Here is a 144,179-nt window from a genome sequence, read left to right as displayed (position 1 = left end):
TTTTTCTGTTTGCTTATGTGGTGCTGAGGAATCGAACCCAGGGCCTCAGGCATGCAAGGCAGGCGCTCTACCACTGAGCCAACTTCCCAGCCCAGATAAAACTTTTGTACAAAATAAATCTTAAACATTGAAAAGCATTAAAAACATTAAAAAAATATGTTCTTGGGACAAAATAGAATTAAAGTAAAAATCCCAAACTGCCCTTAAAACAGTGAATGAAAGAGAATTTTTAGTGCTAACTAATTATATTATAATGAAATAAAGGCATTAAATAACCAAATCTTCCATTTTAAGGAAACTAGAAAAATAATAAAAGGTAAACACAAATCACAAATCAAGTATAAGATAGAAATAACAGTGGTAATAGGAAACTATTAATTTGCAAGTAAATAATAAGAAAAACATAATTTAAAAGTGCCTTTGGAGAATTATGAAAATGTATAAATCTCTAAATTTGATAAAAAGGAGGATTCAATTAATAAGAAAACTAACAAAAGAAATTAGAAGAAAAGAACTCTAGAACAAAACAAAGCAACAGCAAAATCTTTAAAAAAATGTTTGTAAACAAAATTTATCTATACAAAACCAAGATTACTACACCATCATAAAATGTGTTTAGGCTAGAATAGGTCTCATTTAGTTTTCAAAGAGCAATAGCTGTGCAACAGTGGGTAATATTTGTAATCCTACTAAATTGAGAGAATTGAAATAAAGACGATTGTGATTAGAAGGCAGCCTGGGCAGAATAGTCTGTGAGGCTTCATATCCAATCAATCAGCAAAACTTTCAGCTGAACTCTCTCTGCTTTTTTCTAGCTCTCAGCTTTTTACTTCTCTTCCCTTTCCCAGCTCCCTTCTCTTTTCTAGCTCTCTCTCTGCTCTTTTCTAGCTCTTTCCTCTCTTTCCCAGCTCTCTCTCATTCCCAGGCCTTTCCCAGCCACGTGGAGTGCCAACCTTGCCTGGTCCCAGCAGGTCTACTGAATAAACCTAACCCTTACCTGAGAAAAAGAATTTCAGCTGAAGATGTAGGTCAATGTAGAGCACCAGCAATGAACAAATAAGCCAAGTAATAGTACAAGGTTCTGAGTTGAGCCCAAGTACCAGCACATATGCACACTACAGGCACACTCAAACACACACAATCAATGGCTGTATTCATATAATAATCTATTGAAGAAGAAAAATAATTTGGTTGTCTCAATATAAATAGAAAGTACACATGGAGCTGGAGACCAGTAGCTCAGGAGTCTGAGATCTAAAGGATGGATCACAGTTGCAATCCAGCCTTAGTACACGAGTCTGTGAAACCCCAATCAATACGAAAAATGCCAGACTGATGGTGGTAGCCTTGGGAAGGAAGGAAGGCTGAGAACAGCAAGTGCAAATTCAAGCTCCAGAACACACACACACACACACACACACACACACACACACAGAGCAAAAAAGCAACAGAGAAAAAATACCATATCAACTTCTGATAACATTCACATCACACTAGGAATAGACAGCACTTCATAAATCTCACAATGAGTTTTTACCAAAAGATACATATATGAGCATATTTAAGTATTTTGTAGTGAAAGACTGACCTTTTAATTGACATTTAGAATGAAAATTAAAATCTTTACTCTCTCCATACCTATTCAACATAAATACATATGTTTAATCAATTGACTGAGGTAAGATTTATTTTTAATAAGTTTTTTATTGTGAAAAAACCATGAAGGGGGTTACAATTACATGAGCAAGGTAATAAGTACATTTCTTATCAAGCATTGTTGCCTCCTCCTTTGTTTTTCCCCTACCATCCCTGCCCTCCCATCTCCAGGACTATACTCCCCACCCCCTCCGCTAAAGTTGTGAAGTTTGGTTTTCAATATAGCATTTTGTACATCTCATTGTTGCAATGAGTCCACCTGTATCCCTATTTAAACAAGTTGTTTTTTCCCTTCCCCACCCCAAATTATGCCAACATCAAATACAGTGAAAACAGGGGTTATAACATGGGGAGGGACATACAAAGCAACAAAACAATCACCTTATAAATATGTTAGAAACAATAGCAAGAAAGGAGAAACCACTTGTGTCCTTATCTTGGGATTCATTTCACCTAACATCATCTTATCTGACCTTTTCTGCTTGACTCAGACATATACTAGTTATTAAAGAAGGGAAACCATGAGACCTATGTTTCTTTGGGCCTGGCTTACTTCACTTAATATAGTTTTTTCCAAGTCTTTCCATTTCTTAAAAAACTCCTAGAACTGTATTTGTAGATGATATTGTCTGCATAGAAACATATATAGCTAACTTCTAAAATACCTAACTAAAAATGTTTAGTAAATTTTTAGAACTCTGTCATAATAGAAAAATGTACCATCATATACCAGTAATGACAGCTTAAAATAAGTTTAAAATAAGAAATTATAATTTATAGTATGAAAATGAAAAATTAATCTAAAATATAATAAAATATATGTAAAGTCACATTTCAGCCATGAAGAATTTGTGAAATAATAGAAAATTTTCTTTGGAAATATCAATGTTTATGAGTTTAAACATTCAATATTGTTAAAATGTCATGTTATACATATTTAGTACACAGATTGATTATAATCCCACATATGGAAAGAGGAGTTAGAATATATAAATCAATTGAGAAAAAAATCAAAGTTGATGCAGTCACCTAATGTCAATACCTATCACAATGTTGAATAATCAAAACAATACTGTCCAAATGATAAACAAATAGGTTATTGGAACATAATAATGAATGCATAAGTAAATACACAAATTTTTAACAAAGTCAAAGTTATTTCAACAGAAAACAGCTTAAAACTAAAAAATTCTGTATCTGCTGAAAGCCACATAAAACAATTATGTATATTTAAGAAAATACTTTCCTAAGACAAAAATCATCAACAAACTAGGAAGCACACTCTCCCTAATGAGTGACTAAGAAAGATAGAGCTAACAGTGTGATTGCAGATGTTCAATATTTCATGTGAAGATCACAAACAAGGAAAAGCAACTAGGCAAGATGAAATAAAAAATACACTGATATACAATACTACTAACTCCCTATGCACACCGCATTCTTTTGCTAACATACATTCTTAAGAGACCTACTTAGGAAAAACGAAAAACCTACAGAACCAATAATCTAGCAAGTTTTCAAGGAACAAGGTAAATATTAAAAAATTAATAGTATTCTTGTATAACAAAGAGTGAACTTCAACTGAAATAAACAAAATGATTATGTTTACAATTACATTAACAAAATTAATGCTTTGGAATGAGCACTACCAAAAGCCAACTAATACTCAGATTTTGAAAACCACAAAACATTCTTAAAAGAAACAAGGAAAACTGAACACATTGACGATATCTCATGTTTATGCACCAAAATACATTAATAGTGGTAAAGTATTAATATACTCCATTTTGATGTACAGATTTAATCCAGTCACTATTAAAACATATGACTTTTCTATAAGCAATAAGTTGATTTTAAAATTCATATGGAAAAGCAAAGGATCATAGGAATCTTGAAAAAAATAATGTTATGAAACTCGCACTTCTATTTCAAAAATTAATAGAAAGCCTGGATTTGTGGCATATATATATGTAAATCAATAGAATAAAGGTTCTGAAATAAAATTCTGTTTATAAATCATGGGTTTTCAGCACCAAGATATCACATTTTGTTTTTTTTATATTTATAAATATAGTTTTATTGAAATAGATTGTGAAAATATCGAACAGAGGGGTTACAATTGCATGAGCAAGATAATGAGTACATTTCTAATCAAGCATTGTTGCCTCCTCCTTTGTTTCCCCTTACCATTCCTTTTCATATCCCACGCCCCCACCCGCGCCAAAGTTGTAAAGTTCGTTTTTTGACATAATGTTGTACATTTTCTTATTATTGCAATGGATCCACCTGTATCTCTATTTAAAAATTTTTTTTATTGTGGAAATAGCGTACAGAGGGGTTACAATTGCATGAACAAGGTAATGAGTACATTTCTAATCAAGCATTGTTGCTTCCTCTTTTGTTTCCCCTTTCCATCCCATCCTATCTCCCACCCTCCTCCCTCCACCCTCCTGTCGCCCCCCCCCCCCTCGTCCCGACTTGTACTTCTCATTGTTGCAATGGGTCCACCTGTATCCCTGTGTAATGATTTTTTTTGCCTTTCCCCTCCACAAAATATACCAACATCAAATACAGTGTAAGTAGAGGTTATACCGTGGGGGAGGTACATACAAAGCAACAAAGAAATAATCTTATGAATATGTTAGGAACAATCACAAGAAAGAAAACACATTTGAATCCTTACAACTATGTTTATTGCAGCATTATTTACCATAGCTAAGATATGGAGCCAACCCAGATGCCCTTCAGTAGATGAATGGATCAAGAAAATGTGGTATATATACACAATGGAATTCTGTGCCTCCATCAGAAAGAATGACATTGCCTCATTTGTTAGGAAATTAAGCATTTTTTCCCCTTCCCCTCCACAAATTATACCAACATCAAATACAGTGAGAACAGGGATTATACAGTGGGGGAGGGATATATAAAGCAACAAAGAAATCATCTTATAAATACGTTAGAAACAATACCAAGAAAGAAAAAAAAATTGAGCCCTTATCTTGAGGTTCATTTTGCCTAACATCTACTTATCTGACTGTTTCTGCTTCACATTTTTTGGTTGAAAAATAGCTTCAGCAAATGTGACTAAAAGAACATATTATCCATGTGAGCTATAGATCTACTTGACATGATATTTTAATAGCAGCTTAAAATAAAGCAAAGAACTAAATGTACAAGCAAAACTATGAAATAATTTTATTTGTATTTTTATTGTAAAGGTGATGTATAGAGGGGATACATTTACATAAGTGAGGTAATGAGTACATTACTGTTTGAACAGTTTCTCCTCTTCCTCCCTTTCCTCCCAGTTTTTCCCTCCCAACACCCCTCCCCCATAATTTGTATAGTTCATTTTCAATATAATGTCTAGGGAATAACACTGCTGCATTTGTTCACCACAATTTCTGTGATCCTCCTTACCCTCCTTAAAGCAGAAACACGTACAAACAAAAGGGAGAGAACTCAAAAACAGTACAAAGGGGAAAAAAACAGAAAGCAAAATAACAAAATAACATTGTTTCCATTTCTTGGAGTTCATTGCAATCAACAAAATTATATTGTTTTTACTGTCTCTATATTTTTCTTTAAGAATTTTTTTATTGTGAAGGTGATGTACAAAGGGGTTACAGTTACATAAGTCAGATGAGTACTTTTCTTTTTGAATAATGTCATCCCTTCCCTCATTTTCCCCCATTTTTTCCTTCAGAATCTTATGCCCTACAAGTTATATAGTTCATTTTCAATGTAGTGTCTAGTGAGTATCACATGGAAGTGACGCTGTGGCTCAAGTGGTAAAGCGCTCGCCTTGAGCTGAAGAGCTGAGGGACAGCGCCCAGGCCCAGAGTTCAAGCCCCACGACCGACAAAAAAAAAAAAAAAAAAAGTGAGTATCACAGCTGCATTTGTTCACCCTTTGTCTGACCATTTATGGGCTCCCTGAACCTCCCCAAAACAGATAAACTTACAAGCAAGAATAAAAGTATAGAAATAAAAACAATCAACAAAGGGAGGAAACACAAATAGTAAGAAAACAAAAACATCTTATTTCCATTTCTTGGGTTCATTTCAATAAGCATCATTTTATTGATCATATACTCATAGCTATTGAGCTTTTGTGATCCTTTCCTAAGAATACCCTCCTTTGGTCTCACTCTGTGAATGAATGAGTCCTGTTTAATTCATCGTGTTCAAGTGAAACTTTTTGTCTCATACCATCCATTGTGTTTACTTGTAGATTTATAGTCACATTCTAATTACTACAAATGGGGAAAACCTGCTATATTTTTCTTTGAAGTAGACAAACATTTTTCTGTAGGCTCTTCTTCCACAGGTGATGGAATTTCTGAGTCTACAAATACCCTTTATTTCTCTTTATGTTAAATTCTTCCTTCATGGAGAGCTGAGGTCCCTGTCTTACTCTTTTTCTTAAAAAAGTACCTTGAATTTACCATGTGAAGCTAGCACTACTATGTGGTTAAGACAGCAAAACTTATATGTAGTTTACTATTATGTAAACTTCTTAAAAATGAATTGGATAAACAAAAGAAGTCCTATGAAATTGTTAATGTAAAAATCTAGCTATAATCTTCCTGACTATACATTATATGAGTATTTATTGAATGTAACATATGAGGTAGACAACAAAAGAATAGATAATTTGAATATGAAATATATTATTATGGTTATTACTGTGAGTCATACAACTATCAATAAAGGGAACTTGTAAACCCCCAAAGAATTGAAATAGCTTCAAATACACATCTGATAAGCAACTGGTAATGTGTACAATCATGATAACTCTGTAATAAAGAGAAATACATACTATTTTAATGTGACTAATGAGAATCATTCACAGTAGTGGTTAATTATGGCTCTTGGGAAGGCTGATGGACAAAGAACAAACATTTGAGACTAATCTAGATGACTTAGCCAGACTGTGTCTTAAAAATGAGTAAATGAATGTAATGAAAATAGAGAAAATATTATAACAGATATTTTATCAGAGGACAATCACACACAGTCAATGTACAGGAGCGTAAGTCCTCTTGTGTCCCTTGTGGACCTCTCCCAGGTGCCAAATAGACTGTCTCAGAAAATGTGGATCAGCTGACAAGATGATGATACTACATTGACCAAGCAGGTAGGAAAAGCTAACATTTACATTTGAAACTAAGTAGAAAGGCTTGACAGTTCTCTCCAGGTGACAATAAATTAATAGCAAGCAGGGAAAAATAAGATTATTTTGGAGGTTTTAAAGTATTTGCTGAAATTTTGTACTTGAGATTCACATTAAAAAAGAATATGTAAATATGAAACTCCTGTATGTTCAAAAGAGAGACTCCATGCTTTTTTATGTTGTCAGTTTCCTCAAAACAAAGGACAAAGAATAAAAAAGAATGTACTTACTAGCTGTCAGTACTCAAACATATAAAATGAATTTAGACTGCATTAGATGGCCTGGGCAAATCAAAACGACAGTGAATATTACTTTATACACATTAAGATAGCTTTCATCAAAAGTTGATAACAGTGTGGGAATGAATAATGGCTTTGCCATTGTGGGAGAGTTTTCAAGTTCCTCAAACAGTTAGAAATAAAATTAGAGCATTATGACCAAACGATTACACTCTTAAGTGTACATCCAAAGAAATGGCCACATAGGTTCATGTAAAAACCTATACTTAAAAGATATCAGTAGCAGCATTTGTAATTTAAAAGGAAACACAATTCAAATAACCACTAACTTATAAATAAGTAAATAGAGTACATCTTGTCAATATAATATTTCTAGGCAACCAATAGCAAAGTATTGATCCATCCTCCAACATGGTTGAACCTTGAAAACAAGTACATCACATTAGGCCACATTTTATGTGATTCATTTGTACAATGTCAAATTTTTAGGGAAATATTTGACCCACTGTTTCTTCCGAGATGGGAGTAGGTGGTTAGGTCATAGTGTTACAAGATCAGGTTTCATTTGAAGTGGTAGAGGTATTTCCATCTTGCTTGAGGTGGTAGTTATAAAACTGTATAAAGCCTTTTAACTTCACAATTTAAGTAAATAAATTCAAGAGTATGTTCCTTAAATCTCAATAAAGGTGTTTATTGAAAGGAAGAACAGCCAGGAGCTAGTGGCTATTTCTGGAAATTCTAGCTACACATGAAGCTGAGATCTGAGAATTGTGGTTCAAATGAAAGCTAGGGAATTAATGTAAGCGAGACACCTATGTCCAATTAACCACCCCCAAAAAAGCCAGAAGTAGAGCTGTGACTTAAGTGCCAGCTTTTGTGTGTGTGTATATATACACAAGCACACACACACACACACACACACTTGCCTGTCCTGGGGCTTGAATTCAAAGCCTGGTCACTGTCCCTGAGATTCTTTTGGTAGTGCTGAACTACTTGAGCAAAAATACTAAGGGACAGCACCTGAATTTTGAGTTCAAGCCTCAGTGCTGGCACAGAAAAACACAAATTAAGAGCAATCTTCAAGTTTTATCTTAAAACTAATCTAAGTATTAATTCAATGTGATGTATGAATCATGTTTAAACATACACTGTACTCATTTCAGACAAAAACATTCTTTAAAAAGTAATACCTTCAGATTAACTATTTATTAGCCACAATGCCGAAAGAATGATCTTTGAAAAAGAAACACAGGTCCCATGGTTTCCCTTATTTGCAATAACTAGTATATATCTGAGATAAGCAGAAAAGGTCAGATAAGATGATGTTAAGCAAAATGAACCCCAAGATAAGGACACAGGTGGTTTTTTCTTTCTTGCTATTGGTTCTAATGTTGGTTGCTTTGTATGTCCCTCTCCCATGGTATAACCCCTGTTTTCACTGTATTTGATGTTGGTATAATTTGGGGAGTGAAATTGAAAAAACAAATTGTTTAAATAGGGATACAGGTTGACCCATTGCAACAATGAGATGTACAAGACTATGTCAAAAAAATCAACTTTACAATTTAGATGGGGGGTGAAGGGGGGTGGGGATGTAGTTGTGGATGTGGGAAAGAAGGGATGGTAGGGGAAAAACAAAGGAGGAGGCAATAATGCTTGATAAGAAATGTACTCATTACCTTGCTCATGTGATGGTAACCTCTCTGTACAGTGTTTTCACAATAATAACTCATTCAAAAAAAAAGAAAATATAATGAACTAAACCATATTTAAAATCTTTTGTTTAGGGAACAATCATTCCTTGCTAGTGAGAATGAACAATAGCACAGCCAGCTTTTCAGCTGTTCAGATCGGAAGTTGCTGTGGTACTGGTTTGAAGTTGAGTCAAGAAGCCCAAACCAGGGAAGACAAGACTACACCTCTGGAAGACAAAAGGAGCAATGCAAGGGATTCTTAGGAGGGAGCCTGGTTCTACTGACACTCTATTGTCCCAGTGAAAGTGACTTTACACTTGTGTTCTCTGAGTGTAGGAAAACTAAACTTGTGTATTTTAAACTTACAGCAACTTATAAGCAGATCTTAGCCTCCTGTGGAGTTACAATTATAGGCTTGAGTCACTGGTGCCTAGTTCTAATATTCTCTTATTAGAGAAATCTTAGTATGTTCTCATATTCTTTAGAGCACCCATTTGTTTTTTTTCCCCAGAGCCAAAAGCTTGTCTAAGGAATTTTCTTACTATTTCTATCAGATAATACTAAAGCAGAACTCAAATCTGGACAGCAGCACCTCTCATTTTAGGATGTGAGAATATCAGCCACCAACACTTGCATTTTCCAAGCAAATAAAAGGTATTCAAATATCAAATCCTAGTTGGATGCCGGTGGCTCATGCCTGTAATCCTAGCTACTCAGGAGGTTGAGATCTGAGTATCGTGGTTCAGGAAAGTCCATGAGACTCTTATCTCCAATAACACACCGGAAAACCAGAAGTGATGCTGTGGCTCAAGAGGTAGAGCACTAGCTTGAGCTGAAGAGCTGAGGGACAACGCCCAGGCCACAACTGACAAAAAAAAAATCCATTTTTAGGACCTTTTATTTAGAGTGTAATGAACAAATGAAACAAGTCATTTAACCTTAAAATATACCATCTGAATCTATGTAAGTGTTAGTTAAGGTCATTCCCTTGGAAATAAATAATAATGGGTTCCATTAAAATTGATTAATTTGAGAGAAAATGAGTTTACATTTGAGGATGTAAGTCAGAGTTTTTAAATATTTTTAAGTTTGTCTGGACTGTGCCGTGGGTTGTGTGTATGTTTTGGCTTTGTGTCTTTTGGTCCTAGTTATCAGTTTGGTATTTAAAATAATGTACTCTCTGAACAAATCTCTTTTCCTGTTTCCTCATCTGAGTTTAGATAAAATCTATCTCACAGAGTGGTTGTGAGGCAACATTTAACAATAATAAATAGTGACACTTAAAGGGAAATAGATGTGGTAGGAATATTTCTGCTTATGCAATTATTTGGGATCTCATTTAAAAGTTGATTTTATCTATCCACATGGAGCTAGCAGTTAGAGATAGAGTGGAAATTTCTCAGTGATGCTAGAACATGGTCTAGCATTTCTGAGAAAGAATCATTATGTCTCTGCTCAGGTATGTGTTCCTAGAAAATCAGATACAAACTTAACCTAATTTATTTTCACATAGCTAGAACACACAACTAGGATCAAAATTGAACTTATAAAACTTTTCTATTTTCATAAATGTATTTTTCTTTTTTAAAAACCATGCAAAAATCTGTGTTGTCTTGACAAGGAGCTCCCAAACAGAGATATGAAAAAGAATTCTATCATCCACAGACACAGCATGGATGTACTTAGTAGAAAGCCACTTACAAAATAGACGCATTTTAGTACTTGGGTTTATTAAGTAACTCATGTTACTTTTTATAATCTTTTAACATAATAACTTTGCCTATCAACAGTTTTTTTCCTAGAGTATTTTAGGAGTAAAAACTGTATGTTACAGTTTCTTAACAGAATTTGAATGTAAGAATTAATGTTCATGTAACATCCTTTCCAATGCATTGATAGAAAATATTTGCTCTTCTCCTTGTAATTTATAATTTCAGTTAAGTTTGTTGAGTGGTTCAGTGATATCATTGGCTCATACTATGATCTTAGTTATTAAACCCACTATATCCAGGTTTCCCTCACCTTCACATTCACACAAAGGCTGTAGGAACAAATGATCATAGGTGAGAATCAATACAGCATCCAACTCAGACTTATTTCACTAGTGAAAATATATTTACACATAGGTTATGATCAGGCAAAGATCCAACTTCCATCTTGTTAGTTTCCATTAATAAAGAGAATGCCACGACATCTGATTTATTGGGAAATCATTACTTACCAGATTGAAATATGTGTATCTGGGTTTCTATTTTCCAAAGCAACGCCTGATGGACATATTATTCTGGACCACCTGAAACTGAAGAGTTCTTTTTGAAATAAATGTTAAAATAAAAAGGAGTATAATGTCAATGGTGCAATTAAATTGACAAGTTGAAAATAAAATGTCACAAATATAAAAAATTAAAGTTCTCCTAGCAATGTGTACCCACAATATAGAACAACATGACTGGCATATAAGGGATTTACACATTTATATAGGAAGCTAAAATATCATTTGAGGAATGAGAATCAGCAATGCTGTCACAAGCATGTCTTGATGAATAAGAGTTTATATTGCCAATGGTCTATTATTTGTGCTTCAGTCAACACTAATGATAGTGAAATAATTTGGTTTCCTGTTGAAGTGACATGTACATAAATCCATGATTTATACCTTTTTATAAAATTTTAATTTCACATTTGTTGGCACATAGTAATTGTACATGTTTATGGAATACACTGCAATGTTTCCTATAAATATATAAATTACAGAATTGCCAAATAATATAAAAAGCTTTGTGCTCTTTCCTCTTCAGAACCTGTGTCCTATCTCAAAAGTGGACACTATTTTGATCCATTCATTGACTGAGGGGCATATGGGTTGATTCCATATTTTGGTTATGATAAATCATGAAGACGGTTGTGCTGGTAGCTTTAGGGTTGTCCAGCAGTAGTATTGCTGGTTCATAAGGAAGCTCTGTATTTAGTCTCTTGGGAACCTCCATACTATTTTTCAGAGTAGTTGAACAAGTTTACATTCCCACCAACAGTGTAGTATTGTTCTCTTTGAGCCACATCCACTCCAGTATTTGTTTTATTTTTGTTTCTCTTGATAATGGCTATTCTGACTGGGGTGAGGTGGATTCTTAATGTTGTTTTGATTTCATTTTTTATTGCCAAGGAAATGTGGTATATTCACATAATAGAATTCTAAACATCCATCAGAAAGAATGATATTGTATCATTCATAAGGAATTGAAAACACTGGGAAAAATTATATTCAGTGAAGTAAGCCAGGCACAAGAAACACAGGTTTCATGGTTTCCCTTATTTGTGATAACTAGAACGTGCTTCTAAACACAAATAAACACACTAGATGGTAATATATCTTATATACATACACACATATGTATACATATCTACATATATCTACACATATATGCATGTATGTATATGTGTGTGTGTAAGGGAAACTTTCCTTACTGGAACTGGAATATTTTGGCATGTGGGTGCTTATTTTTCAATGCAATGTCTAATGTTATTCTGGATTACATGAAATTAATGATAATATATATGTGTGTATATATGTATATATACATATATTAAAAATATATATTGAAAAAGGATATATATATATACATATATATGTATATATACAGATATACATATACATATATATATCCTTTTTTAATTGAAAAAGGACATATATACATATGTGTGTGTATACACATATATGTGTATATACATATATATGTATATATAGCCTTTTTTCAATATATAGTTTTATTGTAAAGATACTATACAGAGTGATTACAGTTATGAGTAAGGTAATGAGTACATTCCCTATCAAGCATTGTTACCTCCTCCTTTGTTTTTCCCCTACCATCCCTTCCCTCCCCACCTCCCCAACTCTTCCCTTTCTCCACCCCCGAAGTTATAAAGTTCGTTTTCAACATATTGTCTTGTAAATCTAATTGTTACAATGGGTCAACCTGTATTCTTGTTTCAGCATTTTGTTATTCCCTTCCTCTTCCCAAATTAGAAAAATGTATATAAAATGCAGAGCACTGGAATCAAATTCAGTGACAACAAGGGTTATTCCATGGGGGAAGAAGATACAAAGGAAATAAAAAAAAATAACATAGTGCAGTATAAGTAGATTAAAAACAACAGCAACAAAGATAAAACATCTTATGTATATGCATGTACACAAATGTATATGTATACATACATGTACATGCATGTATATGTACATGTACACACATATAATTTACTTAATATTATCCTATTGATATGAAATATTAATTACCTCTTCTAGTTTTACAAGTTTTAACTGTGACCTGATCAGTTTCATCTATAGCTGTACTGATTTTAACTTTGGTTGAATATAATAAAAGTTATTCTCACTGCCATATTTCAATTTTGGGGCATCTTACATTCTAAACAATGAGATTCTTTTAGGATCAGTGAACTTTTTCTTGTCACATATATATTTGAAGAACATATATTAAGTTATTTATTTCTGTGCGAACGTTTTTGCTAGAAGGGATTGAAGTGAAGCAGGATGAAAAAAGTCATAAATAATAAAACTAATAAAACCAGAATTGATTTTTTAAAAATCAGACACTGATGACTCCAACACCATATTTGGTTAACTGTGTTTTCTGGCAGCCAAGTTATAAGGGCATGTGTGGTTACATTTCAGTTATTCATGAGAGAAGGAAATTATTAATCCAAAAAACACGATATTTTATATGATATTTTATTCCAAGTGGTTTGAAGTTTATCTTATGGGGACTTTTATGGCAGTGATTTGGATCATAGAAACCTAATAATAATGTGCCTTTCAGTATATATGTAATTTGTTTTCATATTTAACTTTTAACTAGTTATATTCTTCTATTTAAAAAGTTATTATATTCTCATTGAAGATACCCTTATTGATACAAGTCTTTGAAAAGCATGTAGTCAAAGAATTGTGCAGCCTATGAGCCTTGCAAATGGCAGGATAAGCTGATAAACAAAAATCTGCTTGACAATGAAATGAGAGCAGGGAGCTATGAATGAATGTAAAAGTAAGGATGATAACGATGAACAAATAAAGGAACAGAAATCTTTGGAGTCATGTATTTACTGGAAATAGAAAGGAAACAAATCAATCAGAAGACCATCCTAAAGGACTCAAGTCTTCCTATTTAACCCAGGGCCAATTGCTCTTAACTAGAAATTGGCTGAGAAAGGTTAAAGTGTTATCTTCTTATTGAAATTCTATGCCTTTCTCTCTCTCTCTCTCTCTCTCTCTCTCTCTCTCTCTCTCTCTCTCTCTCTCTCTGTCTGACTCTCTCTCTCTGTCTGACTCTCTCTCTCTCTCTCATTCTGGAAATGTTTATTTTATTTAATGAGTTGTGCAATGTAAATTATGATGAATCTCGATTTGTGTTAACCTTTCAACATCTTCACTCCCCTTAGACCCAACTCTTTCCTCATTTTTCTCAATTCTATTGTATACATTGCAGTCTTGCCTGAATTCTACTCCCTTAATCTGTTCATTCTTCTACCTTGCTCCCCTTGTCCCTCCCTACTCTTACAAGTACCCATTTCCTGGTACTTATTTTGCCTAATAGAGCACTAACAAGGATACACTAAAGTCACCAGTACAACCATGTTTATTGCAGCTTTATTTGCCATAGCCAAGATGGAGTCAGCCCATATGCCCCTCAATGGATGAAAGGATTAAAAAGATGTGGTATATATACACAATGGAATTCTACTCATCCATCAGAAAAGATGATATTGTACCATTTGTAAGGAAATGGAAAGACTTAGAAAAAATCATGTTAAATGAATTAAGCCAGACCCAGATAAATACAGGTTGCATGGATTCCTTCATTTGTGAGAGCTAGAATATGCCTATAAATCTATATCTAAATACACTGGGAGGTATGCTAGTAGTTATAAATAAATTAAATGAAGTATAATAGACCTGGAGAGCTCAAATAATATAATTCTCTATAAAGTCTAAGTCACATCCATATTTCTTTTCTTATAAACTTTCTTATAACCTTACCTGTTTTAGTGTCTGGTCTGAATTCTCCTTTTACTAGATTGAAGAATCAAGGTCCACTTAACATCACTAAATTTCAGGTGACAAATTTGGCGCATTGGCTGGAAAGGTAAGGATTAAGTATGTCTTTTTTTCTGACTTGGTTTCATTGACAGATATCAATACCAATAACAAAATTTATTATCTGCATTATACAATTGTTCTCTGAGTTTTCGTGTTTAAAAACATTCACCAGTATAATGCCATTTCAAGCTTCCCTTGCCAGCACCTATTCTGAAGTTTTATTATTCAGAAAGAGTGCCTTTAGTGAAACTCTCTTTCTACTCTGGCTTCTTAATTTTTGATTTACACGCGAAGTGTGAGATGCTTATGTTACATCAATCATCATAACTCATCTATATGAGCCCTGAGGTCAGTGAAGTTGTACAGAATTGGATAGAACTGAAATCTAAACAGGATATTTAAGTAAAGATCAGTTTAAAATGCAGAAAAGATCAAAAGCTATGTACATATGACCATATAAGATGATGTTATGTGAAATGAACCCCAAGATAGGGACACAAATGCTATTATCTTCCTTGCTGTTGTTTTTAATGTATTCATAATGTACCATATGATTTTTTTGTTTCTTCTGTATGCTCTTCCCCCATGTTATAACCCATGTTTTAGCTGTATTTGATTCCAATGTCCTGCATCTTGTATATACATTTTTCTAATTTGGGGAGGGAAAGGGAAATGGAAAAATGATGAAATAAAGATACAGGTTGACCCATTGTAACAATGAGATTTACAAGACACTAGGTTGAAAATGAACTTTACAACCTTAGGGGTGGGGAAGAGCTGGAGAGGGGAGGGGAGGGATGGTATGGTAGGGGAAAACAAAGGAGGAGGTAACAATGCTCAATAGTAAATGTACTCATTACGTTACTCATGTAACTGTAACCCTACTGTACAATATTTTTACAATAAAAAATATACAAAAATCTTACAGCAACCAAATGCCAGTGACTCAAACCTATAATCCCAGCTACTTAAGAGGCTGAGATCTGAGAATAGAGGTTCAAAGGATTTTCAAATATTAAGCCAAGGAGACTCGTACAATTAACCAGCAAAAATCTGAAAGAAGTGTGGCTCAAATGGTGCAGAGCTAGCTAAGGGGCAGCACCCTGTCCCTGAGTTCAAGCCTCAATAACAGCCTAAACTGGGAAGCTCTTAGCTCATACAATAGAGCTCTTTAGGAATTTAGAAACAGTTCATCACAAGATATTGTGATTTTTTTGGTAATTTTTTTTTATTTTGGCAAACCAATATATTATCTGTCAAGTAATACAGGTATACTGCAATGACTACCTTTATAAAGATTAATTCTGGCTAAAACAGAACAACACATATCACTTGGTAAAATTCAGAACATTATAATTACAGACAGATCATAAATACAACAGCAGTTTATGAGGAGAAGTCAGTGAGGACAACACAAACACACATATCAGGGTAGGTTCCCTTTTCAGACTTCTCTAATAAACAATTTTCCCAAGATTAAGAATAGGATGATCTGCTGGGCGCTGGTGGTTCACACCTGCAATCCTAGCTACTCAGGAGGCTAAGATCTGAGGATCACGGTTCAAAGCCAGCCCGGACAAGAAAGTCCACATGAGACTCCTATCTCCCATAAACCAAGAGAAAACCAGAAGTGGTGCTGAGGCTCAAGTGGTAGAGCGCTTGCCTTGAGCTGAAGAGCACAGGGACAGCGCCCAATCACAGAGTTTAACCCACGACCAACAACAACAACAAAAAGAATAGGATGAGCAGTGATCACCAACATTTTATAAACCCATGTATAAAATAGAAACCAGAACATATAATACTACCAGAGGCAAAGTTCTGAGAATCATGGATCAAAGCTAGTAAAAGCAGATAAATCTGAGAGGCTTTTATCTCCAATGAAATGCTAAAAGTAAGGTGTGTGACTCAAGTGCTACAACACCAAACATGAGCAAAACAGCTACAAGAAAGGCCCTGAGTTCAAACCCCAGTACCAGCATAAAACAAAACAATAAAAAATGTAATTTAAACTTAATCTGTGGCGGTTTTATTTTATATATGAAACCCTTTGTAGCACATTAATAAATATGCTTATGGAGAAGAGTAGAGAAGAAGTCACCCAGGGCTGATCCTGGGAAAGTTTGTCCTGGAAAACATGACATTTTCAATTGTAAGAAACTCTTTATGTTGCATGGCATTGATCTATAACTTATCTATACAAAAGAAATACAAGCAGAATTGGTAACATGCCAACTTAAGGATGTGGGTTTCTGTGCTTGCTTACTCTAACCTAGGCAGTAGTTTAACATTCTTTATTTCTACAAAATTCCCACCACCACAGGTCTCACTTCAATTAATTTCATGATGGAAAATAGTCATTAGTGAATAAAATCCCCACATACATATTTCTACTGAAGGCAGGGGATGATAGAAGGGAAAACAGTGTGGCAGAAAAAGGCATTTGGGAGCACAGGGCAACCAAACAAGAGCCTGAGAAAGTAGGTTACAAACTCCACTCAGGGTAGCTTTTCATCCCTGTTATTCAGACTATTAATATTAACGGATTCTAGGAGAGAAAGTTAGGGGCCTAGTCTTCCATCTTGCTGTGCAGAATCTGAATATTGCATGATACAGAATAAATGGGGTGTTACTGATGCCATTTTGTCTCAAATGAAGTAATGTCAGACGGCAATTTCTCATTCTCATTTTCCTTCAGTTGAAATCTAAGCATAAAGTAGCAAAGAAAAAAAAAGAAGCAAAAAGCAAGACAACAAAAACCCAGTTCCTAGTTTGTAAAATCCCACAAGTGTACATTGGAATAGTGAATAGTGTGATTTGGACTCTGATCTTCTCCCATCAAAGAGCACGGCTGTGCTCCCTTAGTTCTGTAGAGGGAAAACTTGTCTCCTGATATGTAATTTGGACATGATTTAAGAATGAGAAGTTATTATGACCCCTGTCCTTCCTCCAAACAGAGGTGTGTGCTGTCAATGTCCAGAGAAAATTAGCATGGAATAAAAATGGGCTAGTTGTATTCATTAGCTATAAAGTTCCATTTTTCATTAAGTACTGTGAGGATGAGTGATTTCATTAGAAGATTTTTAGTGCAGGAGTAACAGGATATTAAAAATAATAAAGATAGGTGTTTCTATCACCCAGGAGGGGAATGTTTTGCTAAGGGATGCAAGCTTCTTAGCATTTATGGATCTAAAGGTACATGATAAGCCTCAGTTCATGCATTCCTCAAACTTTCCTGCTTATTATCAATGTTTCATTTAATGGAGAATTTTGAAGGAGGGCTGAAATTGGTATGCTTTGGACCAAGAGGTTTCTGACATGTTTATATGTATATATGCATATATGGCTTCTGGGCCAATGAAATCCAGAAAAAGGGCAAGGGGTACCTGGTATGCAATCACTCAAAATGACTCAATGGAAAAAAAGAGAAAAAAAAGATTAAAGAAAAAGACGAGAATCTGCTTTTCCTCCCAGCACTGCCAGGAGGAATCTGATGAGCTGAATCAAAAGGTTGCAAAGATTGCCACTCGTATTTAGGCTAAATAGTTGACTGGTGTGTTTTTATATGAAAAAGAAATTACAGACAAGTTACCTTATTTGGCAAATATTTTCTCTATGGTTTTATGTCAATGGTCTATTTTCTCTCAAATGAAGTAATAATAGAGAATAATCCCTATCTCTGTCAGTTAGAATCTAGGCAAAAAATAGCAGCAATCAAAACCCAACAGAAAGCAAGCAAACAGTTCCCAGGTTGAAAACATTTGACAAGTGTATATTGCTTACTTTAAACCTACTAAGAACACACATTCCTGCCCAAGTTTTACCTTAAAAATTCTGTAAGAAGAACATTTGCCTGAGGCAAATGAGAAGTATCATGTATTTATTAAGTTATGAAATTACAAATGGCTTTATTTTGAGTATAAATAAATTAATAAGAATATCAAGGAGACAACAGGGTGGTGAATGTTTTAAAAAAAGAATTACGTTTATAGTTAAAATTTTAGAAATGTACAGTTGGTGTCTGCCAATCTAATTGTCTTGAGGCCATTTGTTGAAAGGAACATTCTTCCCTTCTTTTTTTTTAATCTGCCCTTTCTACTGAAAACAAATTGAACACAGATAGCATGGAACTCCAACCAGTTGCTGAGTAGTGAAATGAGGAGCATCTGAGCAGAGGCCCTATCTACAACAACCAAAGAAAATGGTTTTCACTCAATGAACATTCTGTCAATTTCATTCCGTGGTTAATTGAATTTTCTAGCTTACTATGTAAACTATTCATGTCAAGATTTTAGAACACATTCTTCTATTGACTCATTGATTCCTAAAGATATTTTTTGTTGGCTTTCGGGCAATTTTTTACTATTTCTATGATTTTCTTCTAAATCCTTATGAATAAAAAGTTTGCTAAATCATCCTAAAATCCCCAATGAAACATAATAAAGGCTGAACAAATACTTACAGACTGTTTAAATATTTCCTCTTTAAATACTTTGGGCAAGTTTCTTTATTTAGATAATTTAAAGCCCAGAACTATTTTTAATATATCTAATACTGTACAGAAAAGATTCAGCTTTGTAATTTCTGGAGGAACTTACCACCTGTCCAGATGATAGGTGATCTGTATTTTAATATATTTCATTGTGAGATCCTTCAGTGGAATAATTTGTCTGGCTCAATATTGAAGTGCCAGGTTCATAGTGCAGAAAAGCAACAATTAATACTAACTGCAAAAAACAACCCTAGAAATAAAAATATCTCTAATAGGAAAACATTAATGTGGATTCTCCGGATTAAACATTTCATTTTTCTTTCCAGAGTCACACTATTAATTTCAGCAAGAAGTCAAAGAAGATCTCAATAAATAAGTTTGTTTCCTAGATATGCAAGCTGATGGTTCAGAAGAAATAAAAAAAATCTAAACTAGACAATATATTGATTTAGTGCCAGAATCTGTCATCATGCCTCCCAAAATTACAGTGAGAAATAGCAGGTAAGTGTTGAGACAAGACTGCACAGTCAAAAAATTATTAAGTAATTAATTAAAGGCTAGAACCTCAACCCAGTTTCTGTTTTTGATGTCATTGTTGTTGTTTTGTGGTAGTAGACATTTACATGCAGTAACTAAAACAACAAAAGGCATAGTTTCCTAGAAATTTATTAGCCATTTGAGTCCAAAACATAGAACATTTAAAAACATTTAAATATCTAAACCACAAGAAAGTGCAACTTTTAAATTGTTTAAATTAAAATATCCATGATTAATGTGATTATAGATGGACATGATGGTGGAGGAAAAGCATGTTGCATATGCTTCTCTATCATAAGCCTATGATACAATCATAGGATTATAACTTCAACTAGATTCACCAGATTATTAAGTATTTATCTTCAAGCACTTCCCATTTTTCTTTTTCTTTTTTTTTTCTATTTCTTTTTCAGATGCCTGAAGTTTGGGTATTATTCAGAGCTCTCCTTGTTGAATATCAGAGCTCATAAGTACATAGACCCTGCATTGACTTGGCCCAGTTGAGGCCCAGTTGCCTATGGATGGGACAGCTCTTGGCAACTACTCAGCATAGCTGCAGATGTGTTCCAGTCTTGGAAGGGAACTTGGGACAACATCATAGCTTCACCTCACTTATCAGCATAAACAGAATTCCTTCACATAATAAAAGCGGGGAAAAAAACCTGTACTTTCCAAGTTTTCTTTAACTTCAGGCTTTCTTCACTTGACACAGTGGTAGCCAATGAGACTTATAGGTTCTGAGAATCACATTCCAACTAGATAAGAAAGAGAGGCATTCATGTTAAAGAAGTTCCTTCAATAGAACTCACATCTTCTCTTCCTTGTACATTTGTCAGTTAAAAAAATAAAGCAGATGACATCTTACTTCTGTAGCATCCTTCTGGAAATTTAAGCAAATGGGGGAAAGGGTCAAGCCAACATTCACCTTGTTTTTTTTACAACATTGAACAATTTGATATTTCATAGCTACATTCTTCATTATAGATGATAGTTTCCCCTCCTGGAGTTTGGGTATATTTTTTTCTTTGTATATATTTTACTTTGGATATTAAAGCTTCCTAACTAATGTGAGATTTAAAACAATGGATAAATGCTTAATCTTGTGGAAAGTCAGTGACGCTATCTACCTTAGTACTGGTGTTCTGTATGAAAAGAATTTAGGCAGGATACCAAGTGTAGTGGAAGCCATGGCAACACTTATCAAAAAAGGAATAACTCTCAATAGACTAGATAATTACTTCTTTCCCTCTCTTCTTTCTTTCCCTTCCTTCTTTCCTTCTTTCCCCTTCCTTCCTTCCTTCTTTCACTTTTTCTTTCTTTCATTCTTTCATTCATTTATATGTCTGCCAGTCTAGCTTTGAACTCAGGACCTGGGCCCTGTCCTGAGCTTTTGTGTCCAAGGCTAACACTCTACCAATTTGAGCCACAGAATGCACTTACTTTGTAGTTAACTGGAGATAAGATACTCATGGACTTTCCTGACTGGGCCAGCTTGGAACTGTGACCCTCAAATCTCAGTCTCCCAAGTAGCTAGGATTAGAGTCATGAGCCATTGGCTCCTGGCAGCAAATCATTTTTAAGGCAAGAATGAAAATTGTTTTCACGTGGGTACAGGATTTTATTGAAGGGTAAAGGAGCCTTGAGTGTTACATCCCTCTTTATAATCAGCCCCGGTGTAGAGTCTTTGTACAGAGCTTGGGGAAGATTTACTGAAATATATTTGATTTGCAGGAATGAGTTATTGAGAAAGATAAAGACCTCTTTTTCTAAGAATTATTACAAGACACCATGTTGAAAACAAACTTTACAACTTCGGGGGATGGAGGGGTAGACTTGGGGAGGTGGGATGGGAAGGGATGGCAGGGAAAAAACAAAAGAAGAGATAACAATGCTTGATAGGAAATGTACTCATTACCTTACTCGTGTAACTGTAACCCCTCTGTACAGTATTTTTACAATAAAAACATTAAAAAAGAGAAAAAGTCAACAAGCCATTCTATTAAAAAATGAAAAAAAGAATTATTAATTGACCCATCTTAGGCTGGAATGAAGCCTTCATTATTTCTTAGGTGAGTGAAATGCTTAAAAACAATACTATCTGGTGACATTACAGGGCCTTGATTAGCTAAATAGGCTGATTATCTGTGAAGTGGAGAATTTAGTTGCAATGTTTCAATCTCAATTTTATGGGTTTTCCATTTTTAATTTTCTTTGCATTGCATTTACTCAAAGAAAATTTCTATCATTTAATGTTTTCTCAATACCACACAAATCACTTACCAAGAATAGAGCATTGTCTAACTTTGTGTGTGTGTGTGTGTCTGTGTGTGTGTGTGTCTGTGTGTGTGTGTGTGTGTGTGTGTGTGTGTGTGTGTGCGCGCCAGTCCTAGGTCTTGAACTCAGGGCTTTGACACTGTCTTTGAGATTCTTTTACTCAACGTTAGTGCTCTACTAGTTAAGCCACAGCTCCACTTCTGATTTTTTGGGGGAGGAGAGATGCTTAACTGGAGCTATGAGTCAATAGACTTTCCTGTCAAGTCAGGCTTAAATCATGATCCTCAGATCTCATGCTTCTTAGTATATAGGATTAGGGGAATGAGCCACTGGTGGGCATCAGCATTGTATATCCCTTAAAAGCTGATTTATTTTATACAAGTATATTTCCTCATAAAATATTTGATGGACATAGCCTCATAGCTAGCCCACAATATCATAATATCTAGGAAAAAGAGTTTTAACCAAAATTTATTCAATCATTGATATCTGCTGATCATCAATATGAATATTACTATCGGGGAATATTTTAATGCAGGATAAGTTCAAGAGCTGAGAGGTGAGATATGTGTCTCTACCTGGATAATTTCAGATTTCTGTACATTTAGGTTGCTTATTAATTTTTGTACTTCTGCTTACACCATTAGGATGGCCGTTAATTGTGTGTGTGTGTGTGTATGCATGTGCATGTGCATGCAGCATGCATATCTGTGTATGTACATACCAATACCAGGGCTTGAACTCAGGGCTTCATGATCTCAATTGATTTCTTGATTAAGGCTAGAGCTCTATCTCTTGAGCCACACCTCTACTTCTAGCTTTTTTTTCTGGTAAATTGAAGATGAGCATATCATGGTCTTTTTTTCTTTCAAACTTCAGTCCTCAGCTACGAGCTTCAGAGTAGGTAGGATTATTGGCATGAGACACCATTGCCCTGACAGTTTGCCCATTATAAAGATCTACTCAAAGAAACAAACAAAAAGTTTTGTCTACCCCAGTTCTTTGCATATCTACACTTTCCTGGTAATCTGCAGATGCTTTATGAAACTGTGAGTCCTATTGGCACTGTATCATTAACAAAATCATGTACAACCAGTGGCTTCTTGGGCCATGCATTTTACAAGTGACGCACTGGCATTGTCAGTATATTCCCTAGATAAGATCTAAACACTAAGATTCCCAAAGGATTGGTGTGTAGAAAGATAATGGATTTAATCTTTGTTTTTCTAATTTTCTGTTCTGAATTTTTGAGTAGCACTAGTCTAGTATTAACTGGAAATATATATTGTATTAAATGCTTACTCAAGAACAGTACTTTATGCTTTTGTTTTGTTTACTAGTAGCAAAGTCCAGCAAAATAGGTAAGACTTTTTGTTTGTTTCTTTTAGAGACAAAGGAATTAAAAAAATAGTCAAGATTGCATAACTTGTTACAGGCCTGATTATTCTACTCTCATTTTATTGACTTTGTAAATATTTAAAATTTATTAATTAAATGACTTAATGCTATCAACATGTGAACTCACATTTTTCCTACACGTGCAAACAGTTTTCCTGCTTAGGGTTTTATCAACTCAGTGCCAATCTTCCTGGAATTGTAGTGCAATAGAGAAAGAAGTCTATGCTCAGGACGTACATAGATAAACTGATGTAAGTAGAGTTGAAGCCACTTTTCTTTATTTCAGTCTCTTGAATTTTATCCTTGTTTTTTTTTTAGCTGTCTTTAATGTACCCTATGGTTTTCCATAGGTCTGGGAATATCTCACAATCTGTAGTCATTTTTGAAATTCAGCTATCCTCAGAAGCAAGAGCAGTGGTTTATTTACTTTACTTGAAAATATGTACAGTGGTATGGCTCCATAAATACATACTTCTTTGCATCACATTCTCATGATGATCTCGTGGGTACAGCAGTCACCAAGCATTACCAAAATACTTCTGTGCCAGAAGCACAGCATAACTCAGGAGATTCAATATAAAATTATTATTATTTTAAGTGTTATTACTTTTATAGCTACATGAATGCCTGTGGCACTTTGCAGTGAATGAAATGCATGTTATTGAATAAATGTATACAAAATATCAGAAGAGTGAACCATTTAACTACTAGCTAGCAATGGACTGTAAGTGTTTAAGAAATGAAAACAAAGTTCTTCTATGAAGTAGAGATGAAGGATGAAAATCAGGTAATATAGATTTGAAATTGTGATGATGCTAACAAAGCTGATTTATTCAACCATTTTACTGTCATCTAGGGCATAAGAAATAGACCAGTCATGCAAATCAAAATTCAGTCTACTAAATGCAAAAAAACACACAAAGAAATATATACCAACATTTTACCAATGCGAATTCATTGCTAGACTGTAGTAGAAACGAGGTACAATCTTACTTTAGGTATTTAACACTCATCTTCCACAGACTTTTCTTTCCTGCCCATGCTTACTCTCCTTGGAGACTATTTCCCCCTTTCACCTATTTTTCCAAGTCTCCTCTTCCCTCTTACATATAGCAATGATGACAATGACCTCTGTGATTTCAGCTTTTGAGATTTACGCTGCCTTTTCTTGGTGATTCCTCCATCTGCACACCATCAGTGCATACTAACCTCCTTAAGAAATCTTTGAGATTCTACTTTTTATTTCATAACAGGTAAACCTCCACTCTCTTTCTTTGCTTCATTCCAGTTCTCTAGATGGGTACAAAGACTTGACTTTATTCTCTCCTCCCAGACATGTGCTAAAATTCACATCTCAGCTCTTCCAGGGTTGTTATTTATCCCTTCCTGGGTCTCATAGTCATATATTCCCAATCTATCTCTCATGTCTCCTGTGAGTCACATGAATCACGTGAATCTGTTTCTCTTAAACCTGCAGTAGATCCAGGCCACTGATCACAGGACAAGGCTTGTCTTTTACCTCTCTCATCAACTGCAGGGTCCTCTTCATGTGCCTTTTTCTTTTCCAACCCCATACAAATTATCATGTTATCTTCCAAGTTATCATGCATTACTGAATAGTATCAATTTCCACATTTTCTGTAGTTTCCTCCATCATGTTGGTGTTAGATTTTCCATATTCTAGACTGCTGGGAAGCTATTTTCTAGTTTTATTTCTAGGCAAGGATTCTTGTCTACGGATTCTAGATTCTCTAAATTTTTTTACCTCCCCACTTCAAGTCAAGACAGTCTTAACTCCATTCACAAATGAAAATCAAGGGTATATAGTTTAAGCAGAGGTGCAGAAGTATTAGGAAAAGATGATTCTGCTCAGATGAAAGAATTAATAATGTCAAAAAGGAACTGGGATGCTAGTTACCCAAAAACAAACTAACATTCCTGGACTCAGAGTTGGGTGAATATAAGAGTGTAGAACATGGCTAGCATCTGCTGTAATTTGGCCACAACTATATTCATGGTCATTTACATCTGTGGGCATGTTGAATCATTCCAGTGTCCTTACAGACTTTATAATCCTCACAAAATCTATGTTCCAGTATTACATATAAAATAATATAATACACATGGTATCTAAACACAAAGTCATAATATTTTTTCGTTCATGGAGCTTTCACTCAGGGCCTGAGTGCTGTGCCTATGCTCTTTTCCTCAAGGCTAGCACTCTACTACTTGGAGCCAAAGCTCCACTTCTGGTTTTCAAATGGTTAATTGGAGATAAGAGTCTCATGGAGAGTTTTCTGCCTGGGCTTGCTTTGAACCATGATCCTCAGATCTTGGCCTCCTGAATAGTTAGGATTGCAAGTGTGAGACACAGGCACCGGCCATAAATTTTTTAAAGCTTTATTGCAGGGATTTGGTAGTGTAATTATTTAAGCCATTCTAGAATGTAGGGTGTCTTTGAGTGATGAAGAAAAACAAGTGGACAAGAGTTTGGCAGGCAACTGGTATATCTATTGGTATATCAGTATATCTATTGGTGTATCAATTGGTATATCAGTATATCTATTGCAGCATTTGCCAATGAGTATAATGGAAAGAGTTAAAAATACAAACCAAAGTGAAAATGTTGTAGAATACTCTGAGCACAGAATTTCAGGCATTGAACCATTCTAGGAAAATAAATGTTGTGGGTTTTCTTTCTTCCATATTATTGAAGGAGAAAATTTATGCTTCAAAACGGAACTGACATATTTTCCCTTATGGAGTCAGAGCTGAGGTTTTCCAGAGATCTCAAAGATCTTTCTTGCTGACCTGTGAACGAATTTGAGGTTCTTCCACACTTGAAAAATCAGTTAAAATAAGAAATAGGTGCTTTTTTTGCAATTGTTATTAAAACTGTATAAACTTCCCATTTGTTTGCCAACTATTAACCACAGGAAGAAAGTTGTTCTGAGTCCTAACATCAGAGGTGGAGGAAAGGCCTGCATACATCTCTTGCTAGACATGCAAAATCTTTAAGGATCTGAAATAATGGACAGATCTTATCTACATGTGCAGGTGTTCTGACAGATGTGTCAGTCTCTATTTTCTTCAGCAGTTTAAGTTAAAGTGACTTGCTGACTACAGAATTTGGAATAGTCAACAAAAAATGGAAAATTTTAGATAGTTTGATAAGGCGGCGTGTGTGTGAGTTAGAGTTGTGAGAGTGTATATTTTAAAGAAAAAAATCACAATTAATTTTTTCTGTGAACGCTTGTTTCAAACCCCACAGCCTATTTTAAACAAACACTCAGGATGGTTATAATTAAAAAATCTTCCATGTAAGGACAGAGACTGCTGAGTCTTTAGAAAATATCTTCCCTCAGATAATAAGAAAATTATATCCATTTTCCTTTCTTTAATATTTGTCTATGTAGAGTGACTAATTAAGTCTAATTAAAGTGAGCGCAAGAATACCAGACCCTAATGAAGGTCTGTTTTGGATTTATTTTTTAAATGAGAAGCAAAATAAGATGCTTTAATTTTTTTTTGTCTAAACAGGAGAAAATGCAGTTTCCAAGGTCAAAGCAAAATGGGTCAAGAAATTTTTGAAAGGAAAATCTCTCTAGAAAGAAAATGTGAGTAAGCATCAAACACAGACAATGTTGTTCAATTAGTAAGGCTACAAGGCCTAATTGCAACACAGATCCAAGTGCTGTTTAAATGAGCTTTGGAATTTGATTAAAATCCTAAATCAAACAATGTAGTGATATTAGTATGGAAATAGAAAGCTGAGTAACATTGCCTGAAAAATAATCCATGGAGCGGGGCGCTGGTGAATCATGCCTAATCCTAGCTATTCAGGAGGCTGAGATCTAAGGATCTGGGTTCAAAGTCAGTCCGGGCAGGAAAGTCTGTGAAAGTTTTCTCTCCAATAAACCACCAGAAAACTGGAAGTGGCACTGTCCTTGAGCTGAAGAGCTGAGGGATAGTTCTCAGGCCCAGAGTTCAAGTCCCATGACCGACAAACACACACACACACACAAATCCATGGAAGAATTCAACAACCACTGTTTTGTTGGATATGTTTTCTTCAAACCATGAGAAATGGCCTTAGTATTGGTGCTGCCTACTTCCTCAGGACGGTGGTGGCAGACACTCCTGGTTAAATGCATCTGGGTTTGGAGACAGCAGGCTTTTCAGATAAAAACAACTCAGAGACAGTTCACATGAGCACTGGAGACAAAATATGTATAAAAGATCTATATGAGGCCTAGTACACAGTGTATGTTCTATGTCCTAATTTCTTTTTTCCCTTTTACATTTATTTCTTCAAACTGTATTTTGGTCAAAGTTGGCAGATTATTAATATTAGAGAGATTTTGAATATAAAATGGAAATCTTGCCTTTGCTCTAATTTTATTGGAAATTCAGAGACAAATTTTGTTGGATAGGTACAAAACAAAATCAAGGACTTTGCTTGGTATATAAAAAAGCACAAATATCAGCCCCAAATTTCTATAAATTGCAACACACCAGAAAGCTCAGAGTGTTCCAAAGAACCTAAGGAGGCCCACTTGCTCCTTTGTACTTAAAGGTAACTCTTCCGCTAAGGAGTAAATAAGAGATACTTGAGGGCTGGTGGAGGGAGGGATGACTCAAGTGGTACTTAATATAATACCTGCCTAGCAAGTGTGAGGCTCTACATTCAAATACCAATAGCACTAAAAATTAATATCTGGTAAGTGTCTCTCATGGTGGGTAAGTACTCATTAAACATGCGTGAAAGTTACATATTTAAATTTAAAACTAGAAAAAAACTAACAATTCATAATAAAAGCGAAAATATCTTTGCTCACCTCCATCTGTTCCATGGTGCCTCATACAAAAGGTAATCAAATCCAAAGTAAAATCTTAATTTTAGGCAAATACTCTTAAATAGTTTAGTTGAATGTTTTATGAACAAAAGTATTACATAGCTTACTAAGATTAGACATCACTTAAATAGTCACACTTTGCCTTTCATGATTTATATGGATTATTTAAGAATTCTGCATTATCAACTTAAATTCCTTACACACTTACCTAAATGTGTTTTATTGGTATCAAAATGATAATATTTAAATTTCCATTTGATAAATTGTATAAGCACTTGCCATGTTTTTCTGAAATATATAGGAAACAGAAATTCTAAAGTAAACTAAGCTTTTTTGGCCCTCCTTCATGGACCAATACTCCCTAGAGCTCCTACAAAGCTCTCCTTACTGGATTCCATTTGTTCTTTCCCTATATGGCATTCTTTATTTTCTGTAGCCCCTAAATAGTACTTTCAAACTTGTATTACTTTGTTGTACTAAAGTGTAACTTTTGGTAGCCTTTCAAACAGTGATTCGTATTGTAGGGTAAAAGAAATACCTTTCCAATCTTCCTGGAAATATGGCTGAAATTCTTGTAACTAATGTCAGATTAATAAGAGAATACCATAGAGTTCTAAGTTTTACATGATACAGAAATATTTGTAAGAAAACCAAGGTATAAAGAAATGGAAAATATTTTTATGCTTATGTCAGATGGACAATGGACAGCTAAGTAATAAAATGATTGGATGTCAGATATCATCATAGTAACAACATATGGGAGATAAGCAAAGCCTGTTTATTCTAATTCTTCTTGGTTTCTTCATATCCTTGGACAGCTCTTCCATGAACCTAAGAAGGCACCTCTGGAACAATATTCATATGGCCTGCACCAGGGGAAGAAGACTGAGGGAAGAGAGAGGGGGGATGAAGGGAGGGAGGAAGGGAGGGAGGGAGAGAGAGAGAGAGAGAGAGAGAGAGAGAGAGAGAGAGAGAGAGAGAGAGAGAGAGAGAGAGCTACCTGCTTTGTGGTATTCATGAATCTCAAGAATACACATTTTGTAGCAATATGTATAAATCCCATCTTTTCTTTTTTTCTTTTTTCTCTTTTGTCAATCATGAGGCCTGAACTCTAGGCCTGAGCTCTGTCCCTCAGCTCTTCAGCTCAAGGCTAGTGCTCTACCACTTGAGCTATAGCGCCACTTCCATTTTTCTAGTGATTTATTGGAGATAAGAGTTTCATGGACTTTCCTGCCCAGGTTGGCTTTGAATCGCAATCCTCATATCTCATCCTCCTGAGTAGCTAGGATTACAGGTATGAGCCACCAGTGCCTGGCTCTAATGCCCATCTTTAATCATAAGCTTTTAAATCTATGTGGATATGAAAACCCATTTATCCTTTCTTCAAGATCAATAATTTGATCAATCATAGCATCCAACATTCAAAATATTTTGTCTTAGAAGTTTTAGCAATGTTGCTCTCTTAGAGCCCTATATTATTGCTGAGAAATGTCAGGGTTAAAAAAATAATAATACATAAATGATATTTACCTATGTAATTTTCTGTAGATGGTCATGTACCCTGGTGGCACCCAAATTCATCAACAAACAGGTGTTGCGATCTATCATATGCAGAAAATGGACCTTAGTAATAATGAAAATGTAAAATGGCAAAATTGAAGCTATTTAATCTGAAAAAGGCATGTGAGGCAGTAATTGGAGAAGTTATTAAAATCAGTAATCACAGGAGCAAAGTGTGACTTAAGAGCATTGTGTCTTGTTAAATTCCAGGAACACCTTGGGTAAAGCAGCTTTCTGGACTTACATGCCATTAACTAAACAATAACAAATAATAACTGTATTGAAGAAATATTATGAATTTTTAAGATTTGCCCATGACAAATGACTCATGTCAATTTTGAAAGAGAAATTTAAATGTGCTTGTACTGACCTCTTAAAGAGTTAATCTTGTTGTGAAATTGAAAATATATTTTATAGAAACTATTAATTATATGAAAAGCAATGATAAGATGCATTTTTTAAAAACACAGTGTTTCAGTTAACCCAAATTCACTTGCTCAAAGCTGTCCCCTAGATTATTTGCTATTTGAACCTAAATGGGTTAGGAAGGAAATAAAAAGAATACTAAAGAAAAATAATGACAACCAAAATAGAAGGAATAGATTCATTTTTCTCATTAAAAATAAGAGAGATGATTAATGTCATTTCTTTTCATAACTAAATTAATATATGTGGAAGAACATAAAACTGCAATGTATCAAATTCCAATCAAACGGGATAAAATGAAAGAACACAAATTAAGTCACTTATTATACCTGTCAATTATTTACATTAGACAACCAAATTAGAAACTGCACCTGGCAACAACAGCTAGAAATTCTCCTCAACTATGCAAATGTGCATATAGTTGATTTCATTTTCTCATTAAGTAATCTAATATTTCTGGCTCCCCTTGTCTTTCTTATTCTCTCTCCCCCTCTCTCTCCCTTAAACTTAAGCCCACCTAGTATATTACCTGAGTATTCATTGTACTTTATCAACAAAGATTAGAGACTCATTCTAACTAGTAATCTTATTATCTTGAAAGATAAAAGAAAATATATCTTTGGTCACTGTCTACAGATCTCTAGGAGCATGAGTGAGCATAAAAAATCCAATGAATCCTCAGTTTCCTTATCAATCATATGAATCTTTAGTTTATTCAATTGGATGCATATATTTGCCACTATTTTGTTTTTATTTATATAATTTATTTTATTTTTATTAGATTTATTAATTTTAATTAGTTAAGTTAATTTGTAATTGTCAAGATGATATACAGAGGGGTTACAGTTACATAAGTAAGGTAATAAGTACATTTCTTGTCAAACTTGCTACACCTTCTCTCAATTTTCTCCTGCTTTCCTTCACCTGACCCTCCCCAACCCCAAGTTGTACAGATCATTTCTAACATATTCTCTTGTGTATATCTTGTGTCACCATTCTGTTGTTCCACTTCCCTTCCCTAATTCAAATGAATATATATATATATAATACCAGGGTATGGGGGATATACCATAGGGGGAAGAACATACAAAAGAAAAAAATCACATTGTACATTAAAAACAACAAAGGAAACCTCTTATGTCCATGTCTTATAGTTCGTTTCCTTTAGCCTAATCTTGTATGGTCATATGTACATAGCTATTGAGCTATTCTGCTCATCTGACAAGATTATCCTAGACATATACTAATTATTGGACATAAGGAAAAGCATGGGACCTATGTTTCTTTGGGTCTGGCTTATGTCACTTAATATGATTTTTTCCAAGTCTTTCCATTTCCATACAAATGGGGCAGTGGCATCCTGTCTGAAGGAAGCACAGAATTTCATTATATATAGATATAGATTGATAGGTAGATAGGTAGATAGATAGATAGATAGATCACATTTCCTTAATCCATTGATCTACTGAGGGTCTTCTGGGTCATCTTAGCTATGATGGAAGAAAGACAGCCTCTTCAGTAAACGATGCTGGCAAATTTGGTTAAACACATCTATAAAACTAAGGTTATAGCCTTATATATCACCCTGCACCAGAATCAACTCCAAATGGATCAAAGACCTCAAAGTAAAAGCAGACACCCTATAAGCATTACAGGAAGGAATAAGAGAAATTCTAGGACTCCTTGGCATGGGCCAAAATTTTCTGAATAATGACCCAGAAGCACAACAAATCAAAGAAAAGTTGGAAATATGAGATTGCATTAAACCGCACATCTTCTGTATGGTAAAGGACATAACTAGCAAGATCAATAGAAGACCAACAGATTGGGAGATCTTCAATAGCTATACAGCAGACAAAGGCCTCATATCTAAAATGTACTTACAACTCAAAAAATTAAATTCCCCATAAACAAATCCTCAAAGAAACAACTGCCCCATCAATAAATGGGCTAAAGACTTAAAGAAAGACTTCTCTGAAGAGGAAATAAGAATGGCCAATAGACACATGAAGAAATGCTCAATTACTCTAGCCACAAAAGAAATGCAAATCAAAACAACATTGAGATTTCACCTCACACTAGTGAGAATGGCTATAATCAAGAACTCTAATAACATCAGATGCGGGAGGGGATGTGGCTAATAGGGAATGCTACTGCACTGCTGGTGAGAGTGTAAACTTATTTAACCACTCTGGAAAGTAGTATGGAAGTTCCTCAAAAAACTATACATGGAGCTCCCCTGTGACCCAGAAATCCCACATCTAGGCATTTACCCAAATGATCACAAAGAAGGCCATACTAAAGCTACCAGCACAACTATGTTTATTGCCAGTGTTTTAAAGGAGATTTTTTTTAATTTAGAAGAAAATTGATTTAGCTTCATTTGACTGAAAACTAAAATTATTTTAAATGAGAAATATATAGAAATATTTTAGTACAAGAATTTTCATATCTTATAAAAGAACAAGATATTATCTATTTTAATAACACATATAGGATGGACTCATTTTTCCAGAAGCCTTCACAAATGATCTAAGGAGTAATCCAATTTTATATCTTCCATTAATAAACACATTATATCAGCCTCCTTTCTTAGGACATAGCCCTCTCAACAGCCCCTTACCCCCACAGAGGTGGGCTAAAAATCGCACAGGAACTCACAACCTTTGCACCAGCTCAGATGACCTTCCTAAAATTTGGACAATTGAAGGTAGCCTATAAGGACAGAAACGAGCAATGTGATAGGAGTCTTTGTTAAAAATCCTGCTGCTATTGTGAGCATTGGTAATGACAGAATATTTGTGAAACAATTACTAGACACAGAGCACATTTGAACAAATGCTCTTATTAGTTGTATTATTCATAAATGGATTTAGTTTTTTTTGATTGCTGGAGGTAAGAACAATTGAAATAATAGGAATTTCCTATGTTAGATTCTCCACAGTACATTAGAATACCATATAGGTGTGTTAAAAAGGCAAACAGAAATTATACTAAGAGGGTTATTTCTCCTTTCCTTCAAAATTTCTTTGTCACTTTTCATTGGCTAGAAATCTTTTTGATAAAGAAAACTCCTATCAGTTTTAAAAGTCAGCACAGGAGAGAGGAGCAGAGAGTATCACTGAAATGTCATCACTGAGTGAGGTCAGTGCTTCAGCTATGAGGAACCAGGAGACATTGCTATCAGCAGACTCACAAGTACAGACAGAACCTTCATAATTTATTAAACAGGTTTTATGCATTTACACACCTAAATGTGAGATTTGTTTGCAATGTCTTTAGTGGTTTGCAGTGATAGCTCATCCCCTTCTGGTTTAGTGGTAATTCCATAAAAAAATTATTTCTGTCTTTTGCCTCTGCCTTTTCAGAGAGGTAAGCATGACACTCCTCAAATTTCAGAACGTCCTAACTTCTTAAGGTGGGACTAAAGCTGAGATTGCTATTACCACCTCAGGACACATTGCCAACAATATGAATCAAAAATTATGAAGAGGGATAGAAAGAATCCTGTTCGGTAATATCATCTGTGCCACTGGACGTTTTTGCTAAAGCTCTTCAAGAGAAATAAGCCTTCTTATCTTTTGTCCATAATCTAGAAGAATTTTTTTCACCATATACCTGTTGAAAGAGGCAAGGCAGATTTTATTCAAGATATTAGAGTAGGAAACACTTCAGTGTTAAACGGGGCTCAGTTCAAAATACAGTGAAGGCAGATGGAAATTTAGTCAGTGAACAGAGTGAGGAGGTCAGTAAACAGAAAATTCATGTAAAGGAACCAGAACAGAACAATGGTATATATAAACAAAAGGGAAAGTATTCTAATGAGATTCTTACTAATAGCACATCAGTCACTGGGTCTCAAAAGGCATTGTGCTGAAAGGATTTTTCTGCAGGTGAAAAATCTTCATCATAATTTCTTAGCAAATATTATCTTAACTATTTCTTACATCAATTAGATTACACAGAGAAGGGAAATAGGGAGCTAATCAAAACCAAGTCAAAACTATGGACAGTGGGAATGTAAATTAGTTCAGCCACTCTGGAAAGCAGTATGGAGATTTCTCAAAAGACTAATAAGAGAGCTCCCATATGACCCAGCAATCCCACTTTTGGGTATTTACCCCAATGATCACTAAAAAGACCATACTAAAGCTACCAGCACAACTATGTTTATTGCAGCACTATTTACCATAGCTAAGATATGGAACCAACACAAATGTCCCTCAGTAGATGAATGGATCAAGAAAATGTGGTATATATACACAATGGAATTCTATACCTCCATCAGAAAGAATGACATTGCCCCATTTGTTAGGAAAAGGAAAGACTTGGAAAAAATTATGTTAAGTGAAGTAAGCCAGGCCTAAGGAAACATAGGCTCCATGTTTCTCTCATTTGTGATAAGTAGTATATTTTTAGGATAGTACTATTAGAGGATCACAATATTTCAATAGCTATATACACATGACCACATAAAATGATGCTAATTATAATGAACTCCAGCATATGGAAATAAGAGGGGAGGTTATTTGTTTTTTATGTATTGTGTGAAATTATTTCTTTTTTACTTCACTTAATTTTTCATTTGGTTTATCCCTTGTTTTCATTGGTTTTGATTTTCTTGTATATATGTGTATCTGATTTGAGGAAGGAGAGGGGAATAACAAAGTGGTGAGAAAAACGACAAAGGGTGAATACAACAATGATACTCACAAGACACTATGTTGGAAATGAACTTTACAATCTGGAGGGAGGAGTTGGAGGAGAGAAAAAGTGGGAGAAAAATGAGAGGGAATTAACAATGATTAACAAGCAATATACTAATTACCTCATTTAAGTAACTGTAACCCCTCTGCATAACACCTTTAAAATAAAATTCAAAAAGGAAAAAATAAAAATTATTAAAAGAACAAAATTGCCAAAGTGTATGTACAATAAATGAAATAATAATAATAAAACTACCAACAGAAATCACCAAACACATACTACAAAACTTGAAAGTTATCTGCTGGATACCTTCAGATACAGTAAAGTTTATTGAAAGTAAGGAAATATTTACATTAGTAAGTCCTTAGAAATATCTGTTAGAGTCCTTAGAAACACCTACCATAATTTTTATATAAGAATGCTTGTTAAATAGACAAGTACATTCAATACACTAAATGCAAACTGTGTAGAAATCTATAGCACAGCATTAATATGTATCCATTTCAATTAGTAATATGATAACTTCACATAAAGACAACCTGTATGATTATTTAACGAATCAATAAAATGACCGCAGGCAGGTCTCATAATCTGCCCAACATAAAACTACAAATTATTTGACTTATTTTGTCTTTATTCTGGAAATTGGTTTTTTTTTGGGGGGGGAGGGTCGGTCTTGGGGCTTGACTCTGGGACTAGGCACTGTCCCTCAGCTCTTCAGCACAAGGGTAGTGCTCTATCACTTGAGCCACAGCATCACTTCCAGTTTTCTGGTATTAATTTGGTTCTATGATGAAAATAGGTATTAAAAATGGGGATTCTAAAAAGAACATAGAAATAATCAACAAAACAAAGAGCTGGTTCTTTGAAAAAATAAAATTGACAAAACCTTAGCAATTCTAATCAGAAAAAGAAGTGAACATACCCAAATAAATAAACTCAGAGATGAGAATGGAAATATCACCACAGAAACAACCAAGATTCAGAACATTATAAGGGAATACTTCTCAAACCTTTATGCTAATAAATTTGAGAACTTGGCAGAAACGGACCTTTTCCTAGCAAATATTGACATGCTAAAACTAAACCAAGATAAGTTAAATCATCTTAACAGGCCCATATCAAGCATTGAAATAGAAACAGCAATAAGAGACCTCTCACCTAAGAAAAGCCCAGGACCATATGGTTTTACAGCAGAATTCTACAAGGCCTTCAAAGCAGAGCTCAAACCAATATTCCTCCAAGTCTTCAATGAAAGTGAAAGAGAAAGTTCACTACCAAACTCATTCTATGAAGCCATCATAACCCTCACCCCAAACGAGGCAGGAACTCATCAAAGAAAGAAAACTATAGACCCATTTCTTTGATGAACATTGATGCAAAACTTCTCAACAAAATTTTGGCCAATCGACTTCAACAATTCATCCAAAAAATCATACACCATGATCAAACAGGACTCATTTCAGGGATGCAAAGCTGGTTCAATATTAGCAAATCAATTAATATAATTCATCACATCAACAAGAGCAAGGATAAGAACCACATGGTTATCCAGTAGATGCAGAAAAAGCATTTGACAAGATCTAACATCCTTTTATGATGAAGGTTCTGGAAAAATTAGAAATCCATGGAACATTCCTCAATACAATAAAGGCTGTATATAACAAACCTACAGCTAGCATTATACTTAATGGTGAAAAACTAAAGCCATTTCCTCTTAACTCAGGAACAAGACAAGGATGTCCACTCTCTCCACTTCTCTTCAACCTAGTATTAGAATGCCTAGCTACAGCAATAAGACAAGATGAAACATAAAGGGGATCCAAATAGGGAAAGAAGTAAACCTCTCCCTCTTTGCAGATGATATGATCTTGTATTTAAAGAATCCCATGGACTCCACTCCCAAATTACACAAGCTGATTCAAAACTTTGACAAAGTAGCAACATATAAAATTAACCCTCAAAAATCAATGGCTTTTCTGTAGGCCAACAATGAGAAAAGTGTGGCTGAAATTAGGAAAGCAACTCTATTCGTAATAGCCCCACAAAAAATAAAATACCTAGGAATTAACTTAACCAAAGAAGTGAAGGACCTCTATGATGAAAACTTTAAAAACTTGAAAAAGGAAATCAAAACAGAACTTAGAAAGTGACAAAAACTCCCATGCTCCTGGATTGGAAAGATCAACATGGTGAAAATGGCAATACTTCCTGAGGGTATCTACAAATTCAATGCAAAACCTATCAATATTCCAACCTCATTCTTCAAGGAAATAGAAGAGGCAATCCAAAAATTCATATGCAGCAATAAAAGACCCCGAATAGCAAAAACGATCCTTTAGAGAAAGAACAGTGCTGGAGAAATATCAATAACAAATTTCAAACTCTACTACAAAGCCATAGTAATCAAAACAGCTTAGTACTGGCACAAGAACAGACTTCAGGACCAATGGAATAGAATTGAAAACCCAGAAATGAACCTACAGACCTATAGCCATCTAATCTTTGATAAGGGAGCTAAAAAAATAGAATGAAAAAAAGATAGCCTCTTCAGTAAATGGTACTGGCAAAATTGGTTAACTACTTGTAGAAAACTAAAGCTAGATCCTTATATATCACCCTGCACCAGAATCAACTCCAAATGGATCAAAGACCTTGAAGTCAACACAGACACTATGAAAACATTACAGGATAGAATAGGAGAAACCCTAGGTCTCCTTGGCACAGGCAGAAATTTTCTAAATAGAGACCCGGAAACACAACAAATCAAAGAAAGGATTGGACAAATGGGATTGCATGAAATTGCAGAACTTCTGCATGGCAAAGGACATAGCTAGCAAGATCAATAGAAAGCCCACGGATTGGGAGAAGATCTTCACTAGCCATACAATGGACAAGGGTCTCATATCTAAAATATACCTGGAACTCAAAAAATTAAATCCTCCAACTACAAATCTTCAAAGAAACAACTGCCTAATAAATAAGTGGGCTAAAGACTTAAAGAGAAACTTCCCTGAAGCGGAAAGAAGGATGGCCAATAGACACATGAAAAATGCTCAACCTCCCTAGCCATAAAAGAAATGCAAATCTAAACAACATTGAGATTTTACCTCACCCTAGTTAGAATTGCTATAATCAAGCACTCTAATAACAACAGATGCTGGAGGGGATGTGGACAGAAGGGAACCTTACTTCATTGTTGGTGGGAGTGTAAACTTTTTCAACCACTTTGGAAAGTAATAATGGAGGTTCCTCAAAAGACTGCACATAAAGCTCCCCTATGACCCAGCAATCCCACTTTGGGGCATTTATCAAATGTTTACAAAGAAGACCACACTAAATCTACCAGCATGACTATGTTTATTGCAGCACTATTTACTATAGCTAAGATATGAAACCAACCCAGATGCCCCTCAGTAGATGAATGGATCAAGAAAATGTGGTATATATACACAATGGAATTCTATGCCTCCATCAGAAAGAATGACATTGCCTCATTTGTTAGGAAATGGAAAGACTTGGAAAAAAATTATATTATGTGAAGTAAGACAGGCCCAAAGAAACATAGATAACATGGTTTCCCTTATTTGCAACATCTAGTATATATGTTGATTCAAGCAGAAAAGGTCAGATAAGTTGATGTTAGGCACATGAACCCTAAGATATGTATTCAAGTGTTTTTTTTTTCTTTTGTGTGATTGTTTCTAACAAATTTATAAGATTATTTCTTTGTTGCTTTATATGTCCCTCTCTCACGGTATAACCCCTGCTTCCACTGTATTTGATGTTGGAATAATTTGTGATGGAGAAGGGAAAACATATTGTTTAAATAGGGATACATGTGGACCCATTGCAACAATGAGATGTACAAGTCGTTATGTGGAAAACGAACTTTACAACTTTGTTGGGTGGGGGGTGGGGGGGGAGGATTGGGTGAAGGGGCAGATGGAGGATGGGAAGAGATGGGAAGGGGAAACAAAGAGGAGGCTACAATGCTTGATAAGAAATGTTCTCATTATCTTGCCCATATAATTGTAACCCCTCTGTACATTATTTTCACAATAAAAAATTAAATTAAATAAAAAAAATATGGGGATTCTGGATGCCAGATGGCCATCATGGGTTGCAGGCATGCTCCGGGAAGGGCCTGTCCCAGTTGGCTCTGCCCTAGTGCCGCAGCTGTGTCACCACCTGGCTGAAGCTGATGTCTGAAGACATGAAGGAGCAGATTTACAAACTCCCCAAGAAGGGCCTGACTCCCTCACAAATCGGTGGGATCCTGAGGGACTCACACGGCGTTGCACATGTACATTTTGTGATAGGCAAAAAAATCTTGAGAATTCTCTAGACCAAAGGACTTTTTCTTGATCTTCCCGAGGCTCTCTACCATGTAATTAAGAAAGCAATTGCTGTCAGAAAGCATTTTGAGAGGAATAGAAAGGATAAAGATGTTAAATTCTGTCTGATTCTGATAGAAAGCTAAATTCACTGATTCGCTCAATATTACAAGACCAAGAGGGTCCTCCCCTCCTAATTGGAAATATGAATCGTTGACAGCTTCTGCCCAGAAGCATAAATTTGTCTGTACTCCAGCAATAAAATCATTATTTCAATTAAAAAAAATGGGGATTCTCTTGAGGAACTCATTAGAAAAAGAAAAGAAAAAGAATCTTGAGGAGAATGCAAGAGAAATAGAGACAGAAAGATGTAGGCATGCCTCTCCTGGGCCTCTGACTGTGTAATTATGTAAGGGCAGTCTGTAGAACAATCACAATATGAATAAAATAGTCCTCCTGCTGTCATCCCTTATTGAAACTGTATCTACTACAAATGTGAGCATTTGGTGTGCATTTTGGTAAGGAACAGAGAGTTGCATTCTCACCTTGGACGTTTAAAGCTAAGAATGAATCCTTAACTTCAATTAGCAGCTTCATTTTAGAAGTCAGAAAAATAAATACAAGCCTTTCCCCATCAACATATCTAAATATCTGAATTTCTGTAGTTTTTCTCGAAAAGCTTTGCATTTCACACTTTTATTTGAAACTGCCTTCTAAAACTCAATCTAAGTAATTAGAATGGTTTCCTTATTTGTATGAATCATACATATAAGAAGTAGCTGTTGAGCAGAATTGCAAATACTAAGTGTAGATCCAACTATAAAGATGATAAAATATCAAGAATCTTAAATGGGAAAAAAATCTCACCTGCAAGAAACTTTTCCCTTGGAATCCCAGTGGTAAAGGAAAATGTCTCCCAGAGCTCCTCACCCCTTCTTCACAGCATTGTTTACTCTCCTCTCCATTTTACCCAGATTGGTCTCTGTTGTCAATTGAAAATGGCAAAAAAGGGATACGATACTATCACAAAATTAAGTTATAAAAGTCTTTGGATTTCATTTCACTCTCTTTCACATTCTGTCTTTGCTCCTGGATGACACATTCACTAAGGGAAGGAAGCTGTCATGTCATCTTTTATAGAGCCTCCTTTATAGTGAATCCTCCCAAAAGCCTCATAAGGAAGCTGACAAGAGAGGCTCCCACTCTTTAGGTAAGTTCCGCCTTCACAGAAGCAATGAGAAATCCTGAGACACACACTCATTGGGTTAAGTCACACCTGGATCTCTCATCCTCACAAAATGTGTCAGATAACAGATACTAATTGTTTAGGATGAGCTTTGGAGGTATTCATCTTGCTGCCACAGATAGAGATATAGATATACAGATAATATAGATATCTGTAAAACCAAGGAAAATAAACTTCAGATTTAGATTTGATGCTTCCTCTCTGATCTGGTCCAGAAAATAGAGTATATAATTATGGAGATAATAAACTGTCAAAAGTCATTGTAAAGAAAAGCTTTTATTTGTGCAGTTACCAGACATAAATAGCGGATACGTGGAAATATTTGGTGGAGATGAATAAGGATTTGTACCCATTAATCTATTGCTCAATAACAACAGAAGAGGAAATAATTTTATTTTTTTATTTTTAAGCAAAATAGTCACAAAATTAAGCTACATTTTAGAAAGATTTGCAAAGCAATAGCAAGTTGCAAGTTTTTTTTAATCTCTATCCAGGAATACTCTATGAGCTGAGCTCAAAAGTTCAGTTTCATCTGAGTTACAGCCAAGTCAAACTGCTACAGGTGGATCATATATTCTATAAGACTACAAAAGCCATGGCAAATCCTGTGTAATAAGTGATATTTTATGATTTTAAAAGCACAGGCAAAGGAAATTAAGAAATAAAAAGGAGAAATGAAGCTGGATACTAGTGGCTCACGCTAGTGTCTCAGGTCTATAATCATAGCTAATCAGGATGTTGAGAGCTAAGGATTGCAGTTCAAATCCAGCACAGACAGGAAAGTCCCTGTGAGACCTTATCTTCAATTAACCACCAGAAAACAGGAAGTAGTACTTGAGCTCCTAATGTTAGAGCACTAGCCTTGAGCAAAAGAGCTTGAGGACAGTGCCCAGGACCTGAGTTCAAGACTCAGAACTGAAAAAAATTCTTAAAAAAAAAAAAGAGAAATGAGAAAATATGTATACTGTTGGTGTGTTCCAAGGAAACCACTTATACATGGGTAAAATTCAATGATTATAAAAATGCTCAGCAAATGGTAATTTTAAATGCCATTTCACAGGTGAGAAAATGATACAAGTATTTTAGTCACACAGTTGGGAAGATACTGAGCAGGGATTTGAGTTAAGATGTATCCAATAATACTTTTCTAATACATTGCACTCTTCTCTGATGCCTGAAAGCTGTGTTTGTCAGCAGTCCCTGTAATTGCAAGCCAGGTTTGCCAAGTAAGGTTGAATCAGATAAGACTTTTTCTTTGCTTCCTAACAGGGAGCTAAATTATCTCTGTTTGGGCTGATATTCCTACTCAATTAAGCTAAGGCCATATGATCAGTTTGGTAGAAATCCATTATCTCAGTTGAGTGGCGGAGCCTGCCATGTTTTAGAATCTATCAAAATATTTAGTCTGAGATAAATAGTACTGTACTATGTACATAGTATTTTTACAGCAGCATTCAAAATAAACACCATACAATATCTTTATACTTTCTGAATCCCATAAGATAAGGTAGGAAAGACAATAAAGTTGCCAAATGTCAAAATGGGAGCAATTAAATTAATTTGTTGAATGGAAGAAACTTGTTGTAGACCAGAAAAGACTGAAATTTTTGCGTAGGTCCTTGGCTGTAAATGAATTCTATCATTAATAACAACCTAGAGTCACCAAAGTAGAGACCATCCAAATATAAATTATATTAATTATATTGCATTGATAAATGGTTATTTTTTATATATTACCCCACTGTTTAAGTAGGTGCTACATTCTTACTTTTTGCCATAATGAAAAATAAACAAATTCTTAAAAAGAAATACACTATTAATGATACATACTGCTCAAAACATTTACATTTCCAAATATATTTACTTAGGTGTTGGAAAGAACACCTATGTCACATTTACATTTGTTAGGGGAAAACAGAAAATTAACCTTTTGACCCATCACACTGCTGGCCCATTCTTCTTATTGTCCTCTCACTTAATATTCTTCTCACATTTCACATTTAACCATAGTACTGCCAGTTAGGCTTGGATAGATGAAGAAATGCTGGTCTGGGAACGAATTCTGCAGTGATAATCATCATAAGCTGAAAGGGGTATCTTGTTGACATCCTGTGAAGCTGGACAGGCCATCACATCCATGAAGATAAGGTTCAGGTTAAGTACATCATCCCACCACCACATTCATGAAGATGGTCAGGTTAACTGGTATTTTTCACTTGGATGTCTGTTTAGCCATACACAGCCCCAGCTGATCTGAACTGCAGAGTATACCATATGATTTTCATAAAATTCTTATGCTAAATCTATATCTGTATGCTATTTAAGTACAAATGTCTTCAATGGGACAACAGAAAAGAAGAAAAGGAAATCCAAATATAGTACTGTACTACTGGCCTTCCCTATTCAGTAGAACAATGTGACTATATCTGCACACTTAGACACATGCTCATATTGATTATGTGGAGGGGGGTGGGGGGGTGTGTACTCATCCTAGGTCTTGAACACAGGGCCTGGGTGATATCTCTGAATTCTGTCCTGTTTTTCTCCTCAATGCCAGAATTCTACCATTAGAGTCACAGCTTCATTTCCAGCTTTTTGTGTTTAATTGGGGAATAACACTATCATGAATTTTCCTGCCTAGGCTGGCTTTGAACTGGGATCTCCAGATCTCAGCTTCCTAATAAGCTAGGATTACAGGCATGAGCCTCTGGCCCCTTGGAAGTACCCATTTTTGTACATCATTGGGAAAATTTCTACTGGACATTCTGCCAGATATAGATGCTGTTTTCACCCAAAAGCCCATCAACCAAGTCCATGAAAAACACAAACAAACAAAGCAATCAAGTCACCAAGTAAGCCTGAAACCATGAATATACCCTATCAAATGTTCAGGTAGCTGCCCTGAATTTGTAACCATTAGTTATGAATCCCCACGTTTTTATTATATCTCTTTTTTACCGCTATTCTCTCTTACATATACACATACATTCTCACATGCACACAGACACTCACATTCGCACACCTTAAAACATTTACATACATACTGAGAATTAGAATTATGAATACATTATAGCAATAATATATTTTGTTTCCCCAAACTTAGGAATTTCCAAATAACTAGCAGTGTCATACAATATCTTAATAAAAAGCAAAAATGTGTCTGATATATTGAGTACTTATAGAACATTACCTAAATATTCTTCTTTTAATAAAAATCACAATTATTAGAAATGTATTTAAGCCAGGCTTTCTGTGTAAAGGAAATTTCTGAAGTTTAGACTAAGATGATAAATTATTGAAGTGATACAGGGTGGAAATTTATGATTTTACATTAGAGAGAAACATAGTCTCACACAGTTGAGCCAATGCACTGCAGTTAATTTTGTGGAACACATTTAATATGATTGAAGATTGAATGATTTAATTTAAATTTCCTACTTAGACTGTCAAAATCAATTTCTACATTTTGTCAGTTGTGAGGCTTGAACTCTGGGCCTAGGAGCTGTCCTTGAGCTCTTCAGCTCAAGGCTAGCTCTGTACCACTTGAGCCACAGTGCCACTTATGATTTTCTGATGGTTTATTGGAGATAAGAGTCTCAAGGACTTTCCTGCCTGGGTTGGCTTTGAACCGCAACCATCAGATCTCAGCCTGCTGAGTAGCTAACACTACAGGCATGATCCACAGATGTCCAGCTCTCTACTTCTTTTTCTCTCTCTCCTCTCTTTTCTCTCTCTCCTCTCTTTTCTCTCTTCCTCTCTCTTTGTGTCTCTTTTCTGTTTCTCTTTCTGTGATTCTAGATTTGAATTTAGGTCTTCATACTTACTAAGTAAGAGGTTCTACTGCCTGCATATCACTTCCAACCCTTTGTGCTCTGGATAGTATTTCTCTCTTTTATTCTCTGCTAGCTTATACCATGATACTCCTATTTATGTTTCCCAATTGATTAGTTTGGAAAAGAGGCTCAAATTAATAACTAAGTATCATGGATATTTTGCATAGTCTAGTCTCAAACTATGATCTTACCAATCTCAACTTTCCAAGTAGTGTGGATTTCGGGCATAAACCATAGACAATTGAATTTAAACTCATTTACATGGAAATGATTTGACCAGTAGATTTGTGTATTAAAAGTTCCACAAATAATCACAGTATTCTGTTAATTTGTATTCAAACTTTAAATTCTATCACCAATCTTATTTACTCTTCAATTAACTCCATGAAGGTAAAAAATTGTAATAATAATAAGAGTGAAGGGTGTGTGTATGTGTGTGTGTTTGAGTGTGTGCATATGTTTCTATTGGTCTGTCATTTGTCTATTTAGGTGGGAGTCATTAATAGTTCTTCATTAACTGACTCTCCTACAGCAATGATTCTGTCATAGTGAATAACTTTTCCAAATCAAGCTTGAATATGTGATGAACACCATGATTATAGATCAGTGCAACCAAACTGCTAGAGAGGTGGTCCTGCTTTATGAAACTACAGAAGAAATCTATGTTCTACTTGTTCACTCTCCCACCATTTATGATCACTTGCATTATTTGATTTGACCAGCTGACTTTTGTGTGTGAGGCACTAGGGTTACAATGGTATATGAGATGCCATTCTTTCTCTCCAGTGAACTAAAATTCAGATGGTGAGAAAAATGTCGTGATAATAATAATTACATCAGCCAGAGCAAATGAAACTCAAAGTAATAAATCAGCATAGCGTTATCACTTAAGAAGTGTGAGCTACTAATAGAGTTTAGATATAGAGAAAACAAGGAAAAGAGAGAAACTGTCTCAATTTGCCTTTGAACATGCTTGAGTGTAACTGGAGGTGACATCGGAGTTTTATTGGAGAAAGATCACTCTGGTTACAACTAGGAAAATGGATGGATTGATCATGCAAATGAATGAAGAGAAGAGGGGGAGAACACAGTCAAGAATTCAATGTATGTCCTACAAAATTTAAAAGAGGGAGGGAAAGAGTAGGTAGGGGAAGGATGGGTGAGAATGATGAAAGAGGTGACATTCAACAAAATGCGTTATAACCATAAACTTAGTACTTATAGTAAAGGAGCAAATGGTAAGTTAAACAGTGATAGTGTGAGTAAAGAGAAGAAACATTCAAATTAAGAGTTATTACATACATGTAAAACAAGATTGACTTAAGCAAGAAAGAATGCATGTTTTAGATTTAGGGAGCAAAGTCGCAATGATGTTTAGGAGAATGAGGGAATGTTGCAGGTTGTGTATGGATGTATTAGATATGTGTACAGTGTACCTTACATTGAAGAGTAGCTGGAAATAAATGTAAACATATCACTTTTGGAAACAATGATGCTGAAGAGTCATGAGAAATTTAAGAAGAAACGATGCATCACTAATTGAATGTTTAGGTTATGAGCTCAGGAGATTATGAAAGCCACCAGGTGTAGGTAGCATTTAAAACTATTGAAGTGGTTGGGTTCAGTCAAAGTTGGTATACGATTTAATTGAATTCTATTGAACAGAATACTAGGAATGAACTCAGGGTAATGTATCTGCATACGTAGGGGAACTATCAAAAATTAAGTTAAAATGATGAAGATAAAATGTTCTGCTAATTGTCAGGAAAGGAAAATTTGGGCATACAATCTCATTGATGTGATCATGTCAACAACTTGATCTGAGATGTTTAGGGATGAATAAGATTTTCATTTAGACCCAAGGACACCACTTTCCTTCATCTTCTTGAAATTTTCAGACACAGTTTTGGTGCACAAATTGGAATGACTTCTAGTATGGAAATAGATTTTGGAATTTTATATCTTGATTCTTAACTCCACAATTTACCAGCCTTATAGTGTGGAACTAATTAAATAAATCATAGCTCTTTTAGGTTCCATGCTGCTCTTTAATAGAAAACTAAATACAAAACTGCCTTTCCTACAGAGTTGTAGTAAGGATGAAATAAAGCAATGCATGAGAATCTGTTTTATAAGCTTGAATGGGCTCCAAATAGCATGTAAATTTGTTATTAGTAATGATTTGTGGGCACTATCATCTATCCTTTTCATCCTTTACCACTTGTGTGTCTGTGTGTGTATGTGTGTTTAATCTCTTTTTTTTTAGTTCTTTCTTTTCCATTATTTCAATGAAGAGGCAAGGATGAGTACTGACATTCTGTGTCTTAATTTCTAAGCAAATATTCACATGGTAAAAGAAAGAAAATATGCTTCATCCCCATACAATTAATAATATCCCACCTCATTGTTAAAGTTGTTGGTTTGATAAGCATATACATGGATCTTATTTCTAGCTTTAAGACTTACCTCAGTCATTACAAATACTAATTCAGACTTTCCTTTGATAGAGTTGTCTGTAGGGATGAGGAAGTCCAAAGGCTCATTTATCAGGCCAGTTCACACAAGGGAGGAATTTTTTTCACATCAGGGAGGATTTTTGGAAATAACCTTACTATTCTCTAAGTTTGTTGGAGCAAGACTGTGTGATGGCTTTCACCCAAATGTCACCTGAACATAATTTTTATGTACTTCATTCATGCTGTCCCACTAGTTCAGACATCCACATTTCCATATTTGCATAATGACAAATTCTTTTAAAAGATTTATCTCAGCTACACCCATGACTATATCTCCTTTTATAACCCATTTTAAAAACTGATTTAAAACTATAACCATAAGTGACTCATTAAGTATAACAGTTTTAAAATGAAAATGAACCAATTTCCTTATTTTTTTCTAGAAAAGAGACAATGATATATATTTCAGTGCGCAAATAACTACACTGGCACTTATCAGTCTTCCTTATTTTATGTGGGTGACTTAAAAACAGCTGCTAAGCTGGTCACTAGTATCTCTCACTTATAATTCTAGCTCACTAGAAAGGTAATCCTAGAAGTTTAAGCCTGGACCAGGCAAAATGGCTACTATTCATCTGCAAAACAAACAGCAAAGACCTGGACTTCAGCTGTTGCTAAAGCGATGAATTGCCAGTCATGAGCAAGAAAGCCAGATCTTGAGATTAAACCCCAGAACTGCAAACAAACAAACAGATGGACAGACAGACAGACAGAAAGACAAATAGTTGCTACTAATAAGGTATCTTGAAGGATAATTAGTACGTATGTAACAGTATATATTATTTCAATGCTCAAATATACATTCCTGAAAGATCTTGACCAATTATTTTAAAAGATTTGTGTATATATGGGAAAAATTAGGCTATCAGTTCAAGTAATTATAATTTGTTTGCACAAGTTTTTAGTAGAACAAAGTGAAGCTACAAGGGCAGAAAAAATGATTATTAACCAAGAAAAATTAAAAAATAAAATCTTCCCATTTATGGGAGAACAGCTTGACCCTGTCATTAGTTGCTATTGCAGTCTACCTAATTGGATGAGGTGTTATTTCTAGCACATCTCTGTGTGTGTGTGTGTGTGTGTGTGTGTGTGTGTGTGTGTGTGTGTGTGTGTGTGTGTGTATGTCACTCCTGAGACTTGGACTCTGGGCCTTGGCACTACCCTTAAGCTTTTGTAGTTAAGTCTAGATTTTTTTTTACCACTTGAGCCACAGTTCCACTACCAGCTTTTTGAGGGTTAACTGGATATAAGAGCATCATAGACTTTTTTGCCTAGGCTGTCTTTGAATCATGATTCTTAGATCTCAGACGCTTAAGTCACTAGGATTATAAGTGTGAGGCACTCAGCTTCTAGATAAATCTTTCAGAAAGGCTTATTCTGTCCCTCATATTAGTCACATTCCCCACAGCATTAAATATTATACTTAAAGAACTGAGGGATAGTTTAATAATGTGATTATAAAAGCAAGGGCAAAATATGTTATTTGTATAAGAGAAAATTATGCAAAACGTGATATATGAAAAAAAAGATTCAATTTCAATGACTCATGCCTGGGATAACAACTACTTGGGAGGTAGAGGTAGGAGTTTTTTAGTTCAATGGCAGCCTGGGAAAAATAGAACAAGCCCATCTTGAGGAAAAGCTGGGCATCATGGATTGCACACCTGCCATCCCAGCAATGCTGAGGATAAGGGTAGGATCACAGTGTGTGTTCAGCCTCACCAAAATTCAAGTCTATCTTCTGGAGGTGACCTAATTATATTAAAATGTACCCAAGGCCAAGTGGAGTATAGAAGTGAGCTAACCATACAAAATGTCCCTAATGGGATGTAGAAATGAGTCAAGTACAAGAAACGTGTAAAACATTGCAAAATGTTCCTGTATGTGCAAAATTCAAACCAGGATCCAAAGAAGACACAATCATCAGAGAGGTCCACAAAAGGGCTAAATCCTATCAAAAGTAGCGCAACCCAAGTTTGAGTCTACTCTCAGCCCTGTCTCAGCGCTCTATATTCCTTTGTTTAGTTGCCATATTCTGTTTTTAACAGCATCCAAATAAATCTTTGATTTCTTTATTTTGCCTACATTAATAAATTCTTTTACCCAACCATTACCCACTCACCCCCAACTTCATGTCACCTATGTGGGAAATAACTAAAGCATTGCTGGGTTCTCATGACTAAAGCCAGTAACCCTAGCTTCGCAGGAAGTGTAAATCCACAGGTTACCAGTTTGAATCCAAATGGGAAGAAAAGTCTGTAAGATGAAAGGAGAAACATAGCTCAAGAAGCATTGTATTCACAGACTGATAACTTCTTTGGACAACTAATTAAAGATAATAATTTTTTAGCCAGGTCCTGGGAGCTCACGCCTGCAATCCTAGCTACTCAGGACACTGAGATCTGAGGATTATGGTTCAAAGCCATGAGACTCTTATATCCAGTAAACCACCAGAAAACCAAAGTGGTGCTGTGGCTCAAGTGCCTTGAGCTGAGTAGCTGACCGACAGTGCCCAAGCCCAGAGTTCAAGCAAAACAAAAAGAAAAAAAGATAGTGATTTTTAAAAAAGGCTTCCAGAGGGACACAGAAATGGAGGGACAAAGGGTGAACAAATGCAGCATTAATACTGGGAGGGAAAAACTGGGAGAGAGCAAGGGAAGGGGTGACATTGTCCAAAAAGAAATGTACACTTACGACTTATGTCACTGTAACCCCTCTGTATATTACTCTTACAATTACTGTTGTTGTTGTTGGTCCTGGGGCTTGAATTCTGGGCCTGGGAGCTGACCCTAAGCTCTTCAGCTCAAGGCAAGCATTCTATCACGTGAGCCACAGCACCACTTCCAGTTTTCAGGTGGTTAATTGGAAATAAGAGTTTCATGGACTTTCCTGCCTGGGCTGGCTTTGAACCACAATCCTCAGATCTCAGCCTCCTCAGTAGCTAGGTTTACAGGCAGAGGCAGAGGGGCCTGGTTTATAATTGCAACTAAAAAAAGAAAAAAGAAAGAAGGAAGGAGACTTCCTCTCCAAAATAACCAGCAAATGTACGGTTGATGGCGTGGCTCAAGTAGTAGACCTTAGCAGTTGAAGAAGCAAAGGTTAAAACTTTATATCCCTCCTGGCAAAAAGGAGGAGGAAGGGATGAAGGGGAAGGGGGAGGGGGAGGGCAGGAGGTAGGGGAGAGGAAGAGTAGGAATAAAATGAAGCAAGCAATCCAGAAAGCAGGGGGTGAGGAGAGGGGGAGGAGGAGGAAGTGGGGGGGAAGAGGAGGAGGAGGAGAAGAAGGAGGAGATGAAGAAGGAGGAAGAAGAGGAGGAGGGGGAGGAGGAGGAGGAGGAGGAGGAGGAGGAGGAGGAGGAGGAGGAGGAGGAGGAGATGAAGAAGAAGAAGAAGAAGAAGAAGAAGAAGAAGAAGAAGAAGAAGAAGAAGAAGAAGAAGAAGAAGAAGAAGAAGAAGAAGAAGAAGAAGAAGAAGAAGAAGAAGAAGAAGAAGAAGAAGAAGAAGAAGAAGAAGGAGAAGAAGAAGAAGAAGACGTTGTTTGTTTATAGTTTTGGCTATAATATTTGAAGGCAAAAATTCTTAATCATCTTCTCCTTGCCTATAAGCAATGTCAAAATCCTAATAAATAAATAAATGAATGAATAAATAAATACATGTAGATTAAACTGTTGATTAGTTAGAAGTAATAACCCTTTAATGCAGAAAAATCTGGGCATGGGGTATTACACATTAAGTAATATGTAAGTAGATACTATTTATTTTTCTGAGGTCTTGTGGCCAAGCCTCTTAAGGAGGCCATTTTTACTCCTTTCATTGTATTTCTTACAGAGATCCTAATTCCTAGGGTACTTTCTAGGAGGAAGTTTTGGGCTAATTCCTATTATTAATTGCTACTATTACTGATGTAATTAGAGGGAGGGAATAGTTGCAGGAAACCACAGATAGTCAGAAAATGGTCATTAAATGAATCAAATTAGGACTTGAGTCCTTACTTAACAGCCCAGCTTTATAGCAAGGATTGTTGAGTTGACCAAATTCCTAAGGCAAGAGAAATGAGAAGCAACTACCCTGTTTCTGTCTCCCAACTTTTCTAACCATGTTAGCCTATCGGGCAATTTTATAATCACAAGTAAGTTTCATATTCATGTAATCGTGTTCTTTTATATGTGATTAGATCAACCCTTAATTTTTTAAGATAATATTTTTATGTTAATGAAACATAAGTTCTCAGAGTTTGAAAGCACAACTTTTAAGTTTTAATTAAATGAATCTGGATTTAAAAAACAATCCTTATCTCAGCAAAATCTCTTCCAGGTTGACTTTCATCCTACTGATAAAATTTGGGAACTGGACAAAAGAAGTGATGTGTTATGGTGAGTAGCATGCCATTGAAATCATTAGAGGAGGAAGATATGGCTTGATTGATTTATATTAAAAAAATTGATATGTATGAGATGACAAACTGTGTGTCTGCCTGTAAAAGTAAGAACCAACCTAGTCACCATCATTAAAAATATTATTAACAATAACAACAACTGAAACAAAAAAATTTTCCTGGACTTTGATTCTTTTTCCAAATATAGATTGTACAATAAAAACCATTTTTTGTCATTATGTGGCAAAGAAGGAAGCAAAGATTATATAATAACATTTGTTTTGGATTTTATAAAAGTGACTACTTGAAGTAGTAGTCAGTCAGCATCTGAAAAAGCTACCAATCAAACATAGTCTTTTAAACAACCGAAATAGAATTCCAGAAACCTTGAATTTATTATTTATTTTATTGTTATTTATTTTATTATTTATTAGTATTTATTGTTGTTGTTTTTACTATTATTTTTATTAGCATGTACTAATATGTAACATTGTGCTAAGTATTTGTACCTGAATAATTTAATCCTTATGATGGATGACCATAATACATATTATATATTATTCCCTGAGAAAGCAAAGGTTTTACCTTCCCCAATTTTACAGAGATCCATAAGTCAAACCTAGGCCCCTATGGAAATGATTATATTGCTCATTATTCTGCAGACTCCAGTGGTCTGGACTCTTTCCACAATCCTACCTTGCTAACATTAACATGAGAAGGCTTTGCCAAAATTTGGCACTCTCCCTTGAGCTCTGGTGTCCCACGCTTCCTGCAGTGACATGGTGAATGAATGTAATGGACTTATCAGATCACTTTAAGTGGGCTGAATCAGGGATCTGGAGCTCATTGGGTGCAAAAGAGGAGAGATACTGCTGAGAGAATAATACAATGGAATGATCGATGTCCTTGGGGGTTAGTGGTTGATCTGACCTGCTTTTTGATAGGACTCTAAGAGTGTTGAGCTTGCTAAATTTCTAAAATGCTTTTGCTATGATGGAACACCTACATTTATAAAAAGAGGAGTTTGAGAAATGTTTGCTGGCTGGCTTGTCAGTTCTGGAAACAGTCTGAGAAATATGTCTAATATTTTCTTTCATTCTATGATGAACATAGACAAAATAAATTAAAATGTCAAATTAATGTTTTCAAATCAATATTGGAAGTTATCTAGGATGATGCTCACCTATTTGCTTTGCATTTCAGATGCAACAACAGAAATCAGAAGGAACCACCACTGACCAAATTATAAAAACTCAGGAAAGAAAACATGGTGCATGTTTTAAATCTGAACACAACATTTCCAAATTTTGATTTTGAATATGATTCACCAAATTTATAGATACCTAGAAAGATATTTTTCACAAAAATTATCCCAGTAACTCAATCAAAACCATATATTAATCTGAAGCAAATATCTGTATCCATTACAAACATTTATCAATATACTTTCTCTGATCAAAGGAAAACACTTTTTAGTTCAGAAAGTATTTGGACTTATCTTGGAAAGAAAATTCACATATATTTTTTTAACTAAAAGATACATTAAATGTCTATGAATTTTTCTATTCCTCAAGTATAGGAGCTGTGGTATAGAACAGTTCTTGCTGATTAATAATGCAGTTCAGTGGTAAACACATGTGTAGAATGTGCAAGGCCTTTGACTCAGTCTCAGGTACACCTTTATTTTTTTCTTTTCTTTTCTTTTTTCGTAGAACTAGGGATAAAAATCAGAGATATTTCTCTTCCAACAGAACTTTAGGATAATCCTCTACTATTGAGCTATATCCCTATGCTAAAATTTAAAAAGTAAAACCAAGAAACTTTGCTAATACCTACCAATAATTCCTTCTAAAATGAACATGCTCATATATTCTATCTTCCCTGAGACATTTGACTTTTTAAAAATAATATATGCCTACCAGAAGATATAACTAATGTTATGTGAATGCTATTTTTTTTGTTTTAAAAATTTTGGGGTCAAACTAGCCTGAGAATTTTCTTTAATATATAAATTTCCTTCAGCATAAAAAGAAATTTTTCTCAATGTATATCTGGCCACTTTTCCTAGATTGAACATCATGCTGTTTTATATTTGTTAAAAATGCATTGAGCTAGTTACCAGTGGCTCATGCCTGTAATATTAGCTGTTCAAGAGGCTAAGATCTAAAGATTATAGTTTGAAGCCAGCCCTTGAGCAGGAAAAGTCCATGAGACTGATCTCCAGTAACCAATAAAATCCAGAAGTGAAGCTGTGGCTCAAGTAGTAGACCACTAGCCTTGAACAATAACATTCATAGACAGCACCTAGGTCCTGATTTCATGCCCAAGACTCCTCACCCCTAAAAAATATAATGAAAAAAACCTTTTATACCTAACTTATAGGTTATTGAGAAATAAAATTAATTAATAACTGTTTGAGAAATAAGGAGGAAATAGAGGAAATGAGACTGATCAAAGTACATGGTATGTATATATGGACATGGCAAAATAGAACCCCTTATATAACTAATAGATGTCAATAAAAGGAAGAATCCAGGTTCAGACTGTTACATTGCCTGAGTGAAATGATATAGCTACTACTTGTACAAATACTATATGAGCCTACATCTCATGATGGTGGATACTCTGATATGCACATATCATAGAGCTCTTCCTGACTGGCAGTGGTCCAGGTGTGATGACATTATCTAATCTCAGTCCTGTGGGTACTATGTCTAATTTTAGAATATTATTGCAACAATGGGAAAGGAAGAATAAGAAAGAAAAAAGAAGAAGGTTAGCGAAAGAGACTTCCATTGGGAAGACAGAATCTGATATTAAAAGACATAATATAATTCTGAAGAGATATGAGGCCAGCATTTCAGGAGAGACTGTTGACAACAGGGTGAGGAACCCTCTTAATGCAAATTTTAAGTACTGAACATACAGATGATGTGTGTGTTGGCCTATTGTGTGGGAAACTATGAAAGGGATGCTGCTTAAACATAAACCCAGTGTGATTTTTGTTGGAATGTCTCAGATGTGATCATGGGAACTCATTCCGTCTCCTGTTTATACTTGCTGTCAGCCTACTCATTTTTCTATCAACGAAAGAGCAGAATTCAGACAGACTGGGAAGAGGAACATGACTTACATGGTAATACGGCATGACAATGTTTCTGAAAATGGGGGGAGAAAAGGAAGATAGGGTTAGACAATGAGTTATAGTAAGAAGAAAATAAAAGCTTAATCACATCCATGGAAGCTTTACAATTTAGAGATTAGCAACAGAGCTAGATATTCACACAAGGAAAAACTCTGATTACAAGACTCACATTGACCTGCATTGATGTACCTAGAAACCATTAACCTAAGAACTAGGAGGAGAAACCAACAGGTATAGGGGAGCTCAGCCTTTTGAATCAGAAACTACACTGAGACTTCTTAAAGGACATCAGTAAAGAAAAAGGCTACAGAAAGTCAATGAGAATGAGAGACCAATTAGTGCCGGGAATAAGGGGAAGTTAAGTTAAATCTTCATTTGGAAGTAGGTGATACAGGGTTTGGAACCACAGTGTAGCTATTAACCAAAAGCAAGTCTTCTAAAGAAAGTGAATCCACAAACCTAAAAGTGAGAATGTCCCAATGGCCTCATGCAAAGAAACAGTGAGCCAATATTGTTTTGTGAGAGAATCCAGCCTTCAACATATATTTACAAACTTTTTTTTTTTTTTGGTCAGTCGTGGGGCTTGAACTCTGGGCCTGGGCACTGTCCCTGCACTCTTCAGCTCAAGGCTAGCACTCTACCACTTGAGCCACAGTGCCACTTCCGGTTTTCTAGTGGTTTATTGGAGATAAGAGTTTCATAGACTTTCCTACCTGGGTGGGCTTTGAACCATGATCCTCAGTAGCCTCCTGAGTAGCTAGGATTACAGGCATGAGCCACCAGTGCCCAGCTATTTGCAAACTGTTGCTATTGTCTTACTATGCAACATATTCTAGTGATTTAATCATGCAATATAACTAAATGTTGGAAAAAGCAGGGTACATGATATCATTGTTATTATAATTTAAGTGCATTTCTTATAAATAATTGATGGCTGTTATTTATTCATCATTGAATTAGAAATTTATATTAAACCTAAGTAAGCTTGCTGAAAGAAAATTTCTGTTTTTGTGCCAGCTGAACATACGTGGAAATTCACAAGAGCCTATGTCTGACTGATGGTTGTAATATTCATAAAATGGCCAAATGGTGTTTAATATACATAGAAGATTGAATTAAAATGTAACATCATGGGGACTGGGAAGGTGGCTCAGTGGTAGAGCGCTTGCCTTGCATGCCTGAGGCCCTGGGTTCGATTCCTCACCACCACATAAGCAAAAAGAAAAAAGCCGGAAGTGGCCTGTGGCTCAAGAGGTAGAGCACTAGCCTTGAGCTGAGGGACAGTGCCCAGGCCAAGAGTTCAGGCCCCACGACCGGACCACCCCTCCCCCCACAAAAAAAAATGTAACACCAGCAACAAAAGTCAAACTAAGAAAACAGCAAAGTTTTCACTTACTTGGCTGGGTGACACCAGATGTCAGAGACAGTTCTAGTTAAGCCAAAAGTTGAATCTTGGTGCTACGACATCAGTGTTTCTCCAAAACTTCCTCCTTGCAATTGCTGTATGAATTCTGGAAAATCTGAGAAGCTGCATGTTCTTTATTATTTGTTAGGAGTTTGATCCAAATTTATATTTAAGCTTTAAGCCTTATAAGATCAGAAGCTATAGAACTCATTTTATTTTCATTCTTTGAAGATTAAGGTATTATGAATGGTTAGACTTCAATTCTTTTCTTCTGAAGTGAAGCCAAACACAAAGTTACACTCTCAACTATGTCAGAGGTACTCAGAATACTTTTCATGTTTAAAGCATGAACTTTTCGGTGAGGAAACTTAGGAAGAACTGCTCTCAATCACTGATTAATTAGTAGAAAGTCATTTAAACTCCATTTTTCTCATTTAAAGAGCAGAGATGATAATGTGTTAGAGGATTTCAGGGTCCTGTCCTTGTTGGATATACAAGAAATCAGCTCTCAGAAAGAAAATTTTCAACATAACGACTTGTACTTCTCATTGTTGCAATGGGTCCACCCGTATCCCTATCTAAATGACTTGTTTTTCCCCTTCCCCTCCACAAATTATGCCGACATCAAATACAGTGAAAGCACGGATTATACTGTGGGGGAGGGACATACAAAGCAACAAAGAAATAATCTTATAAATGCGTTAGAAACAATTGCATGAAAGAAAAAAAACATTTGAATACATATCTTACGGTTACAACTTTGGTGGGGGGGGCCGGTAGGATTGGGGGAGGAGAGGGGAAAGGTTGAGAAGGGTTAACAAAGGAGGAGGATTCAATGCTTGATACGAAATGTACTCATTATCTTGCCCATGTAATTGTAACCCCTCTGTACAGTATTTTTACAATAAAAAATAAAAATTATAAAAAAGAAAGATAATTTTGTTCTTATCTGTCCCGATCCGCAGGACATCAACGAGGGCAGTGAACCTAAGTGAGAAGGAATGAAGGCACAAGAGACACGAAGTATGACAGCAAGACAGGGATTCTGATCAAGCTGCAAATTTTTATTTTTCACATGAGGGTATTTATATGCTTGGAATAAGGAAGCTTTTTCATTGGCCGTAGCAGCTGCAGGATGTTTGCTTAGGGCAGGGGGAAAGGGTGGTCATTAGCAGTTGCAAGATGTTTGCTTAGGACAGGATGAGGGTCAGATTCTGTAAACTCAGCCTCAAGATGTTCCAGTGAGATAGTCAAGCCTATCATGTGGAGAGACTCCCCTTTGGCTCCCAACATCTCCCCCTTTCTTATTTAGAAAATTGACCATCAATTGTTGGCTGCTCTTTTTAAGGGGGTGACAGAGGCTCTGTTCCTCTAAGGGCCCAGGGTTTTCTCTGCTCCTGAGCGAGCATCCTCACTCAGGGAGGGGAAGTTTACAGGCCTTGGCATGTTTTTTGAGGAGATGGCTTGTGGGTATGCATGCCAACTGTCATGCGCCAGAGCTTGCCACTCAGGGGTCTTGGGTTTTGGGATCTCGCAAATCCATCCCCCTGCAGTCTTACCTGCATCCTTGATTTGAGCATTTTTTCTTCCTCTCACAGGTCCATCCTCCCCCCAAGCGGAGGGGCCTATAGGAGGAGGGGCGAACCTATCCCTTATGGCAAGGGCGCAATAGGTCTTGCCCATTGAATGGTCAGTAGTTATGAATAGGAGAAGGGTTTTCTAAATAAGAAAAAAAAGGGGGGGGGTTCCCACTGGAACAAGCTCATGGCAAAACACTAATTATAAGCCTGAGGTAAATCCTAGATCTCAATGCTGCGGTCTGTGGTCTGCCATCTGCCATATCAAGACGATGGTAATGAACCTGTATGGGCTTAGAAGCCAAGAGATCAATCTGTTTTTTTAATAAAAGTTACAAGCCTATTTAAAGCAATCATCCAATGTTGGTCTGTACTGTTGCGCAGAGGTAAGCCACTTTGTTTCCACAGTCAACCGTTTGGCTCCAGCTACGGGGGCCGAATTAAATCCCCCTTTGCATTCGCAGGGGACACCAAATTAGTGGTCATGAGATTTCTTTTGTAGCTGGAGGGCCAAGGCCACCGTATACAAAACCCCTTTAAAAGAAACACTTCAAACAGGAGGGTCCATGTCTGGAGTTCTAGCTGCATCTGTAAGAGAAAAGGAATCATCCTCAGGGGGAAAGTTTCCCCTGGGTTGTGGTAAGCCATTAACCTGTTTTATCAAGCATCTGGCAGCCACCTTGGGGCTGATACTAAAAATCCGAATACCCAAGCCCATGTTTATCTGTTTTTTGGGTAGCTTGGATGGGTTTAAAGGTTCCTTGTCCTGATTTTCCAAGACCCGTAACAGGGACAAAATCCATACGGAATATTTGATGTGTAACAGTTCCCCTACTGCCCTCTTTGTCAGTCCAATTAAGAATCCTGGAGCTGACCAAAGGGTTTTTTGACTACCCTATGCCTTTAAAGTCAGTTAGGGATGAAGTAAGGGGCCAACTTGGTGGTCAATATTTTGGGAAATAACTGTGACATCAGCACCAGTATCCAAAATTCCCTGAAATTCCTTTCCTTCAATTCGCAGGGTGAGGGTGGGTCTTTTTTGAGTGATAGGCTGAACCCAATATGCATCAGAAGACCCCAAAGAAGCAGTTCCTCGTAGTGTGGTCTGAGCAGTGGAAGAACCCCTCGAATTTAATGGGAACAGTACCAATTGTGCAAGCCTAGTTCCAGCTGGAATAACTGCAATTCCATTAATGGCCGTGGCCAAAATTTTTATTTCTCCTGTATAATCATTATCAATAATACCAGGAAAAACTTGGACACCTTGTAAGGTAGCAGAGGCTCTTCCAAGAATAAGGGCACACATATGAGATGGAGGGGGTCCCAGGGTCCCAGTGGATATTATTTGAGGTCCTTGTACAGAGTCTAGTACTGTGTGGGTGGCGGCACAGAGGTCCAGTCCTGCACTGCCTGGGGTTGCCCACTGGAGGGAGGCAATCGTGGAGAGAGGTGGGAGGCTTGTGTTGGACCAGGAGTTTGGGAGGGGACAAACCCTATCGCCCATGGGCTTGCCTTGGGGACAGTTGGGGTCAGGGGCTGGCCCCGAGGGAAGTTTCCGGAAACATGAGAGAGAACGGGTTGCCTAAGGGCATTTGTTTTGGATCTACATTCATTGGCCCAATGACTTCCCTTACCACATTAGGGGCAAAGAGTGGCAGGGAGTGGTCTACCTGTAGCTTGGAAGGGCATCACCCCTTGGTTTTGTTTGCCTATGGGACATTCACACGCAAAGTGACCAGGTTGTTTACAATTAAAACAAGTATGCAAGCAGGGGACTGAACTTTGAAATGCCTTGGTAAAAGCAGCACCTATGGCAAGCCCCATGGCGTGAGCAGTCCCTACTCCAGCACAAAGCCTAAGGAATGCAGAGAGGTAACCCTTGTTTTTATGTGGCCGGAGGACATCTTGACATGCCGGGTTAGCATTTTCAAAGCCAAGATGTTTAACAAAGGCACTTTCACTTTCACTCAGCCCAAGAAGCCTTTCCTCAGCCAAGTTAAGCCGCGAGACAAAGTCACTGTAGGGTTCATCTGGCCCCTGTCTAACTTTTGCCAGGGAAGTAGTAGCTGATCCCTTTTGAGGGAGACGCTTCCAAGCATAAAGGCCAGCGTTTTGAATTTGTGCCAAAAGTCTGGCAGGAAAGTGCACCTGTTTAGCATTGGTATCAAAGGGCGCATTACCCAAAAGCTTAGTATAGGTCCAGGTTTTTGAAGATGTTTTAGCCAAAATTTTTTGCATGGTCTCTCTACATCGTTCCTTAAAGTCCGCATTCCATAAAACAAAATCACCCCCACTAAGGGTGGCGCGGGCCAGAAACTTCCAATCATTAGGGGTGAGCCAGCGTGCACTTTGGTTTTCTAACAAGGCTAAAGTATAAGGGCAGTCGGGCCATATTGGGCACATGCATTTTTAAGTTTTTCAACAAACCTAAGGCTAAGCCTCTTACACTCTTGTTGGCCTTTTCCCTGGGTGGGTTGTTCCTCTTCATCCCCAGTATCCTGTTCCTCATTCTCCTTTTCCTCTTCTTCTGATTCATCCTCCTCACCCTCTGAGGTCCTATCTGTCTGGCTCCAAATTACTGGAAAGGCGAGGACTGATTGATGGTGTGATCTAATCTTAATTTTATTAGGCGGTTTTGGCGTATCGGCCAAGGCCAGTGTACAGAGTTCATAATCAAGGGACCGCAGTTCTTTTAAAAGTTGAAGGTGTTTTCGCCTTTGTTGAAGAGACTTGTGTAAAGGGGCCAGGTTAGGTAAAGGGGGGAGAGAAAAAACATCTGGAGGGGCAGTGGCCCTTGAAGGGCCAGGCGACAAAAGGAAGGGGGCGCATAGGAGGGATGCGGAATATTTGGGGTAGAGAGTTTAGTCTGAGGTAGAGGGTGACTTAGTAAGTGGGGGCCAATCAAGCTGATGATATTGAGCTGCCTTGTCTTCCAGGGTGGCCTCCTCCTCGGGACTTAAATTATCCTGAGGGGAACGGGCAGCCTGGAGTACAGGATAAAAATGTTCATCTACCTTTTGAGAGGGAGTTTCAAGATATTTTAGGGAGGTTTTAGATTCTTGAACAGGATTTTCAGTAAATTGACCAGAAGGCATATCTAATACAACTGATGGGCAAGCCGCGGGGGAACGAGAGGCATGTTGGAGAACCTCCTCTCCCATTTTTACAAGTTTTAAAATTCCATTATCAAATAGAGAACATTTTAAAATTTCATTAATCAAATTCCAATAGGAAAAACAGTAGCAGGGACCTTTTCTGGACCAAAGGTTTCATAATAATCTTTTAAACAATCTCCTACTCTTTGCCATCTTTTTGCGTCTATGGTTCCTTCAAGGGGGAACCAAGGACACAAGTCCTCTATATATGAGAAAAATTCTAAATCCTTTTTCTTAACCCATGTTCCCCGTGTCTTGAGGGCCTCCTTGAGGTCTGACAGAAATAGATCATGTGATGATATTGCTTGTCCCATGGTGGGTCACTCATGGTGCATCGTCCTCCTGGATCTGTCTCTTGGTGGGGTCTGTTGAGGCAATCACGAACTGTATTTGGCCAAGATTTCCCAGAAGACAGCGTTCCTTCCTTAGTCAGAGGCTCGTGCCCCACGTTGGGCGCCAGTTGTCCCCACCTGCAGGACATCAACGAGGGCAGTGAACCTAAGTGAGAAGGAATGAAGGAACAAGAGACACAAAGAATGACAGCAAGACAGGGATTCTGATCAAGCTGCAAATTTTTATTTTTCACACAGGGGTATTTATATGCTTGGAATAAGGAAGCTTTTTCATTGGCCGTAGCAGCTGCAGGATGTTTGTTTGGGCAGGGGGAAAGGGTGGTGGTTACCAGTTGCAGGATGTTTGCTTAGGGCAGGATGAGGGTCGGATTCTGTAAACTCAGCCTCAAGATGTTCCAGTGAGATAGTCAAGCCTATCATGTTGAGAGACTCCCTTTTGGCTCCTGACACATATCATTACCAGTGATGTGATTTTGTTATTAGTAGGATTTCATATGAATTTTCTAACCACCAACTCTTCTATACAATCTTTTTGGGTCTCTAGCAAAGAAGATATTTCTATACCTTAAGCCTAAAATCTAAATTAGAAGAGAAAGAGATAAATTTAAGGAAACAAAGAAAACTTTTATGGTCTTCCAAATCTACTTTTGTATAATAAGAAGTCTTCAAAGAAGGGCTATTGAATCACCCAAATGCCCTAAATTGATCAGAGCTTATCTACTTCTAAGAATGAGGTACGGTGGAATAAACGTAGGTGAGGTGAAGCTTTGAATACTAATTGTAAAATTAGAGTGAAGCAGTATGTGTGACTCTGTGTGTGTATGTGTAAGTGTATAATGCTAAGCAAAAATACTGGACTGAAAGACTATTGAATAATTGGGAAAGAAAGGACTGTGCTGATGGACAGCATAAAGCAAATTATGTGCGTGCCTATGACTCACCAGGAAGTTAAAAGTTAAAACTTTACTTGCCTAAACCTCAAAGACTGAGATGTGTAGGGCAGACACAAAGATTTACATGTCCAGCAAATTTGCAGTGATACAGAAAGGTCTGTGGTCCATTTTGAGGGAATGATTAAAATAAAAGGTCAAAATAATCACCCACCTGCTCTGAAATCACCTGTTCTCAACTTTTTAAAATCCTTCAATAGCCTTACACAGGGATTTTTCTCTCTTTCTCTCTCTTCCCCTCCCTCTCTTTCACACACACACACACACACACACACACACACACATGCACGCACACCTACTAAAAGAAGAGGAAGAGTTGCAAAGGAAGACAAAAATGTGTGTTGTAATTAGTAAGAATGTGTTAATTTTATATATAAGTTGCTATAAAATTTAGTGAGCTGACTCGAAGAGTTTTAGAAGGTTAGCAGTCAGTAATGATAGCTGCTGTAATGATGACAATTTTCATTATTATCATAATTATGCTGTTATTATCATTATGATGTTAAAATAGTCAGCCTCCTATTCCTGCTCACTCCCATTCCAGGATTCTGTTTGTCACTCTGTTTCAATTCGAATCCTTATATTAGATTTCTAACTGACCAACTATTTCTAATTGCATCCTTCCTTAGGTTCTAGCAGAATAATTTAAACTATAAATATGATGCTATTCTTCATTAAATGAAGAAAATGTTCATGAGTATCTATGCTTATAAATGATGTTTAGCATGTTTATATAATTTCCTTCATCCATTAAAGTTTAGAGGAAAACTTTGAAACATCATCTTATGAGGTAATATCATATTAGTGTTTTTTTTTTTTCTGCTTGGATTGCTAATTGTAGGTTACTCTTTACAATGAAACCATCTCTAAATCAAAGTCAGGTAATTCAGGGAGTAAACTTATTACTCTTGTTGATAATTACTTAGTAATGTAATATTAGCTCATAAATTCATAGCAAGACATGACTAGCGATTTCAAGGTAATTTTTCCAAACACAATTAAAAATGATTTAATAATTTCCTAATTTAATAACTTTTCTCCTGAACCATATTTACCCATAAATATAGAGAGAAGCAAAAATAGTTAAGTTTTTAAAAACATGCATGTAAACACACTGGTAATCACCTGAGGCTCAAACTCATTAATTGCATTGATATATACATATGAAATGTGTGAAATGTGACTACCCAGAAGTGGGCAGTTCCACAACCTAGTGTAGGTGGGGTTAAGGAGGAGAAAGCTCTTAACTGGAGAGTTCAGATGAAAGCTGGAGCAGCAGCAGGACCTAACATTGCTGTCCATAACTTTTTCTATATTTAATAAGTTAATAAGAAATACTAATTATTTACTTTTTTTAAAGTGTCTAAAAGGGTCTAGAATCTCCCCTCACTGAACCTAGTGTACTTGTTTAACACTTCCCCTTCATTGTTAACTGGAGGAAATTTCATTTAGACTGGATGGAATACTAAAGAAGTATACAGCTTTATGTTTTCTTGACAAAGGCAATAAGCTCATTCATCCTAAGTTGGAGAACACTGAAAAGAATTAAACACCAAGAACAAAAACTTATCCCTAGCTTTATTTTCCTCTAAAAAGTACTTCAATAACAGGGCATAATTCTCAATGAATAAATTCACATATATGTATATGTATACATGGTAAGAGATTCCTTTATACCTACTAAATTGTGTCTGCCTTACCAGTAAGAGTTAATGTTTCTGAGTGTTGAAAATTATGTGCATAATTTTCATTTATAAATGACTCAAATATTCATATGAAGGTGCATTATGGTATTACACCTAGAATGTTGTGGGTTTTTTTTCAATACTAAGTTCTTCATGGAAATAAGGAGAGAAGTCCACATGTCCCTCTCCTGGATAAACAGTAAGGCTCTCAGTAACAGAGTAAATGTCAATGTGATGAGTAGACAGTAGAAGGATAAGTTTATGGCCCCACTTGACAGGGAATTAATCTGAAGGGTTTTTTTTTAATCTGCCTTGTATCAGCTTATATATCATAAGTGATGACTGTATCATATTTTAATGGTATGCTTTCTCTAAGTCTTCACTTTAGAAGTGAATTTATCATGCTTGACTTCATGCAGAGTTTCCTTATAATGTGCTTCATTTTAATATTGTGTTTTGGCTACTGGCACTACTTGAGCCCATAAGAAGAAAGCAAATTAGGAAATATGAAGCAGTGTGAAAAGAAAGAAAAACTTTGATAATATTGCCATTGTTAAGATATATATAGTGGTTTTCTATTGAAATTTATGTTTTACATCCATAAAGTTGTTTTATTTATATTTGAAATTTATAGAAATCAGAAGTCAGAAAGGAAAAGACATAGAGAGATGGAAAGAGAAAGCCATTGTTTCATATTGATGCACAGAAATAAGTTAATGTATACATACCATAGGTAGTTGTACAAAATGAATCTTGAAATAGAACACAATTGTTCACACTAAAATGCAAGCACAAATTCCAACCTGCTATTCAGCTGCAGAAACCAATAAACCTTTTTTTTTTATTGTGAAAATAATATACAGAGGGGTTACAATTACATGGGCAAGATAATGAATACATTTCTTAGCAAGCAAGTGTTGTAGCCTCCTCCTTTGTTTCCCCTTCTCATCCTCCTCCTGTCCCCGCACCCAAACCTCCCCCCAACCCCGCACTAAAGTTGTAAAGTTCATTTTTGACATGACGACTTTTACATCTCATTGTTGCAATAGATCCAACTGTATCTCTATTAAAACGATTTGTTTTCCCCCATCTCCTCCACAAATTATACCGACATCAAACACAGTGAAAGCAGAGGTTATACTGTGGGGGAGGGACATACAAAGCAACAAAGAAATAATCTTATAAATGTGTTAGAAGTAATTGCATGTAAGAAAAAACATTTGAATACATATCTTAGGGTTCATTTCCCTAACATCACCTTATCTGACCTTTTCTGCTTGACTCAGACATATATTAGATATTGCAAATAAGGGAAACCATGGGACCTATGTTTCTTTGGGCCTGGCTTACTTCACTTAATAGAATTTTTCCAAGTCTTTCCATTTCCTAACAAATGGGGCAATGTCATTCTTCCTGATGGAGGCATAGAATTCCATTGTTTATATATACCACATTTTCTTGATCCATTCATCTACTGAGGGGCATCTGGGTGGTTCCATATCTTAGCTATAGTAAATAAGGCTGTAATAAACATAGTCATGCTGGTAGCTTTAGTGTGTCTTGTTTGTGAACATTTGGGTAAATGCCCACAAGTGGGATTGCTGAGTCATAGGGGAGCTCTATGTGGAGTCTCTTGAGGAACCTCCATACTAGTTTCCAAAGTGGTTAAACAAGTTTACACTCCCATCAATAATGCAGTAAGATTCCCTTCTGTCCACATCCCCTCCAGCATCTGTTGTTATTAGAGTTCTTGAATTTAGCCATTCTAACTGGAGTGATGAGGTATCTCAATGTTGTTTTTTTTTTATTGTAAAGATACTATACAGATGGTTACAGTTACATGAGTAAGGTAATGAGTACACTTCCTATTGAGCATTATTACCCCCTTCATTGTTTTCCCCCTACCATCCCTTTCCTCCCTACCTTACCCGAGGTTCTTTTTTTTTTTTTTTGATTGTGATTATTTGATTACATAATTTCCCGAATTTCACAGTATTGTGGAATAATGATGCTCATTTAAAGTCACAAGTTCATTCTAACTTTCCTGGAGTAAATTGTCTATCACAGTCTATAACATATAACGGTGTACACATGTTATACACCATACATGTGATCAGCAGCCTGGGGATATTTAGTAGTTGTATGACCAGATGAGTGGGAGTTCTTTGTTTCTTAAGTCCTATTAGTTTTGTTGTATCACCTAGCATTTTGGATTTAGCATCCACTCCATGTATCGTTTGTCTCTTTGCTCTTGGCTTACCTCACTCAACATGATTCCTTCTAGCTCCATCCATTTCCCTACAAATGCCATTATTTTGTCATTTCTAATGGCTGCATAATATTCCATTGTGTATAGATACCACAATTTTTGGATCCGTTCATCTGTGCTGGGGCATCTGGATTGTTTCCATATCCTAGCTATTGTGAACAGTGCTGCAATAAACATGGAGGTGCACGTGTCCTTGTATACTGGTTCCTGTTGTTCAGGGTAGATGCCTAGAAGTGGTATGACTGGGTCGTAAGGGAGGTCAATCTTTAGCTTTCTAAGGACCCTCCAGACTGCTTTCCAAAGTGGTTGTATAAGTGTACATTCCCACCAGCAGTGTAACAGGGTTCCTCTTTCTCCACATCCCCTCCAGCATTTGTGGTTGGTTGATTTGTGGGTGCGGAACATTCTGACTGGGGTAAGGTGGTATCTCAGGGTTGTCTTTATTTGCATTTCCTTCACCACCAGGGATGATGAATATTTCCTCATGTGTTTCTTTGCCATTTTTATTTCTTCATTTGAGAAGTCCCTCTTTAGTTCCCTTGCCCATTTAGTAATTGGTTTGTTAGGTTTGGGAGGGATTAGTTTCTTGAGTTCCCTGTATATACAGGATCTTAACCCCTTGTCTGATATATTGCTGGTAAATATTTTTTCCCAATTAGTTGGTTGTCTTTCTAGCTTGGTTGCGATAGATTTAGCTGTGCAGAAGCTTTTTATTTTAAGGTAGTCCCATTTGTCGAGTCTCTCTCCAATTTGTTGTGACCCTGGGACTCTGTTCAGGAAGTTCCTTCTTGTGCCTATTAGTTCAAGTGTCATTCCTACTCTGTCCTGCAGTAGTTTCAGAGATTCAGGTTTAATGTTAAGGTCTTTAATCCATTTTGAGTTGATGTTGGTGCATGGTGATAGGCTGGGGTCCACTTTTAGTTTTCTGCATGTGGCCGGCCAGTTTACCCAGCACCAGTGGTTGAAGAGGCTGTGTTTCTTCCATTGTATGTCTTTGGCTCCTTTGTCGAATATCAGCTGGCTGTGGGCCTGTGGATTTATTTCTGGATCTTCTATTCTGTTCCATTGGTCTTCGGGTCTGTTTTTGTGCCAGTACCATGCTGTCTTTGTTATTATAGCTCTGTAGTAGAGTTTGAAGTTTGGCATGGATAGCCCTCCCATATTGTCTTTATCCCCTAGAATTGTTTTGGTTATTCTAGGTCTTTCGTTGTTCCATATAAATTTTTGGACTGTTTTCTGTATTTCAGGAATGTATGTCATTGGGATTTTAATAGGAATTGCATTGCATTTGTATATTAGTTTTTGAAATATTACCATCTTTACTATATTAAGCCGGCCTATCCAAGGGCATGGGAGGTCTTTCCATTTCCTAGAGTCTTCTGCAATTTCTTTCTTTAACTTTTTATAGTTTTCATTAAATAGTTCTTTTACATCTTTAGTTAGTCAATGTTGTTTGGATTTGCATTTCTTTTATGGCTAGGGAGATTGAGCATTTCTTCATGTGTCAATTGGCCATCCTTCTTTCCTCTTCAGAGAAGTTTTTCTTTAACTCTTTAGCCCACTTATTTATTGGGCAGGTGTTTCTTTGAAGATTTGTTGTTAGGGGATTTAATTTTTTGAGTTTCAGTTATATTTTAGATATGAGACCCTTGTCCGTTGTATGGCTAGTGAAGATCTTCTCCCTATCCGTGGGCTATGTCCTTTGCCATGCAGAAGCGCTGCAATTTCATGCAATGCCATTTGTCTAACATTTCTTTGATTTGTTGTGTTTCTGGGTCTCTATTAAGGAAATTTCATCCTGCTCCAAGGAGACCTAGGGTTTCTCCTATTCCATATTGTAATGTTTTCAGAGTGTCTGCTTTGACTCCAAAATCTTTGATTCAGTTGGAGTTGATTCTGGTGCAGGGTGATATATAAGGTTCTAGCTTTAGTTTTCTACAGGTAGTTAACCAATTTTGCCAGCACCATTTACTGAAGAGGCTTTCTTTCTTCCATTCTAGTTTTTAGCTCCCTTATCAAAGATTTGATGGCTATAGGTCTGTAGGTTCATTTCTGAGTTTTCAAATGTATTCCATTGTTCCTGAGGTCTGTTCTTGTGCCAGTACCAAGCTGTTTTGACTACTATCGCTTTATAGTAGAGTTTGAAATTTGGTATTAATATTCCTCCAACAGTGTTCTTTCTGTTGAGGATTGTTTTTGCTATTGGGGGTCTTTTATTGTTTCATATGAATTTTTGAATTGCCTCTTCTATTTCCTTGAAGAATGAAGCCATCATAACTCTCATCCCAAAACCAGGCAGGGACTCATCAAAGAAAGAGAACTATAGACCCATTTCTTTGGTGAACATTGATGCAAACCTTCTGAACAAAATTTTGGCCAATCGACTTCAACAATTCATCCAAAAAAATCATAGATCATGATCAAACTGGATTCATTTCAGGGATGCAAAGCTGGTTCAATATATGTAAATCAATTAATATAATTCATCACATCAAGAGGAGCAAGGATAAGAACCACATGGCTATCTTAATAGATGCAGAAAAAGCATTTGACAAGATCCAACACCCCTTTATGCTGAAGGTTCTGGAAAAATTAGGAATCCATGGAACATTCCTCAATACAATAAAGCCTATAGATGACAAACCTACAGCCAGCATTATACTTAATAGTGAAAAGCCATTTCCTCTTAACTCAGGAACGAGACAAGGATGTCCACTCTCTCCACTTCTCTTCAATCTAGTATTAGAATGCCTCGCTACAGCAATAAGACAAGATGCAAACAAAAAGGAGATCCAAATAGGGAAAGAAGAAGAAAAACTCTCCCTCTTTGCAGATGACATGATCTTGTATTTATAGAATCCCATAGACTCCATTCTCAAATTACTCAAGCTGATTCAAAACTTTGGCAAAGTAGCAACATATAAAATTAACCCTCAAAAATCAATGGCTTTTCTGTAGGCCAACAATGAGAAATGAGTGGTTCAAATTAGGAAAGCAACTCCATTCTTAATAGCCCCTCAAAAAATAAAATACCTAGGAATTAACGAAAGAAGTGAAGGATCTCTATGATGAAAACTTTAAAAACTTGAAAAAGGAAATCAAAACAGAACTTAGAAAGTGGCAAAAACTCCCATGCTCCTGGATTGGAAAGACCAACATGGTGAAAATAGCAATAGATCCCAAGGCTATCTACAAAACCAATAAGCTTTCTAAAGTTGGACTTAATAGGCCTTACAGCTAATTAAAATAATCAAACCTTATGTTGCAGCAATTTGAAGAGGAAGAATTATAAGAAACTGGTGGAGATATCATTGATATTGGAGTCATTTCCCCTAAAATCTGATATGAAGCTGCCTGCCATCACTGCAACCAGTACTGTTAATGAGGCTTCACAGGTCAGCAATTAAAATCTCTCTGTGGCAAAACACGATTTGGAGAATAATAGATGAAGTCTTCTCAGAATATACTAAGGGATTAGATGCTTTTGTTGTTGCATTTTTGTGTTATGATGAGTTTCTCAACTGTGAGTAATAATTCACTCATTAGCAGTTTCACCTATGGATCAAATCAGCAAACACAAGACATTGAGACCTTCATTACGCCCTTCAATCCAGCACAGATATGACTAAGTTGACAACTTGTCAAGGGCAAACTCAACCCTTTAAGCTTTTTACCACAGTCAGAACTGTTTGATTGGATGCAGTAGTGGAGTAAAATGCAGTTATTAGAGTAGTGACTCCACGAGGTCAGGAACAGTTGTTTTTATTCCACTTGAACTTGCCAGAGATAATGGTCATGATGTTAAAGGCAGCACGACAATTCACTGAACTTTGGCCCTATAACAGTTTCTAAGATAAAACATTATCCATGACACTGTCATTATCCTGCTTGAATTTGTAAGTGTGATTATACGAAAATTGTACATGTTTCAATTTATATCCATATATCAAGATACTTTAAGGTGATATCACGTTTGTATTTAATCATGAAAGATTATGTGATTTCTCCATAAATGGAAAATAGTATAACTATTTTTTTTCTGGTCCTGAGGCTTGAACTCAGGTACTGGACGCTGTCCCTGAGCTTCATTTGTTCAAGGCTAGCACTCTAGAACTTGAGCCACAGCACCACTTCTGGCTTTTTTGAGTGGTTTATTGGAGATAAAAGTCCTATGGACTTTCCTGCTCTGTCTGGCTTTAAGCCAGATCCTCAGAACTCAGCCTCCTGAATAGCTACAATTACAGGTGTGAGCTGCCTGTGTGTGACAAGGTCTTTATTCTTACATTTTGTACTGGATCGTTTTCTAGCAGTTCGAGCTTAGGCAAAAAATAAACAAACATTATTTTGGAAAGAAATAGTTAAAATGGTCTCTACATACATCATATAATCTTTATGAGGAAATTCTAAAGAATACACTTGACAATGTACTCACTTACATATGTAACTGTAACCCCTCTGTACATCACCTTGACAATAAAATTAAATTAAAAAAATGAAAGAAAAATCTTTAATGATAAATTTAAAAAAAAGAATTTCTCAGTGGACTGATCAGTTCTTACAAATTTCTTCCTTATGTAGGAATGAAAATACAGACAAGAATCTAATTGATATTCTACAAAATTAAGAAGGATGGGGAAAGGGGTGGGTAGTAGATGGGTGGGTAATTATGATGAAAGGGGTGGCATTGATCAAGATATATTATATTCATAAACTGCTTTGTTAAATTGTAACTCCTTTTTTATAGCTACTTAAAATACTACTTCTAATGAAAATGAAGGTTTCAAAAACAATATTTTTCAAAGAATTATAGAATAAATGAGTCCAATGTAGTTGCCAAATATAATACTGATATAATATCCACCTGGAATTATATATGCTTAAAAATAACACTATGTGTTTTTACTGTATTTGATTCCAGTGCCCTGCACCTTGTATAAACATTTTTTTCTAATTTGGGAAGGGGAAGGGATATAACAAAATGATGAAATAAGGATACAGGATGACCCATTGTAACAACAAGATGTTCAAGACAGTATGTTGAAAACGAACTGCATAACTTTGGGAGGTGGGAAGGGAAGAGTTGGGGAGGCGGAGAGGAAAAGGATGATAGGGGAAAAACAAAGGAAGGGATAACAATGCTGGATAGGAAATGGGCTCATTACATTACTCATGTAACTGTAACCCCTCTCTATTGTATCTTCTATATAGATAGATAGATATCTATATCTATCTATCTTAGATATATCTATCTATCTATATATATATGTGTGTGTATGAACAAGCTGGAAATAAAATTGGGAAGCTAAGAAGAAGCGTGAAATAATTAGAAATAAATTTAATAAAAGAAGTACAGGTCTTTGACTCTAAAAATAACCTAGAAATTGCTAAAAAGATGTTGCTGAAAAGTATTCTCATGTTCATTTCTGATCACTTTTGTCAATTGCATAGATGTAAAATTTATAAAGAATTACTTATTTAAATGGTATAGTTTCCTCTTTCTCTCTCTTTATATAAATATATATATATATATATATTCATAGAAATAAAATTGCTTAACCAAACCTTCGCAATTAAAATACATCTATGTGAGTAAGAGAATAAACTGCTTAACCTACTAGTAATAGATAGTATCCTATGCCATAATGCAATCCTAGAAATAAAACCAATTGTTTTATCATATACTGTTGAATAAAGCCACTCACAAGTTCCAACCATGCTGGAAAACCAGTCTTTCTAAAATCCTTAAATTTAACAATGTAGGAAAGATACATAGTTCAAAATCCCAAACCTACCAGAAGTCACTCAATAAGGAATGGACAACATGAATGGACAACATGAATCTGTTGAAAAATTGATTTCACAATGAATAGATTTTCTCTCAAAGAATTACAGGATGAAATAAATTAAATAGAGCAGAACAGAGAATGAATAAACTATTAATAGATATATTTTAAAAGTAGGTAAGAGCATCAAAAAATCAGATCAAAAATAAAAATTAGACACTAAGTAAAATCAAAATTACAAGGAGAAAGATCAAAATTTATGCTACAGAAAAATATAGAAGATTCCTAATATCTACCTATATTTTAGATAATGCAGAAGAAATAGACAAATTTTTAGAAGTATGAAACCTACCATGACCATTATAAAGAAGTAAATATGGAAGCAGAGAATAAGAGAAATACAGACTTCTCAGGCAAACTTGAGACTAAATTTCAACTGATACACTGGTAGTGCTCCCAAATAATAAGAAAGGATTATGAGGATTGTAGGCTAGAAGAGCCTCGGCAAAAGATGCTATCAAAAAGATAACACAGGTATAAAAGTGCTAGGGCATGACTCTGGTGGCATAACACCTAGCAAATGCCAGCCTTGCATATAGTAAGAACATTCAATGTACTTAAAGTAAAAAGAGGACCTAATAAACTAGTTGAGGAACTAGTTGGAGAACTAGGAAATATGTGGGGTTGGGATAGATGAGGGTGGGAGAAAGATGAAAAAGTAACACTGCTGAATATGCTTCTTACACAAAACATGGTATGTTGAATTGAAATCTATTCGTGTAACTATTTAAAGATAAAATATGTGTATAAAGAAAACCTATTACTTTAAATAAATGATTAAATGCATAAATAATAGAACTCCAAATAGATCTGTAATCTGTAAGTCAAGGATCGACCCTTACCCTGTTATCCTAGGTGCATAACCTCAGGTATGCATGGATGTGCTTGATGTACAGGAAAGACAATCTGTCCTGAGTCTAGTAGAGAACATTCCATTATGGCCCTATCTGAAAGTCCCCGTTTCCTTCAGCCTCTGTCTCCTTGCTCAGACCCCATAAAATCTCCTTGCTCCAGTCCCACCTGCTTGTACAAACTCCAAACCCTCTGGAAGGTTTGTTACCCCTCATTTTGCCTTGATAACTGTCTTCACCTGTTGAGATGGAGCATCTGGCCTGTTCCTCCCTTTCTCCATTTCCCTAGCAGTTTGAATCACCCATCAAAACATGCCTGCTTTACAAAGAAAACTTCAGGACCAGATGGTTTTATTTACTAGTGGTGGCAACATTTAAAGGATAAGTTCTACTCGTTTCAAATGCTTCCAAAACTATGAAGAGAACACTTCCAAATGTATTTTGTGAGGCTAATAACATCCAGAAATTAAAGCCAGAAAAGACAACACACACACACACACACACACACACACACACACACACACACACACACACACACGAACACACAAACACATACACGTTCCCTACAGGCTAATATCCTGGAAAATACAGATGCAAACTCACAACATAATAGCAAAACAAATACATGAGCACATTAAAATCACATACCACAACTAAGCGTTTTTTATTTCTAGGATGCAAGACTGATTCAATATCTGAAAGTAACTTAATGTGAGGCTCTACATTAACAGAATAAACAATGAAAATCCATTATCATCTCAATATATTCAGAAAATACTTTTAACAAAATTCAGCACCCTTTCATGATTCTAATATCACTAGAAGCAAAGTATTTCAGCTTAACAAAAGCCACATCTAAAAAGTCCACAGGAAACATAATACTCAATGAAATAAAGCTGATTTTCTTTCTTTCCTATCAAGAACAAAGTAAAGATTCTCACTATTATCATTTGTATTCAATATGACACTAAAAACTCCAGCCAATGCAGTGAGATAAGGGAAAGAAATCAAAAGGATCTAAATTAGAGAGAAATAAGTCACATGATAACCTTTAAAGATGATATAACGACTATAAAGAATTCATTAAAGAAAAACAACTGGATTGGGATGTACCTCAGTTGTGGAGAACTTCCTTGTCATGCCCGAAACTATGGGTTAATAAATTAGTTAACTAGTCAATTTTATTATTTAGATAAAATAACAGGATATCACAACCCCATGTAAAAATCATTCATCTCTACACAATGAAATGGACTATTTAAAAAGTAAACAGGATTATCCCATTTACTGCAGTATGAAAAAAGAAATTATTTGAATATTAATTTAACTAACAAAGTTAAATAATTAGTGAACAAATTTCAAGTTAAAAGTACATGTAATGAAGGAATTTAAAAGGTTGTTTATTGAAAACTAAAAAATATTGATTTAGAACTTTAAAAAATAAAAATGAGGAATCTAGTCTTCATGGATTTAAAGACTTAATAATATTGAATATAGTTTCCAAGAAAATTCTTTTTACTTTATTTGCACAGGAAAAAACAATTCTACACATTTTAGGGTATCACAATAAGTATGAATATTCAGAAAAGCTAAAGAAGATGGGAAGAAATAAGCTTTCTAGGTTTGTACTCCTTGGTTTTAAAAATACTATAAAATGTATTTGTAATCAAATCTTTTTGTTATAGTCATGAAGACAGACCTACAAATCAATGGAAGATAAGAGATAACCTACCAATAAAGCCAAAGATCAATTGATCTTTGATAAGAAAGTCAAGACTATACAATGGAAAGGATTATTTCTTCAAAATCTATTATAATGAAAAGCTGGATATTCACATGTCAACGAATGAAATTGGAACTTTAGCTTATGCTTTGTGTCTGAGACAACTCAAAATATATTAAAAATGTGAATGAAAAATTTATATGATAAAACTCCTAGAACACATAGGGGAAATTTTTCATTACGAAAGTCTTGATAAGGATTTTTGTAGATTTGCTACCTAGAGCTCAAGCCACAAAGATAAAAATAGACAAATGAATTTGTATCAAACTTGTAAACTTCTGCATACCAAAAAAAAACAATTGGCCAAATAAAACTAAAAAATGACAGAAAATATTTGCAAACCATGTATGTGAAAAAGGTGAATGATCAAATTACACAATAGAAAGAATGACATTTCCCCATTTGTAAGGAAACAGAAAAGCTTGGAAAAAATTCTATTAAGTGAAGTAAACCAGACCCAAAGGAACACAGGCTGCATGGTTTCCTTCATTTGTAATAACTAGAAAGTGCCTAGAATATTTTTAGGAGAGGATTACAGTGGCTCAAATGCAATGAATATATAACCATATAAAATGATCTTTATCAAAATGAACTCCGAGAAATGGGATCAAGAGGTGTTCTTTTTTTTATTATACTGTTTGCAGTTATTTCTTTTTTCTTTCTTTTCCCCCCTTTGCTATATGCCAAGTTGTCATTGTTTTTTTTTTTTTTTATTTCTGTACTCTTTGTCTTTTACATAAGTTTATCTGATTTGGGAATGGGAAGGGGAATCACAGTGAGACACTCAGTAGACACTATGTTGAAAATGAATTTTACAACTTTGTGGGGAGTAGAGTGAGGGGGGAGAGAAGGAGGAGAATGTTAAAAAAGAAATGTACTGGGCTGGGAATGTGGCTTAGTGGTAGAGTGCTTGCCTAGAACGCATGATGCCCTGGGTTCAATTCCTCAGTACCACAGAAAAACAGAAGTGGTGCTGTGGCTCAAGTGGTAGAGTACCTACCTTGAGCAAAAGAAGCTTGGGGACAGTGCCCAGGCCCTGATTTTATTCCCTAGGAGTGGGAAAAAAAGAGAAATATACTCATTATCTTACTTCCTTCTGCATATCACCTTTAATATAAAAAATTTTTAAAGAAAAATATGCAGAAAAAATTAAAATTAGAAAACTACTCAAACTCAGAAGAATAGTGATACTAATAATATTACTAACAATAGTAATAATAACTTCAAAGTGGACAAATTACAAGAACAAAAATTTTCTCCAAAGCACGACCAGAGGCATATGAAAGATGCTTAAAATCACTTATCATCAAAAATGTCTATTAAATCACAATAAAATACTAGCACACACCAGCATACCTATTATTGTTTTTTAAGTAATAAATGCTTGCAAAAGAATGCAAAGAAGTCATATTTCCATCCCATTGCTGGTAATGCACAATTTGTGCCATCATTAAAAAATGGAGAGTCCAAAAAATTTAAAGTAGGTCAACTACATGATCCAACCATGCAACGTCTATGTGTGTGTGTGAAATCATAATCTCTAAAGCACTCTACTATATTTATTAAAGTATTATTCAGAATATCAAAATCATGAAAATAATCTACATGCCCATGAACACTTAAGTAGGTGGAAAATATGTATGTAATAGAATACCTTTCAGACTTTATAGTGGGTACTTTGGCAACAATGCACTTAAAATGATCAATTTCATAATTTAAAAAGAAGTCACAGAGAAAATACATGACAAACTTACATAAATTATCTCAAATAATTGAGTTAGTATGGAAAAATGGTTGCTAATAGTTGTGTGCTCATAAAAAAATTGTTTAGAAGGTAAATCTCATATTTAATATTCTTACCTACAATATATATGTTTGTTTCCCCTTTCTTATTGTGTGTCAGTGTTTTGGTTTGAGCTTAGGGTTTCTCCTTCCAGATTAACTTTTTGGTTCAAGGCTGGTATTCTATTGTTTGAACCTTACCCTTACTTTTAACTTTTTGCTCCTTAATTGGAGATAAGCATGTCTTGAATTTGTCTACCTCTGCTGGCTTTTAGTAGTGATCTTCAGATCTCAAACTCCTGAATAGCTCTTGTTACAGGAATGAGCAACCAATACTTGACTGCAATAAAACTTTTAAAAGATTTTTTTGTATGTGTGTGTGTATATGTGTGCATGCATATGTATGTCTGTGTGTGTCTCTATGTGTCTCTGTATGTCTCTGTGTGTCTGTGTTGATGCTAGGGTGTAAAGTTGGGGCCTTGTACTTTCTAGGAAGGCAGTCTTACCAATAATGATCCATATTTCCAGTCCTGTTTTCTCCTAGTTATTTTTTAAATAGGGTCTCAATTCCTGCTCCAGAAGAAACTTACCTGAACATGACCCATCTATGCCAAACTTCGTGTCATAAAGAGCACACCATCATATCAGCTTACCATTGAGAAAGAGTTTTGTGAACTTTTCTACCCAGTCTTGAACTAAAATCCTCCAAATCTCAGCTTCCCAAGCAGCCAGGATTACAGACATGAGCCACCAGTACCCTGATGAAAAATTATTTGAAAAGAACAAAGTGAGACTATTTTCACTTCAATCCAAAGTTCATAATAATCTAATACTTACTTAAGCATGCAAGTACACTAACATAGAAACTATAAAATCCAGAAATAGATTTTCACCAGATCAATTGTCAAAATTCATAGAGATGAACACTTATGGTATAAGGAATTTGTGGTATGTAATATACCACCTCAACTAAATCAAAAGAGATAACAATTGTAAATAAGAAAATAAAGAAGACATATAGATGAGCTGCTGTTTAGGATCATTAATTCTCATTTTGTCACTTATACAACTGATTATCCTAGTTGAATTTTTATCATCCACAGTGAAGTGCATCAAAACATTTAATACCTCCCTCATTTCTCCCTTCAAAATAGTATCCCAAAAAGAGAAACTAAGGATTTTCCTGTAATCTAGGTTAGTCTTGTCCTCTTTCCAAAAACTCCAGCTTCCCCCATTTCTTTTGCAGCCAAACTCAACTCTTCATTTCTGATGCATTCTCCATTCTCTCTTTTCAATTCTTCCCAATTTTTATTTCAATTGCTTATTTCATCTTGTTTACCAAAGGCCCAGTGATTAATCAGTTCTTCTTCAATGAATACAAACATCTGCCAGACAGAATCTCTTATTCTGTAGATAAGTTTGCACAGTCTTGTAGACTCTGGTATTTATCTTGTGTCCATTATGGTACAGACCCATATTGTTCCTAATTCTTACACCTACAGGCATTAGGTAATCAAATTCAGCTTTACATCTGACTGATTCTCTTTTCTTTTTCACAGTCGGAGATATTCTAGGATTACAAAACTAAATCTGTGTCAAAAAGCCAACATTGCTGCTTGGTCCACTTTCTACTAAATTCTAGGTCATGCTGCAAACATCTGGAAATTAGTTCCCAGAACAAAACCATAGATGAGGAAGGGTAGGATTATAGTGAAAGCCTACTACACCTATATGGTTGTTTTTTGGTGTTTTTTTTTTGGTTGGTCGTGGGGATTGAACTCTGGGCTTGGGAGCTGTCCTTGCACTCTTCAGCTCAAGGTGAGCGCTCTACCGCTTGAGCCACAGCGCCACTTTCAGTTTTCTAGTCGTTTATTAGAGATAAGAGTCTCACTGACTTTCCTGCCTTGGCTGGCTTTCAACCCTGATTCTCAGATCTCAGCCTCCCAAGTAGCTAGGATTATAGGCGTGAGCCACCAGCGCCCGGTTACACATATTTTAATTATAAAATGTCTCATTCTATGGAGTGAAGTCCAATGACAATAAAATTTAAACTCTTAATTCTCAGAAATATTGTAAGGCAGAACTTCTGCTTCAGTCAAAAAATCTTTAATTTTCTAGCCATATGAAATCACATAATTGTGGATACTGTTTTCTGTGAATTCTTTCTGAATTTTTGTGCGGACTTCGTTTGTTATGCCACTAAATTTCGTCACTGTATATTACCTTCCTCCCAATGCTGAGCTGTCTGTAAAATCTCAGCTCCAAGCCGGGTGCCAGTGGCTCATGCCTGTAATCCTAGCTACTCAGGAGGCTGAGATCTGAGGATCGAATCTCAAAGCCTGTGCTGGCAAGGAAAGTCCGTGAGACTCTTACTTCCAATTAACCACCAGAAAACCAGTAATGGCACTGGGGCTCAAGCAGTAAAGCGCTTGCTTTGAGCTGAAAACCCAAGCCTAGAGTTTAAGCCCCATGACCTACCAAAAAAAAAAAAATCTCAGCTCAGATACCTACACTTTCATGAGGCCTTTAAAATAAGTTTCTTTTCTTGCAAAATGGAGGAATGTCCATTGTACAAAGTCATAGACATGGGCACCCAGAAAATGTGCATAGTTTTTTTGACATTAAGAATGAGATGTGCAAGACGTTATATCGAAAAACGAACTTTAAATCTTTGGCTGGGCTTTGGGACGGGGGGAGGTGGAGGGCTAGGGATGGGAAGGGAAACAAAGGAGGAGGCAACAATGCTTGATAAGAAATGTACTCATACCTTGCCCCTCTGTATGATATTTTCACAATTATTAATTAAAAAAGAATATTTACAATACATTCCTTTATTGTTTGTTCCCCTTTGTTTTGTGTGCATAGTGCATCTCAGTTTATCTTGACATTATCAATTGGGCCCAAAGAGACATTTTTGATGTTTCATGTACCCCTTCTACACTTCTACACATGGTGAAAAAAGAGCTAGATTATTTCACTTATTTGGTATTATCATTATTGTCCTGAATGTCTCCATGACAGAGAGCTTGCTGTCCATGCTGCTATATTACCCGTCACAGAAACAGCTCTGGTGGAGTTTGTACATGTTAAACTCTCAGACCAAGCTAACTTTGAAGGAATGATGAATGGAGTCCTGTGAATACTTGAATACAATTTCAAGATAACTCCTGGTTGGAAAACACATTTAACACTGTACAAATGCACCATATACTTAAAAAATGAATGATATAATTAATATTCTGATCATAGAAAGACTGAACAAGAGTGCAATGATGTCCACATCCCCCCAAGCATAGTTATCTAAGAAGAGAATCATTTCATTCATGGAATTATTCAAGACCGTCCTACAATTTAATTTATACATAGTTGTTATTAGGATGTAAATATTTGTGATTAGGATATAGTCATCAAGAACAGGTACTTTTATAAGTTTCTGTTGTTATTTTCTCATCAATTATTTTACTATGATCCTCCTATGTAATGCTAGAAAGCACGATATTGTATCAAGTCCAGTTATGATAATCAAATATACAACTATAAATATTTTAAAAAGAGTGCTCTACCACTTGAGCCACAGAAATATTTTTTTTGGTTGCTCATGGGGCTTGAACTCTGTCTTAGACACCATCCCTGATAGAAAGGGATGGGATGGGGAAACAAAGGAGGAGGCAACAATGCTTGATAAGAAATGTATTCATTACCTTGCCCATGTAATTGTAACCCCTCTATATGGTATTTTCACAATTAAAAATATTTTAAAAAGAAATGAAATTCTGAATACTTTATTTCAAATATCCGTCTATTTCAGGAATTATGCTGTTCAATGGTACATCTCCATTTTTTCCAGTTCCTCTGATGTTGTCCATAAACTCATCCTTGATTTGTACTTGCTAATTTTTACCAGGACCAAAAGGGGTCAAGGAGGTCCCTGCAGGTGGTGGAGTGGAGATATCTTCAACTCAGGTACCAGACTTGTAATTTAGTTGAAGAAAAGAATTTAAGGACAGGAAGGACAGCGTTCAGTTAGAGAATAGGAAAGTTTATTCATAAAGGAAAACAAAGTATAGCAAGCAAGGCACAGGGTATTATATATCCAGAACATGGATGAAGAGAGATGTTCAAAGTTTTCTGACCTAAGAGGTATTTGCCCTAGGTAAAAAATGGTAAAGGATAGTTTAAACTTTCCTTTAACTAATATTACTTCTTGTTCTGGGAATCTGCTATATCTAAATTATTCTTGACATGCCATTTGAGTTCAGAGATATATTAAGTTTCATTGACACAGATATTCATTCTTGTTTAACATGAATTCCTTTTAGTCAAAGGAACCAAAATTCCACCTGATGATATTCTTGAAATGTTTACCAAGGATGTACTTCTCTCAAATTCCACACCTCTCATTAGTTCAAGGTTAAAAGAATTCCTGGCTGCTATGGTCAAGTAGGGGAATGGGATTTCTAAAGAAAATGCATGTGTCACGGTCATTGTAACTACCAAGGTGTGTGTACTTAGCCCTTGACCCTTGGCTCCCATGCTTTATTATCCCTAATCCAGCCCACCCCAGCTTATAAATTTCTTACAGTTCTATTTCTATACATATGCCTTTTACTTTTCCAGGTATCACAGATGATATGAACTGACCAACTTCTATCAAGCTACATTGCTGTAACAAAGAATTCTGAATCCCAAAATGTTGAATGCTCTTCACATGATAAGAGTAGTATGTTTTAAAATTCTATGTTCTGTTGTAATTATCCTGATTTTGTTTTTGTTTATGGTAGTTCTCTTTCCCTCTGAAACATATCTTCAGATTTTGCATTTGAAAATCCAGTTAGATGAAGATTGTGAATGAGCATGAATAAATATGAGGACTACCTATGGTACTGTGTCAAACAAAAACCCAATGTGTGAGCCAAACCTCCATGGCTCACACATGTAATCTTAGTTAATCAGGAGGCTAAAATCTGAGGAACATGATTTGAGGCCAGCCTGGACAGGGAAGTCCCCGAAATGCTTCATCTCCAGAAAACCATCAAAGAACAAAAGTAGCATTGTAGAGTAGAATATCAACTTTGAGTGAAAAAACAAGGGACAGTGTCTAGGCCTTGAGTTTAAGTCCCAATACTGGCTCAAAACAAACAAATCTAATTTACTAGGTTTGAAAATTTGACCACTTTCAAATGATTCTGAACTGATTACCATAACCTAAATATTAAATTATGTAGGAAAATAACTATCAATTTACTAATCAAGAGGTAGTTTTATTAATTTTCTTGTTTTGCTTTCTTTTGCTTTATAATAATTTATTATGAATTTCATATCATCAACTAGTGATAACTTTGAAAATTAGATGTGACCATCTATAAATCCTATATCACTCTATCATCAACAAACACCATGATATATTGCATACTATTGGTCATATCTCTGTGATATACATAGTATTACATAACATACAGAATTTGTTTTTATTCAACTAACTTTACTTCGTAAGAGTGTTTAAACACTATTAAAATATTCCACTGATGTAATCTTGTTTTGTATTCAGATTTGTCATACAAAGAATCATGGTTAAAAATAACTTCAAAAATGAATCTCCTTGCCGGGCGCTGATGGCTCACGCCTGTAATCCTAGCTACTCAGGAGGCTGAGATCTGAGGATCTCGGTTCAAAGCCAGCCCGGGCAGGAAAGACCGTGAGACTCCTATCTCCAATAAACCACCAGAAAACCAGAAGTGGCACGGTAGCTCAAGTGGTAGAGCACTCGCCTTGAGCTGAAGAGCTGAGGGACAGCGCCCAGGCCCAGAGTTCAAGCCCCACAACTGACAAAAAAAAAAAAAAAATGAATCTCCTATTTGTTGCTTTTCATACAGCGAGACCCGGGAACTTGGTGTCTGGTAGGCAGAAAGGGACTATACCATGCGGGTATAGACAAAGTTTATTAAAACATCATACACTTCTATAGGGCATAGGGGCATAGAAGGCAAGACTGTAGTCAGGGGACAGTCACAGGACAATCATGGGACAGAAAGTTGACCTTCTTGGGGAATGCGAACAATCAGCAACCTTTCATCAGTGATGGAGTCATTCAAGGTAATAAAAGAGCAAGCAAAGTGCAGGTGGGGTTCCATTAAAAAACAGAAAATGAATCTTGAGGAATAGCTCTACACAATTAACTAGGAGGAGCACGAATGGCATTTCCCCAAAACCATCACCTGAGTCTGGCACGGGGCGCAGGACATTTGCCCCTCTCCCCCAGGAGTGCATGCTAGCACACACCCTCATGGCACAAATGAACTCACATGGGGCCTTGCAAGTCGATGCCTATTGAAATAACTTTTGAATATATTTCCAAATGTAGCATTAGCACCTTCAAGAATATGAACAAATGAAAAGCTTTGCACACATCTTGACAAATGGATTGCAAGAACTAATAGAATTTGTTTATGTTGTAAACCACTTATGGGTGAGTATGAAAATCAGTTTTATATGATCTGGACATAGTTTGGAGTAGTACAATAATTTCAATAAGAAAAACTTTTGACTCACTCTTTAAGGACATGCATTTGAATCATTTTGTAGGTGTCAGGAAACTGTTTACAGTTTCTCTTAGTTGGATGGCAGTTTGTCTCCTCATTTCTGGGAGACACTTCATTCTCCATACAACCAAATATAAAAATGCAAATAGACCCCCCTTCCCTTAATAGACTAATATTTGCAAGCAATATAACATGCAAATTATCTAACTTCTGGGAAAATTTTCCATTTATGAAATGAATATTCATTCATATCCCATTCACTCACTCGCTTATTAAAAAATGAATTGGGCTGTTTCTCTATACTATGAGTGCTTGAGGTGGATGGAGTAGTAAGCAAATCAATTAGATTTAAGGAGAAGAATTGCAGTAGGAGGGACAGCTAGTTCAAAAGTGAACAAATGAAAAGCATAGTGCTTTGAAACAAAAATTAGAAGAGGTGAAAATTACCTAGAGACTGCCTTTTCTAGAGGCCAGTAAGAGGAAGGAGAGAGCTCTGACAGGTCTATTAACGCTAGGCCTTATGACTAGAGTGAGGGATAAGGTTATAGGTGTAACCCAGGGAACATTCATTCCCTACCTCTGAGGATTTCTATTTTGTTTTCCATTTGTGTCATCTATTTGATGAAGCTCTTGGAGCATAATGGAATGCATTCAGATTGTGTGCCATTATAGGAGACTGGACTTACACAGCTTGAATCTTCTCAGAAGTCATTTATTTTGCTTTTTGGCTTATACTCTACTTACATATTTTTAAAGCAGCTAAATGATTTCCATGGAGGTATTGGCAGAGAATATATCCTATTCCTTCAGATAGTACATATATTCGAAGAAGTATTGAACACAAACAAATTGATAGGCCTTAGGAGAAAGGACTAAGAAATTAAACTTCTGGATTTGAGTTTGCTCACTGAAGAAGATTGGAGTTGGAGCCAGTGGCCTCTTTCTGTAATCTCACTTATATGATGGTGTCCTGAACATTTCCTTTCATCATCACTGCAAACATCAAATGAAAGGCAACATGTTGGGCATAGGAGAAATGGCAAACTATTGGTAACCATTGTTAGTGTTGTGCTGAAGGAGCTGAGTGAAATCCCTAATTTCACAAGGTAAATCCTCCTGAGAGCTTTTGATAGCAGGTGTGAAAAGCAGGTCATTGTCCAGAATGGCCATCTAATTTTACTTTTGAGAAAAATAGTACTAAGGAATAGTATGGCCTATTAGAGTCTAAAAAGTCTCCTTTGTTGAGTAGTTTTTCTGACCGTGGTTTCTTGTTGCTGGCTGTCCATTATCCTCAGTAATCATGAGTTCATCTGGTGCTTCTAGCTAATGCTTTCAAAACATCTCAATGCCTGGTTTTCAGTTGAAATGCTGTAGTTTACTTAGCTGTTAACTTCTACTCTGCATGTCCTTCCTGTCAGGATGTTTAAGAGTTTCGTTCAGGCCACCTTTTGCACCTAATTATGGCCAACTGCAAACTAATTAAGCTCTCAAGGTGTCTCCCAGGAGGTGAGAGTGCTTGGCAGCCAGGGCAGCGGCAACACTGTGGCTGGGAATTAATGATAACAAAGTATATTGATTGACCAAGTCTGCTTCCCACGTGGCAATTTCCTCGAAGTCTCCCTGCCAGCAGAGATAACAAAGGCAATCAAGAGCAAAGCTTTTGCACTGGTGAGACTTGAATGATCTCATTGTTTAACTTTGTTCCCGAATCTAACTTGAAAAAGTCGAAAATGAATAAACAGAGTAATAAATAAGAAAAAAATGGGGCTGGGAAGGTGGCTCAGTGGTAGAGCGCTTGCCTTGCAAGCCTGAGGCCCTGGGTTCGATTCCTCAGCACCATATAAGCAAAAAGAAAAAAAGCCGGAAGTGGCGCTGTGGCTCAAGTGGTAGAGCGCTAGCCTTGAGCTGAAGAGCTGAGGGACAGTGCCCAGGCCCAGAGTTCAGGCCCCACAACCGGACCCAAAAAAAAAAAAGAAAGAAGAAATGTGCATGAATGAATTGAATGAATGAATGAATGAATGTGGATGGCTAATCAGTGAATGAGAGTGGATGCAGTCTCCTGGTGTAAAATCAAATGTGGAAGTAAAAGTTAAAGTAATGTGTGGCCAGGACTTGGTGTAACCTGAGCTCTTGTGGGAAGGAATTTCACTGAAACAAGTGGATGGTAGGCTGCAGTCCTCAGGGACTTTTTCTCCACACTGAATAATACCACACATTTCACCTACAAACTATGTTAAATGATTTATTCTGGGATTTATGTTTGCTTTATGATGAATGTTTTTCTCCTTCCGCGCGCGCGCGCGCGCGTGTTTGTGTGTGTGTGTGTGTGTGTGTGTGTGTGTGTGTGTGTGTGTGTGTGTGTGTTTATTCCTTTATAATTCCTTTATAATCTGGATTCACCCCAATCCCTACCACCTGCATTAGCAAAATGTAATGCTTTGCATAACAAAAATCTATTTGTGATAAATTATTCCAACAGGGTGATCTTATTCTAATATGTTTATAAGAGATTTTTTTCACCTCTCTTCCTCTATTTATATGTGTATTGTGTATCTGCAGATACTTGTGTTTGCCTGTGCCTTGTATATGTATGTGCACCAAATAATAGTATTTCAGTAATCCACAAAAAGTCTCATAGTGTTCTCATGACCCCAGCCATATTTATTTTTATAAGTATACCCTCTCCCATGTATATAATAACATTGCCTAAAAATTTATTCTCAAAACATATTCCAATTTTTAACTGATTTCTGGATATATGTGTGTATTTATATATTTCTTGATTTATCAACTTAATGTTTATGTTAACTGAAGTTGATTAAAGTCTACAATCTTTGATATGCTTCTTTTAAAGTATGCAAATCCCTAAGCAGATTTAACAGATTCTCATTATTCTTCAATGCTTATCCATTGCTGCTTAATGACCCAAGATCAGGTTTCTCTTCCATGCTGATTCCCAGAAATATATGCAAACTCAACAGTTACCACGCTATGTTTCCTTAGAACACAGGTCTGCAAGTGTTACTAATTATATTACAAATACAGAAATGTCAAATTAGTTTCAGATGCATGTGATAAGACAATTTTAAATTGGCCTCCTATCTGCTGTACTTTTGGTTATTTAATCTGATGATTAGTCTTTTGCAACTTACAAAAGTTAGCAAAGAACATTATATGATCAGTATACTCTTCCCGTGGCACACCTTGAGAAACTTACAGTTTTCCAAAAATTACAACAAATTGGGAAAATGTGTCCCCAGTGTATCTCTTTTCCTTGATTTACTTCATATTACTATATCCTTCCAGGTTTCCAAAATTGATACCTTGCAGTTTCCACTGGCTCTGCCTATTTAAAACAGTGACAGTCAATGACTTCCATATTCATTTTCCTTCATATTCAGAATATGGTGAGTTTCTTGTGTAACCAGTTAGGTACTATTTAAACTTCCTGTGATTCTTGGAAGACATTTTGAAACACAGTTTTTCCCTGTAACAACCTGAAGTTCCCAAGTTCTGTTTCTCCTTTCTCTTCTAGGTGAAGGGATGAAGGAAAGAAAATAGGACATCTCTATGGTTTTTCCTCAATTACTTTTAATGCATAACTTGTATTCTCTTCTTTATACAGCCTTTAGCATTTTACACAGCCTTGAGCATTTTACTAGACCTCTTCTTCCTTCCCTGCTATCTGTCTATATGTCTGTTTGTTCTCTGAAAAAGTAGATTTTTATTTGAGACAATCTGACTCCAGGTAAAAACCACTTCTCACCTAGCAGGTTTAGAATTAGTAAACTTGCAGCAACTTAGAATTAGTAAACTTACTTGTCATTTTGGAAACACACAAACAAAATGCAAGAACCTAATTAAATATATGAGTATATACATATAAATAGATTAATATAAATATGGATATAGATAGCTTTGAAGGAATAGTTGAAACACTTTCATTTTGAAACACTTTCATTGCACAATCATCTTTATTGTGTCATTTTAAAATGATTTATCTTACAAAAATGGAAAGGAATATAGTTTTGAAGGAAGGCATGTATTAGTTTAAATAAATCTCAAATTATATAAAATAAGTTACAAAAGATAGTCTTAATTTTAGCCATTAAATATTATCAAATAAATCAATGTTATTATTTTTAGGCATAGTACTATTGCCAAGTGTTATAAAAAAGAATTAAGTAAATAAAGGTCACAAATATTGCTTCAGTGTTTAAACATACTTTTCTTTAATTTCATAAATTTATAAGAAAATTGTTTCCAGTTGCATGTGGTTTACTTTGATTTCCTGCACTAAATAAGTAGTCCCTTAAGTGTACTCTGCACCTTATACATATGCTTAGTTAACTATTTTATATATTAAATGATAAAAATAAAGATCTACCTGAAAATTTGATGTATTCTGATCCCTGGAGCATTTGTTTGTGTTTCAATAACAAAAAATTATTGAGGCTGCGCGTTGGTGGCTCACATCTGTGATCCTAGCTACTCAGGAGGCTGAGCTCTGAGGATCGCTGTTCAAAGCCATCCGGTGCAGGAAAGTCCACAAGACTCTTATCTCCAATAAACCACTCAGAAAACCAAAAGTGGTGCTGTGTTTCAAGTGGTAGACCACTTGCCTTGAGCTGAAGAGCTGAGGGACAACGCCTAGGCCCAGAGTTCAAGCCCCATGACCGACAAAAAAAGGGGGGGGCTGGGAAGGTGGCTCAGTGGTAGAGCGCTTGCCTTGCATGCATGAGGCCCTGGGTTCAATTCCTCAGCACCACATAAGCAAAAAGAAAAAAGCCGGAAGCGGCACTGTGGCTCAAGTGGTAGAGTGCTAGCCTTGAGCTGAAGAGCTGAGAGCCAGCACCCACGCCCAGAGTTCAGGCCCCACAACCGGACCCCCCCCCCAAAAAGAAAAGATAATGAAGTTTACCATGAAACAGTGTCTGAACATATAGCTCAAATTAAAACAGTATCATAAATATAATTACTTTGAATTACATGATGTGATTTCCCAATGTACCAGTTTACTCTATTTACACCGAGTTTTGCTGAACATTCTATATGTATTCAGAGGTTTCAGAACCTATTCTTCCACAGCCCTCTGGTCATACCTTGAAACTCGAGTTTACCATGTAGTGCTGAAACTCTCTCTATACATGACCTTGATCTTAATACAATGAGTTGGTAAAGACCACAGTAAACATTTAGTAAAAATTTTGTGGAATTTTTATTTAAATGAATGACTCGTAAGTTTAGTTGAAATATATGAATAAAGATTACCCTTCAATTTCCAAAAATCACATTACTTTAAACACTCAGGTTTCAAATTAAAAGTTGAATTTATGTATATGTATCTTGGTATCAATAATTTTCATGCCAATATATATCCTAGAAATGAAGGTTTATTTTGTAAATGAGGAAAATTATATTTATAATCATTAATTATTTTAAACTGCATGGTTAATATTAAGAATATGAAAAATGAAGGAATTTTCAGATGACTGTGTGCCCATAAACACACATGACAATATACTGGCAAGGAATGTGTTTAGCACATTGTAAATATTCAGTATGTTAAATTAATTTGAAATCCACATTTAAAATATATGTTTAGGTATTTGTTTATTTGTGTGTGTGTGTGTGTGTGTGTGTGTGTGTGTGTGTGTGTGTCTGTGTGTTACAGGGCTTGAATTCAGGAGTTTGAGCTTGCTAGGCAGATAGTCTACCTCCTGAGCAAGATATCATTGAGAAAATCTTTTCAATTATGTTTTTCTGTATATGTCTACACATACACACACATGCACATGCACACACACACATATATATGAACTTTCTGTGATTATATATAGAGACATGTATATATTCATATACCATTAAAATATTTACTTAAATGAAGTAAGACATAAAGGATAAAGTAATTTAGGGGATTAGCCAAGGAATATTGGACAAATTCTAAAAACCTAAACCTTAAGGACTGTTTAAAATTATTGAGTTTTCATCTTGCTAGAAGGCAATTTTTCTACATTAAGTATCAAAGAATACTTAATGTCTCAAATACAAAAGCTTCACTTAATTGTCTACATGGGCATAAAATCAGTCTTTAATTTCTTATTGTGAATTAAACTGAAAGAATCAAAATGAAAAGAGTAACGTTTTTCTACAACCAATCTATCTACCAAAGCCATAGGTATATCCTTAGGCACAAAGACACTCTGACCCACTTGTTTTGCTTCCTACATTTAAGAAGGAAAGCATCCTGCTTAACTAATAGGACTCTAAAGAACTGCCCTATCAGCAGACAATCCTATTTCAATTTCACACTTACTAAGTGTCTGATAGACTTCTTCAAGGCTTAACTTAGCAAGCAGAAGGAATAAAGCATACTTCAAAATTTAGATGTAATGTAACAACATATCTAATGTACATACATACTTTGATTTGAATAGTTAGCATGAGTAGGATTGTGTGCTGTGTGTATATGTGTGTGTATAGTGTATGCATATGTGCTTTGGATATGTAAAAGATTACATTATGACACTATTCCAGAACCTTTTGAAAATGCTACAATTTTTCATCTACAGCAATGTTAATTTCATTCAACTCAAACGATCAATAGGTTTTAGGAAATATTATGAACAAATTTGTATGATTAGCTTCGTCTATCAAATAGCCATGTTAGAAAACAATACTTCATGCATTGGCTATAAAACTTAAGGGAAAACGCTACTAAAAAATGCCATTTGCTGACATGATGTATGCTGTATATGTCAAATAGTAGGTGAGGACAGGGCTCTAAATATGAATAGACATAGAGATTACTAAGGCATTTGTAGCATGCAGAGCAAGGAGGAGTGTGTAGGGCTTAGAATTTAGTAATGTATGCAAGTTTACAGGGATCTGATGCACCTCTGAGGAACTCTCACTGAACCTCAGGAACTAGAGACACTATTAAGAAAGAGGGAAGAAACAATAAAAGAATTGAAAAGAGATAAGCACAAACTGAGGGCATCCAGCTACCTTTCATAGCCAAACAGAAGACAACACATGTACCAAGGTGACAGGAATTTCAATGGATACACAAGAAGCATCATTGTTATAAGCCCTTGACAATGTAGAAAGAAGCGAACCAGGTTTGTGCAAAATGCATACTGATTCAGTGGTGGGGTCTAATCAAGGTCCAATGTCAGAGTTACATCCAGAATTTGTGGATACTTGAGTTGAATATATTACTTCAGAGTAATATAAGTGGCTCTTTTAAATAAATATATATGTATATTAATATATACACATATATGTGTTTTATATAGATCATATAAATACACATTTCATATTATACATAACATTGTATATATACAATATATATAATAAACAGCATGTATCACCTATTGTATGTTGTATATATAATATAGATTATATTTTACATTTTATATACATTGTATGTTATAAATCATATTATTTATGCAAAATATAATATATTATGTATTATATTGTACATATTACATTAGACATTAAATATAATATCAAACAAAATGAAAAAAATCCTAATTTTTAGGAACTTTCATTAGAGATTTCATTGTTACTTTTTTTTTACATGTCTACAATGTATTAAAATTAGTCTCACTCCCTCCATCACTATACATTTAGTCTTTCCCAAAACAATCTCAAAGCATAGTTCAACATTTAGGTGCAATTTATATTACAATCTATTTTGAACATATTCTATGTGCAATTTTTACCATTTCAATGTATTTTGACTATATTAATCTTCTTTCAAAATGCATTAAAATTATTGATCCTCTATTATTATTTTTCCCCTCCTTTTTCTTATTCTTCCTGAGTAGTTCCTTAGAAGGAATCCCAAATTTAAAGGCAGTTATGTATTATAAATATTGTAATACCAGAACTGGAGTACACAAGCAACAGTGTAATGGGGAGCCTATTAAAATAGACAAATGCAACAGTAGTAGTATTTTGTAGCCAGCATATCTGGCTCTTGCAAATTTTGCTGGATACAAGAGAAAACTTGTGAGAACACAAGTTTGTTGGTTGAACACCTTGGAAATTTCTGCCCCATAGACTAAAGACTTAATTTAATGTACCTCATCTGGGATTTCAGTTTTATAGATAATAATGACCTAAGCACCAAGCTTGGGAATAAGTCTATTATTTTCAGATCTGTGAGTTATTTCCACCACAATGTCATTATTCACTTGCAACTGAATATTTGTTTTTTCAGGGAAGAACAAAGAGCACTTAGCACTATTCAACCTAGCTGGACACAATCATGACTCTAGTTCCTTCTAGGAGTCCTCTGAGGCTGAATGTCCCTGAAAGGTACAGCAATTAAGAGAATTTAAACACGGATCTTAGAAAAATAAAGTATTTGAAAGAAATATTGCAAAAGTAAGATCTTACTTTAAAAAGAATACTCATTTTTATATCTGTCTTTTTTTAAAACTAAAAAATATTTAATTATTGAAAGTAATCACTATGATAATCACAATGTAAAATTTTGATGATATTGCAATGTGTTTCTTCGCTTTCTATTAAACAGTAAACAGTTTAATTATTTTTCATAATAACTGTCACAGTCATGAAACATAAATATGCCTACCTAGTTTTTCAATCAGACATATGCATAGCTTAAAACAGGGCAGTGCAGATACTTTCCTGCCATTTACTTTCCATATAGAATGTATATATATTATATATATACTTTTTATACACGTATATATTTATTATATGTGTATATTTTCATTTATTCAATAGATTGCTCAAATGTAAAACTCATAAGTTATTCTAATTTTGTTTTATTATCAGAATCATATTTTAATCAATGATAGTTATCAAGATGGAATATATGAATTTTAATCAAGGAAGATAGAATATACATGAACAACATTTTTATTGGCATATCAGTCAGAAATGAATACTATTGAAAATGAAATACTATTTAAAACATGTATATGCCAATGTTCTAAACCAAAAATGAGAATATATATACTTTTTACTTCAGATTCAGAAGAATGTAATTTTAATTACATGTAAAAATAAATGTAAAGCCCTCTTTTGGAAAACTGTACGTTTTTAATAAGATATTATTAATAAGATATTAATTTTCAATTAGTTAAAGTTACATAGTTATATTTAGTATTTCAATTATTCAACTTAATACATGTAACAAATTCAAACTGAAATGTTCTGAAATGGGTACAAAAATTAATTGCAATTTAGAATGTTGCATTTATTTTTTAAAAAATTCCTGCAGCCCCACAGAATTAAAAAAAGAATTGTATTAGGAATATGGTTATGTAATATTTGAAAATTTGTCATATTTCTTGATTTCAGTTATGTAGCTTTACACATTTCATTTCTTTTTTTTTATATCTCTCTTATATAGAAGTCCTTTACATCAACTATTTCCTTAAATTTTCAAGGACAACCCTCTCAGGTACAGGTTGCTTAAGCCAAGAACAGGAGAGTTGCAGTGATGTCCATCTTCACTTCCATTACGATTTTCTCAAGGGATGTGGGGATGCTGTCAGACATTTTGACATCCCTGTCTTTCTATTGATACATACAGCAGGAAGGCTATATCTTCTTCTGAAAAGATCTATAAACACTGAGACACTGAAATCTGAGGATTTGACATTCAGCTTGAGGAAAACCATCCTCTAGACACAGGTAAAAAGCAAGATAGAGCCTACAAAGAACAAACAAATAAAGAGAACAGTGAGCATGGCACCTGAGAGAAGAGGATAGAGGGCTGCTGGAGAGTGTGTTCCTGTTTATCATGCTGAAAACAAAGATAAAAAAGTAATAATCAGATCCTTTGCATTTGGTATAATGAATACAGTTGATGCCTTTGCTGTAGCACCAGTTCCACTGGTGTACTGCATTGTACTGCAGATTGTTCTGCATTGAGACAGACACTTGGTGAAAGTTGAAGCTTCCAGTCTAAATAAAAAGCATCAAAGAGTATCTGCAAAACAGGGAGCAGTGAAAGATGCTCCTTGGGTGCATGCTAACATAAATAGCTTCTTAAAGTAACGAGTAACTAATTTAAAATCCTTTTATACTAGAAAAATATCAAAACATATAAAGGCCTTTGGGGAAAGGAAATGTGATAGAATTTGGACCAAAACCATGAATTAAGTACTCATAATAGCTAAGGTAACAGAAAACAAGTAAGGAGAGTGAAAAATTTCTGCCAGGAGAGGACACACTTGTACATGAGCACTGCAGGTTGATGGTTGTACAACCTTGAGAAAGGTAGTCACACTTCCCAAGTTTTAGTTTTCTACATGAAAGGCATCTTAGACGTAGAGGAGATCAGGAACATATATGAAAGTCAAGAGTTTATATGTGGTAAGCTGAGCACCATTGGCTTACCCTGTAATCCTAGCTGCTCAGTATGCTGATATCAGAGCGTCAAAATTGAAAGCCAGCTCAGGCAGGAAAGCCAGTGGAACTCATTTCCATTTAACCACTCAAAGACCAGAAGTGGAGATGTGGCTCAAGTGATAGACCTCTAACCTTGAGTAATAAAGCTCAACAACAGTGCATAGGCCCTGAATTCAAGCCTTAGGAACAGTACAACAACACAACAAGCATATGTACACTCTGTCATGCTAGTCAAAGAAATGCCATTGTAAATCATAAACATCTCACCTAGTCAACGTCTGATTTTAAAATTTTTCTTATGTTTAATATTTATTATACCTATTGTAATTTATGATAGCATAGAAAAGCAATTGAGAATTGACTACAAGTTAGGATGTTATATTTATTTTCACTTCATGATGGCTAATAGTAATAGGTCATTGTAAAGTTCCCAGGCACTTCTAAGATCTAATTCTTCAATGAATGGTAAGATAGTAACACCTAGAGAATCTTATAGATTAATTACAATTGATAAATAACATAGACATTTCTGCAAGAAACCAGGTACACTGAATTTGGCTAAAATAGTTACTAGCCAGGCATTTGTGGCTGTAATTCTACATAGGGAGGCAAAAGAAAAACCTACTAGACTTCTGAGTTCAAATCTCCAGTACTGGGGAAAAATTGTCACTAGTCCTTAGAAGGCAGATACTCTTCATCTTTCTGTCACTAGTGTGAATTCTACTGGTGTATTATGAAGAAAGAGAAGTTTACTAAAGAAGTTATAGCAAAGTAGAAGGGAATCAATGTGTCCTTCGCATCTTTCAATTACTCTGCTCATAGAAATTATTTTAAACATATTATTTCATTCTTGCAGTTTACAAAAACATCTTTTTTATGGTTTTTATTGTAAAAATACTGTACAGAGGGGTTACAGTTACATGAGCAAGGTAATGAGTACATTTCCTATCCAGCATTGTTGCTTCTTCCTTTATTTTTCTCCTACCATCCCTTCCCTCCCACCTCCACAACTATTCCCCTCTCACCCCCACCCCATCAAAGTTGTAAAGTTTGTTTACAACATAGTGTCTTGTACATCTCATTGTTACAATGGGTCAACCTGTATCCCTGTTTAAGCATTTTGTTTTTCCCTTCCCCTCCCCAAATTAGAGAAGTGTATATACAAGATAAAGGTCCCTGACATCAAATACAGTGAAAACCGGGGTTATACCGTGGGGGAGGAACATACAAAGAAACAAAAAAAATCACATAATACATTATAAATATTTTAGAAACATCTTATGAAAGGGTAAATCCTCTTATTTGACATAACAGAAACAAATATATAAAGAGAATCATTGTATTATTCAAATACACAGTTACCTGACAGAAGAACAAAATACAATTCCAGTCATTTTTTAACATCAAGATCACATGCTTTTAAAAATCTGTCTCATAAATCTTCTTCACAGACATAGGCTTCCATATTCTTTATTAACCAAAACCATCTACTGCAAAATAAACAAGGTAATTCCAGTTTTTAAGTCCAACCACAATGTCGGGTGTTTCAGACCAATAATTCTAAAAGTGTTAGTCATTAAGTCCATAAAGAAAAGATTACTAAGTCTCTGTATCTATTAGAACTCACTTAGTTGTCAGATGGAAACTAGTGAACCATGGGTCAAATAATGAAAGGATTTGTCCTTTATTGTTTTGAGTACAGTAGTCTGATATTAAAACTCTGTCCTGCTGTGGGTCACACTCTTACACCAAGTTTCTTTCTATCTTGACAGTCTAGAGCTTTACAGCTCAAGTCCCACCTCGATCCCTTTTAGCTTTAGTTTATTTTCCAGATTAGATCCCCTGTTTGTTTTGTTTGTGTTTTGAGCCAGGGCAAATTCATAGCTACCTGCACCTCTCACATTGTTGAGATTGAGAAGATGTACCAAAACACAGGGCTTGTTTTTCAAATGTATTTTGCTTTAAATTGAGATCATGTTTCTACCTCTCAAGTGGCAGCTAGTACAGATTCAAGTCAAAATGCCTGCCCCCTTGGTTTCATTTTAGAGACAAGATTTCACTGCTGGCTTTGAAGATGTGATTCTCCTGTTTCTGCCTGGCAATATCTGGAATTATGTACATGTGCCACTAACCCAGTTCCTTAGAAATGGTTTCTTGATACTAGCTATTATCAACAGATTGCTGATGATGTTCTAATTTAGAATCAAAACTTCAAATGACCTCTGCTTTTCAGATTGGCAGAGTAGTTACCAGAATATGAGTCAATCTTAAAAATGAGAATAGAAACACTGAAATATTTTAGAATGAACTATATTCTAGACGAGATTTTAATGGTTAGGTTGAATTGAAACTCTTTGAATAACTACTATAAGATAATTTTAAGAAATAGATGAGATTTTGGTTTACAGAAAAATTGAATATAATTCCTAAACGCTTTGTGGCTATTTCTTCCCTTATTAACCTCTTGTATATGTTAGCATGACATGTTAGAATTCACTTATCAAGTAACATAATTGCTCTTAAGTAAACTTCACATGCATTCAGATTTTCTCAGTTTTTCTCAGATTCCTTATTCATGTTTCAGGGTCATTTCAGGCATCTCTTTATAGCTCCTCAGAGTGTCTTCTTAGGTTTATCTTATCAGCCACAACTTCTCAAGCTTCCCTGGTTTGGATGATTGACAAGGCTGAAAGTATTAGCCAGATGTTTATAGGACATTTCCCAGTGGGATCTGACTGATATTTTCCTCATGACTAGACAGTGGTTATAGTTATAGGAAGAAAGCAGAAAGAAACATTCTTCTGACATCATATCAAAGATACAAACTGTCATTGGAACTTCAAAGTTGGTACTTTGCTTTCTTAGATTTGTCCACTCCAATTTATTTATTCAATCATTATTGTTATCCATTTAAACTCAAGATTACTTATATTTACAATTAAAACCCCATGTCACTTCATTTTTGCAACTTATTCACAATCAACTGAACATAAGTTTTAATAAACTCTGATAGAATCCCATAATGAACTGGCAAAATGGACACATTTTAACAATATGGTTAATAGATCTATCTAACAGGGGAATGTAGGATTTTGTGCAGAATAATTAGAAAGTACATTGATTTTCAAGTATGCATTTATAAATATATTTTGTAAAATAGGTTATAATACAAGAAAAAATAGAAACTGGAATATGCAAGTGTTTTTCTTGACAAAAAATGTGAACTTAAGCTAGAAATATAAAAAGATAACAAGGACCAGGTGTAGGTGGCTCATGCCTATAATCCTAGCTATTCTGGAGGCTGAGATCTGAGGATCCGGGTTTGAAACCAACTCTAGACAAGAAAGTCCTTGAGAGTCGTATCTCTTTTTCTTGGCTGGCTTACTTTTGGCTGAAAAACTTCTCTCTAGGTTTCTTAGTTAATTATTTTTTTCTGCCCATCACTTACAATCCTAGGAATTTTTGTCATTGGACACATGCTTAGCCATGGCCACAGGTTGATTTAGTCTTAGGTGACAGTGACTTGAACCAGCACAAAATATTGGCTATGTTTGTTTTTGTTTTGAGAAGAAAAATCTATTCAACTCCCTAATGCAAACAGAATTGCAATAGCAAATAACTGGAGCAGGCTTGAAAATTTAAGCAGCTATTGTTATTTAGACAGCTATTTGAGAGTGTAAATGAATGACAAGCTCAGATATTTAAATAGTGAACTTTGTATTCTGCGTATTAAACACCTTAGATATTTAATTGCCTCTCTTAGAAATCAGACATTATAACCCAGGATATATTAGATGTTGTGGAAACACAGATGTTTCAATTACATACAAGGAGACAATGGAAACAAAGCAGTCTTATCCTTACCACAGATATGCTCTTCCATTTGGTAATACTCCATCTCCTGGGGTTCAATGTTCTTTCTAACCTGAAATATATCAAGAATTACTTATTACCTTAATAACAATAACCATGATTGCACAATATTTAATTCCACCAGTCCTGAAAGGTAGGCATTATTAAATCTATTTTTACTAATAAGAAAGAGAAGTATGAAGCAGTTAGTGAGGTTGCCTGAGGTTACAAAACTCTTAATTAGTGTATCCTATGCTACCTTATTATAACAATTATTCTCTCAAATTCCAATGTAAAATAATACACTTTACCTACAATTTGAAATTGCTGTGTTCTTAATATCTGGATGGAATATTCCTTATGCTCTTAAAAATGTGAAGCCTTTGTGTCTCATGATGTTTGCTAGTAAGACATAGTACCCTCCCTCTGATGTACACAGTACCCACATTAAAAAAAAAAAACACCCATAGTCCTAGTTAAGAGTCAAATGGGCTTCTGAAGTTAAGCTTCTGTGTCTAAGTTCAGCATGAAAGAAACACAGTGATGTCATGCTATCCAGAAAGCATTTCAATATAGTAGCATATATTAATAAATCACATATCTAGAATATCTTACTTTGTTTTTGATCTGAGGATTAGAATTAGGCAAATATAGTTGGAGAAGTAGTTGAATCTACCATGAACCTAAAGTTGCAAATTATCAAGGACTGCTTCAAGATAAACCACAAGAAATGGCCAGAATTTTTCTGTCTTTGAAAGCAGAGAAAAATAATCCAGGTTTCTATTCTATAGGACTTTTGGAATAAACCCAATAGTGACAGTGACCAAGAACTGAGAAAACTTTCTATGTGCATATCACAAATATACTGGACATTTGCCACACAATAGATAAGCCTAAGTTTTCAATAGGAAAGTACATATCAAAACAGTACAACTGTCATATTTTAGAATTATAAATGCTTATCAACATGCTTTCAATTTTTCTTCATTTTTTTCTCAGAATCACATCTAGGGCTGGCTAAGTGGGAAATTCCTGAACTTCCACCTTGAGACTTTGAATTTCTAACTTTGTAAGATATGATTCTCAATGTTTAAATGTTGTCAGTTTCTAGAAAGTTTGTATTATTTAAATTAACTTTTTTGATGCTTTATAAATGAGTTGCTAAAATTATCTTTAAATTATAGTTAAAATCTTTTGCCAGGTTAAAAGTATCTTCTCAAACTCTTACATTCTCATGTTCTGTACTCATGAAACAAAATGAAATTCTTTCTTACAAATAAACTACTTCATTGAATTTTGCTAACTTTTGAATGGACAGAAGGCTCAGAAAATCAAATATTGTGGAATAAAAATTATTTTTAATTTGCTATTTATAGCATAGTTTGTATTTACATATGTACACACATATGTTTTCATATATATTCATATATGCATATAACATCTATATGTATTTCCTCAAGATTTAAAATACAACAGCATCCAATGAAGTGAAATGTAAACTAACATAGTTTTTAAAATTAATATTAATATTATAAAAGGCAAACTAAAACAGATGAATCTGATGCTAATATATTATTAAATCTGAAAAGTCAAAAGAATTATATTTCCAGCATGAATTTGATATAAATTATTAATGAAATAGTTTACTTTTCCATTTTTTTAAAATTAAGACTTCAGAAAGCCTTAGACACATAGCACAAACCAGTTTCCACTTGAGACGAGCTTTAAATCAACTTTGGGATGGATGTTCATCTGAGTGGTGATAGAGTCTTGCTTGACATGCACAAGGTCCTGAGTTTCATTCCCATCACCACAAATAGATAATAAGTAAACCAATAAATCATCTCTACATGACTTATAATACTTAATCGAGTGTGGCTGCTACATCAATACTTGTTATGCTGAATTGTTTAGGAAATGTATGATCACAAAAATAATTGCACATGTTCACTACATAGGCAAATTATTTAAATATTTCAATCATGGTTGGTCATATCTTTGAATACACAGGGTCAGCCTGGCTTTTCTCAGGAGAACTCCCAAAAATTGTTAGTAAAGTGGCTGCTAATTTCTTAACGTATGTTTGTACTGTTTGTAGCTTACAAAACATGCTTACTGCATCTAAGAAAACACGTGACCTCCATGGTTTCACTGAGGTCCTGAGTTGTAGGTTGGTCAACAAGGCAGGGTCCAACACCAGGGTGCCTAATGACATGCATCATGTGTACTTTCAGTTGTTGTTGGTTGTATCCTAACTGATCACCAACAAATGGTTCTAGACGTTCTAGAGCTGGCTCTGATGTGGATTACTCTACATGTAGAATTGCTTGACTAAAATTCTGTGGTGGAGGAGTTATTAAAAGGAACAAACGCCAAGTGCTGACCTGTAATCTTGGCCTCTCAGGAAACTGGTATCCTAGAATCATAGTTTGAAACCAGTCTAGGCAAATCCAATAAAATCTTATCTCTAATTAGTCACCAAAAGGGCACTGATAGAGTGACAGATTTGGTCAAAAAAGCTAAAGTTCAAGCACCAGTATGGACACTAAGTGAATATATACAGAAATAAGTAAACAAAAGCCTGAAACTACATATTGCCCAAAGAAAATTATAGTTTTATATCAAAAATATTTATTGATGAAAACTGTTCCTTACAAAATTTTCCCTCTCAATGTCTCATCACCAATCTCCCACCGGCAAATCAATTCATTTACTTCGTTAAATTTCACTGATTGTTAAGTGCTGTGGAGATTATAAAACATAGTGGAGTTGCAAATCAAGTCTTGTCAAAAGTTAAATAGCAAATATATAAGAAATATTGAAGTATATAATAGTGCTAATTTTTAAGTATATATTATATGCATACATATATTCATATATAATAGATGTTTAAATTTACATCTTTATCATGGAATTATGAAATATTTGAGCCTTGAAAATCCCATGAGCTTATTGCAAATTTAGTCTATTTCAGGTTATCACCTAATATGTAAACTGACGGTTGGATAGAATGTTTTCTCTTACAAAAATTGATAAGAAAAATGCTATACCAACTTGTTAACATTTATTTTATTTTATTTATTTTGGGGGGGGTCCGGTTGTGGATCCTGGACTGTGGGACTAGGCGCTATCCCTCAGCTCTTCAGCTCAACGTTAGGCTCTTGAGCCATAGTGCCACTTCCGGCTTTTTTTCTTTTTGCTTATGTGGTGCTGAGGCCCGAACCCAGGGCCTCATGCATGCAAGGCAAGCACTCTACCACTGAGCCACCTTCCCAGCCCCCTTGTTAACATTTATAACAGCAATCTGATACTTTTATTTTCCTTTATTGCTTCTATTAAGTACATATAAATGATCATATTCGTTTAGAAACCAATATTCCAAAAGTACTTTACTGTTGCTAATTTCCTAACTTTCAACTTTTGTTCGGACCTACATAGGCTCATATAATTTTCTGTAAACCTTGAAAACACCATAAGAAAATGATTTAGTTCATTTTAATTCTGAATACTTATAGCAAAACCTTGTGTTAATTTTTATTACACAGGAAAGCTGATGCTCACACCTGTGCACTTTAAAAATGGTTTATAACTTATGAACATCTGTTCTACTCTACTTGGACTATCTACTGGGAAAGTGCAGGAGAATATTAAGTGTTACCCACATCATTAGTGTTACAATGAATAAGATAAATATTTGAACATAATGCCATACTTTATCATAAAAACATATTGAGCTTATTTGGGGAATTCATAATCTTTCATTTAATTACAATGGAAAGTAGAGGCATAAAGAGGGTAATGAATGGATTTGGTGAACTGGGACCCATTTCCTTGCAGTGACTTTCAGTAAAAACATATTAACTTCAGCCTTACAAAGTTTTGAAATTAAGATAATTCAGATAGGATACATTTTTTGTGGGTTTGTAAAAATTTGAAAATAGACAATTGGTTTGTGAAGTATAAAACTATTTTCCTCATGAGAAAAGAGAACATGAGATTTTCAAAGTAACAATCAAAAACAAATAGGAAGAGAAATGGGAGTGGTTTATGCCTGTAATCCCGTTAAACTTAATTTTAGGAGATTGAGATGAGTGGATTGTGGCTCTATATCAGCCCTGTAGGACAGTTGGTTAGATTCCATTTTCAAATGGTAGATGCTGACTGTAAGCAAGAAAGACTGTCAGAAAACCAAACAAGGGAGGGAAAGGCCCTGAGTTCTAACTCTAATGTAAAAATACAGGGGAAAATTCTGCACATAATATCACTGAATTCAATAAGAACCATTGGCTGGGAGAGAGCAAAGGAACAGAAGACTGGCATTGAGGCTGGCTAAGTCTAATTCCTTTTCACCATGCACCCTCTGTCATTAGAATCCCTTAGTTAGAAAAGGTGAAAATGGTGATCATTAATTTGTATACCAACTTTGAGAGTCCATGATCCTCTGAGTTTTACATGCTCATTAATATATATTTATGGTATATCACTATCTAACTGAAATGATTGCATAATTCCTCTTACATTGTTTCCTGTTGCTAACTGAAAAGAGGTTGCTTTGGGCTGATTCTGGAGCCTGGGAAGTCTGACTACAGATAGCATCTGCTTGGCTTCTGGTTAGGGCTTCATGACAGAAGGGCAAGAGTAGAGGTAGAAGAGATGCAGATGTGGCAGAGGGAAGGAGAGAAGCCAGATTCACTTAGTAGCAACCAGTGGTGTTATTAACTAAAGCAATGCTGAGATCCCACCCAAGCAAAACCATGATGACTTAGTCCTCAGAGTTTGCCTTGGATGGCCAGGTAATTTCCCATTAGATCCAATGTGGAGATTGAGAATCACAGAAAAATTACACTTCAACACAAGTTTTAGAAGGCATAACTTATATTGAAACTGAATTAATTCCTATTTACCATATTAGGGTTTTCTGTCATAGTTTCTATACATTTTTCATCTTTATTTTTTCTTCTTTTAGAATTAGAAAAGTCAGCCAAAATGTTGACATTAGTATCAGATATATGGTTTTCTCATCTTACCATTCTGATTTTAATAGATTGTTTAATAAAGGAAAATATTTTACATTAATTTATGGTTTATTCATAAGTACAATATATACTTAATGCAGCATTGTTTTTCAGTCCAATGTATTATTTTAACAGTGGTTTAAAATGTGACCTATATATAATCATTTTAGGGGGTTTGCTTGCTGATCCACTTGGTGGGATCATCCATACCAACTATCTATATGACTCATAAAGCACATAGGAAATGTACTTGTTGGGATTCTGGAAAATTGTACCACATCATCTAGAGAAAAGCATTTACATTTTCTCATATTGTGCCTTTTGAAATAACAATTTTTCATTTTACAAAATATAAAATCTTTTAACTCACTTTAGCAGATTCATCTTTTGAAAATACAATTTAAGTATGTGGTAAGTTACATACTTCCTTACGTGTACCTATTTAAGAAGGTTGCAAATCCCCTACCTAAACCTGTATTATCTGGTTGAGAAATAAGCCACATACACAATTTAAATTTCCAGGTAGCTTCACTGTTTTAAAAAAGTAAAAAGAAAAAGAAAGAAATTTGGGCTTTATTGGCTTTTAATCCTAAATACTTAGAAGGCTGTGATGTTTCAATGTCAGTCTGGGATAAAAAGTTAAAAAAAAACAATCTCCAATTAAATATCCAGTATATTAGAATATTTTAGACTTTACCAGAAAACCATGCAGACATCCAGATACAGAGAACAAAGAACGGTTTATTGCCAGGAAAGGGGCCAGCAAGACCCCTTCTCACAAGGGAGAAGTGAGAAGAAGCACCCGTTATTGTCTGAGGTAACCTATATAACCTAGGAGGTTTAGGAGTGGCTAGAAGGGGCTTGGTGGTGTGGTAGTGAGGGCCAAAGGCTCTGTCATGGTAGACTAGGATTTATGGCTGCTGCCCAAATAGTAGATAGGAAGCCCTGCAGCTGCCCAGACCTGAAGTTCACTCTAAGGAGCTCTTGTTGCCTTATATGGTGGTAGCTACCCCAGAAAAGTGCCATCCCAAGGTAAAGGGGGTTGAAGGCTGATTATTTACAGCCTTTACTAAATGGTCCTAATTTTGCCTAAGAATGAAACATGTTAAGCTGTGGAAAGGGGAAAGAGTAAACTAAGCGACAGGAAGGGAGCTCATTCAACTAACAAGATATGATTCAAGTAGTAGAGCACCAGCCGCGAGCAAGAGATGAAATAAATTAAAGCAAGTAAATTATGAAGTAAATTAAAGCACAATTAAAGCAAGAAGAGCATGGAATGATGTATGCCATGCCCTAAAGACAAACAACTATCAACCAAGAATACTGTATCTTTCATAACCTTCGGTTATGAAACAATATATCGCCACCAAACAAGCCCTGCAAAAGATAATTAAAGATGTCCTATGCATAGAAAACCAACAAGACAACAAAAAAGGCCAAGTAACCACCCAAACTGAGAATCTAAGAACCATAGGAAGAACCCAGCTGTCACAGCCCCCAAGAAGGTGGATAACATGGCAGGAACTACCAAACACCTCTCAGTCCTAACTCTCAACATTAATGGACTTAACTCTCCAATAAAAGGACATAGACTGTCTAGTTGGATTAAAAAGCAAAATCCTTCTATCTGCTGCCTTCAGGAGTCACATCTTGCCCATAAAAACAAACACATTTTCAATGTTAAAGGCTGGAACAAAATCTACCATGCAAACGGCCCCTATAAACAGGCAGGAGTTGCAATCCTAATATCAGATAAAATAGACTTCAAATTAAAACTAGTGAGAAGAGATAAAGAAGGTCGCTACATACTAATTAAGGAATCTCCCCTTCAGGAAGATATTACAATCCCATTTGTCCAACCTTTCTTTGATTTGTTGTGTTTCCCGGTCTCTATTCAGAAAATTTCGGCCTGAGCCAAGGAGACCCAGGGTTTCTCCTATTCCATCCTGTAATGTTTTCAGAGTGTCTGCTTTGAGTTCAAGGTCTTTGATCCATTTGGAGTTGATTCTGGTGCAGGGTGATATATAAGGATCTAGCTTTAGTTTTCTACATGTAGTTAACCAGTTTTGCCAGCACCATTTACTGAAGAGGCTGTCTGTCTTCCATTCTATTGTTTTAGCTCCCTTATCGAAGATTAGATGGCCATTTATAAGATTATCTCTTTGTTGCTTTGTATGTCCCTCCCCCACAGTATAACCCCTGCTTTCACTATATTTGATGTCAGTATAACTTGTGGAGGAGATGGGGAAAAACCAGTTGTTTAAGGATACAGGTGGACCTGTTGCAACAATGAGAAGTACAAGTTGTCATGTCCAAAACGAGCTTTACAACGTTGGTGCGGGGGGGGGGGGGGGGGGGGGGGGGGGAGGAGAAGGATTGGGATTAGGGGGGGAGAGGGGAGGCTGGGAAGGGATGTGAAGGATAAACAAAGGAGGAGGCTGCAATGCTTGGTAAGAAATGTACGCATTATCCTGCCCATGTAACTGTAACTCCTCTGTACAGTATGTTCACAAATAAAATTAAATTAAATTAAAAAAAAAAAAACACAAATTTATCCAGGAAACACTGCTTTCCCTAAAATCTCACATAGATCCAAAGACATTAATTGTTGGGGACTTTAACACACCACTCTCCCCACTCAACAGAGAAACTGCAGATCTAAGCAACTGCCTAGATTAACTAGATTTAACAAACATTTACAAAATATTTCACCTAGCAGCATCAGAATACACGTTTTTCTCAGGAGCACATAGAACATTTTCTAAAATAAACCACATTTTAGGTCACAAAGCAAACTTGTCCAAATTCAGAAACATTGAAGTTATGCCCTGCATTCTCTCAGACCACAAGGAATAAAATTAGAATTCAACACCAAAAGCCACCAAAGAAAGTCCTGTACCATATGAAGGCTGAACAACACACTCTTGAACCACCAGTGGGTCATTAAAGAGATGAGAAAGGAAATACAAATGTTCATACTATTCAACAAAAGTGAATACAAACTACCAGTTCTTTCGGGTCACAGCAAAAGCAGTACTCAGAGACAAGTTTAGAGCTCTGAGTTCCTATATCAACAAATTGGAGAGATCTGAAACCAACAGTTTAATGAGACATCTGAACCTCCTTGAAAAAGAGCAGCAAGCTAAACCCCAATCCAGTAGATGGAAAGAAATAATTAAAATTAAATCAGAATGAAAAGAATTAGAATTTAAAAAAAGCATAGAAAGAATCTACAAAACAAAGAATTGGTTCTTCGAAAAAAATTCACAAAATTGATAGACCCTTAGCAAATCTTATCAGAAAAAGAAGAGAACACACCTAAATAAACAAACTCAGAGATGAGAATGGAAACATCACCACAGAAACAACCGAGATAAAGAACATTATAAGGGAATACTTCTCAAACCTTTATGCTAATAAGTTTGAAAATCTGGAAGAAATGGACCATTTCTTAGCAAATATTGTCATGTAGAAACCAAACCAAGATGAGTTAAACCATCTTAACAGGCCCATATCAAGCATGGAAATTGAAACAGCAATAAAAGACCTCCCATCTAAGAAAAGCCCAGGACCAGATGGATTTACAGTAAAATTCTACAAAGCCTTGAAGGCAGAACTCACACCAATACTCCTCCAACTCTTCAATGAAATTGAAAGAGAAAGTTTACTACTCTTTCTATGAAGCTATCATAACCCTCATCCCAAAACCAGGCAGGGACTCATCAAAGAAAGAGAACTATAGACCCATTTCTTTGATGAAAATCGATGCAAAAGTTCTCAACAAAATTTTAGCCAAGAAACTTCAACAATTCACCAAAAAAATCATACACCACGATCAAACAGGATTCATTTCAGGGATGCAAAACTGGGTCAATATTTGAAAATCAATTAATATAATTCATCACATCAACAAGAAAAAGGATAAGAACCACATGGTTATCTCAATAGATGTAGAAAAAGCATTTGACAAAATCCAACACCCCTTTATGATGAAAGCTCTTGAAAAATTAGGAATCCATGGAACATTCCTCAATAAAATAAAGGCTGTATATGACAAACCTACAGCCAGCATTATACTTAATGGTGAAAATTTAAAGCCAAAACTAAACTGCTAAACTTTTCCTTTTCTTTTATTCTCTTTTTTTATTATGTTTTATTATGTTGTACAAAGGTGTTGTCATTTAACAAAGCAGATCATAAATACAATGTATCTTGATCAATGTCATCCTTTCAACATTCTCACCCATCCCTTCCCTAGCCACCCCTTCCCTCACTCTTCTTAATTTTGTAATTTATATATTGGATTCTCATCTGCCTTTTCCTCTTCATTCTTCTACTGCTTTCCCCTTTACCTCACCTTACTCTTTTTGATTACCTACTTCCTGGTATTTTATTTTGCTGAACTTTGCCTTTGCCTTTCTAATGAATTACATTATTTAGGATCTCCCTTTCGCATAAATAAACTTATCTAATCATTTCTGCTTGTCTCAGACATATACTAGTTATTGCAAATAAGGGAAACCATGGGATCTATGTTTCTTTGGCCTGCCTTATTTCACTTAATATAATTTTTTCCAAGTCTTTACATTTCCTAACAAATGGGGCAATGTCATTCTTTCTGATGGAGGCATAGAATTCCATTGTGTGTATATACCACATTTTCTTGATCCATTCATCTACTGAGGGGATCTGGGTTGGTTCCATATCTTAGCTATGGTAAATAATGCTGCAATAAAAATAATCATGCTGGTAAATGCCCAAAAGTGGGATTGCTGGGTCATAGGAGAGTTCTATGTGGAGTCTTTTGAGGAACCTCCATACTAGTTTCCAAAGTGGTTGAACAAGTTTATACTCCCACCAACAATGCAGTAGGGTTTCCTTCTGTCCAAATCCCCTCCAGCATCTGTTGTTATTGTTTCTAACATATTTATAAGATGATTCCTTTCTTTTTTTTTGGTCGGTCATGGGGCTTGAACTCTGGACCTGGGTGCTATCCCTCAACTCTTCAGCTCAAGGCTAGCACTCTACCACTTGGGCCACATCGCCACTTACGTATTTTTTTTCCTCCTTATGTGATGCTGAGGAATCGAATTCAGGGCCTCATGCATGTAAGGCAAACACTCTACCACTGTTGTTTTGTATGTCCTTCCCCACGATATAACCCTTGTTTTCACTGTATTTGCTGTTGTTATAATTTGGGGAGGGGAAGGGAAAAAACAAATTGCTTAAATAGGGACACAGTTGGACCCATTGCAACAATGACATGTACAAGACCTTATGTCGAAAAAGGAAATTTACAACTTTGTAAAGTTATAAGGGGGCTGGGGGCAGATGGGAAGGGGAAACAAAGGAGGAGGCAACAATGCTTGATAAGAAATGTCCTCATTACCTTGCTCATGTAATTGTAATCCCTCTGTACTGTATTTTCACAATTAAAAAAAAAGATCTCCCTTTAATCTAGTATATTTTGGTTAATATTTTTCTATACACTTGCATACCAACCAACATATTTACTTATAAATTTGTAAGCTTCTACAAATAAGGGAAAACATGCATCCTTTGTCTCTCTGGAATTGACTTATTTCATTTAACAATTTTTTCCAAGTCTTTCCATTTCTTTATGAATGGTAAAGAATAGAGCAGTAAACTTCATGTGTGTGTTTGTGTGTGTGTGTGTGTGTGTGTGTATCACATTATCTTAATCCATTTGTCCCTCGAGGAGCATCTAGGCTGATTTCATACCTTGGCTATAGTGAATACTGCTGCAATAAACATGGTTGTGCTGGTGACTATAGCTAAAGAGAATCTTACCTGAGTAAAAATGGCCTATAGACATACACAGAAATGCTCAAAGTCTCTGTCCATAAAGGAAATGCAAACCAACACAACACTGAGATTCCACTTCATCCTGTTTAGAATGGTGATTATCAAGAACTCAATCAATAACTAAAGGGAACCCTAATACACTATTGGTGGGAATGTAAACTTGTTCATCTGCTATAGAAAGCCAGTGGAGGTTGTTCAAAATATTAAACTAGACCTAGCCTATGATTCAAAAATTTACTCAAAAGATTGCAAGTAACATTTTTTCTAATTAAGTCAATTATCAACACTACAAATAACTTCTTTCTTTGTTTTTGTCTTGACATTCCTTCTTGTTATTGTTTCATCCTGACTCTGAAATTTCCTATCACCCTGTATCTATCTCTGAAACTTTGGTTTGGATTAAACACAACAAATGTAGCATTCTGTCATCCGTATTCTTGCCTTGCCCAATATGTATCTGCTGTCTGCTTAGTGTCTGATTAGTGTCCCCATTTTCCTGTCCCCAGTTGGAAACACACAGCCATAATATTTGCTTACACAAAGTTCAGCCTTCATTTCCAAAAACACTTTCCTATTTCTAATCACTAATATACTTACTTATCAAACACTAGCTGCCTCTCCATAGTTTTCCTTACTCAGCATCTTTCAAATGATTCTTCAAACTTGATTAAGGTTTTCTGTTACTCAAATTCAGTAATGGAGATTATTTTTAAGACATAGAAAATACTGTTCCTTAGAATATTTCCCTCTAGTTAGAAATATTATGATAAATAAATTTAATATAGAACAAATAATGCTGATGACAAACATTTAAAAGTATCATTTTAATTTCACTACAATATTATGCTTTGGAATCTGCCATCACAATAGTTCATTAGGATGCAAATTTTATAACTCAAGACTGTTTTCTACAATGACCCCAAATCACCTAGAGAGCATGGACACCCATTTGGCTTGGAATACACATTTATTAACTAAATGAATTTTTTAAAAGTCATGTTTTCTGCTCATAAATTTGTTCCTGTAGGCATACTGCTTTATGGTACATTTCCATAAATAGTACCATTAGGATCATTAGGATGAAGTGCTTTCTGGGAAAATAGTTTGAGAATTAGTAGTGAAAAGTCCCTTTGTGTTTTTAGAAAGCTCTAGGGGGAATCTTATCACCTGTGTAAAGTTGATAGTGTCTGCCTTGAGGAAAAACTTGCTGCAGTACTATTTCTTGGCTTCTTGCTCAAGGTATGAAGTGTTATTCCATGACTCTGTCCAGCTAATGTGGCTTCACAAAATTGTAACCATAAAATGAGAAAGGAAAAGTGACATCAATTTCATATTCTAAATAGAAACTTCCAAAAAATACTTTCTGCTTAGTCAGTTCTTTTCATAGTATCTTGGCAACAACTATCTAGAGTTGTGTGATTATCTTCAGATTAATAAATGGGATCTACAATCGTTTCTCTGTGTTTAATCTTTGAATAAGTGTAGTATTTTGTTACATTTCTCTTTTAGGTACATCTGATTTTGTTTCTTTGAAGTTAAATTAGAATGTAGATTTTGATTCAGATTTTAAGCATACTTTTTGACCATTGTAATTCTATGTTTTGTTATACAGTTTGTATGTTACTTCAATAAATTTTGATACAGAGACTCAGTGTGATAATGTCAATTATATTAATGATGATATGCCCTTTCCCCCATGACTTCCGCCTTTCTATGTCAGAAACAAAATAACCTGTATATGTGCCTCACAAGAATGGTGCATGTACAGGAATATATTACATCTGGATCTGAAGAGGAGACAATCTCACTTAAATGTGTGGTAGAAAATAAATGCCATCTGGCACTGTGTTTTACACATCATTATGCTTCAACATTTAAAGCTGATATTTGAGGTTATTGGAACAATTGGAGTTGAAGCACTATTTTAGGTAGTCATACATGCTTCATAGGCTATTTAAAGTGGAGGCATACAAAAAAATAACTGCTAGAGAATAATGTACCAGTCCAATAAATAGTGAATGGCTAGTTACTGAATGCCTGAAACTGGAATTTCCTTCTTCATACAAATGAGGTTGATATCTAGGAACACTTTTAATGCTCTTTTATTTTCATTTGAACTAGTATTGTTTTCATTCTGTGATCAAACCATTACTCACTACAATGTTCACGAGGTAAGAAGACATCCCATGAAGCGAATGTTCATTGCACATTAAAGAATGGTTAAATGTTCAGTAATATCATCCTTTTGTTGAACTTCAGTCATTCTCAAACTGACCCATCCTCTAGTCTACCTCTGGCTTCCTTATTCCTACACCTTTTCCCAGGCTTCCTGTTGCTCACCTCTCCCCCATCACATTATGACCAGGTTCTTTATAGTCACAATTTTTCCATATATTTCTGCCTTCCCGTGAATGTCCTAAGAGTTCTTCAATGTATGTGTGAGCTGGCATACTTCATGGAGGAAGTATTAGTAATAGAGATGCTCTATGAGACAAACTTATCCTTGCCAATAACATGGCTTCCCATAGGATAAGTTCAAAAGTTCTTGAGTTAAAATACTCTCACTTTCAGCAAGAATGAGTAGAAGGGCTTCATAGAACCATGAGACAGAAATCTTAAACTCTCTATTTACCCATTTGCTCAACATTTAATGTGGTGTGTCTATATATTGTTCACCACCTTATGTACTAGAACACTGAAATGAAGCAGATATTGTCTGTTTCCTGAGGACTTCTCTTTTTAATCAAGAAGGCACCCATGCAAAGGGGAGAATTCCATTGTGATGGTCTAAATTTAGTAATAGAGTCTAAATAAAATGTGGCAGAAGCTAAGCCGGGCGCTGGTGGCTCACGCCTGTAATCCTAGCTACTCAGGAGGCTGAGATCTGAGGATCGCGGTTCAAAGCCAGCCCGGGCAGGAGAGACCGGAAGACTCTTATCTCCAATAAACCACCAGAAAACCGGAAGTGCCGCTGTAGCTCAAGTGGTAGAGCGCTTGCCTTGAGCTGAAGAGCTGAGGCCAGAGTTCAAGCCCCACGACTGACAAAAAAAAAAAAAAATGTGGCAGAAGCTAAAGTAATTTAAATGGAAAGAATCAGGCAATCAATGGAGGCTCACATGATTGCTACAGCAAAGAAAATGATATTGAATCAGTATAGGTCATCTCACTATGTAAAGTATATCTTTAGAGTTTATCTCTGAATATGAGAGTGCATGTTTTTTTGTGTTTTGGGGGCTTTTTTGGTAAATTTGACCTATAGTTAGAACAATCACTGCATAGAAAATAAGGACCCATTTTTATCAAAACAAATTTGATTAATCCTGAATTGTATTTTGTAAAGATTTAAATAAAGTTTGTGGTCTGTAGCTATCTTCTGTGGGAGCTCTAAAGGAGACTACTGCAAAGCCTTGGGGTGCGCACAGCTTAGGAAGGGTAGAAGAGTAAATTGGCTAAATTGTGGTAGGAGTTTTATAGATAGAAATATGAATCCTGAGGCAGTAAAAAGTGAATAAATTATTTAAACTATAAGTGCCCCAATTTTTAAGTGTTTTACTTAAACTTTGCATTCATTCCCACCATAAGTAATGTAATTTTGCTTAAAATGATTGAAGACTTTCTGAATATCCAAACCAGTTCCATTGCATTGAAGTCACTTGCCATGTCTGGAAACTGAACATGCTTTCATCTTTGTTTTCCCCAAGTCCTGTTTTCTCTGTTTATGTGTACTGAGGAATCAAACTCAGGGCTTTATGCATGCTAGGCAAGCACTCTACCACTAAGCCACATTCCCAACCCTGTAATTTTATCTTTTAATAAGCATTAGTCTCCCTCCAAAATAATAAAGTCTACTTGGTTTCTATAGCAACATGGAAAAAACTTATTGAATCACGGATATATTATATAATATTAATGTTACCACATTGAACTGGCTCTTGAACTTCAGTTTTATAATTCACTGACTAGCTTTAAAATACTTTTTGGTCAGGTTTTATATGTAATCATGCCATTCACATAAATTTCTACCAGAATTTCCCAAATCTCCTTTGCCTACCTTGAAAGCTTTGAGCTAGACCTCCAGTGGAGCCAGACATAACTTGTTGAGCATAGTTCTTGAACACGTTCCATTTTTGTCATATTATTTGGTTATTTCATTTAGGTATAACTCATGAAATTAAATTGAGTGAAAAGAAAAATTAGTGAATACTTTGGGATATGGGCCCTTTTCCTACTCTCTCATAATTTAAGCAGATGGACAAAAACCAAATATTGATATATGATCCAACCATTAGAATAATGATTGCATATGCCAGGTACTTTGGGATGCTGGTAAGGGTAGCATTGAGTTTAGCTGAACTAGATGGAAGCTGTGTATGAGCCAGGTTAAAAGAGTGAAGGGCATTTTTTAAATAAATTTTCTGGTGCACAGTCTTCCGTAAAAAAAGAAAAAGGCTATTTTGACAAGAATGTTACACATTCATTTTTTGCTAGTTGCTTACATCTTCTGGAAGAAAATACTGTGTGGACGTTGTTTAATCCATCTCCAGAATCCAAACCACAGGAATCATTTAATTTGATCTAAGAAAAAAAAGTACTATACTTGTATGACTAGCAGTTCTTATGAGGTTTCTATAGCAGTCAAATGATATACCATCTATGAATAGGTACATTGCTGTACCACTGAAGACCTGTTAACTGACAAAGGTTTCCTTAATTCTTTCAGTTTTCTGAAGTCTGAAACCAAGCTATAGGGAGAACGGCAGAGGAGAAGTACAGTAGTGACTCATTGACTCCTTCTATGGCAGGAGAAACCTGAGGGTCAAGAGAGTGACAATATTAAAGCAGCTAAGTACAGAAAGAGGAGGGAGGTATCTCCAGTTCAGAAGAGTAGAAGGATTGATGAGCAGTGCCAAGCAGTAACTTCATAGTTACAAAACTTGGGCTCATTTCAGTAGGCTGAGGTCACTTCAAATTCAGTCCTATCTCAGTGCCCAAGGTATTCCCTTCCGTGACCAGAAATCCTCTGATAAGAGTAATAAGGGAAGTCCACTGTGTGCTTCTATTGAGACACTGTTCACTGTAGCCAATGTAGGAAATCAACTTACATACCCATCGGTGATGCATGAATAAAGAAAATGTGATACAAATAGACAATCAAGTACTGTTTGGCAATAAAAAAAAAACCAGTATATGTGATAGAAGAGGGAAAATTTAAGAATGTTAAGTTGTATAAAATAAGGTAGATACAGAAAGACAAAGACTGCACGATCAAATTTATATGTGAAATTGAAAATAGTGACATTCAAAGCAGGGGTTATGGGAGCAGGGGGACAGGTATTAGGGAGATGGTAGTAAAATGAGACAAACTTTTGGTTAAAGAGAGGAATATACTCTAAGAAATCTATTTCATGACATACTACAGTAAATAACAGTGCGAAGTACATTTGAAAACCAGTCTAAAATGCTATTATAAGTGCTTCTGCCACACACACACACACACACACACACACACACACATTCACAAGTATGTGTGATAATGTATGCTTGAATTAGCTTAATCTGTTCATTCTATAATTATGCATATTTTAAATAATCATGTACAACATAAATGTGTAGTTTTGATTTAATTAAAATATTAATTAATTAATTAAAAAGAAAAACTTATTGTAATAAGTAATTATGGATCAGGAATTGAGGTCTGCTTTTTCTAGGATTTGCACAGAAATTTTTGGGGAAAAAGCTCAAAATTGTTGAGCTTTCCTCATGAATGGAGTCCACCTTCTGGACCTCCTATATTCCTGCCTCTTAGGTTTCCTAGACTTGATCTTAAAAATGAACTACATTAAGTGTCGTTCAAAGAACCAGATATTTGATCTACTCCAGGGCTTTATAGTTGTTTTAATAGTTTCTTTAAAAAGCAGCAGCAGTAGCAGCAGCAACAGCAGCAGCTGGATACTGGTGGCTCATGATTGGAATCCTAGCTACACAGGAAGCTGAGCTTTGAGGATCATGGTTCAAAGCCAGCATAGGCAGGAATGTTCATGAGAATATTGTCTCTTATTAATGCCCAAAACAAGAAATGGAACTATGGTTCCAAGTGTATAGGGATAGTTTAGAGCATAAACTATTTCAAGGACAGAACTCAGGCCCTAAGTTTACCTTCCGGACTGGCACCCCCCCGTACATGTATATACATGTATGTATATATATATACACATGTATATACATGCATGTATATGCACATATATATTCACCAATTTTAAACTTTTTATTTTCTCCTGATATCTGTATTTCTTTTCTTATACTCCTAAGAAAATCTGATTCTTTGGTAATACTTCTTTAATATTTTAAATTATTCTTTACCACATTTTATACATTTTTACAATAAAAATCCAAGTGTATTTTTAAACTTGGTTATTTGTATTTCTTGTGTTTATAAGGCCTTCAGTATAATTTCTTTCTTTTTGAATAAATCTCTCATTATAATTGCTAGTAGTACACACTGATTAAAACAACACTGCATCATGAATTTGGATAAATAAATATTGAGCCTGAAAAGTAAACTTTTAAGTTTAATGCATTTCTTAATGAGATGTAATTTTTAAATTAATTCATAAGTCCATAAACAAAAGATACAAATTTTAAAACAAATAAAGTTCAAACCACATTAACTCTAAGTTTTAAAAAGTAAATTAATATTTATTGATGATGCATTATTTATAGCAAAATGAACTAGAGTCTCATTAATTATTCTAAATTTAATATGTTTATGACAGAAATAAATAAATAAGCTTATATTTGTTATAGAGTGCTAGTGATGAAACTAAGCAAAAATTACTTTGCGTTCAAGAAAGATGGTGATTGAATAAATACATAAGACAACATAAAATGCTCATGTAACTCAATTATTTCAGTAGATTGATTCAAGTACAGTTAACATGAGAGATTTATTCTCTTTGATGTCATGAAAACTCTGAAATTAGCTGAGTGCAGGTGGCTCACGCCTGTAATCCTAGTTACTCAGGAGGCTGAGATCTGAGGATCACGGTTCAAAGCCAGCCCGAGCAGGAAACTCCGTGAGACTCTTATCTCCAATAAAACACACTGGAAAACTGGAAGTGGCGCTTTGGCTCAAGCGGTAGAGTGCTTGCCTTGAACTGAAGAGCTGAGAGATAGCACCCAGGCCCAGAGTTCAAGCCACAGGACAAAAACAAACAAACAAACAAAAAACAAAAAACCTCTCTGCAATTGACAAATAATTAAGACAAGGAAAATTGAATACATAAGCATATAGGCCAATGACACCATTTTTAATATATTTGCAATTTTCATTATAGTGTTTATAATTCTAGAATATTTTAGGTCTAGCTTTCCATACATATACACACATGTATATATATATCTAATTTAGATTTGTTGATAATTGGTATTGTGTAATTTTCTACTTCATTAGCTTCTTTGATTTCTTTGTTTTCCATCTTTCTTATTTGGTGTTAAATTTCTTTTTCTTCCACCAACTTCTTAGATTTGATAATTGGTTTTCAAGCTAATTATTTTTAGTTTAGAAATTTAAGGATGCAAATTCTCCAAGAATTCCTTCAGTGTATTCTGATTCATTTTTATATTTTCATGAAATACATAAGTTCAAATCATACTCTTGTTCTCAATGTGTTTTCTTTTTTACCAATCAAATATTTAGAAATCTATTTAATAAATTCCTAGCATTGTTAATATGGGAAGTTCTACTTATGTTCTTTAATTCTATCTCAATTCATTTTAACTCTAATGTGGAAATGTATTCTGAATGATTTAATGCTGGAAACAAGAAATTACCTAAAATTTATCCAATTTGTTGGGCTAAACATGATATATATACTAAAAGGAAAATAAATTCTTCATCACTAGTAATATTAGTAAATTTTCTGTTTCTGCTTAGTTTTTTTCTTTTTTGAGGGGGTGGGGGGGAAGTCCGGTCGTGGGGCCTGAACTCTGGGCCTGGGCGCTGTCCCTCAGCTCTTCAGCTCAAGGTTAGCACTCTACCACTTGAGCCACAGCGCCATTTCTGACTGTTTTCTTTTTGCTTATGTGGTGCTGAGGAATTGAACCCAGGGCCTCAGGCATGCAAGGCAAGTGCTCTACCACTGAGCCACCTTCCCAGCCCTCTGCTTAGTTTTTAAATGATTATTATTTCTATTACTGAGCAATGTGTGTTAAAATATTCTCTTCTGATTATTAATTAGTCTCCTTTTTGTGGGTTCTTTTTTACTTTGTTCCAAAAATGAGTTATTATTGAAATATTTGTACAATTTTTATTTTTCTATCAGGTAATAATTTTATTGTTGTGAATGTTATTTTTGTTGTTTATTTGCTTTAACTATCTAACTGCATAGCAGGACAAGCCTTGAAGTTAAATTCTCATGACTCCGCTTACTGGGATATTTCATGAGGATCACCATGCCACAACTGAAATGTTTATTTTCTAATATTTAATGATATGTCTTGTCTTAAGCTTTACATTTTAAAGTTATTATCACCATCTGTTTTTATATTATTTCCATGCTTTGGCATTTTGTAAAATTTTATCTCTTGGGGTTACTGGGGTTTGAACTTTATAGTTGTGTTTGATAAGCAAGCAGTCTACCATTTGAGTCCTGCCTACAGTCAAGATGGTATTTTTTTATACCTTTATTTTAAATATGTGCACATCATTATTTTTTTATGACATGCCTCTACTAGCATATTTTTGTAGCTGCTTTTTCTTGCTTCCTTGTTTGTTTGCTATAGTCTCCTTATTCTATCGATTGATGTGTTTAATATATCTATTTATAGGATTTCTGATGTACCTCGCCTTTAATCCACTATCTTGCTATTTTTTTAATTATTGTTTATTCTTCTGTATTCTTTTATTCTGCTTGCTTAATAGTTTTGTTGATCCACCTCATCCTCTATTATTTTACTTAATATATATTTTGAATAATTTAGATAGTATAAGAAGCTTGATTAGTAAAAGCTTAATATACAGAAATGCATCACTTAAATTCATTCTAAGAAGTGCATTATTAAAGGACTTGTCTTTTTGCTAATATCAGATAGTATTTTTACAGAAACCTAGATAGTAGAACCAATATGCATCCTGACTTTATTAGACACTGAATTGATCCTAAGTTACAGACCTGTACAGAGCAGTGTTACACCCAGTAATCTGGGTAAAAGAAGTACAATAGTATTTATATAGTTACATCTATCTAAACACAGAAAAGATACACTGAAATTAAGGGGGAAAGATGTAGTAACAATGTGCATAGTGCATTTAACCTACTGGAGCATGTAGGATTGGGAATGTTTGTGGTTGAACTAGAGAAGAGTTAGTGAATGGAAAACCAGCGACATTAGTGTACTTAGTGTGCACTGCTCTAGATGTGACAAATACAGAATACTGAGGCTACACTAAATTAAATTTTAAAGTCTTTCTTCAATAATAAGTTAGCCTCATGTTACTGTAACTTCTATAATTTATGCACTGGCATTTTTGTAGGAATGCTAGATTAGATAAAGCTGTAAAAGTATTTTCTTCTTTTACATCATTACTCTATAAGATTGCTTCTTATTGTTCTGAGTTTTTACATCAATTAGTTCTCTTTTGGGAGTTCTATCACTCTTTTTGCCTGTATATCCCATCTCACCAGCAGGCCTACAGAGCAAAACCTCATAGGTCGTTCACTCCTGTGATAGCTACGGTCTCCTCTTTAATTCCTCCGAAGGTCCAGCCTCAAGTTGTTTGTGCTTTACAGGTTTTCACTATGCAAGCCAGCCAGTCCAAAACTTGTGGTCTATGACTCCTCGGATGTAGCCACTAGAGTGCTGGATTTGCAGGCATGTGACTGTATATACTTGTTGCTGTACTGTCACTTGACTAAGACGAGCATTACCACAAACTCTTACTGTGCACTACAATGTTGGGATGACCAGGATACTAAATCATGCAAACAGTTTAGCTCTGTTATGATCTCATGGGATCACCTTTGTGTATGTATTTCATCAATGATCAAGGTGTTTTATGATTCCTAACTGTATCTTAAAACATTTAATACCTCTAGATAATCAGAGAATATTAGCATGCTTTAACTCAGTTTAATTGCTTCCTGACTTTGTGATGATTAGTTATTTACTTTAATTATACAAATGTTTCCCCATAGGAGATAAATTCATGTGTAATTTGCTTTACCAATAGTGTTGCAGACATTCCTCATTTCCAAAGTTATGTGTGTCGTTGCCTTTCTCCACTCACTTCAGCACTGTAGTTAGGTTTGTTATTCATCTTTAACTTTTATTTCTCAAAAATTCCATCAAGAGATCCCCAAATACATTTTATTTCATTTTGCTTTGTGTTTAAAAAATGAGAACCAAGATTGGGCACCTTTTAATGCCGTACTACTCATTTTTCTTTATGCTGTAGAGAAATATTAGTTCGTGTCTTTGGTCTATTTTTTTCATTATCTTTAAGTAGTTGTACAAAGGAGTTGCCATTTAACAAAGCAGTTCATGAATATAATACATCTTAATTAATGTTACCCCATTCAACGTTCTCACCCATCCCTCTCCTACATATCCCATTCCTTGCTCTCTTTAATTTCTTCTTTTTTTCCCTTTTTATATTAATGTTTTTTTATTGTGAAAACACCGTACAAAGGGGTTACAATTACCTATTTCCCCTGACCCAATATCACCCCTTTCAAATACATGCTTCCTCGTGTTTATTTTGTAGAACTTTGACTTCGCCTTTCTTAGGAATTATACTATTTGAGTCTATTTTTCATTAGTATACGTGTAGATGTGTGTTTTTTTTTTAGTTTTTGTGACTTATCTATAGGAAGTACTTATGAATCAGAATAGCTTCCATGGTTTCTGATGAGAAATTAATATTATGTACCCTTTGTATGAGTCACTTTTCTCCGTGTTCAACATTTCCTCTTTGTATATCCCTTTTACTACTTTGATAATAAAAAGGTTCTGGTGTCGATCAATTTGATTTCCTTGATTCTTTTAGATTAGTTGACTCATTCTTCAAATTTGGAGAGCAATCAGCCATTATGTCTTCAGATATTCTTTATGCCTATTTATTTTCATCTCTAATGTTGAAACTTTTAAATACGTTTTTGGAATTGTTGGTGTCCCAGATGTGCCCTTGGCTCCATTCACCTTATTATTTCTCATTTTGTTTCACAGACTTAATTTCAATTTTCATATATTCTAACTCATTTGTCCCTTTGTCTTTAGCCTGCAAAAGCCTACAGTTTAACTCTCAAGATTTTCCTTCACTTCAGTTATAATGTTTTAGCACAGGAATTTCCATTTGGCTACACTCATCATATCTACTTCCTTTCGATTATTGCCCATGTTTTTCATCTACTTCTGATCATATTAACATATTGTATTTAAAGTCATTTTAGTATGTCATATGTTTAGGTCTCTCAAATTACATGTGCATATGTATGCATATACATATGTACACATATTCATGTGAATTTGGTTCTATTCCTGGAATGATCCCTGGATTCTTGTTTCTTTGCATGTCTTGTGATTTGTTTTCTGTTTTTGTTGCAAGTTGAGTGTTTCAGAATTTTATATTATTGTAATGTGGAAATTCTAGAAACTAAGTTGCAACATTTCTTAGACTGAATAGTAAACAAGTTAGAATATCAAAGCACAAAGATTTCTCATTAGATCCATTCCAGAACCAGGATCTAGCATCTTTTTAAACCTCCACTCTTTAAGTCCATTCTTTTGCTGTAGAGTTTGAGAGTTGTATATGGAAAAAATAGTAGAAGGCATTCCTAGCAATTGATTTTCCCTTCTCTTGGATCAGCATTTTCCTGGTTGCTATAAATCTTTGAGTTTGTTCCAAACTTCTGACCATATCTATTCCATCAGTTTTTCTTGATTTTCAATTTTTCTGTGAGGAGATGAGCACTTTAGTTGCTTACTCTTCCATTGTGCTGATGCTATTGTCCTCTTTCAAATATCTGTAACAGTGACTTCACAGAGCAAAGGTTTGTAATTTTAGGAATGGCCAACCAACCAATTTTCCCTCATAGTTAATGATCTCAGTATTGTTGTAATATTTTCTTTTTACCAACTTCAAGCTCATTGAATTTTTCTTTGTTTTGCATCTAAATACATGCATACAGTATTTCTATATATCTATATCAATTTATAACTATATCTTACTATCTATATACACCTTTAGGTCTATCATAAATTTGAGATAGTTTTATAAAATGTATGCTATAGTCTGTACCTAAATTTCTTAAAATAAATTTTAAATTAAAAGTATGCAAGACTAAAATGGCAGTCTTCATCCACTGAGGTTCCCTTGGTACCTTGCCACATAGCTGTTAATTATATTCATATGTTGATTTTCCTAGGGTCTTTTTTGAATATTGAAATATATTTTTGTATATTAATTTTATCTATTAGTTCATTGTAAGTTACAACACTGTTTTGTCACTGGCTTTTAAGGTCTTTGCCTAGATAGTAATCACATTTAAGAACAAAGCTTTGTTCTTTTCTTCTCAACATGCTTATTTCATTTACTTTTCCATTATTGTTACAGTAACTAGAGTTTTCAGTACAATGGCAAAAAGAAATGGCAAAAAAATCATTGTACCTGATCACAGGTTAGAAAAATCATAAAATCTGTCATTGAATTTTTTATATCCAATATACTATTAAGTAAAGTGCTTGGATATTGCTAATTTAAAAACTTCTTAATCTCCTGGTTCTAGTGGCTGACACATGTAGTACTAACTACTCAGAAGGTGTAGATCTGAGGATCATGGTTTGAAGCCAGCCTACATAGGAAAGTCCATGGGATTCTTATCTCCAATTTACTATTAGAAAATCAGAAGTGGTACTTTGACTCAAAGTGGTAGAGTGCTAGCTTTGAGCAAAACTCCTCAGGGACAGGGCCTAGACCCCAAGTTTAAGTCCCACAACCCATAAACGAATACAAGAAATAAATAAATAGATCTTCTTTATCTTTATAAATAGATCTTCTTTATCACTTTGGGAACTTTTCTTCTATTTCCATACTGTAGAGCATGAATGTCACAAATATATGTTTAATTTTGTCAAATGCTATTCCCTCACCAATTGAGATTACATATTTCCTTTACTCTATATTACATTGATACTCAAATATTAAATAAATCTCACTTGTTTTTTATGTTTTATGTTTATTTATTTATTTTTTACTATATTTATTTATTTATTTTATTTTTTGTTGGTTGTGGGGCTTGAACTCTGGGCTTGGGTGCTGTTCTTGCACTCTTCAGCTCAAAGCTTGTGCTCTACCACTTGAGCCACAGTGCCAATTTCAGTTTTCTAGTGATTTATTGGAGATAAAAGTCTCATGAACTTTCCTCCCCAGGCTGGCTTTGAACCATGATCCTCAGATCTCTGCCTCCTGTGTAGCTAGGATTACAGGGTGAGCCACCGGCTTCATGTTCTATTTTTAATGTTAAATCCTATCTATCAATATTTTATTGTCTAAAGTATTTTTATAAACTTAAAAAAATCTCTGTGAGGTTTCCATCTACCACTTCAGTTCCCATTAACTATTCTCCCTTCTCTATCCTCCTATAAAGCTGATCTGAGGTTGCTGCTGTGGTAGAATAGGTGAGTATGTAGTAATTACAAGAAGCACTTCTGCACAATCTGCACCATATTTCCAAAACGCAAGAGAGAAGAGCATGTCTTCAGGGTATATAATGTCAGTCTTTCATGTTTCTTTGTACCATTGTTATCTGTGTTATTATGAATATAATTGTGATTAGTAATGTTCCTTCTATATCTCTAAAATCTCATTTACTCTGCTAACACCAATCGTTTAATTTGGATTGTCAGACCATGTAGTGTAAAATCTTCCTCACTACTAATCCTGGAATCTACAACATCCTTTGCAACCTGAATGTAATTCCTGCCCTTTCAACAACTCATTAAATTCTCTTTTGTCATGAGCAATTTTAGGGTGCTTGTATTTCCCACTGAAAATACTGACTATCCACTGCTGTTAAAGCAAAGTAAAAATTTTGATTTTGCTCCCACAAACCCCGCAATTCTGGTTTTTATCTGAATTTCCCACTTATTTATATCCCTTCCTAGCTATGCAATGGTGCCTTATCACTACTTCTGCATTGTAATTGTGTTGCTATTTTTTTCCTTCAGAACATCAAATACCTGAATCATTGTGTCCTTTAAAATGTTAGTTCATGCATTATCCAACAAAAATAGAACTTTCTAATAATATTTTTATTGAGATTAAATGATTACATAAATTTCACAAATTTCACAGCATTGTAGGATAGTGATGCTTGGTTAAAGTTACAGGCATATTTTAACCTTCACTAGGCAGATTGTCGTTATTTGGTCTATAAAATTTGTGAATTCTACAAGCTTTGACAGTACAACTATTTCTTCCACGTTGGGTGATATGTACATTTCCTTTCTTTTGCTTCTTGTCAGCTGTTCCGTCTTTCCCTCTCTTTCCCTCCTTCCCATCACTGCCCTTGAGTTGCTTAGTTCGTTTTCAGTAATGTAGTAATGTCCATGCAGCGGATGGCCCCTCTGTTGTATTTTTCCCCTGCTTCCCTCTGATTCTATGCCCTCCTCTTAGCTTCCTTCAGATGTCATATATCTGTGTGTGTATACAATATATGAGGTCAAGAACATTGAGTCATTTGGAAATTATATGACAAATTAAATAGAAGTCCTTTGTTTCTTGTGTCCTGTTTACTTTGTTGTATCTCCTTGCATGTTGGATTTAACATCCATGTATCAGGGAGTCTATGTGCCATTTGACTCTCTGATCTTGGCTTACCTTGCTCAAAAATATTTTTTTCTATTTCCATCCATTTCCCTGTAAATGCCATTGTTTTGTCCTTTCTAATGCTGCATACTATTCCATTGCATATAGGTACCACAATTTTTGGATCCACTCATCTGTAGTGGGGCGTCTGGGTTGTTTCCATATCTCGGCTATTGTGAATAGTGAAGCAATGAACATGGAGGTACACGTGTGCTTGTATCCTGGTTCCTATTGCTCAGGGTAGATACCTAGTACTGGTATGGCTGGGTCATAGGGGAAGTCTGTATTTAGCTTTCTGAGGACCCTCCAGATGTCTTTCCAAAGTGGTTGTATTAGTGTACATTTCCACCAGCAATGCAGTAGGGTTCCTCTTTCTCTGCATAAAAAATAAAACATTTTAATCACCCTTCTGTGTGGGGAAAACAAAGAACCCAAAGAAAATATATGTTGGAAAGTTTAGGAGCAATGATCCCATCATTTTCAAAAAGGCTAGTTCAATTTACCAATGTTGTTTTATCCTATCAGGATGTGCTGTTCATGAATGCAGACTCAAAAGTTGTATAATTATGTAACTGGCAGAAACTTTCCATAAAACCTTTGAAATCTCCATTTAGAATATCAAATTGAACAAGTAGTATTTAACCTTTTATGACTTAGACAATATTATTTCAACAATGAAAGTTTATTTGCATAATCTACATATGTATATTCTGAACTTTATCTTCCTAGTATCTCTCTACAGTTTGAATGTGTCTACAAGGCACAATCATAATAATTCATTCAAGCAGTCCCTTTTCATACACAATGAAATCTTGTCTTTTTGGTGTTATTTCCAACAAAATGTATAAACATTTGCTTGATTTAATAACAATAGAAAAGTTATGAGAAAAGTGCAACGTATCTAAGAAAAGAACCATAAACCCACCATTGTGATTTATATTGTGCAATCTGAAACACCTTTTCAGTGTGTTTGTATAAAAGCATCCATAAAAATGAATGGCTGGGTGGAATTCATTATTGAATCGTATTTGCATGAAAGGTGAGTTTTCTGCTAAACAAAGACATTGTGAAAGCTGTAGAAAAATGTGGAACACTGAAGACTGACAACTTAATTTATGTAACTAAAAGAACAACTAAGGCCTAAGCTAGATAAAGACAGATGCCCTAGAATATCTGATGCATGGAATCACCTTAGGAATATTGGTTTCATTATTTATGAGTAATGTCACTATAGGCGAGGGCCTCAGCTTCTGGATCTCCATTTTTTCTGTGAAAGGAAATAGAATCAAGATTCTGGTGGAATCATGAAGTTGGAAGCTGAAGCACATAAATTAGTACCTGGAACAGGTACTACTGTTCCTGGATTATTTTACAACTCTTTCAGTACTCAATCACAATGTCTCAACTGTTTGGAAAACTTTGCCAAGATGGACAACAGAGACCATATTGAAATGACACACTAATTAGTTGTACTATGCCAAAAACTGGAATTGATGATGCTCCAATTGAGTACATATCTGTAGATTAGTGTATCTATTTAGAATACTGAACAAAATTCACATTTGCATGCTGGGATTCCTGGCTCTGCTTCTGCCTTTTCTTTCTGTCAGAAACAAAACCAAGTCAGAGCCAAAATGAACGAAGACTACTTATCCGTACACTTGCCTACTTATTAAGAAATTCATGAATATTTATTCATAAATTTGATTATCCATAAACCCATTGTCCTCACTTTTGTTTCAGCATGGGTTCAAAGGCATTTGAGAGGAAAATATTACTAATAGAGTAAAGCACTGATTAGCATTGTATTGCTCTATCAAGGTAGGAATTTTGGAACCACAAACTTGATCTTTGGGTCTATTGGTTTCTTGGTTGCCTGAAACGAGGTCAGAAAGCAAGTGGAGGAATTTCAAGAGAAAGAATTGTTACTTGTTAGATACAGAGGGTTCAATGTAACTGGCTATGAACAAGTGGGGATTTGGTGTATTAACTAGAGGAGTTTTTGTGTGCTCATAGAGTAACAATAGTCTTTGTATGAATGGCAGGAAGTGTCTTCTTGTTCCTGCTTGTGCTTCTTTGGCAAAGTTGAGATTTGCCACTTGAACTTTCTCCTGAAACATCTCACCACCTTTTGTGACCCCCTTTCTAGCAGTCACATGCCATAGGTGACTACTATCCACCTAGGCTTGTCAACCACATTTTTTTCTCACACTTGTGAAGCAGAGTATGGCCTACATTTCTCACAAGTAGAGAAGAGGCCATTAATCTGATTCCAAAACCCAAAATTTCACCTTATGTAGTGCTTTGTATTTTCTTTTTCAAAATCAAATGGTAACAGCGTACTAGAACTTAGGAGCCACAAAAGTCCATGTTTACATTTGAGTTTAAAGATTGGTAGCCCAACCATAAAATAAACTTGCCAAAGAGATAGGATGATGAACAGCTAATCAATCACATTGCTGATACTGGTGAGGCCTGCCCCTGACATCTGAAGAACTGAGGCCTACACAATGCTGCACCCACTGGGATGAGCTGGGTAACTTCTACTGAGACAGCTTGTGTCATAACATTGTTTCCATTGTACTTTTCAGAGCAGTGTAGAAGAGAAGTAATACAAACCTCATTAGTTATTATTATAAGGCTTAAATTAAGATTAGTAAAAACAAATCTCTCTCAGTCTACGGGACAATATTATGCTTCTTAGTGCAGCTGACTTGGGCTATCCTTACTTAGGTATCTTGTTGATGCCACATTTTGACTGATAGAGGGCTCCCAGCACAGATCTGTGCACACATATCTCAGTGACTCTGTCCAATCTGTTTTGGATGTGCATCAGTTCTAGATAAGTATGATACTATAAGCTAACACAGGAAATTTATGATTTGGAAGGAATTCCCCATTTGGCTTTCTGTTGAGAAATGCAAAGCCAATGGGTTTCTAAGCAAGACTTAGAAACTGCTCAGCCTCTGAGCTAGGTTTACCAGAGGGCAATGAATCTATTTATTTAAATCGATATGCATTGATTTATAGTTGATGTTTTTGTCTTTATATATTATGTACTCCTAGAAGGGTACCTTTGCTTTATTGCTTAAATTTTCTGGGTTGCTCCAAAAGGGCATAAGATCTTTCAAATATATGGTACAGGAAAAAAAGTGCTGATTCAACTCTCAATGGCAATCTACATGTAATACTAAGTCCAGTAGCTTCATCTCCATTGACACCTTTCTAATTTCATGTATTGCAATATGCAAATAATCAGTCCTAAGGATTATCATCCCCATTACTGGAGGTCTTTGAAAGCTCAGTATATTGTTCTCATTCCTACATCCTGTCCATATACTCCAATATAACTACCTCTCAACAAAGGAACATGGAGCAAAGTTCCTATGAATATGAAACTTTTCTATTAACTATAGCTGTTCTGACCAAGAAAACTGACTGAATCCATTTTTTCTGGCTTTCTATTCATAATGACTAGGTATATCTGCATGTAAACATACATACACATATATATATATATAGGTATCTATCTTAGTATTTGTTCTTGTTATATTTGTATTGTGTATAAAATTTATTTTCCATTACATATATACAAAATTCACATTATATACATTCACATTGTATATAAACAAGATTTGTTTCATATTATACATTACATTTAGCATAGATTGTGTAGTATGTATATATATGCATGTGTATATATTATATCTACTTATTACTTAATGATGTTCCCAAAGATTCCCTAATGTTGGGGAAAAAATGTATTTTGGGGAAGAATAGCCATTTCTCCCAAATTATTTCAATCTATTTGCAAGGTCTGTGGTTTTCAGCAGGAACCAAGCCTTGTTTTGTTGAAAAACATTCAACAGTGCAGAATACACATGCACATGCTCATGTGCTGAAGCACATGGCTCTGTGGCCTTGAGCACATTACGTAAAATTCATGACCTTCAGCTTTTATCAGAGGATTAAGGATTTTAATGCATGTTTGATAGGTTCTTGTGTGGATAAGAAGCCCCTTAATAAAAACTAGCACAGACTCCCACTTGCAGGAAAGATTCAGAAGATAGTTTTCCCTTGCTGCAATGGACTATGGAGAGTGGGGTTGGGGGTTACTGAGGGTTCTGTGAAAGGCTCTTAAGATTTTTCCTTTAGCAAGTCCCTTGTCCCTCACTCACAGGCAGGCAGAGAGCAAAGGAAAATAGATGGGAAGGTGCTTTGGAAGTCAATGTGCTTTATAAATCCCAGGTGTTATTCTTAAACAGATGGCTAAGCTTTTTATAGCCCACTCAGTCTCCTAAATTCTCAGCCCTGCCGGGTTTCTTTGCTCTGGGTACCTATTATACACTGAGGAATTCTCTGTCTGCCTCTTCCCTTTTCTCTGCTATTTCTTCCTCTCCTGATTATGCAAGAAGCCCCCTTACTATGAATCTCAAATGGGACCCACTTTGCCACTGAGGTTTCTAGGAAATGAGAAGATGGAAGAGAAATGAACACTCAGATGAGCTTTCCTACTAATGTCAGCTTCCATTTCTTTAAATGAAGGAGTGGAGTGCTAAGTTTCTCTTCTTGTCCCTATCTTTGTTCTATCCACCCTATTATGTTACTGTCTCTGCACCTCCTCTAATGACCAGCACTTAGACACTATTCTAGAAACTGCTCTGGCATGGCCTCTTTCAGAAAGGTTATGGAATCTTACACCTCTGATACTTGGATTGCTTTCCTCCCATTCATTGGGCCTCATTTTCTTGTGCTTGTCCCTTAAGCTGCTTTAAGGACATAAAACATGGCCTTCACTTGTATCATCTGTGTACCAGGTCCACAGCTGGAACCTATGAATTTGTTGATTTGATTCAGTCAGTTGCTCCCTCTCACAGAAACTATAAAGTGTGTCCATTGTGGTGAAATTACCTCTGTCAGTCCTTGTGAGTACATTAGACCCAGTCTCTAGAAAGCACATAGAAAACAGTAGCCTCTGATATTTTCTAATGAAAATTATTTTCTAATGAAAAATTAGTAAACCAATTTTAATAAAAATATTTTAAAATTAACAGATCACATACTATACATATTCATTTTAACCTGTAATTTTGTGCTGCACATAGATATGTGCAGCCTTGGTCATCCAAGCCTATTTTAGAACTTTGTCACCTGAGAGAGACATCCTTTATCATTTATATTTCACTCTTTCATTTCTCTCTTTTCTAACTGTAAGCATCACATGGCTGCTTGCCTGCACTCTCTACAGTCGTACTTCCTCTAAGCACTTCAAGTAAATGGCATTCTATAATATACGACTGGCTGTGACAGTTTTCTTTGACTTAGTATGGTGTTTTTAAGGTTCATGCAGCTGTGGAATGTATCTATGTGTTTCAATCCATTTATGGATGAATAGTATTTTACTGTCTGAAGAGATCATATTTTAATTAATCTATTCAGCAAACTGACTTTTGAATTGTTCTATTTGTTTACAAGTTTATATCCAATTAGCTCACAGTGGTCTTGGGCACATGCCTAGGAGTGGAATTGTTGGATTGCATTGGAACTCTAAGTGTAATAGTTTGAAGAATTTCCAGGCTCTTTCCCAAAGCAGCTGCAACATGTAATACCCCACCTGCAGCAAATGAGAGCTTCCGATTGTCCACAGCCAGCCATATTAGAACTTGTAATTATAAACAATTGATTGCATTCTAGCAAATATAAAGTTGAATTTCATTATGGTATTGGTTTATATTTGCATGATTACTCATAATAGGAAACATTGTTTCTTCTGCTTGTTAGCAATCTGTATATCTTCCTTGCAGAAATGCTTGATTTTCATATCCATGGCTCATTTTAAAGTTGCTTTTGGATTTGAAATATTTGTATATTCTGTATATTAATCTCTTATCAGATATATTGTATACAAATATTTTCTTCTATTCAGTGGGTTAACTTTTCATTTGTCTTGACACAGTTCTCTGAGTGATAAATCTGCAATTTCTATGAACCTCTATTTATTAATTTATTTTTCTTTTGTTACTCTACTGTTTCCTAGAAGAGTAATCCTTTGCCATATCTAAGATCATAAAGATATACTTCTCTTTTTTACTGAAGAGTTTATTGTTTTAGCTCTTATGTGTAAGAGCTAACAGCCTTTTCCCCAATGCCAACCTGAGAAACAGGTTAAAAAGTCCCCATCTCACCAAACTTGTTAGATGTGGAGGTACAATCCCTGCAATTTCAGCTACATGGGAGGCCTAGGTAGAACAACCCTGTTCAGAGGCTAGACAGGTAAACGTGTGAAAACTTTTTTTTTTTTTAAAAAGGAGGCTAAAAAGTCTGGGGTCATGGCTCAAGTGGTAGAATATATGTCCAGCAGATGCAAGATCTAAGGTAAAATCCCAGCCCCCTCCCCATAGCAAAAAACAGTAACAGTTCATTACCTATTGGATGTTCTCAGTACCTTATTGGAACTAACCATGGCTATAATCTTAATGAACCTCCCCCCAAATACTTGCTGGACTCTTAATCCCAATGAATTGACAATAGAACCTACTGCGAGGTAAATTGTCCAGAAAGGAAGAGTGACTGATTTCATTCTCTCATAGTGGGAATGTATTTACTTTAAATGGAGAATTCCACACCTCTCTTTCTGTCTATCCCCTCCCCAACCCACCCTGTCAATTGCCCATATACCATCAGATGATACAACGATAAGGTTCCTCCTAGGTGCTAGACTTCTCATCTTCTCACCTCACTGAAACATGAGAAAATAAATGACTTGTCATTTATTTGGAAAAGTGGGGAGAGTGTGAAGGAAGGGGTGGCACTGTCCAAAAAGAAATGTATTCTTTGCCTGACTTATGTAATTGTAACCCTTCTGTTTTTAACATTTTCAAATAAAAATAAACAAATGACTTTTAATGATTAACTATCCAGTCTGTGGTACTGTGTCCTCCCAGCCTAAAACCAGTCAGTCGGTATAATCAAAGATGCAATCTTATTTCTGAACTCCCGATTCTATGCCATGTACCTAGAGGTGTTTGTACCCATACCACATACCTTTAAATACCGTAACATTGTAGTAACCTTTGAAAACAGGAAAGTCCACTTACTTTTTTCTTTTCCTGGATTACTTAGCAATTTTGTATCTCTTGCTATTCTGCATGAATTTTATAATCAGGTAAGCAATTTGTGAATTTCTACAAGGGGTCCACTGAGATTGGGGGGAGGATTGTGTTGTTTCTGGGTATCTTTGGCAGTCTTGCAACCTTAGGAGAATTAAGTGATCCAATCCATAAGCATATCATATTATCCAGTTTACAAAAATAGAATTTCTTTCAATGGCATTTTATGGGATTAACTATAATTTTTCTATTTCTTTAAATTTACTACTTTTTTTAACTTTTGATAGTATGTAGATAAGATTGTTCTTAATTCATTTTCAGAGACTCCATTTAAAATGTATAAATAAAATTTATTTTGCCCTTTTCATCTTGTATCCTGCAGAGTTGGTGAACTTACTAATTCTAATTACTTTTTAAGTGAGTTTCTTAATTTTTATATGTATATGAGATCATAGTATCTAGAAATAGGGATAGTCCTTTCCAACCTGGATATCCTTTTCTTTAATTTCATAATTGCCCTGGATAGAACCTTCAAAGCAATATTGGAGTATGGACATTCTTTTGTTTAAGATCTTAGGAACGAACATATGTGGTTTTTCACTGTTAAGTAAGCCTTATTTGTTTGTTTTACTCATACTCTTTTGAGTGTTTTATTATCAAGGTGTATAAGTTTGGCTGAATAGTTTTGCTGCATTTATTGAGGGGATAATGTGAAAAACTTTATTGACATGATTGATTGTCAGGTGTTGAACTGGCCTTGCCATAGAATGACAGCCATAGAATCTTGTGTTGGTTTTAAGAGCCAGGCTAAGCTTGCTAACTGTTGAATGTCAGCAACAGTTCCTATTACCAAATCCATCTATTCAAACCCACACACTTGTTTAAGACATTTCTGAATATACATATATTTTATACATGATAGTGAAGACTGTCAGGGCAATTCTAGTCTGTGCTGCCTCCTCATCCACTTCTTCTGATGCTACAAATGTTTGTATGTCTTTGCTCCATCTGATCCTCCGACCTTGCTCTGTTTTCTTTTTTCCAATTGGAAAATGTCATTTCCAAAATTTATTTATGTTTATGCTTACCTGCTTGGACTTATTGTGTCATTCATATCTTGTTGCTCATCTTTCTTGACTTCTTGAATCCCTCCGCTCTGTGTTCTCACCTTACATTTACATTACTTCTTACATTATTCCAGGTAAATTAGGAAATATCACCCAACTGCTTTCATAGTGGACCTGCTATGTCATAGACACTCAACTGACAATCTAGGAGATAGTAGTGACAAGGTCAGATTACCTGCCCTCCATAAATTTCCCAAGGGAAAAATGAATGCCAAATCAAAATTGACCCATAGAAAACAGTGATAGGACCAATATCTGTTACTAAGGAGAAAAGAAGCTGCAGACTGTATAATCTTAAACCTGGCAGCTTGATTTGCCAGTTTTCCAGTTTTGTATAATTTCATTTTCTTCCTGCTTGTTTTATTATCTTATGTTTCTGAAATTTGTACTAATTGTCATTGTTTCTCTGTTAACGAGCATGTAATTAATATCTAACAGCAGTGCTACTCAGTAGTCACTTTGTTGAAAATGAACTGTACAACTTGTGGGGAAGGGATTTAGAAGGGAAAATTTCAGAGAAAGTAAGGGAAGAGGTGAAACTGTTCAAAAAGAAATGTACTTATTACCTAAACTATGTACTAACCCCTCTGTACATCATCTTTACAATAAAAATACATTTAAAAACACACACACTGTGATTTATTCTTTTGTGTTTTTCTTTCTTTATCCTATAGTTTATCCTCTGTTGTCCCTGTATTTAATTTCAGTACCCTAGGTATTGTCTATAAATTTTCTGAATTGAGGAAGGGAAGAGGAATAACAAAATGGTGAGACAAAGAACAAAGTGTGAACCAATGCAACAGCGATACTCCCAAGATAATATATTAGAAATGAATTGTATGACTTGGTGGGGGGGAGCGGGGGTTTATAGGAGGGAAAGAAGAAGATAAACGAAGGAGAGAGTAACAACTTTGACAAGAAATGAGCTCACTACCTTACGTATGTAACTGTAACCCCTCTGTACATCACCTTGACAATATTTTTTAAATCAATGTACTAATAAATACAAACTTCAGAAACACATACACACATACACATAGAAAATATCAGACAGGTGACATAAGTATTCTGTTTTTTTTCCTCATATGTAGGGAGCAAGTAATCCATTCCTATGATCACTGACTAGAGACTGCCCTCTGATGACGAGATAGAATGTTGTCCAGCAAAAACACTAGAGGCAAAAGTTTTTACTGAGTTAAACCAAGAATTGTGTTTACCTGATTTTATTGATAGCAGGTTAAGCTTCATGAAATCAATAATTTTTATATAGAATAATTCACTGACAGGAAATGTGCTTAGATGTCATATTGCATAGTGAAAAGAATTTTGGAATTGCTTCAAAGGTATTATCATTCTATAACATAGTTTTATCATTTAGAATATGAAGACACATATATATTTAACATTGATCATATTTTATTCTGCCTTTTATATGTAAAATGTTTAGTAATTGGCTTAGTGTGTTCCTGGTTCTTGTGATATAACAATTAAAACAATAATAACGGTCTCATTTCCTGAAGTTTATTTTCCAGGGGAAGAAAACACACAAAGAAACATTATGTACTATATCAAAAAATAAAGCTGGAAAGAGAGAGACACAAGTGATTAATATATGAATCATGTGGCACAATATCTTGTATAGAGCAAATGCTCACTTCAACTTGTTTTCAGCATTTCTGTTGTTAGTGATGGCCATTCAAGTGCTGATTTGTTTGAAAACAACTGTACAAGGTGGTATATAGGTGCACAACCAGGCATTCTGGAAATAGACTAATATTAGGATATTAAGTGTGAGGAGCACGTGGAAGAAAGACCTTAGAGGAAGCTGTGAATTCCCTCTCACACCAGCAGCACTGCCTTGTCTTGGAAGAATAAGGAAACGCAGTCTAACAGAGTCTCCCAAACCAGGCTAAAAGGGATCTAGGCTATCCTGTAGTCCAAGCCAGATTGTCTGGATGCAGAAGAGAGGGTAGAAAGCCTTGCTAAGAACTTGTAAAGAACGGACCCAATGATATCAATTCAACCATTGTTTATCATTAGAGAAGCATTTCCCTGTGCTTTTATATACAAAAAAAGCCTAGTTTTCTACCTTGGGAATAGAGATGTGACATGCAATAATATCAGCTGTTTTTCTTCCCATAATTCAACTTGACTTTTATTTTCTAAGTAAATTTGTTTTTGTTTTCTGCCTCTTTCCCCAATAGAGTTAGTGCCATTTATACAGCTGTCACTCACAGTTATTATAGTTTTCAGTTGGGATAGGAAGAGGCTGCTTGTGGGATATAAAGAATGTCTGAGAGCAGAGGGCAAGGATTTGTGTGTGCAGTATATCAGGCCCAAAGTGATGATTTAAGAATAAGGAAGATATGAGAAGACCTGTGGACTTTTTATGTCACTAATCTTGCACATGGAAAAAAAATCAAATAAAAAAAGAATACTAGGCTAGGTCAAGCATTCCACCAAGATATTTAATAGCACTAATCAATACCTTTTAGATGTATTTTTGAAGCATTTAAATATTATTCAAAAATAAGACTTATTTTGAGACCTAGGATTTAAAATGAATCTCACATAATATCACTCTGGACCTTAAAGATAAAGAGAAGCTATTGATGCCTGTCCCATAGAAACACTAGTCTTGCATAAAATATTTTGCCCCCACAATTTAAAAATAAACAGATCAAGAATACCAAATAAATTTCTCTATTAGATATTATTGTGATTTTTCTTCCTTGTAATGAACATTTTATACTTTATGACAAAAGCCTATCTGTATGAATCAAGCATCATTGTAAAGACAATTTATTACCTTTCTTTTGTGCTGGTGGCAGGGCTTTATCTCAGGGCCTAGAAAGTGTCCCTGAGTTTCTTTTGCTCAAAACATGCAATCTACCATATGAGCCACGACCCCACTTCCAGCTCTTTGCTAGTTAGTTGGAGATAAGTTTCATGGACTTCCTGTCTAGATGGGTTTGAACAGTAGTCCTCAGATGTTAAGCCTCTTGAGTAGCATTGCAAGCATGAGCCACCATTGCCTGGCTTGTATTAAAAAAAAAAAAAAGAAAAGAAAAGAAATAAGCCATATCTGTTGTGGCTTTTTGTTTTGTTTTTGTTTGTTTTTGCTTGTCTGTATTGCTAATCATAATTGAGACAGTGAGCTCTATCTGAGGATTTTAGTTTGTTTTCTCAAGCATCATTGCCATTGTCTTAAGCTTTCCAGGTATGTATGGGAGAACTACAAATTACATGAAAATGATTTTCCTGCTTGAATCCAATGGACATCTTAGAAATGCTCATTCCAACCCCAGGACTTTTCTCAAGCCAGTTCTTCTATTAGAGAAACAGAAATAAATGGTTTCCTGGTCAAAATAGATATGGGAAATCATTTTGACCATTAAGTTTTTGTTTAAACTTCTGAAGTTATTTTATTATTAATTTAAGAAAGTACATAAGACAATATTGTGAACCAACCAGGATTTAAATTAAGTATTTTCTCTCGTTCTGGGCATCTAATTGTACAACATGGGATCTTGTAGGGTGGCAAAGATGGTTTTACAGTTCCTTGCTCCATCTTTGGAGCGCAGGAAAGAATATCATATAAGTCATTACCTTATCCAGAAATTCTCATTTATCTTAGGTATATTTGACACACATGTGAGAAAAAGCCTTTCTTTAATAGTGAATCATTCCATAGCCACCTCCTATTGATATTTAAGATTAAAACTGCAAAAATAAATTACTATGATTTTTTAAAATATCTGAGCAAAGCCATTAGACCATACAGAATTTCCTGATTAGTGTAATAACTCTTTAAGAAATGAAAAAATGAGATTAGGGCAACATTCTTTGATAATGGTATATTTAAACTACCTCTTAGAAGACAGCATTACTGATTTTGCTCATATTTTCCATTTAAATTGATTAATTTTAAAATGTATTAAAGATATTTGAAAAGAGAGTTATTTGGTGCTGAAAGATTACAGCAATCTCAGTTTTTGATAAAAATCTCTAACCGCTTGCATCCAATGTTCTTCGTACACCTCTGCAGACCCTAGGGCTTCGGAGCATATTTTTACCAGCATTACTGCTGCCATTCCTACAGCTCACCTGATACCATACTATCTACATCATTCACTAGCCTCAGTGGAGGAATGTGAATGGATGAAGAATTGGTTACTTTAGTTTTCATTAAAAAAGACCTTCTGAATAAACATATTTTATAACACCTTTAGGACAAGATGTTTCCTTATATTGTAAAAGACAAAGAGAATAAAGATCCTAAAATAAATTTTCATTAAATGAATGAGGGGGTATATAAGTATAATATGAACTGTTCCTCACTAAAAAATGTAATTTTCATAAAGGAATTTTATTTCCTTCCCACAATAGGACCAATCATTCTAATATAAACAAAAATGTTATAAAATATAATATAAGCTACAATATAAGCTTTCACACACTGACAAGTTGTATATATCATTTTATATTGTAGATAACATTTTAGTAATCTTTACCGGAAAATAATTCAGAGTTCTAATTGCTATACCACACCTACCAAAATGACTAAATATGATTGGCAGATAGATAAAATGTTCACCATCCACTTGACCCTCTCCTAAATCCATGTGAAGTGTAACTGATGCTTGTCCCCTAACCAAGAGAAGCTTTAGTGCCCTTCCACTCACTAGATTCCATTAGAAATATCTGGTATACCTGATCTAGGAGAATGAATTCTTCTAGCCAGAAATTAGAAAATAAGCTGAGGAAAGAAAGATAAGGAAATTTAGTTCAGCTGTATTTGATCCATTTTATTACCTGGGAGAACATAAATTATCTAATCTCTCTGTAGCTTTTTCAAAGTAGCTCAAAGCCTTTATTACTTAAATCCCATTAGGCATAAAATTGTTTCTATTTAACACTGGGTACACACTACACACACACACACACACACACACACACACACACATGAGAGAGAGAGAGAGAGAGAGAGAGAGAGAGAGAGAGAGAGAGAGAGAGACAGCAGAGCCTAAGAAAGAAACAACAGATCATCTGTTAAAAGTGAACTTTCTATTTGTTTTTCTGTGATATTTCTTTTATCTCCATCTGAAAGTGAAGGTTTGATACTTTAGAACCCTGAATTTTTAAAAGCATTCACTAGAAGACAAGGACAAACAGCTTGTATTTTTCAGCACTGTACCTAACATTTCTATAAAAATAGAAAAACCAATAAATAATCATTATCTATTGGTAAGTGAGATAAGCTGAAAAGACTAACAATGTATTTATTTACATTTTGTTAGTCAGCAGGTCTCCAGCATCCACACAATTAACAGAATAAGTTACTGAGTTATTTCAAACTTTAGTAGTATGTGATCTTTTAGTAGTATGTGTGATCTTTATGAAACTCAAGCACTTTCCTTTTACCACTAAATGAATTGTAATAAATGAATATTTACTCCATTCATTAATCATTGATCAAGCATATAAACATACAGAAAGCATGGACTCTAAGACAACCTTTACTGAATTAAAGAGATCAATTTCTTGAATCAAAGGCAAATAATCTTATCTAATTATGAGCAAGCTGCCGAATATTATAAATTTAGTCCAATGTTCAAAGAGTGTCTGGGACAAGACTGATCTATAGAGTGATGACAAACCTTGCATAGATATGCATGTGGCAATCCCTGGAAAGAGGTACGGATACTCACAGAATGAAAGGGGTGTCTTGGGCTTGAACAACAATTTTTGTCCTTTTTGTTAGTACAATTATTTATTAACTTTGCTCATTTTTAGTAAGTTTTTTTACTGTGAAAATACTGTACCGAGGGGTTACAAATACATGAGCAAGGTAATGAGTACCTTTCTTATCAAGCATCCTTTGTTCCCCTTCCCATCACTTCCTATATCTCCCCCACCGCCGCCAATGTTGTAAAGTTCGTTTTTCAACATAACATCTTATACATCTTATTGTTGCAATGGGTCCACCTGTATCCCTATTTAAACAATTTTTCCCTTCTCCTCCCCAAATTATACCAACATCAAATACAGTGAAAACTGGTAAAGTCTACTTTTGTGGTATCTCTATAGATCTCCATCTGGCATTGGCTTGCCAGTTGCATGCAGTATTGTATTTTCCTTCTTCTACTCAATCTACTTGTGTTTTTTAATCTAGATTGCATTTACAATCTAGAGAGCATTTACAACTGAATCAAATTTTGGTTTTCCAATTTCCCTCATATTTAGACTTCATTCATTATAGCATTCTATGATCTTGAGTTTGAGTGAATAATATATTCATATTTAACATATCTGCTGATAAAGTATGAGGTACATGTGCTATTTTGCTTTGGTTTTAGTATACTTCATTTCTTTTATTGTTTTTCTTCTCTTCCTTGGGTATTTTTCAGTTAAGATAGAAACTCACTATGCAGACCAGGTTGACTTCAAATTCACAATCCTTCAGCCTCCTGAGTATGTAAATATTTCACTCTTATGTAATTACTTTTCTCCCACAAATTACTGTACTTGCTTTCACAAATTATAATGAATCACTGGTACTCATGCTTTGGCATTTATAAATTTGCCTATTTGCTGAAGTACACTGGTAATGCTATACTCAGCTCAAGCTCCTGATGTTTGTGGTCATTTGCAGATATACACACAGAAAAACAAAATCAAGACTGATAACCCTGACGTTCCCAGGTGAGAGGAAAAGTGACTTTGCTCAACCTCCAGTTCCAGCTCTCACATTGGAGCTCACTAGAGAGTGGAAGCAGTGGTGGGCAGAACACTGTCATGTAAGAAACTCGAGCTCTGGGGCAGATCAATGGGACTTCAGCCCCAAATCTGGCACATGTTAGTAGAGCAGCCTCAGAGAAATTCTTTCATATTTCTGAATTTTTAAAATAAAGAAAATTTCCTCTTTTTGTAAATGGGGCTGTCTTTAGGATTAACAATTATAGTATCTGCAATATATTTAGAAAACAAAATTTACCTTAGGAGTGTATTATGTGTTAGTGTTCACATTGAATTTGTGGAGCACATTCATGGGAAATAATGAGAATTAACTGTAAATCTTCATGTGTTGCAATTTATAGGATTCCAGTAAAACAGAACCAATAGAATGTATTTATTTTTAATGTATACTGTTATTGTAAAAATACTGTACAAAGGAGTTATAGTTACATGAGTAAGGGAATACAGGTTTTTTTTTTTGCCGGTTGTGGGGCCTGAACTATGGGCCTGGGCACTGTCCTTCAGCTCTTCAGCTCAAGGCTAGTGCTCTAGCACTTGAGCCACAGCGCCACTTCCAGCTTTTTCTGCTTATGTGGTGCTGAGGAATCGAACCCAGGGCCTCATGCATGCAAGGCAAGCACTCTACCACTGAGCCACCTTCCCAGCCCGTAAGGGAATACAGTTCTTATCAAGCATTGTTACCCCCTCCTTTGTTTTTCCCCTACCATCTCCTCTCTCCCCATCTTCCCAATTCCCCCCCCCCCAAAAAAAGTTGTAAAGTTCGTTTTCAGCCTAGTGTCTTGTACATCTCATTGTTACAATGGGTCAACCTGTATCCTTGTTTCAACATTTTGATATTTCCTTCCCCTCCTCATGTTAGAAAAACATATATATAAGATGAAGAGCACTGAAATCAAATACAGTGGAAACAGGTTATACCATGGGGAAGAGCATACAAAAGAAACAACAAAAAAAATCACGTAGTATATTATAAGTACATTGAAAACAACAGCAAGAAATAGAAAATCTCTTGTGTCCCTATTTTGGGGTCATTTTTCTTAGTTTCATCGTATATGGTCATATGTGCATAGCTGTTGACCTTTTTGGCTTGTCTGGTAAGATTATCCTAGATGTATACTAGGTAGTGCAAATAAGGGAAACCATGGGACCTATGTTTCTTTGGTCTGGCTTACTTCACTTAATATAATTTTTTGCAAAGTTTTTCCATTTCCTAACAAATGTATTCTTTCTGATGATGTATTTACTTTTAAGAAATTGTCTTACATACATGGCTATGCATATGGGCAAGTGTGAAATCTATACAGCAGAAACTTCAAAAGCTGTGATATTGCAGTCTTCAGTCTAGAATGTATAGAATAGCTTGGATGGTTAAAAACAAAGGCACATTTTTATGTTGCAGTCTTGAAGGAGAGTTGTTTTTTTTTTGGGGGGGGGGGTCCTGCTGTGGGGCCTGAACTCTGGGCCTGGGGGCTGGCCCTCAGCTCTTCAGCTCAAGGCTAGCGCTCTACCACTTGAGCCACAGGACCACTTCCAGCTTTTTTCTTTTTGCTTATGTGGTGCTGAAGAATTGTATCCAGGGCCTCAGGCATGCAAGGCAAGTGCTCTACCGCTGAACCACCTTCCCAGCCCCGAGAATTGTTTTCTTTATGGTCTCAACATCTAGGTTTTTTTTTTGTTTGTTTTTTACTTTGTGGAGCTGAGGGATTGAACACAGGACTTCATGCTTGCTAGGCTAGTGTTCTACCCCTTAAGCAGTGACTTCAAACCAAGTTTGAATTAGTAATGGTAAAGATGGAGTCTACTGAACTTTTCTGCCCAAACTGGCCTTCAACTGCCATCCTTTTTATTTCAGCCTTTGAGTAGTTATAGACTTATAATAGTAGCTACAGTAGCAGCCACTGAGTAGTTATAGAATTATAGGCATGAGTCACCACTACACAGCAAGCTTTTGGGATGAAAGACATCACATTTATGGATGGACTATATCACTATAGACTCTATAAGGGAGGGGATGGTTGGCTGTGATTGACAATCACATGAGCAAACGATTTTCACAGTAATAATTATATTGGTACATAACCAAACAACTGAGCTCTATCCATAGCCTACTGTATTTCAACTTAATCATCAAAGTTTAAAATTATAGCTTAATACACTTCTCTTTTAAAAGAAATAGAACTTTTAAAATTAAAAAAGATTGCATGCAAATTTACTTACATTTACTTATATACGTACCATTTCTAATTTCACTTATTTGTGCATTAATTTCTTCCCCAAACTGCCTTTACTACTTAAAAGAAAAAGTTTTCTGTCAAACTTCTCATGCTTTTATGATCTAGCAATACCTTAATACCTTTATCATTTTCAAAGAAGGGTTTTGTGAGATTTATGCATATTATCTTGAAATCTGGAAGAAATTCTAGATGAACCTTACCTACCAATAATGTAGTATAAAACAGAGCTTCTCTGAAATGTGAGTATTTTGAGAGGAAAGAGGGCAAATGAAGAGGGTGAAAGAGGGAAAATATGGCCAATAAGTTTTATATACATACATAAAAGTGGAACAATGAAGCTTGTTGAGAGTGCTTTGGGAAGGGGACAGAAATGAGGGATAATGATGGAGAGAGAGAATGTGATCAAGGTATATTGCATGCATATATGGGCATGTCAAAGGGAAACCCCTCATAACACTAATTGATGCTAATACAAACATGAGAAAAGCTAAAAATAAACACAAGCTATGCTTCTTATTTCAACACTTTTAATATTAAGCTACCACTACCTTGTGACTTCCATTGTTTCTTATAAGTAATCAGGTGCCAATTGTATATCTTGCTAATCTCACCCCAAGATTCTTTGATTTTGTCTTCTAACAATTTCATTATCATGTACCCAAAAGATGGATCTCTGTGAATTTACTGGTACATGTGTATTTTTTTATGTTTAAGAAATTTGCATTCCATTTCTATTGTCCCATATATAATTTAAGATCTTTTCATTCATCTTAAACCTCTCTTCTACTTTATTTTTCCTTAGTAACACTATGCTCACACAAAAAAATCTTCAGTACAATCTAATAATTCTAATTCTAATGTTTGTATTTTTAAGTATAATTTCCATTTTAACCCTTTTTTTCTTTGCATGTGTAGATCATAGAATCCCATTTCACTGAGCGATTTTGTTTTCTGAATTAATGTTATAAAGCTGGTATTCCCATATGTAAATCCTGAAATCTTTGCTTATCTCTGTGTTCAGCTATGACTGGGCACAGATTTCTCTTAAGTCTTTGTCTTTGTTGATAAAGGATCTGTATGTGCTGGGGCATTTCTTAAACACTAAGCCAGAGAACTGAAAGTGTAAACCCTTACTTCTTATTTCTAAAACAGACTCAAGATTAGCAGAAGTGGGAGCTAATAGCCTTTTTAGCTGTTTTCTGACCCTGTGTATAGCAGGGCTGGGATGAAGCCCATCAATGTGCGTAGCTTTCTGTTGGCTCAGAGACACATCAGATATTTTGAGTCCCTATAAATTCTTGACTCCTTAGATTTTTCTCTTTGAGCTTTGTGGGTAGCTTGTGATTTGTCTAAACCATCATGCAATGCCTAAGGTAGCTACAATGTTAAATGATTTCCACTTCCTTTCTTTTACAAATGCCCTAAGAAAAAGACTGTTTGCACTAGGCAGGCTGCAAGTCATCCCAGGTGAGAGTGGAGCCTTCTTGCAAGGGCTCTCAGATAGCACATCAGGAAGTCTGCTTCTAAGCAAAAAGCCATGAGGGGAAGCAGCCCCAGGGCCAGCTCCAGAGACTGCAATGCTACTTTCTCCACCACAGATGGCTCCTGGTCCTTAAAGAAATTATGGAGGGATGTGAGGTGGAAAAAGCACAAGCTAAAATGCCTCAAAGTGCACATTTCCTGACATGTAGTTTTATTTTTACTTTTAAAAAAACATTCCCAGTCAGACTACATACTGTAGGTTAATTTCCAGAATTTTTTTTTGGGGGGGGAAGGAAAAATAAAACATTTATTCTAACACTATTTCCAGATTTCTTGCTGTTTTTATGGAATAGAGAATATATGAAGCTCCAAGCGAGCTATTCCTACAGTACCTGAAACTCCTAATTTCAAATTACAAGGCATTATCTCTATTAATGATATACAGAGATCAAAAAGTATGTAGTAAAGATACATTTGACACAACTTGTTTTTCCCTCCAATTTTTATTTGCTGTACAAGGGAGTTTCATTTCAACCTGTCCATATGTGCATGCAATGTGTCTTGATCAGACATCCTATCCTGCACTGTCCCTCCTCAACATCCCTCCAAATTGATCCCACCAAGCTTCATGGCTCCATCTCTACACATGGACATAAATTATATTGACCACATTCACCCGCCATTGCTTTTTCCACTCACCCTCACCTCTCCCTTATATTCTTGACAGTCATACATCTCTTTAGTATATGCTAAGCATCATGCTAAACATATGAAACCACTGTAGATTTTCTAACCTGCCAGAGCTATGCAACTCTGAATAACTTCCTCTCTTGGTTGAAATACTGTTTCCCCTTTTACTTCACTGCATTATTTCTTGCCCATCCACTGATACTAATCAGGTAGCACATCTCCTCCACTCACCTTCTCAACTTCAGAGCTAGTCTCATGTGCTTCTGAGGTGTTCTCCTTCTTCTCATTCCCACCCCCCCCCTCCTCCCACCATTTGTCCTTCTCTCCTTTCCTCCATTGCAGTACTTGTCAGATACTAGTTAGTATCTTCCATAATGAGCTATTGATGTGGCTCAAATATGGAGCACATGCTATGCCCTAGGCCCTAGGTTTGATATTTAACACTGAAAAAAAAATACTGCCATACTTGTTTTTCTCTGAACAGCAAGTGAAATTTACTGAAAATATTTTTCTTCACTAAAAAGGTTCAATGTCATTAACTTCATCCATCCATCCTTAACCAGATTTGTCCAACACATACACAAGAAAAGCTAATGTAGGTTAATAACAATTTAGGTGGGCTGGGAAGGTGGCTCAGTGTAGAGGGCTTGCATGCATGAGGCCCTGGATTCGATTCCTCAGCACCACATAAGAAGAAAAATAAGCCAGAAGTGGCACTATGGCTCAAGTGGTAGGGCACTAGTCTTGAGCTGAAGAGCTGAGGGACAGCACCCAGACCCAGAGTTCAGGCCCCACGACCCGACCCCCCCCCAAAAAAAATTAGGTGAAATGAACCCCAAGATAAGAACTCAAATGTTTTTTTCTTTCTTGTTACTGTTTCTAACATATTTATAAGATGATTTCTTTGTTGCTTTGTATGTCCCTCCCCCTTGGTATAACCCCTGTTTCCACTGTATTTGATGTTGGTATACTTTGTGGAGGGGAAGGGAAAAAACAAATTGTTTAACTAGGGATACAAGTGGATCCATTGCAACAATGAGATGTACAAGACATTATGTCAAAAACGAACTTTAAAACTTTGGTGGGGGGGAGTGGGAAGCGAGGAGGGGTGGAGATGGGAAGGCATGGGAAGGGGAAACAAAGGAGGAGGCAACAATGCTTGATAAGAAATGTACTCATTATCTTGCCCATGTAATTGTAACCCCTCTGTATGGTATTTTCACAATAAAAAAATTTGCTTAAGTGACAAGAGCAGTTATCTCTGAATAGTGATTGTGCTTTTCTACTTTGTGCTTTTGTTTCTTCTTGGTGTTTTTGTTTTCTAAGGGTGAGCCCCTGATTATTAATATTGACATTTTAATAGACAATTTATAGGACGTGGCACCTACACCTTCGACCATTCCTACTTATCTGCAGTTGAATCATCTACTTTGCGAGAATGACATGTCATAGGAGGAAAAGGCCACAGTGGAGCCATCACATGTACTGTTATCACAATTCCCTATCACTGTCCTTGTGACTAATTCAGTCCTATCTCCCATGGCTAGTAATGTCTACTTTTGATAATGAAGAACAACCAAACTAACATTTCTATGACACCTTATTGTTGATGTTTGGCATCATGAAACTTTGAGTGAAGACGTGTAATATGCTGATCAACTAGCAAGGGCAAACTAATATAATTTGTCTCATCTTCAAAAATCTTAGTGAAAGAATACTTATAATTTGCCTTACACACTCTCAAGTTTCTAAATCAAATGATACTAAGTCAAATGCGTTTGACAGGAAAGGAAATGTCTTATGCACTGAGTAGACAAATGATACTCATTAACTATCTCAGTGTTTTTGTCTTGAATAATTTGGTGCACTACATGATCCCTTCTCCTCTCTTGATTAGCAAATAGCCTGAAAATACTCCCATGAGCATCATGAAACTTCATCTCCTCGCTTTCTGGTGTGACAATTAGTTATACCTGCAATTATGTTTATTGTTTTGTAGTCATTTTTAAAATTTCCAGATCTTCGAATCCTGGATGCTCCTTCTAGTCATACTGAAC

General features: G+C 35.5%; 1 pseudogene; it reads left to right on the top strand.

Annotated features, from left to right (window-relative positions):
* The first annotated feature begins 39,228 nt into the window (after nucleotides 1–39,228).
* LOC122112361 lies at nucleotides 39,229–39,868 on the top strand (annotated as a pseudogene).
* The last annotated feature ends 104,311 nt before the right edge of the window (nucleotides 39,869–144,179 follow it).

Source organism: Dipodomys spectabilis, unplaced genomic scaffold (assembly GCF_019054845.1).
Source record: "Dipodomys spectabilis isolate Male_0828 unplaced genomic scaffold, ASM1905484v1 ptg000094l, whole genome shotgun sequence".
In the NCBI taxonomy this organism is placed as follows: domain Eukaryota; kingdom Metazoa; phylum Chordata; class Mammalia; order Rodentia; family Heteromyidae; genus Dipodomys; species Dipodomys spectabilis.
The sequence above is the reverse complement of the archived record's forward strand: the minus strand, read 5'-3'. Positions and strand labels throughout refer to the sequence as shown.